At 41.6% G+C, this 144,179-nt stretch overlaps 1 long non-coding RNA gene and 1 other non-coding gene across 2 annotated transcripts; one reads left to right on the top strand and one right to left on the bottom strand.

The window, feature by feature from the left end:
- Positions 1–31,071: 31,071 nt before the first annotated feature.
- LOC112652486 (U6 spliceosomal RNA) lies at positions 31,072–31,175 on the bottom strand. The gene has a single exon (XR_003131499.1). It is a non-coding gene; the product is annotated as a U6 spliceosomal RNA (small nuclear RNA).
- A 24,556-nt stretch (positions 31,176–55,731) lies between these two features.
- On the top strand, positions 55,732–128,547 carry LOC125753031 (uncharacterized). Its single transcript, XR_007403858.1, has 4 exons — positions 55,732–55,937; positions 118,568–118,739; positions 125,475–125,603; positions 128,198–128,547. It is a non-coding gene; the product is annotated as an uncharacterized LOC125753031 (long non-coding RNA).
- Positions 128,548–144,179: the final 15,632 nt, after the last annotated feature.

Genomic DNA, 144,179 nt, shown 5'->3' with positions numbered 1-144,179 from the left:
CCTGGAGGCTCCGGGGCGGGGCCACTGATCTGCTCAGCTCGGGGCAGGAGCGTCCTCACTGTCCTGGGCCCTCCCGGCCTCTGCCTGTCCCGGGGGAGGCCGGATCCTGGTCTGTGTCCCGGCGCCCTGTGCTCGGGGGCCTGCGCTGTTGGATTCGATCCCGCCCCGCAGCCCCCTCTGCGGAGCCCCCCTGAGCCCCCCGAGCTGCTCCCGCCCCGCAGCCCCCTCCGCGGAGCCGCCCCCGAGCCCCCCCCGAGCTGCTCCCGCCCCGCAGCCCCCTCCGCGGAGCCTCCCCCGAGCCCCCGAGCTGCTCCGGGTCCCCCGTGCGCGCTGCAGCCCTTAGGGAGCTCGGCGCACTCTCCCGGGGCGCAGGTGCCTGTTAGTGTCCCCGGGAGCCCGAGGGCATCCCCGCCCTCCTGGGTCCTGCTCCACCTCCCTGGAGCCCCTTTCCCCCGGGAAGGTTGGTGCAGCTCCTGCTCCTCCAGGACGGGGCTCTCCTGTCCTGGGGACACTCGCCCCGGCCTCAGCCCGGCTCCTCGCGGGGCCCCTGCCCTTGGAGGCCTTTTGTGTCTTTATTTCTTTTTCCCCGTCTTCCTACCTGATAGAAGCTTGAACTCTTCTCACTGTAACATTCCAGCTGGTCTGTCTTTAAATCTCAGGCCGAATTCGTAGATTTTCAGGATGACTTGAAGGTTATCTAGGTCATTTGGTGGGGACAGGTGACTTGGGGACCCTACTCTTCAGCCTTCTTGCCCCTCCTCCTGTGGCACCATTTTTAAAAACGCAATCTGCCACATTACCTATGGACGAAGTGAGTTCACTTGTTCATTCACTTATTCATTCAACCACTGTGTCACAGCTCCTCCTGTATGCCAGATGCCTGCTAGTTGCTGGGAGAACAGGAAACCCTGCAGACACAGTCTTAGTGACCCTGTAGCATGCACCCTAGTTGGGGGAGGCTGAGAGAAGACAGTGCCTATGTGGACCAGCATTTTCCCCTTATTAGACGTTGTTAAAAATCTGCTAGTTCCAAAAGGCTTTTATCTCACAGGCTGAGTCCTTAACATGATTCTCAGACCATTGAAGCCCCCTACTCATTTTAATACTCCCTAGCTCTGGGGATAGATCTGGTCCATGTGAGTTCTGTGGGGGAGAAGCAGAGCTGGCCCTGGCAAGTGGAAAGGCAGGTGATCCCAGGAAGGGGAGGAGGAGCCAGCAAGTATACTTGTACACTCTGGAAGATGCTGTGGGTACAAGTGGAGTAGCCTTGCTATTAGAAAAAGCAGACTCTGTGTCTCTGTCCCACCACAGGAGGACAGCTCAGCTTGTCTGAAACACATCATGAGGATTATAGAAAGCAATGTGCGCGGGTTAGCCAGGCCTCGGAAATACTCTCTGTAGTTGTGAACTACCTTTGGCAGTTGGGTGAAGCCTAGGGTCTCCTTCTTAAAATAATGGTTTTAAATGCATCAAATAAAACCCATAGGGTATAAAGGAAGCCAATTATATTGAAATACAGTTATTGAATCATTTAAAAGGCAAGTTCGAGTTTTGGTAGCATCTGTGTTTCTCAATGAACATGTAATATAGCAAGAGTAGCAGTTTCAGATTACCATAGTTTCAAAGTAATGATGAGGTAGGTGAAGGATGTTTTGAGATGTCTGTGGCACCTGTTAAATGAGAGGAAAATACCTGTGATTTCTTCAGGTGATAGTCATGGTACTGCTAAATCTTATTGGGATTTGTTGCTCATATTCATCATGGAACAAAGTTCTAATTTTAGTTAAGAGTTTGGTGGGAAAAAAAGATAGATGTTTTCATTCCCGCATTCAGGGCTTCCCTGAAATTCTATCCTTAGATGCCCTGGGTCTAGGTCTCCTGAGAGCCTACCCTGTGCTCCCTGACAGGGGAGCCTGCCTGGTGTTGATGGTGCTCAGTAAATGTTCCAGAACCTTCTCTGCTTCTGTTGCCCTGGGCCCTGCCCATGGTAGGGAATCCCATTCCATAAATCCTTCAATTCAATCTAAGCTCAGGATGGCTAAATTATGCCTCCCAGAGACTGAGTTTCTCCTTGCTCTGAGCAGAGGCTCCTCAGATTACACTGACATTTGGAGCTTGGGTTTCAGCCACATTTTCAAATTTTTCCTTTTATTTGTGTGGAAACCTGAGAAGGCTCTGTGGTCTGATCTCATCATTAATCATTGTGGGACTCCAGTGTTTGCATGCCCGAGTGAGGAATCTGTTCTTTGTTTCTTTTTGCTCCTTGGATTTTCACTTTGCCTCTGAATGAGGGTTGGATGATTCGGTGCTCTATGCTTCTCTGTGCTGTGCCTGCTCTCACTCCACCAGGCTCCTCCTCTCCCCTCCTTTTCTGCTTCCACATCCAGCCCTCCCTCTCCTACTGGAGGGTGGTACACACACACACACACACACACACACACACACACAACAATTTATTTGTTCTTTCCAAGAACTGGTTGGCTTATGGCAAAAGTGCTAATTTGTTGGGGCAAGATTCAATCGCCAGGGAGAATTGCACAATGGAGATAAATGGTTTTATGGAGGTGAATGCTAAAAATTGCTCTGTCTGTACTTTTTCTCTTTCCTTTTCCATCAAAAATTTCAGTGAAGATGAGACTGAAACCAAGATTTCAAAGGCTCTTACGGCTGGATTCTAAAGGGGCTTCTTAACTCCATGTGTTGTGCCCAAGATTGTGAATCCGAGAAGCCACCAAGGGGCCGACACCGATGCAAACACACGAGGGTTGATTTACAAGGTCGAGCTTGGGTCCAAGTACACCCGACACAGCGGAGCAGGGACTTGGACCCCGAGGTGGGTTCCAGCTTAGTTTTATGGGCTGATCTAGAGGTCACCTAGAAGGGGTGGAGGAATTTCTCAAGTTCTGTTTACATTCTGATATGGGGCTTTCAAGGGCATTGAGCTCTGTTCTCATTCTAATAGGGGCTTCCTGCCCTTGGCTTGGGCTCTGCTCTTATTCTAATATGGGGCTTTCTAGGACGTTAAGCTGTAAGCTGTTTTTTTCCTGTAACTGAAGTAAGGTAAAGTTCAGCTCTTATTCACAGGGGCCTGGGATGGCCGTACTTGTGCTAAGGCTGCTTAAAGTGGAATGGCCTTAATTTTCTCGGCCTCCACACATGTCCCCATCTCACCATCTCAGCTATCCTGTCCTGATGAGCAAGTTGTTCACTGCATAGCAGCTGGCCAAGCAGGGGCTAAATTCCAGTTTCTTCTGTTGTCTTTGGCTAAATCTAATCTCTCACTTCCTGGATGCTCTACTTGAGACCTTGAACTCCCCACTAGTAATGCTCACTTTGTCTCAGGGATTTCTGCACATGGTAGTTCAGAGCAAACCAACCCTTCTCTTAGAGAGGGGCAATTCTTCCCTCAGACTTGTCTCTCCAAATACTCATTCCTGTCCCCAGCTCTTTCCCAGACTGATGAAGAGGAAGGGAAGGGGCCTTGTCTTCTTGTTAGTAAAAGCCCAGGGCCCTAAGGAAGCAGTCACATACTTCCAATTTTTGCCTCTTTGTCTGGGGTCTCATTCCATCATAAATAGGAACATATCATGGGGCCTCACTGAGCCTGTCTGGGGTAGGATGCTGACAGGCTTATAGAACCACACACACATACACACACAGACACACACAGACACAATTCTCTAACTGAAGAGTCCTCTGACAATATATCCAGCTCACATTCTGCATTCAGAATCAGTCCCCATACTGAGTCTCCCCCAGGGCAGTGCAGTGGGTGGGCATTCATCACCTCAGCCTCATATTTGCATAACTAAAAGAGCCACCCAGGGTTTTCCTGGAACAAAGGGGCAATTGCACCTAGAGGTTAATTCCAGTCTCCTCTCCAAATGCAGACTGTGCTTAGATCCAAATGTTCATTGTAAGGAGCACCCCTACAGGGACTGCTAGGGACAAAAACAGGGAAGGATCAATACATTTCAGACAGGATCTCCTCTTCTTTCACCATGCTCTTTGGTGAGAAAGAGCTGGAGTCCCAAGTGGCCCTGAGGTCATCCCTTGGTTTCTTTGTAAGGAAAACAAGGTGTACATCCCAAAGGGGCCTCCTTTCATTAGGGGAGCTTGGTTTTGTCCCAGGAAAACAGCATTTTACTGTTACTGGGGCCTGATTTGAGTCCACATTTTGCTGCCCAGAATGAACATGGCCAGGTCATCAGGCACCCACCGTATATGTTCACCTTTGAGGTTGCTCTGTGGAGCATCTGACAGAGAAGTGACAGAGAAGTCTTCCTTAATTATATGGAAGGGAGGGGTTAAGAAGCAATATTCAATTGAGTAAATTTAAAAATCTGATTGACTTTATTCAAGGATTCATGAATCCAGTAGCATCCAACCTAGCAGAAAGGAAGTGATGAGATGACAAAAGGCAAGTTGACACTCCACATATTGCCCCCTCCCCACCCCAGGTGGGAATTGGATATATGTGATATTTCTCAGACCTCCTGACTTCCTAAGAAAAAAGGAAGTAAAAAAGCCAACGGTCAACTGATAAAGATCACAGTCATGAAGGGCATGAAACTCAGTTTGTCACTGTCTTAATGATTTATAAGAAAAGCACAGTCTTAAGAATAGTCAGATCTTCAGAAACCTATAGATTCAATTTCCCGGAGGCCTAATGTCACCTTCCCTCCATAGAGAGCCCTATATAATTAGTCACTCCTTACACTTATAATGCAGCTATTTCTGCCCACTGGTCCTATCCTCATGCTTTAATAAAATCACCTTTTTACACCATAAGATGTCTCAAGAATTCTTTCTTCACCATTGGGATCCACCATCTCTCATCAGGAGGATCCCAGAGGAGTTGCACAAATGGAGGGCTTTTATAGGCAGAAGGAGGTAGGACAAGGAATTTAATAGAAAAGAGTGAATTCTTTCAGGCAAGGGCAGCAGGGTTCCATAGGGTTGATTATGTCACTAGTGCTAACCAGGAAATTCCAGACTGGTTAAGATTACATTCCTGGAAAACCTGAAACCACAATTAGGCTAGGCATTAAGTGTTGGTTTGGGGACATGAGCTTAGCATAAGTGACTCAATTTAGGGCCTATTGCTTTTTTTTTTTTTTTAAAAACAAACAAACAAACAAACAAAAAAACAGAAGAAAGAGAGAAGGAGCAAGCAGATGCAGGTGATGCTCTCTGACTTAGGAGTGTGTCTCTGAGATCTGGCATGGACCTGGAGCCTGGACATAAGCCACTCTGTAGACATGTCACTCATTCATGGAAATAAGACATTTGAGACCTAACCTCCCAGGCAAATGTGGAGATACTCCCAAAAGGAGCAATTCAGGATGACAACAGCAAAGCACTTTTCAAGATCTGTTTGAATTACTGGCCCCTGTCTCAGCTTTTCTGTTCTCTCATGGGTCCAAGTAGGAAGGTGCCATTGGAGGACGCAGCCTTCATGGCAGGAGGGCACCAGCTGTACCCCTGCTCCTAAGTCCAGAATGAGGGCAGAGAAGCCCTCTGACCAGCAACTTGCTTACCTTCCTTGGAATCGTGGGTAATCTGTCCTTGCATCCCTGCTGCAGGAAGGTGTTGGAGTGACTCAAAGGCTAAGGCTGGAATCATCTGGAGACTTCCAGAAGGAGCCATGGAGGACTGAAGGTGTTTCATGTGACTGTACCAAGGGCTTTTAGAGCCTGGTGTAGCCCATCAGGCAGGGCTCCATCTGTTTTTTGGACCAAGCCTGGGAAGCCATGTCCACTGCATCGTATTGACTGCAGCTGAGTCCCTGCCTAACTCCCTAAAGAATTCAAGGCTCTAAATGGGAGGAGTATCCAGGCAACAGTGTAGAGGAGCAGGTATGGTCCACACCTGCAGGTTGTGGCATCACTGGAAAATATACTTGGTGGGCAGCTCTGCTCCATCCCCTTGCTCAGAATGTCCTTCCTTCTGGCTCACCTCGAGTCAGCATTTCTTTTCCATTGCTCAGAAAATCCACATCTGTGATTAAACCTTATTTTCCACCCACTTTGTGTCTCTATCTGAACACCTAAAGTTCTAGAGGAAGCCATGAGCCCACTGGCTCGTCTCACATTGTTTGCAAATCCTGGAAGTGGCTTGGCAATCATGGGATATCTCCCTGTTCCTTCCTACAGGACTTCTCTGTTCTTTTCACCAATCAGAGATGTAAGTAGAACCTCTGCACATAAATTTCCTGTAGGCTGCTCTCCTGAGAAGTCTGTGAAGGCTGCATTAAGGCCTCCTTCTTGCAGAAGGGGAAGATAGGGAAGGGCACCATCTTCCTCCTCATAGAGTTGTCTCCATTGAGTTTGGCATTCAGGCCATCTTACCAGGGAAAGGGCTTGGGACTGCCTAAAAATGAATACTGTGGTGGCAGAACATGCTGCAGGTCAAGGGACCACCATATCAATCTGTTGGCAGCCCCCTGATCTTGCCAAGGAAGGGTGGCACTTCTCTAAACAAACAGCTTAAGATCCTACAACTGAGGACCGGGTCCTCTCCAGGAGTCTGGTTCAGCCACTCTCCAAGACTGTGAAGGGACAGGTGAGCTGGCACCTGTTGCTGCTTTGATCTTTGAGAGTGTTCCTTCTGCATCGCTATTCCAGAAAGGCTGGCCTCCAGCTGCCTGGTCATTACCTTTTGACTGGGAGACACGGCTGCATCTCTTCCTTCACCCACAGGCTTTTCATATCTCTAGGTGCAAAGTGGAGTGACCTGTTTTTGTGGCCAATCCCACCTCTTAAACTTTCATCCCACCAGTAAAAATCTACTTCTAACATACACTCTGCTAACTAACTGTCCTCTGGTGCAGACTTAGTGATGTCTTTGTAATTGTTTCTGTTCCCAATTAGAGTCCCTTTAATGTAATCTAAGCACCCAAGGGTAGAGATTGACTTCTGGCACATGTTATGTAGTACTGTCTCTTCTCAAGTGTTTTAAAGTGCATTACAGTCAATATAAGATATGAGGAGATGGGTGGCTCTAGTTTTACTTTCAGGTTCTGACAAGTGCTCCTGGAAGAGTGCTTATATGTGTGTGTATGCGTGTGCATGCGTGTTTGTGTCTTAGCTATGCATACAGCGGGTGTCCATAATAAGCTGAGTAACCTGGAAGCAATGGCTGAGCTGCCTGGGTAAGCGGATTCACAGGTCTGATGTAGAGGCCTGGTTCTGATGACTTTCTCTGAGCTCCCAGCAAGATGGAGGAAGAGCAGGAGGAAGAGAATAGATGGTGACTCAGTTCCTTCTGAGTAGCAAGAATGTCTTCCCGAGGATCACTGCTCTTCCAAAGCTTCTCTGGTCATCTATGGATAAAAGGGATGCAGGAAGGGGGTATATGATGTGACTTTTCCATGACAAGAAGCCTGAGGACCCACCCACTGCTATGGCAATGCCTTGGTATATCAGTGTAAAAAATCAGGAGGCTGGACTCTGATCCCTCCCAGCTCTGATGTTCTGAGCATATGGTCTGTGGTGGCTGCTATGTGGGTGCTAGAAGATCTGCGTGTGTTGGGAAAATAGACTTCAAAACCAAGAGCATGCATGTAGTTCTGAGTGTTGATGGAAGGCTGAGAGAAGCATACTCCCTTCTGCTCTGTAGCATCTGAGCAATTTCCCTTTTCTGTGGGAACCTGCTCACCTTCTGTTTTTCCAGTGAATACATTTGCAACTTTAATATTGCGATCCTGGGGATTTGCTTGGTTCATTTAACAAAAAAATTTATTGTGATGAGGATTTTTTGCTGTTTGGCTTCCTCATGACAGACACCTGAGTCTGTGCTGTCCTGCAGAGACAACTGGGAAGTGACCTGTATCAAGACCCCCTCTACCGACCCCCCATGAATCATGCCATGACTGAGACATTGCTAATATAATTCCAACCAATGCATTCACTGTAGAGGCCAAGAAAATTAAGGCCATTCCACCTGGACCCATGATTGGGTCCTTCCTTATGTTCCTCTGAGAGAGGGAAATGTGGAGGCTGAGAAAATTGACGCCATTCCACCTTAAGTCCAGCGTTAGCACAAGTACAGCCATCCCAGGCCCCTGTGAATAAGAGCTGAACTTTACCTTACTTCAGTTACAGGAAGAAAACAGCTTACAGCTTGACGTCCTAGAAAGCCCCATATTAGAATAAGAACAGAGCCCAAGCCTAGGGCAGGAAGCCCCTATTAGAATAAGAACAGAGCTCAATGCCCTTGAAAGCCCCACATCAGAATGTAAACAGAACTTGAGAAATTCCTCCAGCCCTTCTGGAGGTCCCCTAGACCAGCCCTTAAAACTAAGCTGAAACCCACCTCGGGGTTCAAGTCCCTGCTCCGCTGTGTCGGGTGTACTTGGACCCAAGCTCGACCCTCATGTGTTTGCATCGGTGTAGGCCCCTTGGTGGTTTCTCGGATTCGCAATCTTGGGCATAACATTCACCTTTTGAGCCTTGACTTTAAAAATGTCCACATGGATATGACAAAAGGTTATTGTGTAACGTTGGTTAGTAGAATATATGCCCCCAGGATCCGATATATTTCTTAACCTCATACAATATAATGGAGGCCAGTATGAATTAACTTGAGACCTAACACACCATAACTCAGTCTGTATTTTATAGCTAAACTCTGGAAATGAACTAATGTCACTTCAGAGCTACAAATTTCCAAATATTTGTGTTATTAGAAATCAGTCTGCTCTTTGAGAGACTGAGAGGAGGGTCATCCTGAGCCTCCCTTTAGAACTTGTTGCATCTGCCAGTCCTTAGATGTGTGAAGGAGCAGTATCAGTTGAATGAAGGAGGCTAGTGTGGCCACACCCTCTGGATGTCTTCCCTAAGGGAGGATTGTCATGTCTTAAACTCTTGGATCAGTTTGCCTATAGACTATGCTTAGATTCTCCTAGGGGCAAACTGAAAGATTCTCCACAAGCAGTGAGGTTCCTTGTAGACTGAAATTGTCTGTTTTCATCTTTGTTTCCAAAACCCTGGCCCCTAGCAAGGGTCTGGCCAAATAGAATCCCTCAACATCCATTGACCACTGGATGTTGAGGGAAGTTTCATAGTTTGCTGGGTCCTGCCCTGCTGCAGAGCTGAAGCATGAGTCTGTGAGTGAGTAGCCTCAAGACAAGAATTACAAAATGGTTCTGGTGTGTGTGGCCAATGTGGTGGCCAATGGGGTGGTGGTGATGGTGGGGATGTTGGCCAAAGCTGGAAGTAGGCAGCCACATGACCTACTTCCCTATGTCAGTCTCTGAGTCCCTGGGAAGAAGGGAGGGGCTCTCTGGGGGTGTAGGCCTGGCTCTTCTGGATCTCCTTTCCTCATCTGAAACACATCTTTAGCACAACTCCTTTGTTTTTGTTCATCCTGCCTAATTAGATAGACTTTTCTAAAGGCATTGGGTCTAATTCTATGATTTGGATTATGACAATAGCTAGCACATGGCTGGCACTTACTAAATGTTTAATAAATAATAATAATTATCCTAATGATAGGCCTTCTGCTTGCTGACAGTTTCTGCCCTCCTTCCTCCCACGAGCTGCCAGCTCTTTTGAGGGTTCCTTCCTTCCCCTTTGCTATCTTCACAACTTGTTGGCCACGATCTGAGCCTCCCCATTGCTCTTCACCTCCCTGGAGGGCTCTTTACAATTGTCATGGACAGACACAGTTCCTTTCTTTTCTAGGATTCACACTCTTTTGCAGCATTTGTGAGCAACCACGGGGACCCTTGCACAGCTCACAGGATGATCCAGAAGGAGAGTCAGGATCATTTAGTGCAGAGCCTGAATAAGAGTGTTTTCTGGGATGTTCAGAGCAGTGCCAGCTTCTGAGCACCAAGCAGGTACCAGCCCATGGAGACCTGTACTCTGTCTCCCAGGGGGTCACAGGCAAAGTGGGTAAAGCTAACAATTACCCACAGTCCTGTTGCCTTCATTTGAAGGCTGCATGGGTAGTTTGTAATTAGCAAGTTCTTTGTTGCTGCTGCCAAAGGGCTTGGAAACTTATTATTTCCCTCCTGAGTAGAGGTTCTCTTCATGGATTGAGCAATGGGACTGCTGTCTAGGTTTTGCTAGACTGTTATTGGCTTTCTAAATTTTTTGCAACCTGAATAGTAAAGTTTCAATGGAAATATGAGTAAGACTTTTAAAAATGTGGCTATTATTTGAATCATAATGGAATTTTTTATGCAAGCTTTTTCCAAATAGGCAAATCTTCATGTATCCAATTAAAAATGTTTAGGAGAGGCTGTATGTGATTGTGAAATGTATATGTGCATGTCAAATTCCCTGGGAAACAGCATCCTGATCTTTGGTCAAACAGTATTCTGGGGTATCTGTGAAGGTATTCTTGGATGAGAAGAAAGCAGATTGTCCTCCATAATGTAGGTGGGCCTCATGCAATCAGTTGAAAGCTTGAACAGAACAAAAGGCAACCCTCCATCGTCTCAGTAAGAGAGTTCTTCACACCAGATGGCCATGGAACTGGGACATCAGCTCTTGGCTCTACAGCATTTTCTATTCTGCAGATTTTGGACTTGACAGCCTCCATAGTCACCACATGAGCCAGCTCCTTATAATAAATCTCTCTCTCTTTCTCTATCTCCTATTAGTTCCGTTTCTCTGGAGAACCCTGGCTGATACACTATGTGATATTATAGAAACAGCTTGGGATTGAGTTAGATCTTCAGCTCCTCTATTTGGGACCCTTGGTCAAGTCACTAAACTTCTGTGAGCTTGAATTTTTCTCACCTGAAAATAGGGGTTCTATCTTATTGGGTAGTTTTAGGAATTGGGTGCTCAGATAAATCCTAAGGGAAAGCACAATGATACACGTAAATGCCCCAGAGCAGACATAAAGGAACATAGATTGCTTTCTCTTTTTTCAGCCTGTGTTAAGCATCAGGTTGATTAAACCTAGCTCTGCTGCTAGGGAGGACACAGATCCCTCCCTCCATCCCTGCTCTGGCAGTGGCAGCTGCAGACACTTACTGTGGGCCCACTCTGGGCAGGGGACACTGCTCTGGTACCTCATGCCTCTATTGAAAGACATTCCTGGGTGATCCAATGTCCTTGGATCATTTCCATCAGCCATGCCCACTCTTCCTCATATTTCACCTGTTTTTGGACCCTGTATCTAGCCCTTTTAAACTTTGTTTTCTACTTTCCAGGCCAATAACTAGCTAATTCATGGCCCTAATCCTCAGAAAGCAGAAGGAAAGCCCTACTCCTGCTCTTTCTAGGTGTCATGTCTAATGAAGACACCACTGGAGATTGCCATGTGGCATGAACTTGTGCTCATTGGTATCACCACTCGTAGACACTTCAGAAAAGGGATGGGGCATTGGCTCTTCTGTCCACTGCATGGCCACCCACCCTTTCCAAGCCCTGCCCTCTCTGGCCTGGTCTGCAATCACCTTTGGCTTCCCCCTTCTTCTTGCTCTTGTCTGGTTCAGCTGTTCTCTGCAAGTCACAGGAGCCGTACTTTGAAAGTGCAAATTGGAGCACATCACACCCATGCTTAAAACCATTTACTGTCTTGTTCTCAGGGACAAGACCAGAATCGTTGGAGGTTTATGGGATCATGAAGGGCACAACCCTGTCTAGCTGCAGCCTTTCTCATACCATCCCTGGCTCCTGCTGTCCAGAGGGCTCTCCCATTATGTCCCTGCCTCTCCATGCAGTGGCTTCACATGGGTTTTGTATTAAGGGCACTTCCTGATGATCTGTGTCTAATGTTTTAATTTTTTCAGTGATGCAGTTTTTTTTAACTTTTTATTCTTTTTGAGTCTATATATTAAATTTTTGTTTTATTAGGAATTCATAAGTTCTTTATTTGCTTTAGTATTTTTAGTTTTTTTCTGTATCTGTAGTTATGTCCCATTATCTTTCCTGACATTTTTAATGTCTCTTTTTATTATTTTTGATTATGCTTGTCAGAAATTTGTCTATTTTATTAGCTTTCTCAATGGAACAACTTTTGTTTTTTAAAAACACTTTTCATTTTCTATTGTACCATTTCTGTAGTCATTGCTCTTATTTCCTTCTTCCTTTTTGGGTATATTTTGCTGTTATTTTTCTAACTTCTTTTGTTAGACATTTGACTCATTAAATTTGTAGGTTTTACTATTATTATTAGTGCAAATATAACACACCAACTGTATCCTACTTCGACTTGCTTATTTTTGGAAGAGTTACTGATATAGAATTTCCCTGCAGTAACATTTATTCATTTAAAATGTATATTTCATTGAGCTTTGACCAATATAACCACTACCACCAAAGATATAGAACATTTCTATTACCCCCCAAAATTCTCTTTGACTCCGCAATCAATGACCTCCTCCCAACCCTAGCTTTTAGCAACCACTGATCTGATTTCTTTCTCTTTATTTTGCCTTTTCTAAAATGTCAGATAGATGTAAAGTCATAGTGTTACCATTTTGTGTTTGATTCCTTTCATGTGCTGAGTAATTTGTGAGATTCATCCATGCCATTGTACATACCAATAGTTCATTTCTTTGTATTGCTGAATAATATTCCATTGTTTGCCTATATCATAGATGTGTATTGCTTCATTAATGGACATTTGGGTTGCTTTCATTTTTTGGTTGTTATGAGTTGAAGTTGATCTTCATGAGGACAAATGCTTTCCTTTCTTCTGAGCAAACACACAGAAGCAGAATTGCTAGATTGTATGGTAAGTGTATGTTTAACTTTAGAAGTATCTTTCAAACTGTTTTCCAAAGTGGCTGTACTGTTTGCATTCCCACAAGCAATGCATGAGAATTCTAGTTGCCCCATATTCTTGCTGATATTTGTTATGATTATTCTTTGTAGTTTTAGCCATTCCAGTAGATGTGTAGTGGTATTTCATTGTAGTTTTAACTTCATTTTCTGTGTTGACTGAACTGCATCTCCCCACCAACTTCATATGTTGGAGTCCTAACCCCCATTATCCCAAACTGTGACTGCACTTGGTGATAGGATCTTTAAAGAGGTGATTAAGTTCAAGTGAGGCTGTTAGAGTGGCCCTAATCCAATCTGACTAGTGTCCTTATAAGATGGAGAATTTCAGACACATCAAGAGACACAGGGATGCACATACACAGAGGAAAGGCCAAGTGAGGACATGCAAGGAGCCTGTCTGCAGGCCAGACAGAGGAGCCTAAGGAGAAACTAACACTGCTGGTACCTTGATCCTGGACTTGGAGCCTCCAGAACTGTGAGAAGTAAATTGCTGTTGTTCAAGACACCTGGTCTGAGTTATTTGTTATGACACTCTGAGCAAGCTAACACATTTCCCTGATGAATAATGCTATTATATGTTTTTGTGTGCCAATCATATATCTTTTTTTGGGTGAAGTGCTTGTTAAAATATTTTGCCCATCTTTAAAAATTGAGTTGTTGGCTTCTCATTACAGAGTTATTCTTTATACATTCTGAAATGGTTCTTATCAGATATGTCTTTTAAAATCGTTTTCTTCTAGTCCGTGGCCTGACTTTTCAATTTTTTAGATGGTGTCCTTCAAAAACAGATTTTGATTTTGAGGAAGTCTAAATTATCGATTTCTTCATTTGTAGACTACAGTTTTTAAGTCTTATTTAAAATGTTTTACCTAATCCAAAGACCCAGGTATTTTTCTCCTATGTTTTTTCTTTACAACTTTTAGCTTTTGGTTTTATATTTTGCTTTATGCTGCATTTCAGTTCTTTTTTTGTGTGTACATGGTTGGTACAAGAGCCATAATGCATTTTAAAAATGAGGACAGTATCATTTGTTGGAAAGACTATCCTTTCCTTTTTGAATTACTTGTATGCTGGTTGCAGATCAATTGATCATATATGTGCAGGCCTATCTCTGAACTCCCCATCATATGGTATTGCTCTCTGTTGTCTATCCTTATGACAAGACCACATGGTGTTGATTAGTGTAGCTTTATAGTAAATATTTAGGTCAGGTGTGAGATTCCTCCAAATTTCTTCTCTTTTTTTTTTTCAAAACTATTGTGGTTATTCTAAGAGCTTCTTCTTTCAATAAAAATTTTAGAATGAGGGTGGCCCAGTAGTTTAGCGCTGCCTTCAGCCCGGGGTGTGATCCTGGAGACCCGGGATCAAGTCCCATGTTGGGCTCCCTGCATGAAGCCTGCTTCTCCCTTTGCCCGTGTCTCTGCCTCTCTCTCTCTCTCTGTGTCTGTCATGAATAAAAAAATTTTTAAAAAAATCTAAAACCTTCGTGGATGTATCTTGCAAGAAGTTACTGTGGCTGAGTTCAAAAAGCATGTTGCCTGTGTTCTCCTCTAGGATTTTGATGGAATCTTGTCTCACATTTAGATCTTTCATCCATTTTGAGTTTATCTTTGTGTATGGTGAAAGAGAGTGGTCTAGTTTCATTCTTCTGCATGTGGATGTCCAATTTTCCCAGCACCATTTATTAAAGAGACTGTCTTTCTTCCAGTGGATAGTCTTTTCTCCTTTATCGAATATTAGTTGACCATAAAGTTGAGGGTCCACTTCTGGGTTCTCTATTCTGTTCCATTGATCTATGTGTCTGTGTTTGTGCCAGTACCACACTGTCTTGATGACCACAGCTTTGTAGTACAACCTGAAATCTGGCATTGTGATAAGATAAGAAGCTTTTGCACAGCAAAGGATACAGTCAACAAAACTAAAAGACAACCTACAGAACGGGAGAAGATATTTGCAAATGACGTATCAGATAAAGGGCTAGTTTCCAAGATCTATAAAAAACTTATTAAACTCAACACCAAAGAAACAAACAATCCAATCATGAAATGGGCAAAAGACATGAAGAGAGATCTCACAGAGGAAGACATAGACATGGCCAACACGCATATGAGAAAATGCTCTGCATCACTTGCCATCAGAGAAATACAAATCAAAACCACAATGAGATACCACCTCACCCCAGTGAGAATGAGGAACATTAACAAGGCAGGAAACCACAAATGTTGGAGAGGATGCGGAGAAAAGGGAACCCTCTTACACTGTTGGTGGGAATGTGAACTGGTGCAGCCACTCTGGAAAACTGTGTGGAGGTTCTTCAAAGAGTTAAAAATAGACCTGCCCTACGACCCAGCTGTAGAGTTGGCTTTTGATAGTGAGTATGCTGTCCATGGATGTGTTCAAGCAGAGGTTTCACGAGCACTCATGAGCTCTCTGTGAGAGTGCTGGGGAGGGAGTTCTTGGGTTTGTGAGTTGACTAAACCCAATAGCCCAAAAAGCCTTCACAGACCAAGCACTTTTATTCATTTCTGTATTAGGCTGAATAATGGTCCCCCACAGATGTCCACATCCTAATCTCCTGACCTGTGAATGTGTTATGTTAATGGCAAGGGGAAGTTAAGGCTGCTAATCAGCTGTCTTTAAGGCAGGGAGATTCCTGGATTATCCTGGTGGGACCAAGGAGTCACCAGGTTCTAACAGTGGAAGAGGGAGATAGAAGACGAGAGTCAGACAGATGCATTGTGTGGAAGATTCTACCCACCTTTGTTGGTTTTGAAGATAAAGGAAGCATTACGGACCAGGGAATGTAGGCAGTCTTGAGAAATGGAAGGGGCAAGGACACAGACTCTATATCCTGTAGCCTCCAGAAAGGAACACAATCTTGGCAACACCTTGTCTTCAGCCCAATAACACTTATTTCAGGTTTCTGGTCTCCGCAACTATGAATGATAAATTCATGTTGTTTTAAGCCACCAAGTTTATGGTAACTTGTTGCAGATACAATAGGAGACGAATATAATTTCATTTCCAATTTAGTGAGAATTTTGGTTATAATGGGAAAATAGCAACTCCTTCAAAATCTACAGCTGTGATGGGCATTTCCAGATGGTTGGGCAAGTACAAATCAGTAATCATAATTTGATAAGAAACAAGGGCTATGGCCCAGGCATGAGGGTCTGAAAAAGGCAGCCATGTCACGGCAGGTTTGAGGCAATTCAAAGTGCTCTATCACTAAAGTTTGCAAATTGTTTAGCAAATAGTACAATAACAAAAGCCATGTATTGGTTTCTGTGTATTGGATGATGGATAGTTCATGAGCTAGGTCTGGCAGCTCATAACAGGGTCCATGGAACACGGCATTTCAGACAACTGTTCGAAAGCCAGATCTGCCATGTCCTTGTGGGGCACCTTGGGCAAGTCACAAACCATTCAGGGCCTGGCAATGATAGCCCCGCCCTCCTGTGGTCTGTACAGACATATACATGGTGTACTGCATCTGGCATGTTTTGTCAGGACCTAGGTCATACAGTAAGAGTGATAATTGCATGGTCTCCAACGTAATCTTCCCAGAGGTCTTGTGGGGTAGCTGTTAACAATCACAGCTTTAACATCAGGGGTCAAGGTCCAAGAGCCAGGTCATGCTGGCACTGGATTTGACCAATGGGTCACCTTCAGCTATCTGTTCCATTCTCCATGGCCCCTATACTCATTTCCTCACAAATCTCTGGTGAGATGTAAGGCACCTGGTGGAGAGTGTGGGGTCTGAGTCTCTGTGACCCAGAGACCCTAGTGCTGAGATGCCTGATGCCGTGACCATGTTCTCCTGCCCTGTGCAACTATTACAGGAAAAAGGAAACCCATGACACTTACTGAGGACTATAGGGAAGACTTTATTAAAGAGAGGGCAGATGATGGGTGTAGGGACCACTACTATAGGGTGTTGCAGTGCAGACAGGGATTGGACTCAGCCCTGAATACAGTCTGGGCAAGTGGGAATGTATAGCCAAAGAGCAGGGTCAGGGGGCAGGGGATGGAGAATTACTAAGAGGAAGCACTGAGATGGGATTCTGGCTAAACCAATCTAACAGAGCTCTTGCTGAAGGCAGGCCAGAGTGCCTTGGATCTCACCTGGAAACTGTAGGGAATAAGGAACCTGATTAGTATTGATGGTAGTCAGATACTGAGGGTGGGGATTCTAGTTAAGCTGACCTAACAGGAATCTTGCTAAAACTGGAAAATGCAGAGAGGAACATGGAAGTAGGCCTAGTTGAAAAGGTCAGAGAGGTCTGGGCAGAGTTTAGCCAAGGACAGAATCTGTGTCACAAGCAAAGCTGTTCCCTATGTCAGCTGGGTGGGCAGGTCACCTGCAATGCCAGCTGGGACGGACAGACTTCCTGTGTAGACTGGGACAAGAGGCTGGGTCTAGAGGAGAGCTTCCCTGATCCCCGGTCCGTGTCAGAGCCAGGAGGACCTGAGACCTGTAGTCCCCACTGAACAATGGATGGCCTGGCCAGAATGTCTCAGCTGTGTCCAGAGCCAATGATGTCTCACTGTCCTGGTGAGTAAATGCAGTTGTGTCACCACACAAAGTCTCTACTACACAGGATCTAAATGCCCAACAGTGACAGGAAACTTAAGGCTTGTTCACACCTTGCCATGTCCAGCTACGTGGAAAGCACTGGTGCCTGTGTGAAGTGGTGACATTTTTCTAAGACATTCTGGGGACAGAGAAAGTCTTTGGTCTCTCTGTCTCCTTCTCTCTCTCTGTTTTATGGGCTGTTTGTAAAGGCTAAAGTTGAGTCACTGCTGGACTTGAAAAGTCCTTGGTGAATGGCATAGGGTACAGATTCAGGAGAAATGGGGCCTCTCTCTGCTTGAGCTGTCATATCAGAATGCAGCTGTGGTCCAGGTAACTACTCTTTCATGTCCTCCTCACCTGTTCATGGCACCTGCAGGGCCTTCCCCATCTCATGCACAGAACACCTATGAATCATGTGTCACTTTGGGAAAATGCCAAGGAGTCAGAAAGGGGAAGGGGGAGAAACTAGGAAGAGAATTATGTGATTTTTAGGGTCAGAGTCATAGCTCATGAAAAATCTTCATTCTGCCATCTTCACAGAATGGCAGAGATTTGCCCTAGGACACACAGCAAGTGAAATGGCAAAGCTGGGAATTTAAGCCCAGGCTTTTCTCGGTCTCAGACTCATGATCATGGTCTCTGTCCCACACCATCTATTTGGGCTTCACTTGAAGTGAGAGTCTTCTACAAGCAGCTTTAAAAAGCCTGTGCCAGTTTGAGGTATGACCTGCAGAGTATGTACAGTGGAAAGGAGACTTAGCTCCTTCTATATTTTTAAAGCTTCTTTTGGTGGCAGATGCTATAGCTTGGTGCTGGGGACACAGACCTGCAGGCCCTGATCTCTGTCTGAGGAGCTTGCAGCATGCTGGGGTAAGGGGAAACAATCAGGAAATTACTGCAAGAAAGCATGGCATGGGACTTTGAAAGTACTGAGTAATGCTGCTGGTCCCACAGAGGGCCTGGCAGTATAAGACTTAAGTCCTATAGAGTAAGGAGGAGGGGGTCATAACAGGGAAAGTAGTGAGGAAGGTAAAGGCCCTAGAGAGATGCCGTGGGAGGGAAACTCAGGTTGTCAAGGATCACCTGGGTCCCACGTTCTAGGCTGGAAAGCTGAGTCATGAGCCTGCAGGTGGAGGCAGGCCCAGAGGTCTTTGGATGCCTAGGCTTTCTAGAGTGGATAGAGAATCAGAATCACCAGGGAATTTTGAAAATGACGAATGTATAGGTTGCCTGCAAGACCAGCTGGGTAGGAATCTCTGGAGCAACCATGAAGTACCTGGGAAGGCCCTGAATGGTAGTGGATGCATCTGCATTAAGTGGTGGATGATTGGCTTCAGAGGGATCATCTGGACAAGTGTGAGCCTAACCTAGGGAGTCATGTGGTTAGAGACAGGAAGAGAAGTCAGGGCTTAGGCCCCAGTCTACCTGAGTGTAGACTAGGCCAGAACTGGGGATTCTGCTGTGGGAATTGGTGATGGGATGTTCTGAGGAAGTGTGTACAAGCAGGGAGCCAGACTTGGAGCCCAGTATCACCTCTGCCACTTCTTCATTCATGAGTTAATTTACATGGCCTTCTACATCTCAGTGTCCTCAATTGTAAAATGGGGATACACATGTCTCTTTGATGGGACTATTGTGAGGGCTGAATGAAGAAAATGTACTTAAAGGGTGCAGCATGGTTCCTGGCATTCAGGAGGTGTTTAGCAGATGGTGGCTTGTGCTAGTACATTGATTAAACTTGAGTTTTTCATCAGATTTCATCTTGGAGGTGTTGGTCCATGCACCAGAAGCTTTTCTTACTGGAATATAGATGATGAATACAAGATGCATAGATCCCCACTCTCACACTCTCACCTCCAAGATGTTGGTAACCAGTTAATGCCCTATTTTCTACTAAGCCCAGACCCAGACAGAAACCTTCTCCCCAGAGCATCCTGGAAAGCCACTGTCAGTCAATCAGACCCGAGATCTAGAACCTGGGACATTTGCCAACCCAGGGCTAGACCTTTGGTAGACCTGTATACTAGGTACTTGTCTCTGGTTCCTGGACCCATTTCTATCCTTTCATGCTCTCCTCTGTGCCACAGGGTGGAGGTGGGGAGGGGACTGTAAGCCACATTTCCCAGGTGACTTCTTGGCTGCCTTCTAGTTCAGTCCTGCCTATGGTAGGCCTTGGCAGGAGACAGGAGGATAGAGGAAGAGAGAAACCACCTCCCCCCCCCCCCCCCTTTGTCTGCAGCTGCCTCTAGTAGTGGTAGCAGGTGTAACAGGTTTCTTGTCTAACTCTGCCCTCGTGGCTGACTTGCTGATTGACTCCAGCAGCAGCAGCAGCAGCAGCAGGACGGTCCAGTGCTCCAGCAGCCTTGGCTGTATGTCTCTTATGGGCTCTGGCTTGTGCACTGTCCTCAGGAGGGAGAGTGCCTTATTCACTGCTAAGTAGTAGGGACGATAGTTTTGACAGCAACAGCAAGGCAGCGTGTGCCCTGAGCCTGGGAGGCTTGGTAATCATCATCAGGGCTCCAGCTACCCTGTTTCCTTTTTTACCTTTCCCCATCTCTAGGAGTACAAGCAACTCTCTATGGTTACTAGCGTCCTGGTAACTTCAGCTTCTCCCTCCTAATTATGTAGGGTTCCAACACTTTTGTGACTGGTGCTGCATATTACATTCCTGCTCTGTGCATCTGACTGGACGCTGAGTGGTATAACCAGTATAAATCATGGGCTTTGAAGGCAGAATTGTCCGTAAGTTTGGACTCTGCTCCTTGCTGGTTCTAACACCTGCAACAAGTAGGCACCAGAAGCTAAGGGCTCAAATAAGACAGAGGTCATTTTTGTTTCCCATAACTGCCTGAATTCCAGGCCTGCAGACAGCTCTGCTCCATATGCTGATTCAGAGACTGAGGCTCCTTCCATTTTGTTTCTCCCAGTCTCCTTAGGCATTGTTCTCATTTGCATGATGAAGACTGGGTTAAGTCCTTCCAGACTCAGGTCAGTAGGAAGAGGGACAAGATTGTAGAGGCACCTAGTTATAAGGGCTTTGGTCTATATATGATCCTACTCTTCTCCCATTGGAGGCTGACTGTAAGGGAGGCTGGTATAGTGTCTCTACCTGACTGTAAGGGAGGCTGGTACGGTGTCACTATGCAGCCATGTGGCAGGCTGAAGTTCTACTATTGAAGAGGAAAGGGAGAATGAATTTTGGTGGACCTATAGCCACCTCTGCCATACAAGCTTTGTGATGTACACAACTCACTATGATACTTTCCTTGCACGGTTGTGACAATGAGTAAATGAGAATATGCATAAGGTTCTTATTACAGTGCCTGGTCATATGCTCAGTGTCCACATTGGATCTGGACTTCTTGGGCCCCAGTGACCGCCAGGTGAACATCAGTTCCAGGGCTGGGGGGACTGAGATATGTTTGCATCTGGTGCCTCCCTCTGATAGTTATAGGTTCAGTGTTCAATGTGAGCCAAGAGGTGATATCTCCTTTTGTCTATTGATGCATGAGCCTTTTTTTAGCAGCTCTTCTTCAAACTGGAGTTCAGGACAGGGAAATTACATCCTGTGATGGAGCAGGTGGTGGGTAAGGATGAAGGCATTCCCCATCCATCACTGTGGATAGACCCAGCCTTAAAAGGTGCAATCTATCAATCCTTTGAAAGGGCTCCTATTGCCAGGCAGCTTGGAAATTGGGGGAACCTGGTCTCTGGAGCACTTACAGTAAGTTGCCACTTCCTAGGATGGCTTAGGAGTAGTTGCCATGACAGTAGATTTGTGCTACTTTCTTGCTTTCAAAGGAAGCTGGGCTGCCCAAGAAAATGAGGGCACCTCCTTCCTGAAGGTTGGGGGCCTTTGTTCCTTGCTTCTCTCTCCCCCTCCAAGAATGCATAGGGCCTCATCATGCTGCTTCTGCCTTTCATGGTATAGTTTGGATTAACAAAAGAGAGGCACAAGATGGATGGGAGCCATTTCATTTCTTGGCATCATGGCCAGAGCATGAACTTGCTTCTCAGGATCTGATTAATTTGCTCAAATGTAGGCTTACAAAGTCAAGTTTGATTCTACTCCTGTGGGTCAAATGGCTCTTTGCTCTCATTTTTGCAACTAACTAATTAACTGGCTAATTTTCTCCCTCCCTCCTCCCTTGTTCCTTCCTTCCTCCCCTACCACTTCTGTTTCCTACCTCTTTTCTTCCCCCTGCTCTCCCTCTTTCCTTCAGTGCCTCCCTCTCTCCCCCTCCTTTCCTCTTTCTTCCTCCTCCCTCCCTCCTTCCCTACCTTCTACAAACATCCACTGAACACTTTCATGCTGAGCCCTACTGTGGCTGAAGTTACATAGATACATAAGTAAGACCATAAGATTCAATCTGAAACTGCTCGTCACCTGCATGTGACACAGGCATGAAAAGATGCACTTAAGATAAGAGGCTCTAAGTGCTATGAGGGAGGCAAGTATTCACTTGGCGACTGTAGAAGCCCAAAGTGAGAAGGGCCAAGGATACCTGAGGCAGGCTCAGAAGGCGCTATGAGCTGTGTCTGTCTCTAGTGGACTGAAAGGCAGAGTCTTTGGGGAAGCAAACAGTGTCCAAGATTTGGGGAGTGGGAGCTGTAGAAGTCAGGTTGGGAGGGCATAGAGTAAAGCTGGGTAGTCTGGCAAGCTCTGACTGCCAGAGACTGACAGGTCAGTATAAGACACTTGGGTGTTATCTCCTGGTACTTGGGAGCCACTGAAGGAGTTTGAGCAGAGGAGCGCTATGATTAGATCTGGTAGCTTTGTGGAAGAGAGACTTAGAAGGCTCAGACTGGGAACACAGTGATGAGCTGGATGGGCCAAAAGTCCAGGGAGGACATGGCAAGGGGGACAGGGGTGGCTAGGCACCAGGAACGGTGGGATATGTCCTCTTTTCCCGTCTCCTCCCATATCGAAGAAATACCAAGCTTCCGTTCTGTATGAGGCCTGCACTGGACCCCTTACTCTAGAGGTATACCATTTCACCCTTTCCATACCTGAGAGGAGGTGAGAACTCCTCTCTTCATTTTAAAGGTAAAGACACAGCCTTGCAGAGACTGAGAAAAATGATCATACAACCCATGAATGACAGAATAACAATGAATATCTAGGCAAGCTTTTCCCCCTCAAAGCCCATGGGTTGCATGGAAACTAGAATTTTCCATGGTACTGCATCCCATTCTCAGTAAGTGTTTGCTGGAGAGTTGGAACGAACAAATGAATGCCTCTTCTGCTGAAGGGAGGCTGCTGAATCCCACAGACCGTGGGCTGCTCAGCCCCAGCCTCTGAGCTGGGTTTACCTGGGGACCCTTGATTTCAGCAGTGTCTTCGGGGAGTTGCGGGTTTCATCGAATGTGGCAACAGCTGGAGCATTTGTTTCTCCTCCCAAGGGATAAAATGCCCATACCTCCAGAAGGCCCCTAAGGAATAAAGCTAGCATAGAATTGCACACCTTGCGAGGGGCTGGGTGTGGGTGCCACAGGGCAGATGGGTTTTCTGTCTCTGTCTGCTTTTCTACTTATTGTATGGTGCTGATATATTAACATTACACTGAGTCTTACCACAGAAAGCCTTATTTTATAAGTGAGGAAACTGAGGTAAAGAGAGGTAATATACAGCCAGCATCACCAGCTATTAAATGATGTTGCTGGGATTCAGTTTGCTCATAAAGGGTCATTTTTAGCCCATACCCCATACTTAGGGCCGGTGCTGACCCTGCTCATACCCGTGCAGTCATCATCATGGACTCTTCTAAATTGTTTCTGCGGAGCCCCCTGCAGTTGGAGGTCAACTCTAGCACTTGTTTCCCAGCAGGCAGATGACATTATGGGTTTTTCTCTGTCACATTTGGAGCCCTCTCCACATCTCAGAGGCCTCTCTGTGAGCACGAGGCTCAGGCTTACTTCATCCTCTCTGTCTTCTACAGGGCCAAGTCCCAACCTTCTGGATCACTGGGGCTGGGGATGTCCAGCATAGCCGTGGACAGCTATTCCCTCATCAATCAGCTGAGTGGGTGAGGTGGACTCTGAGACCTGAAAGCCACCCTAAACCTGTCTATCTAAGGCTTCGTGGCCTGAACAGCTGTTCATTCCTGCATTCCACATTTCAGGGGATAGGACTTGCTTTTCTGATTTCCAGAGCATCTCAACCAAAAGCAAAGGCAGTCCTTGAATTTAAAACCCACGCATAAGTTAAGAAATATGTTTTACAGAAAACTTAAGCATTGTTTTTGATAAATAGATCTAGCACAATAGAACTGCTATTCCTGTCAAAAAAGAATTGGTAGCTGTCTTAGTGTTTGGGGCTGCAGTTCCCTCCCTCAGTGTTCGTTGGATGAACCTATGCATTTTTAAGAATTTGACATTAGCAATTTCCTGGTGGACATGGTCTATTGAAACCAATCTACATTTCAGGACACACTTGATGATTTGAAAAAAATCCTAATTTTTACTACTTTCATTGAGGGTAATTTGTTGAAATGCTTATATGCTTGAATCAAATTTCTCTTTATTCTACCTCTATAGACACACCTTTGGAGATTTTTTTCTGGCCAGAGGCAAGTTCTGGTTCTGTTGAGAGTAGCCTTTGTTCGTCCTATACCCACCTGATACTGAAGGGGACATTACAGAGAAAGGAGGTACAAATCAGGGCAGAACTGTTTCCCTTCTGAACCCCCACTTCCATTCTTAACCCCTCACAACCCCTGTTTTTCATTTCTATAATTTTGTCCTTTCAAGAATATTAAGCAAGTGGAGTCAAATAGTGTGTGATATTTTGGGATTGAGTATTTTCACTCAGCATAAATCTTTAGAGTTGGTGCATATATTAGTAAATTTATTCCTTTTTATTGCTTGGTAGTATCCCATGATATAGCTGTACCAATTTGTTGAACTGGTTATCCATTGAAGAACATATGGATTGTTTCCCATTTTAGGCTGTTACGAATAAAGCTGATAAAAATGTTTGTGTCGGAGTTTATGTGATCTTAAGTTTTCATTTCTCTGGGATAAATGTCCAAGGGTGCAATTGCTCATTTGGTAGTTGTATGTTCATTTTTAAAGATGTTGTCAAACTATTTTCTAGAATTGCCATCCCATTTATATTCCTACCACAATATGTTTTGATCAAATTTTTATGCATTCTCATGAGCTTTTGGTGTTGTTACTATTTTTTAATTTTGGCATTTTGATAGCTGTGCAGTGATAGCTCATTGTGATTTTGTTTTCCTCAATGGTTGGTGACACTGAACATCTTCTCATGTGCTTCCTTGTCATCTTTATATCCTCTCCAGTAATATGTCTGCTCAGGTCCTTGCCCATATTCTAAAGGGATTGTTTTTTTTTTTTTTTTATCATTGTGTTTTGGAGAATTCTTTATATATTATAGATACTAGTCTTTGTCAGGTATATTAGTTACAAACATTTTTCAATAGTCTGTAACTTGTTTTTTTATTCCCTTAATAAGATATTTCTCAGAGCAAAAGTTTTTTTTGTTGTCGTTGTTGGTTTGAGAGAGAGAGAGAGTGAGAGTGTGAGCGAGAGAGAGAGAGAGAGAGAGAAGAGCACACGGGCACTTGCGCACAGGAGTGGGGGGATGGGCAGTGGGAGAGGGAAGGAAAGAGAAAATCTTAAACAGACTCCATGCACAGTGTGGAGCCTGACATGGGACGTGATGTTATGACCTTGAGATCATGACCTGGGCTGAAATCAAGAGTCAGATTAGCTGACTAAGCCACCTAGGAAAGCAAAAATTTTTAATTTTAATTTTAATTTTCTTCTCTTTTGGATCATGCTTTTTGATGTCAAGTCTAAGAACTGTTTGCCTAGCCCTATATCCCAAAGATTTTCTTTTTTAGGAGTAGGGTATGTTTTTTAATTTTATGTTTTACAGGCTGACATTTTGTTGCAGAAGGTGTGAGGTTTAGGTCAAGTATTTTTTCTTTTGTTTTGTTTTAGCTTGTGCATGTCTAATTATTTATGGAAAGACTTCCTTGATTACATTGCTTTTGCACTTTTGTAAAAAAAAAAAAATCAATTGGGCATATGTACATCAGTTTCTGGATTCTGTATTCCATTCCATTCTCATGGGTCTATTTCCTATCAGTGCCATGCAGTCTTCATTACTGGGGTTATATAATAAGTTTTGAAATCAGATAGACTGAAAACTCCCAACTTTATTCCCCCCCCCCGCCCCAATGTTTAGCTCTTCTTGCTCTTTTCCATTTTCTTATAAATTTATCCATAAAAATCTGTGAAAACTATGCTGGGATTTTGATAGGAATTAGATCAAACATGTACAACAGTCTGAGGAGTAGTGACATCTCTACTTATATTAAGATTTCTAGTACATGAAAATGGCATCTTTCTCCATTTATTTAGATCCTCTTTGATTTCTTTCATCATTGTTTTGTATTTTTTTAGAATATAACATCTTTACATATTTTGTTAGAGTTACAACTAAGTTTTTCATTTTTTGAGCCATTTTAAATATTATATTTTAAAATTTTGTTGTTCAAGTGTTCATTGTTAGACTATAGAAATAGAACTGATTCTCATGTGTTGATGTTCATTCCTGTGACCTTACTAAGCTCATTTATTAATTATAGGATTTTATTTTTGCAGATTCCTCAGGAATTTCATAATATCATCTGCACATAGTGACAGTTTAGTCCTTCCTTTCTGTTCTGTGTTCCTTTTCTTTCTTGTTGTATTGCAGGGGGCAGGACTTCCAGCACTATGTTGAGAAGAGTGGTGATGGGCTGTACTTGCTTTGTTTCTACTTTTAGAGAGAGAGCCTCAGTCCTTTATTGTGGAGGACAGTGGAGTTGCAGGGTTTTTTGATAGGTGCTCTTTATCATGTTGAGGAAGTTCTCTTCTATTCCTACACTGAATGTCTGAGAATTATTGTCATGAACTGAGGTTAAATTTTGTTGAATGAGTTTTCTGCACTAATTAAAATGCTGATGTGACTTTTTTCCTTTACTCTGTTAATAGGATTTTCAATATTTGAACCGCCCTTGCATTCCTGGAATATATTCTACTTATGTATGCTATATTTCTTACATTGTTGAATTCTATTTGCTAACATTTTGTTAATTTTTTTTGGTCCATATTCAGTCTGTCATTTTCCTTTACTGTACTGTTTTTTTTTTAATTTATTATTGATTAATTAGTTGGAATTAATTGGAAAGTTTTCCTTCCTCTTCTATTTTCAGAAAATAGTGTTCTTTAAACATTTGGTAGAATTCTCCAATGAAGTTAGAAGCCCAGAGATTTTTCAGGGGTAGTCCTTAACTATGAATTAAATTTCTATAGTAGTTATAGGCCTTTCAAATTATCTATTTCATATTGCATGAGTTTGTATTTTTTGAAAGATTGACCCATTTTGCCAAGTTGTCAAATTTATACAGAGAGAGTAGTTTGTAATATTATCATCTTTTGATGTCTGCCAGGTCTTCAGTGACATCGCCTGTCATTCCTTATATGGGTAATTTGTGTCTTTTCTCTTTTTTCTTGCTAGAAGTTTGTCAATTTTATTGAACTTTTCATATTTTTTTTGTGGTATTTCGTTAGGTAACCCAAATATATATATATATATATATATATATATATATATATATATATATATATAAAATACATATTAATTCTTTAGCTCTATCCCACAAATTTTGATATTTTGTATTTATACTTTCTTTACATTCAATGTGTTTTTAAAATTTCCATGAGATTTCTATTTTACCCATAACTTATTTAGGTGTTGCTTAGTTTCCTAGTGTTTGGGGACTTTTCTGTTATCTTTATGTTCTTTTATTTTGTTCTTTTGATACTATTGTAGTCAGAGAACACATAATGTAAGATTTTAATCTTTGAGGTTTATTTTAAGACTCAAGATATGGTTTAGCTTGGTGTATGTTCCATGGGTGCTTGAAAAGAACGTGTACTTTGTTTTTGCTTGTTTTAAGTTTTGGCAAATTTTGATTAGATCCTTTTGGTTGATGGTTGTTGTTTTCTATTTCTTGCTTGTTTTCTCTCTTGTTCTATCCATCATTGAGAGATGGGTATTGAAGCCCCAACTCTAAAAATAAGAATTTGTCTATTTCATTTTAAAATTCTATTAGTTTTGCCCTACATGTTGTGTAGCTTTGTTGTTTGATGAGGATGCATGTGGGATTCCTGTGTATTCATGGTAGATCGATGTTTTTATCATTATGTTATGTCTCCCTCAGTCTCTGCTTTCTTTGCTCTGAAGATTACTTTATCTAATATAGTCACTCATTCTTTCTTTTGATTTATATCTGTGTGGTATATCCTTTTATAGCATTTAACACCAACTCCCCTACACCATTATAACTGGAGTGAATTACTTGTGGGTTATTTTTTATCCCCTCTGGATTTAGTAATTTAATGTAATTATTGACCTGTGAGGGTTTAAGTATGCAGTTTTGAGTTTTGCTTTTTGTTTGTTCTCTGTTTTTCATGTCTTTTAATTTTTTTTTCCTTATGGGTTATTTAAACATTTTTTATAATATTATTTTATCTATAGTGTTTTTATTATTTATTTTTGAAGTATGGTTAACATGCAATGTTATGCTAGTGATTCAACAATTTTGTACATTAGTCAGTGCTCAGCCCAATAAGTGTAGTCACCATCTGTTATCATACAGCACTATTACAGTATTATTGACTATATTCCCTGTGCTGTACTTTCATCTCCATGACTATTTATTTTAATACTGGAAGTTTGTACCTCCTAATCTCCTTTGCCTATTTCACCCATCCCCCACCCACATTTCCTCTAGCAACCACCAGTTTGTTCTCAGTATTTGAGAGTCTGTTTATTTGTTTTGTTTTGTTTTGTTTTAGATTCCACTTACAGTGAAATCATATGGTTCTTGTCTTTTTCTGTCTGACTTATTTCACTTAGCACAATACCTTCTAGGTCCATTCATGTTGTCACAAATGGCAAGATCTCATTCTTTTCTATGGCTGAGTAGTATTCCTGTGTGTGTGTGTGTGTGTATCACTTTTTTTTTTTTTATCCATTCGCTTACTAATGGACACTTGGGTTGCTTTCATATCTTAGCTATTATAAATAATGCTGCAATGAACATGGAGGTACATGTATCTTTTTGAATTAATATTTTCATTTTCTTTGGGTAAATGCCTGGTAATAGAAGTACTGGATCATATAGTAGTTGTTTCATTAATTTTTGAAGAAGCTTCATACTATTTTCCCTAGTGGCTGCAACCAACTTGCATTCCCACTTATAGTGTGTGAGAGTTCCTTTTCTCCACATCTATAGTATTTTAAGTATATGTTTGGGTGGCTATTTTTGTGGTATTGCTATGTTTTAAATTATATATACATAACTAATCAGAACCAACACTTGCCCACACTTTACCATTTTGAGTAAGGTATAGAAAGCTTCTCCCTTTAAGTTATTTTACCTTCCCAAATGTGTATTATAATTGTTTTACATATTTCCTCTACATACATTTAAGACCACATATGACAGTTATAATTTCAGCTCAACTTTCAAACGTAATTTAGAACATTCAAAAGGGGAAGGAAGATGTATTATACTTATCATATTTTGATTCTTTTCTTTGCTTTTTCCCCACTCTAGTGTTGTATGGAGTCCTTCTTTCAATATTTTCATTCTGTTCAGAAAACTCACTTTGCCATTTCTTTCAGGTGGGCTATTGGTAACAAATTTTCTTAGTTTTCCTTTGTCTGAGAATGTCTTGATTTCCCCTTAATTCCAAAGGATATTTTCTCTGGATGTATAATTTTGAGTTTTTCATTTCAACACTTGAAAAATATTGTGCTACTTCCTCTCTAGTTTGTAATGACAAATATGCTGTCATTTGAATTGTTTTCTCTTATAGGTAAGGTGTAATTACTCCCTTTCTGCTTTCAATATTTTTTTGTATGTCTTTACTTTTCAAAAATTTGACTGTAATGCATTTTAGAGTAAATTTGTGTTTATGCTGCTTTGAATTCTCTAAGCTTTTTGAATCTTGTTTTTTTTTTTTTTTTTTTTTTTTTTGCCAAATTTGGGAAATTTTCAGCTATTATTTATTCAAATACTTTTGCAGTCTCATTCTCTTTCCTTTTTTCTTTTGGGCTGCAATGATATGAGTATTAGATCATTTTCTATAATCTTATATGTTTCTGACACTGTTCATTTTTTTTGTATTTTTTTTCTCTTGTTCTAATTGGGTAATTTCTATTGTTTTACCTTCAAGTTATGGATTCTTTTCTCTGTTTCCTCCATTTTGCTGTCAGCCCATCCATTGATTTTATTGTTTGGGATATTATATTTTTTGTTCTATTATTTCTTTTTGGTTCCTCTTTGTATCTTTCACATCTCTGCTGGGACTTTTCCTGTTTTTTGTTTGTTTCAGCATGTTTATAACTATTTGTTGTAGCATTTTTATGATGACTACTTTAGAATCATTGTAGGATAATTTGAACATCTCTGTCATCTCAGTTTTGCTTCTGTTGCTGTCTCTTTCATTCAAGTTGACATTTTACCGATTCTTGTTATGACAGGTGATTTCCAACTGAAACCTGAAAATTTTAAGTGTGGTTCTTTGGCCCTTCACTAGACCTTTGTTGATACTACTGTGGCTGGAAGGGTAGGAATGACTCATTACTATTTCCCATAGGGCCTCCATTGAGGTCAGGGGTGTCTCCTCTCCAGTGGGCAGTGGTAAAAGTCATGATTCTCCACTAGGCTGCCTCTGATTCCACCCTTGGAGAGGGGCATTGGAGAGTGGAAGTCCAGACTCCTGCCTGGTCCCTACCACAGTGTGGTGAGACCTTATTGCTCAGGGCAATGAAAGTCAGACTTAGCCTTCTCTGACAGCTCTCTGATGAGGTTTAGGTTAAAGTCCCAGCTCTCCACTGCCCTTTGCTAGTGTCAGTGCAGTGGGACCATAGTTTTTCTGTGGTGTCTGGCTGGAGTTGTGCAGTTACTGTCTAAATCTTCTATCTTGTTGGACAACCCCTTTGCTGGCCTTTAATTAATTTCAAACTCCCAATAAAAGCAAGAGTTTATTGGGAGTTCAAAAAATCTGTTATTTGTTTTGCTTTTGGTAGTTATCTTCTACTACAAGGCTGGGATATATGACACAGAAATATAACCTAAGAGATGTAGCACTGTTTTCCCATGGGTCTATCAGTCAGTAGCTCATCTTCTGTCCCCCGCCCCCCCAACCCCATTCAATCCTCTGATGTTTGTTTTATATATAATGTCCAGGGACTTTTGTTGTACTTAGTGGATAAACATCTGGAGAATAGAGAAACATTTATTTTGTCTTCCCAGAAGTCTTCAAGCTAATGATAGTTTTTATATTTGAAAGGGTTCTAAAAAATTAAGAACAAAATATAACAAATAAAAGTGACAACAAAAAACAAAGACTATGTGACAGAGACCATATGTGGTTCACAGAGCCTAAAATACTATTTGATTCTTCACAGAAAAATTTTATTGACCCTCGTTTAGACATAAGGTAACTTTTAAAGCATATACTATATGACATTTCACTTGTGTTATTCCCAGTGCTTTCATTTCTTCATGTAGATCCAGGCTTTTGTACCATATTCCTTCTATCTGAAGAACTTCTTTCTACATTTCTTTTAGAGCAGTTACACTGGAAATGATTTTTTTTCATTTTGTTTGGTGAATATATTTTTATTTCTCCTTAATTTTATTTTATTCATTTAAAAGAAATATGGAACACTTCACAAATCTGCTTATCATCCTTGCACAGGGGCCATGCTAATCTCTGTATCATTCCAATGTTAGTATATGTACTGCTGAAGCAAGCACACTTAATTGTAAAAAAAATGATTTATTGAATATGTAATTGATTTTTTTTTCCTTTCAGCCCTTTAAATATGTCATTGTATTGCCTTCTGGCTTGTATAGTTTCTGATGAAAGTCTTCTGTAACTCTTATATTTGTTCCTCTATACATAGTGTATTTCTCATCCCTGTGGCTGTCTCTAAAATTTTATCTTTATCTTTGGTTTTCAGGAATTTAAATATAATATGTTTATATATTTCTTAAGGAGTGGGTATATGTATTCTGTTTGGTGCTCTTTGAGGGTTTGAGTCTGTGGTTTGGTGTCTGTCATTAATTTTTGGCCATTATCTTCAAATACGCTTTTCTGCCCTGTTCCTCTTCTTTCTGGGATTTCACATGGATGTATGTTAGACTATTTTATAGCACCCAACAACTTTTGGGAGCTCTGTTTTTTTTCTCATTATTTTTTTTCTTTTTGTGTTTTAGTTTAAATTATTTATATTTACTTATCTTTCACCTTTCTGATTATTTCCTCAGCTGTATTGATCCTATTTTTTTGACCATTAAGGAATTTTCAATTCTTTTATCTTACTTTTCATTTTTAGCATTCCCACTGACTTCTTCCTCATAATTTTTATGTCTCTGTTAAAGTTCCTCATCTGATCATGTATGCTGAATACTTTTTCCACTTGGGTTTTTAATATGCTAATTATAGCTATTTTAAATTTCCTGTCTGATAGTTTCAACATTGTATCATATTGAAATCCACTCTTGTTAATCATATTTTTTTTTCTTCCCACCTCCCTTGCTTCTTGCTTATATGTATATTTCACACTTTTTATTTTTAAAGATGACATCTTTTATGGGACAATGGAAACTAAAGTAACTAGTGTTATTGCCTGGAAATGGATATCCTTCCCCTCATTTTTCTGAATCGTTAGTGTGGGAATTTGAGTCAGTCTAAGTTGATCTGTGTTTGGGTTTTCTTATTGGTGTGGTCACTGTCAGTGCAATTGGGGCTTTAAATTCTTGTAGTGTTATCTTGGTTTTAGAGTAAGGTTGTCACATTAGTCCATGCTCAACATTTAGCAATTTATTAAAAATTTTGAATGGTGTCCATTGTCTCCTGCAAATAAACAAGTGCTTGTGTCCTATCTCTCCTTAGATGTATCTGCTATTATTTAGGTTTTGGGTTAGTTGTTTTGTTCTGCAATCACAGATATCTTATTTACTCAAGAAAAATCGTGATTTCACAAATTATTCAGAATTTTTTGTTGTAAGGTGAGAGCAATGCCCTTTCCACCCTTTTACAAACCAATCAGAAGCTTAAAATCTCATGAAGGCTTTTGAGTCTTTGTTTTTGTGTGTGTGTCTGTGTTTAAGATTTTATTTTTTCATGAGAGACACAGAGAGAGAAAGAGAGAGAGAGAGAGGCAGAGACACAGGCAGAGGAAGAAGCAGCCTCCATGCAGGACTCGATCCCAGGACTCCAGGATCATGCCCTGGGCCAAAGGCAGGTGCCAAATAGCTGAGCCACCCAGGGATCTCTGGCTTTTGAGTCTTTGATCTCTCAAGTATGACCTGTCCAATCTCATTCAAATTATGTAAGTTCTATGAATCATAGTTTTATGATCTATTAAAGGCACATAGTAATACCTCATAGGTTGTTGTTTAGGATTAAGTTAAAGATAAAAAATATGTATGGCCACAGCACCTGTCGTAAAACAGTACATTTTAAATCTCCTCTGCTTTCTGTCACCTAATGAAATAGATTAAGAATGTTTTTACAAATGGAAATGCTTTCAATGACATTTCTGTCAAAACACAGTACAAACAACAAAGCCTCTTTTGCCTGTTTTAATCAAGGAGTAAACATCATTCTTATACACTTGGAGAGAATTTTTCAGAAGACTGAAATCTGTGGTTGGAGTTGGAAGAACATGGTTGCTTTCCTGGCCATCCGCCTTGGATTCTCTCTGCAGCATCTCCTGAAAGATTGTCTTTGCTGGTGAACATGCTGTCTACTGAGATAGCTCTTCCCTTTCAAGTAGCTCGGAGGGGTCCTAGGATTTCTTTCTTTGAGCTGAAATTCTGTCTCCTTTGGCTTCCACTGTTGGTCCTGATGCTAGTTCTGAATCCTTACTGCCATTGTATCCTTCATTTCTGTGAAAATAGCTCTTATATCCTCTCTGAGTCTTTTTTGCCTTCAGGAGAAACCTTCCAGTTTTTAACTTTTATTTGTGTGACAGGATGTTCTGATTCACAGTCAAAATCCACAAGTTTCTTCTGCTCAGGTCCATCTCCAGGTGGGACTCTATGAACTGAGCCTCATATTCCAAGGGAGGGTTGACCCAAGTTGAGCTGACCAAGATTGCACCCTTCTTGTTCCAGACACTAACTATTGTGCAGCCCAAGTTTGTGTTATTTCTGCTGACTCCTTGAGTAAAGATCTAAAGTGTCAAACATGCTGCTGTGTACTCTATCTTCGCTACCTTAGTCGAGCAGTTGGATTTTAGCCCCAAGGGCAGCTGACATTTATCTTTGTTAACTGCTATCCTGATTGAATTTAACATATTTCTCCAGCACATCACAGTCATTTTGGGTCTTCATCCTGTCCTTTGTCACATGCTTTCCTACATATGGCTTTTTACCTCTGTGGACCTGTTGAGCCTGACTGACTCATCCAACCTCCAGTATAGGCCAGATCCAGAGGACTTGGAAAGGCAGCTTGGATTCCTTCAACCACTCACTGTACTGCCCATTTCAAGGCTTCAGGGAAGGTTGCCCCACCCCCAGCTCTTTGCTAGCCTGCCAGGCTCATGGATATAACCAGTACCTTTGGTTCATGCTCCTGATAATTTACTTGCCTTGTACTCTTTGTTAATGCTCCTTGGGTTTTTCTATCAGTGTCTGCTTCTCCCCAGCAACTCCTAGCATAACATTTCCTCTGTTATGGTCCTGTTTAACCAAGTCTCCTCACGACTGTGGGCATGGACAACTGGAGGAGACTTGGTTAAAGAGGACCTACCACTAGGACTCTCCTTTAACTGTCTTCATGACTCCCTGCACCAGTCCAGCTGACTTTGAGTTCATCTGTCCTTCAGAGTTCCAAGTTCCAGTCTAGTAGTTCCTCCTTTTAATGTATGCCTACTACTCTCCCCCCTCAGTTCTAAACTCCAGCCCTGGCTCATCTCCCACTTCATTCCTCACATATTTCTTGAAAGTGGGTTTCACATGACTTTATGTAAGCCAGCGATGATTCAGTGCCTCAGGATAACTTATTTATTTATTTATTTATAAAATGTTTATTTATTTATTTTGTATATTTTTTATTGGAGTTCGATTTGCCAATATATAGTATAACACCCAGTGCTCATCCGTCAAGTGCCCCCCCTCTCAGTGTCTGTCACCCAGTCACTCCATCCTCACCCACCTCCCCTTCCACTACCCCTTGTTCATTTCCCAGAGTTAGGAGTCTCTCATGTTTTGTCATCCTCTCTGATTTTTCTCACTCATTTTCTCTCCTTTCCCCTATAATCCCTTTTACTATTTTTTTATATTCCCTGTATGAGTGAAACTATATAATGTTTGTCCTTCTCTGATTGACTTACTTCACTCAGCATAATACCCTCCAGTTTCATCCACGTTGAAGCAAATGGTGGGTATTTGTCGTTTCTAATGGCTGAGTAATATTCCATTGTATACATACACCACATCTTCTTTATCCATTCATCTTTCGATGGACACCGAGGCTCCTTCCACAGTTTGGCTATTGTGGACATTGCTGCTGGAAACATTGGGGTTCAGGTGTCTTGGCTTTTCACTGCATCTACATCTTTCGGGTAAATCCCCTGTATGAAATTGCTGGGTCGTAGGGTAGCTCTATTTTTTTTTTTTTAAGATTTTTATTTATTTATTCATGAGAGACCAGGGGGCGGAGAGAGAGAGAGAGAGAGAGAGAGAGAGAGAGAGAGAGAGGCAGACACAGGTAGAGGGAGAAGCAGGCTCCATTCAGGGAGCCCGATGCAGGACTCTATCCCAGGTTTACAGGATCACACCCTGGGCAGAAGGTGGCGCTAAACTACTGAGCCACCGGGGCTGCCCAGTAGCTCTATTTTTAACTCTTTGAGGAACCTCCACACAGTTTTCCAGAGTGGCTGCACCAGTTCATATTCCCACCAACAGTGCAAGAGGATTCCTCTTTCTCCATATCCTCTGCAACATTTATTGTTTCCTGTCTTGTTCATTTTCACTATTCTCACTGGTGTGAGGTTGTATCTAAGAGGATAGCATAAAGGCTGGGGTCTGAAGACATTTGCCAGAATCCTCCCCCAGGCCATCTGTATGGGTTATCCATTTATAAAAGGTGCCTGTGGCAGGTCACAACTGTCTTAGGTCTCCTGACTCATTGTAGGCTTTCCTTCTACCTCTTTACTTCTGAGATCATTTTCTAGGAATGACAAGATGGAAGTATAATAGGAACTGAGGAAACTTGCTTACCTCATTTCATCCATCAATTTTATGTCATCAGCCTCAGACTTTAGTTATGACTTTCCTGAGCTTCTTGCTATGAAAAATACTATTTCCCCATTACCTATCCTTATAGTTTAAATGTTTGATCTTGTTTCATGCCCAGCTTCAGGTTCTCTTTTTCCCTTTTCTAGTCTCAGGATCATTCCTTGTATCTGAACAAGACAGAACAAAATTGGAAGTAGTATAAATTAATGTAAGAATTTTCTAACAAGTGAAAGAGAATTGAGGTCAGCTTTTACTAGAAAAGGCTAAAGCATATCAACTAATTTTAAAAATAGGAGGGAGAGAGGAGTGAGGAGGGTCTCTGAGGTAGCTGGGGATCAGAGCCAGTAGGGAAGGGGGAGAGGGTTTAGAGACTGTCAAGGTAAAACTTCTTTCTCTGACATTCAGTGCTTTGCTGGGGTTCTTTATTCCTGGCTCCATCTGGCTTCTTCTTAAATTGTGTGTGTGTCTGAAACCACCCTTCTTTCAGTTCATTTAGGAGAAATATGAAGGTGGAAGCTATAATGGGGCACTTTAAAGCACTTTAAACATTATTTATAGAACACCAACTACATGCCAGGCTCTTGTAAAGTTCTGGGGGTTGTGGAGATGTGTAACATAGTCCATTCTTCAAGAAGCTTGGGGTCCTGTGGGGACAATGAACTAACAGACACCCGGCAATTGTGCGATGTGGTAAGGGGTATGGGTGTAGTATAGTGGGAGCAAGAGTGGGTCAGCTAGGATGGGTCAGGGAGGCTTTCATGCACAAGCAAGCCTGAGATCAGATCATTGTGCCAAGTGGCAAGAGAAACTGGATCCTTGCATTGATTTATAGACTATTTTTCAGTGACACATGTCTCCCCTGAAACCCTTTCCTTGGTCCCTGTTCCTCCATATTGGATTTCTCAACAGAAGCTCTTTAGCTGGTGATCCAGCAATCTCAGATCTCCCCACTGGCAAGTGCAGAAGGAGATGGGGGCAGAGGGGCTTCACATGGCTGGCAGAGTATAAGTTGGCTTACTATCTGGTGAGGCCTGTAAGAGCAAAGATGCCTCCTGCCCTGGCATCACACCCATAGGTCTCTGCCCTGGAGAAACACCAGTTAGGGCCCCAGGTGGCACAGTACCATTCTTTGCAATACTATTACAGAGCCCTGTACACCATCAATAAACAGATGGATAAATGAGGGCAAGTGCACACAGTAGGATCATGCAGAGAAGGTAAAATAGATGTGGATTTACCCACCTCAGTAAGTATTATAATCATTCTGTGGAGAAAAGGAGCATGTTCTGGAGAGATCTAGGCAGTGTGATACCAGTTATATACAGATGAAAACCCAACAAAATGATATTTTAAAATGCTTCTGGTTGAATAAATTTGTAGTAAAAACATCAAAACATGTACAACAATGACAAATAGTAAATTCTTGATAGCCTTTGGGGAGGGAGGAAAGGGTGGGAGATTGAGGAGAGGTCTGCAGAAGACTTTGATGTGTCTGTAATGTCTAATTTCTTAAAATTAAAAGAAAGTCTCCCATTCCACACATCACTAGCTACTGACCTTTCTCTCTCCTCCCCTTTATGGCTGAATTTCTCCAAATAGTCTAGACTTTCTGTCTCCTTGTTCTCAAATCTCGCACATTCCTTAATCTATCCTCATCTGGTATCTGGCCCCCTCAAGACATAGGAACAGCTGTTGCCAAGACCCCCACTGACCTCCAGGTCACTTAATCCGATAGGGAGAAGAAAAACAACACACACACACACACACTGTCTCAAGCATAGAAAATGAGTGAATGTGTCATCCAGTTTTAGCAAATCTTAACAGTGTTGCTTATCTGCTTCAGAATTTCTTTTAAGACCTATCCTCCCAGAGTCCCATCTAATGGGTTTCCCTCTGCAGGCTCCTGAGTCTGGTGGTTCTCCTACTCCTACTCCACCATCACTCGGGCTGCAGTTGCCTGTGTGATGGTACAGCCATCCCAAGGTGTGGTTCCACTCAGGCCTCACCACTGACCAGCCTGCACAGGTTCTAAATCATCTGTGCCTCAGTTTCCTCATTCAGGGTTTATTAGGGATTAAATGACCTAAGACACTGTGGCACACTGAGGGTCTGTGTATTCTTTCTGGCTACTGAGTTGACATCTAGGGGTGCACACATCCATCCTCCTTCCTTCAGCATGTTTCATTCTGAGGGCAGAGACAGGCTTCCAAAACTCAAACCTGCCTAGGTCACCACTGTTGTGCCCAAGATCGTGAATCCGAGAAAACACCAAGGAGCTGACACCGATGCAAACACACGAAGGTTTATTTACAAGCTCGAGCTTGGGTCCAAGTACACCCGACAGTGGAGCAGGGACTTGGACCCCCGAGGTGGGTTTCAGCTTAGTTTTAAGGGCTGGTCTAGGGGACCTCCAGAAGGGCTGGAAGAATTTCTCAAGTTCTGTTTACATTCTGATGTGGGGCTTTCAAGGGCATTGAGCTCTGTTCTTATTCTAATAGGGGCTTCCTGCCCTTGGCTTGGGCTCTGTTCTTATTCTAATATGGGGCTTTCTAGGACGTCAAGCTATAAGCTGTTTTCTTCCTGTAACTGAAGTAAGGTAAAGTTCAGCTCTTATTCACAGGGGCCTGGGATGGCTGTACTTGTGCTAACGCTGGACTTAAAGTGGAATGGCCTTCATTTTCTCGGCCTCCACATTTCCCCCTCTCAGAGGAACCTAAGGAAGGACCCAATCAAGGGTCCAGGTTGCTCTCAGAGTGAGCCAGGGGGAATGATTAAACCAGGATTTTAACCAACCTTGTTGCTGTTCTCGCTCCCATTTACATTCCAGGGAAGAAGCAACATCTTACGTTTAAGGCAGCACATAACCATCCCCACCCCACCCTTTGTTGTAAGAAGACTAAGTCTAATCCCTTTCTATTTTGAAGGACAACCTCAGACTAGGGAGTCTTGGAGGTGGGAAATAAGTGAGAACGGCGCAGTCTTAGCTTTAGGGGATTGTCCTTGTCCGGTTGGCTTTTCCATTCTGGAACAAAGTCCTTGAGAACAGCGTGTGGGTCAGCTGGCTGGACGTGGGTGTAGTGGACCCAGGGAGTAATCCCGTCGACCTTGAGAGCGGTGGGAGTGGTCAGGAGCACGGTGTAAGGTCCCTTCCAGCGAGCTTGAAGTGTCCGGTGTTGGTATCTCCGCACGTACACCCAGTCACCTGGCCGATATCGATGGGGGTCCGGGGGTGGCCCAGCCTCATAGAGGGCCCTCAGCTTAGGCCACACCTGCTCATGGGTTCATGACATTTGGAGGGAGAAAAGAAGTTGGTGATCATCAAATTCAGCAAGCACCTCAGGTTTTAAATTGGGCATAACAGGTGGAGGAAGACCGAACATGACCTCATAGGGAGTCAGTCCCATCTTATATGGGGAGTTCCTCACCCTATATAGGGTGAAGGGGAGGAGAGTCACCCAGTCCCCGCCAGTCTCCAGGGCTAATTTAGTTAAGGTCTCCTTTAATGTTCTGTTCATCCTCTCTACCTGTCCTGAGCTCTGGGGCCTATATGCACAAAGTCATTTCCAATCTGCCCCAAGTACTAGGGCCACTCCCCGTGTTACCTTAGAGACGAATCCTGGGCCATTGCCTGACCCAATCCTAACAGGAAAACCATACCTCGGTAAGATGTCTTCCAGCAGTTTCTTGGTCACGGTCTGTGCCGTTTCATGTTTGGTGGGAAATGCCTCTGTGCATCCTGAAAAAGTATCTACAAACACTAGTAAATACCTGTATCTGTATTTTCCAGGTTTTACCTCAGTGAAGTCCACTTCCCAGTAGGCTCCTGGGCGGTTCCCCCGGAGCCAGGTGCCTGGGTTAGATCCATGGGCGGTGGCATTAGTTAACTGGCATGAGTGGCAGCTTGCCACGATCTGCTCGATCTTTGCTCGAGAGTCTTTAATAGTGATCTTTGCATGTCGTATGAGGTCTCCCATCTTCCTTGTTCCCGTGTGAGGACTCCAATGCGTTTTGGATAGGACTCGCCGTCCCAGTTCCTCTGGCAAGATGATGCTGGAGTCTGCGGCCCTCCACCAGCCACGCAAGCACTGGGTCATAGGCAAGTGTTTGATCCAGTGTAAGTCAGCATCAGTATAGTTGGGGGTGTCCGGCAGGGTCCGTTCCCCCGGATCAGGTAGCGTGGTTGCTAAGACCTGGGTCACCAAAAGGGACGCCTCCTTTGCTTTTAATCGGCTAGCCGGTTTCCCCTGGCTACTGGCGTGTCTGCCTTTTGGTGCCCCGGACAGTGGATGATGGCCAGGGCCTTGGGCAGCCAGAGGTCCTCAGGAGTTCAAGAATCTCTTTTGTTTTTAACAGTCTTTGCCTCTGCTGTCAGACGCTCTCTCTCTCTGTAAAGGGCTCCGTGGATGCGAGCGGTGGCAAAGGCGGACCTGCTGTCGGTGTAGGTGTTTATTCGTTTACCTTCCCCCACGGTCAGCGCCTTGGCCAGTGGGATCAGTTCTGCCCATTGAGCCAACATTCAGGCTGTCAATGGCTCCGCCCAGACGGTCTCCGTCTCCGTGGTCACGGCTGCCCCCGCAAATCGGACTCCTGCTCGGACAAAACTGCTGCCGTCCGTGTACCAGGTGGCATCGGCGTTCGGCAGTGGCTGGTCCTGGAGATCAGCTCTGATTCCATGCACCTGTGCCAAAATTTCTTGACAGTCATGCCGAGGGGGGTCCCAGTCTGGGTTGGGGAGTCGAGAGGCATGGGGTATTGGTGGACCCTGACAGGGTCTGCCCCCCGCTTTTGTTCTATGTATATGGCCGGTCGGTGCCGGCCCGGTTTCTGCCCACGCTTGGGGACTTCCTGCAGCCAACGGTCAATGTCAGTCATTGGGGCTGAGGACATTTGGTGGAGACAATAGAGACGATATTCATCTTCTACACTCAGGACAAGCACCTGAATCGGGTGCCCCTCTTTGTTTAGGACTTTTGCCCCTTCGGGGTGGAAGCAAATTTGTGCCCCCATCTTGGTGAGCAAATCCCGACCTAACAACGGGTAGGGGCACTCAGGGATGACCATGAAGGAGTGGGATACCCGGCCCGTGCCGAGATCCCCAGTTCTTCGGGTAGTCCATGAGTACTGTTTGGGGCCCGTGGCCCCTTGCACCCATGAAGTCTTGTTCGCCAATTTCCCTTGGGGTTGTAATAAAGCTGAATGTTGTGCCCCAGTGTCCACTAGGAATTCAACAGGTTGCTCCTCCACTTGAAGAGTTACCCTGGGCTCGGGGAGGGGTGCCGAACCCCGACTCCCCTAATCGTCCAGGTCCTCCATCTCCAAGACCTTGGCAGGGGCCTTAGGTCTTTTGTTAGGGCAGCTTTTCACCCAGTGGCCGTCTTCTTTGCAATAAGCACATTGGTTTTTGTTCAGCTTAGGGCACTCCCGAGGGGGACCAGGGCCATCCTCCTTACCTGTCCCTGAAGCCAGCTTCTTGAGGTGCCTCCGTCTTTCCTGTGGGCCATCCATGGTTGTGGCCAGCATCTTGGCCAGGTTTCGGGTCTGCTGGTCACTTAGTTTGGTTTGTTGTTCTTCCGGACTTTCTCTATTATTATAGACTCGTTCTGCTACTATCACTAAGTCCTGCAAGCTCTTCTCTCCCAGTCTCTCTACTCTTTGCAATTTCTTTTTAATGTCCGGAGCGGCCTGGTTAACAAAAGCCATGATAATTGCGGCCTTTGTTTCCGGGGCTTCTGGGTTCATAGGGGTGCACTGCCTAAAAGCCTCTATGACTCCCTCTAAGAAGGTGCTGGACTCTCATCCTTACCCTGCCTCACATCATAGACCTCGGCCAGATTGGGAGGCTTGCGTGGCAGCCTGGACGCCTGCCCCTAGAGTCTGGCGGTAGACCTGGGGTCTCTCCTTACCTTCAGCTGAGTTATAGTCCCAGGTGGGGCGGGATAAAGGGAAGGCAGCTTTTATGAGGTCTGGGTTTTGAGGCAGCTGTCTGCCCTCTCCCAGGACAGACTTCAGGGCTTCCACCTGAATTCGTTCTCTCTCCTCGGTGGTGAAGAAAACCTGCAAGAGCTGTCGGCATCATCCCAAGTAGGCTGGTGGGTAAGGAGAACAGTATCTAAAAGCCCGATTAGACCTCTCGGATTATGAGAGAACTTTGCATTTTGGGTTTTCCAATGATATAAATCACTGGTGGAGAACGGCCAGTGTAACATTAGCTGTCCGCCAGTTCGTCGGGGGCGCGGAGAGGAAGGGCGGTGGAGTCGGTCGCCCCGCATTCGGAGGTGGGGCCGTCAGCTGGGTCTGACCGCGTGTCCCCGCTGCTGGCCCGCGACAGGGACTCCCTCGTCAGGGAGGGGGGCGCCCCTTCTGCAGCCCCCGGTGTCTCCAATGGAAGAGCGGAAGGGGGAGGGGGTGCCCGGTAGGGCGGCGGGAGAATCAGGTCCTCCGGGGAGGAATCCTGGAAGACCGGGTAAAGGGGCGCTTGGGGCGTAGAGTTGGTCTCCTTCTCGGCTTTCCGCAGGGCTAGGATCTCGGTGGGTCCTGCTTTGGGGGGTAAAAATGGTTTTAGCCAAGGAGGGGGATTCTTGATCATGTTCTGCCAGATCAGGATGTAGGGCACCTGGTCAGAGTGGCCGTCCGGTTTGTCCCTGAAGGTCACGGCCTTAACCTGTAAGATAATAGGTAGGTGGGAAGTTCCTTCTCGGGGCCATCCCGGCCAAAGGTTGGCCATTCTGATATGCAATAAATCTGGAATCTCTCTCTCCGTATGTTTATGCTCAGAATACGAGCTCTTTCCCTAGCATCGGAGAAGTGGGAGAGCATAAGAGACAAGGGTGTGGTTTGCGTCTGCCCCTTTATGTCCGCGTCCACACCAAGGCACAGACAGTTATGACAGTTCACAAATAACACAGTCAAACGCACAGTTAACAAGAACACAGTAACACAGACCAGTGTAGGAACAGTTAACAAGGACATAGTAACACAGACAAACGTTCCAGTGCGCGGCGGAGACCAAACAGAAAGTATCCCGAAGGGCTGGCAGCCGGCCCTCCTTACAGACAGGACCCCGTCCTCCCGCTGGGGGCAAGGGACGTCTCCTCAAGACCCCCGGTGGAGGCCCGCCAGCGCGTCCGCCTAAGCCAATGCCGACCTAACACGGATGGGAATTCCTACAGGTTAGAGCTCTCAGAGAATATGCGCGCAAAAGGTGGAAAAAGTTGAGTGCACTCACCACGCGTGAAACCCTCCGGATGGGGTCCTGGGGGTCTCTCGGATTCCGGACGAGCCTCCAAATGTTGTGCCCAAGATTGTGAATCCGAGAAACCACCGAGGAGCCGACACCGATGCAAACACACGAGGGTTGATTTACAAGCTCGAGCTTGGGTCCAAGGGCACCCGACACAGCGACACAGCAGAGCAGGGACTTGGACCCCGAGGTGGGTTCCAGCTTAGTTTTTATAGGCTGGTCTAGGGGATCTTCAGAAAGGGTGGAGGAATTTCTCAAGTTCTGTTTACATTTTGATATGGGGCTTTCAAGGGCATTGAGCTCTGTTCTCATTCTAATAGGGGCTTCCAGCCCTTGGCTTGGGCTCTGTTCTTATTCTAATATGGGGCTTTCTAGGATGCCAAGCTGTAAGCTGTTTTCTTCCTGTAACTGAAGTAAGGTAAAGTTCAGCTCTTATTCACAGGGACCTGGGATGGCCGTACTTGTGCTAAGGCTGAACTTAAAGTGGAATGGCCTTAATTTTCTCAGCCTCCAGAACCACCACCCTTGCAGGCTTCTCTCTACTGTTTTCAGAATGAATGGCCAGATGCCAGGTCCCTGGCCCTGCCCAGTTCGTCCACACCACCCTCCATTCATCTGCTATTTTTCAACTGAACTCCCCTTCCTATAGGGCCTTTGGATGCACTGTTTCATTCTCCTGGCCTGAAAATCTTTCTTCGCCTCCACTCTGTCGCCTTGTCAGCCTTGAGCCCTTTTAGACACACCAGGTGAGGATCTGTTTGTGTGATGTGTTTTGTTCACAGTGTTTTTACAGTGTATAATTGTACAGTTGTTCATTTATTCAACAGTAAGTTTCTGAGCACTTACTGTGTGCCAGGAACTATGCATGATGCTGGGACATGGCAGGGAACATAGAGGCCTAGGCCCCATGTCAAAGGAGGCTTCAGTCCCTAAGTGGACAGCTGGGAGCACAATGAGGCTTGCAGAGGAGAGATGCACATGTCATAGAAGTATGCAATAGGGGGATGACCTAATCAGGAGCATCTTAAAGGATTCTTTAAAATACTCTGAAGAATGAATCATAGCTACCTAGAAAGAAGGGAGAAAGAAAAATCCAAGTAGTGGGGACAGCATGTTCAAAGGTTCTGAAGTAGGAAAGAATGTGACATTTTTTAAGAATTTTGATTTAAAGGACAAGTCAGGGAGATGAGGGCCTGAGGGATGCTGGGAGGAAAGAGCATCACAGAGGTAAGGGGCTTTAAGGATCTCAATTGAAGCAGGAAGTCAAGAGAGGCATGCCGGTGATCCCTGCTTCAGACACATTTCAGAGTTGCTGTGTGAGGGCTTGCCTTCCCCTAGGGAGGAATTCCAACCCTTTCCTTTTGCTGCATATCCCTGGGGGCTGTGTGGCCTCTGATCTCCTGCATGTTGCCTCATTGTTGCTGTTGTTTAATTGAGGAAAGCTGTCTACTCCTGGGACTTCTATCTACTTCTTACTGGCTACTGAGACAGCATCATTCCTTTGGGCTGGGATGTTATTTTTAGTTGGATACATTACTACCTCTATAAAGATAATGTTTTATCTTGGAAGGAGTTGTCTACCCCAGAGGAAGTAAGCTGAGAACAGATGTGGGGCCTCTCAGAGTTCTAGGTGGTTTTTGAGAGAGGGGTTTCAGAGCCAATCTTTAGAATTAGAGTCTCCAGTCCTGGCCCATTTAAAGAGAGAGCTCCCATCACTGGCATGTGGATTCCAATGATCAGTAACATCTCTGAGATTGCTCATCATTACTCTCTTTGCTGCATAAGAGTTCTGGGGCAGTCGTGTACCTGAAGGGTTCAAGTTAAAGCTTTTATTTTATTTTTTTTAAGTTAAAGCTTTTTTGATTAAAAAAATATTTACTCTGTTTTTTAAAACTTGCTTACTTACTTACTTTATTTATTTGTTTGTTTGTTTATTTATTTATTTATTTATTTATTTATTTTTGAGTAATCACTATACCCAATGTGGGGCTCAAACTCATGACCCTGAGATCAAGAGTCAAATGTTCTGATTGAGCCATCCAGGCACCCCACCCCCCAAATAATTACTCATTTTAGAAATTATTAAACCAACATGTTGTCAGGCAAAAAGTAGATCATGACCATTGGCTGGTGGGTCATTAATCTCCAACAATGAGACCTTGGCTGGGGGTAAGGTGGGTCATTAATCTCCAACAATGAGACCTTGGCTGGGGGTAAGGCTTCGTCAGCAGAACCTGCTTGCTTCTCAGAAGGGCAGGGTTGAATAAAGTGCCTGAAGTCAGAGCTATTGTGGGCAGTGAGCCCATGAGGGAGGGGAGTACCCTCCCATCTTCAGACAAAGGGGTGTGCAGCTGAAGAGTCAGGTGCTCATTCACCTAGGAGAGCCCCCATTCTCTTTTCTCATCCACCCACATGAAGAGAATGAAAGGACAACTTGCCCAAGGACACAAACCTGGCTTCAATTTAAGAAAGAAGTGTAGGCAAGGAGTCACCCTGAAGTATTCATTCTGTCCCTTCTCATCACAGCTGAAAGGCCCCTCTCTCAGGAAGCCTTCCTGGATTGTGGTGGTCCGTACTGTTCTCTTTTTCCCCAGCCATCACCTGGGCCTCTGTTTGTGCCCCAAACAGGCTCATTCCTGGGGGTGGATATCTCTACTTTAACAAGACTGATAAAAACAAGTGAGATCTCCTTTTCTCAGCGTGGAGCAGCTGGGATATGCCAGCAGGCTGAGGGAGGGGTGCTTCTGCTTTGAACACCAGTGGATGTGCCTACAAGCTTAACCCCAGCTAGCTTTGCTTTATTTTTTTTTTAATTTTATTTACTTATGATAGTCATACAGAGAGAGAGAGAGGCAGAGACGTAGGCAGAGGGAGAAGCAGGCTTCATGCACCAGGAGCCCGACGTGGGACTCGATCCCGGGTCTCGAGGATCGTGCCCTGGGCCAAAGGCAGGCGCCAAACTGCTGCGCCACCCAGGGATCCCCTAGCTTTGCTTTAGTGTCTTTCGGTAAATGCCCACTGGGGTCAGTGCTTTCTTCTATCTCCAGGGCCTTTACAGATTGTATTAGTCAGGTTCTCCAGAGAAACAGAACCAATAGGATGCATATGTATTTACTTATTTATTTATGAGAGGAATTGACTCATGAGATTATAGGGCCGAGAAATCCTGAAATTTGCCCCCTGCAAGTTGGAGAACCAGGGGAGCCGCTGGTATAATTCAGTCCAAGTCTGGAGGCCTGAGGACTGTGGGGCTGATGATTTCAGTCCTGATTCACATCCAAGTACCTGAGAACCAGGTACTAATGTCTGAGGGCAGGAGAAGGTGAATGTCTCAGGTCAAGCAGAGAGAAAACAAGTTTGCCCTTCACTTTTTTGTTCCCTTCAGGCCCTAACAGAGTGGATGATGTCCACTCACACTGGGAAGGCCATCTGCTCAATCCATCAATTCAAATGCTAACCTTTTCTGGAAACTTTGTCACAGAAATAATTTTTTTTTTTAGCAGCATCTAGGCATCCCTTAGTTCTGTTACGTTGCCACGTAAAATTAACTGTGACACAGATGGTGGTCCTGGGGGGTGCTGACACTGGAGCAAGTGGGCCCAATTTCACTAGTCCCTGGACATGTTACTTCCCTCCTGGATAGAGAAGTGGCTGAGAAGCAGCTGCCAGCCTGTGATTGAGGGAAAGTGCCTAAAGGGTAGGGACATCAGGAGACACCCCCAGTTCCCTGGGGCAGCACTGTGGGTGGAGCCCCGGCCCCCATATTCCTTGATTCCCTAGTCCTATCCTTTCTTTCTCAGCCTGTCCTCTCCCTTTCTTGGTTCAGGTTATGAATCCTGGCCTCCCACCAGGTACGTGTGGAGCTTGAAAGGTGAATGGATCCCAGAGCTCTAGCCTCGACACTGGCATTTTCTCCAAGTCCTTGTGGAAGCTCCAGTGCTCAGCTAGAATCAAGAGAGTTGTTTCATTAAGCCATGTTCATCTTCCTGAATTAACACTCATGTCTGGTTTGGATGGCTACCATATCTGCCAGGTGGCAGTGGAGTGGAGGTCCCTCTCTTCTGCCTTCTGTTAATTCCTGTCCCCCAACCCTTTATCTCCTCTCCTCCATCTTCTTCCATCTACTTAGGAGCAGTTATTAAGAATTTTCTGTGTGGCAGCCACTGATTAAGACCATGGGGATGGGGCTGTGAATAAAACCGTACAGCTTCTAAAGCCATGGAGCATGTATTCTGGTGGAGTGAGGTTGACAGGAACAAATAAATGAATAAATGTGAAATACAGCAGGTGGAGATGGTGCTGCAAGAAAAGAAAACATGGAAGGAAGATAGTCATGAGGCTAATGTTATTTTGGATGAGCTGGTCAGGACAGAGTGGTCAGAGGGCATTGATAGAGACCTGGAGACCGGGGGAAGCCTCCATATGGCTCTGAGGAAGATAGCATGTACACAGCATCTCAGGCAGGACCAGTCATGGCAGCAGCACCCGCTCTTTCTTTTTCTTCTATTTCTCTTCTCATTGCAGTGTCAGGAGGCTGAGCTTTCTCTAAGGGCCCTATGGAACAGCTCTAAGCATGGGATGAGCAAGGGTTGGCATCCAGTTTTGTGGACCACCCTGCTGCAGTGTGGAGAATGGATTCCAGGGGTGGGTAAAGCAATCTTGGGAGAGAAGGCTGTGGAGGGGCTGGTGGGCATCAGGGCGGTACTGATTCAAAAGATTCATGTTTAAGAGGCAGAAGATATGGAGTGACTCCAGGTTTCTGATCAGGTCTGCTGATTGAGGTTCACATAATTTAGAGCTGCCTCTGGGATGCCCAGACAAAGTGCCAAAAAGGATGGCGGAGGTCTGAGTCTGAAGACCAGAGAGTTCATTCTGAAAGTTAGTGAGGACATGGAGTACGGTGGAGATGTGATTGCTTGGAGTGAGTAAAGTAGGTGAGGGTCTTAAAGACTTGCCTTGTAGCCTAAAGGCTGTTATTGGAAACAGCCTTACAGAGAGTTAAGTAATTAATCCAAAACCAAATCTATCCATCCATCCTTCTACTTATCTACCCATCCATCTAACCATTTATCCATCTATCAACACTTTCTCAAAGTTAAGCATTAAGAATTACTTGTCTATCCTTTTTTTAAAGAGATTTCATTTATTCATTCATGAAAGAGACAGAGAGAGAGAGAGAGAGAAGCAGAGACACAGGCATAGGGAGAAGCAGACTCCATGCAGGGAGCCCGATGTGGGACTCGATCCCAGGACTCCAGGATCACTTCCTGGGCCGAAGGCAAACGCCCAACCACTGAGCCACCCAGGCATTCCAATTGCTTGTCTATCCTGAGGAGCTATTTCTTTCTCTGTAACTGACACTTGTTCCCCTTTTCTCTTTGGCCACAAGGAAGATCAGAAACAATGTATATTATGTAGTTAGTTATGCCCTATATAGATGAATTTCAATTCTATTTTCCCTGGCTTTGGCTTCACAATAAATGCACAGCACATACACATACATATTTCTTCTTAATCCTAATTGTTCAATCTAAATGTACCAGTTTAAAGTATGAATTTTCTATAAGTAATCTTTAATGCTGTGCTTAATGAGAAATATTTTATAGTCAAAAATTTATGCAGTTTAGAGAATTTACATTTGGAGTGGACAGGATTTGGCCAGGTATTAAGCAAAATGCTAATTTTTAGTACAGAAATTTAGGATTTAATGATGAATCCAGAGAGGGACTGAGTAGAGGGGGAGGAAAAAAGAAACAAATATATTGATGGATATAATGGGTAGGGGCCAAAATAAAAGATTGTACTTTGCAATGTTGTTCATATGACCTCACACTTGCATGAATATATAGCAATCATACTCATAATTAAAGTAATAATTTTATTTATAAAATATTATCCTTGTTTTAAAGTATGTCCTAGATTTATACAGATTTCCTGAATTAAAGTGATTTCATACTATATTTCTGTCTATTCATGGTGCCTATATCTCTGTTACAATAATTCAAAATCACTTTTGGTGGTGGTGGGGAGATGTAAATTCTGCTGGTGTATGGGATTAGGAAGCAGCATTTGATGGTGTTGTAGGTTCCAATCCAAAGTGGCTTTGAACAAATGATTTATTTTTTTAAAATTTTTTTACATATAAATTCTTAAATTGGAGTTCAATTTGCCAACATATAGCATAATACCCAGTTCTCATCCCATCAAGTGCCCCCCTCAGTGCCTGTCACCCAGTCACCCCCAATCCCTGCCCACTTCCCCTTCCACCACCCCTTGTTCGTTTCCCAGAGTTAGGAATCTCTCATGTTCTGTCTCCCTTTCTGATGTTTCCCACTCATTTTCTCTCCTTTCCCCGCCATTCCCTTTCACTATTTTTTATATTCCCCAAATGAATGAGACCATATAATGTTTGTCCTTCTCCGATTGACTTACTTCACTCAGCATAATACCCTCCAGTTCCATCCATGTCGAAGCAAATGGTGGGTATTTGTCGTTTCTAATGGCTGAGGAATATTCCATTGTATACATAGACCACATCTTCTTTATCCATTTGTCTTTCGATGGACACTGAGGCTCCTTCCACAGTTTGGCTACTGTGGACATTGCTGCTAGAAACATTCGGGTGCAGGTGTTACATTAATATTAATTGAAGTTCATACTTCACTTCAATTTTCTTGTTTTTTCCTTAAATCCCTTTTTGGTTCCAGGATGCACATTACATTTAGCCATTGAGTCTCCTTAAGCTCCTCTTGGCTATGAGAGTTTCTCAAACTTTCCTTGTTTGTGATGACCTTGACAGTTTTGAGGAATAATAGTTACTTTTTATAGTGTCCCTCAGTTGGAATGTATCTGATGCTTTTTATTATGATTACACTGGAGTTGTGGGTTCTACAAAGGAAGACCACAGGTGAAAGTGCCATTCTCACCACATTACATCAAGAGTAGATTCTCTCAACATAATATATCACTATTAAGGTTAAGCTTGATAACTGGGCTGGGGTCATGTTTGTGAGGTTTCTTCAGTGTAAGGTGACTCTTTTTTTCTTCCCTTCTTTTGTACTACTTGCAAAGAAGTTGCTATGTACAGCTTATGCTTAAGGAATAGTGATTATGTTCTACACCTTTAAGAGTGGATCATCCACATAAATTATTTGTAATTCGTCTTCAAAGGGACTTTTCTCCTTTTGTTTGTTTGTTTGTATCAGTATGGACTCACAGATATTTATTTTACACTTTGGGCTATAAACCAATATTTGTTTACTTACTTGCTCAAATTGTTCCAACTTTGGCCATTAGGAACACTTTCAGTTGGTTTCTGTGTCCCTTTGACATAGCCTGTCATTGTGTGTGTACTCATGTGTGTGTGTTAGCACTTTATTGCTTTCTGGAACTATAATATTTTCCAAGATTATCTTGTATATTTCCTGCCCTAGTCCTAGAATCATTCATTTCTTCAGGGATCCCTGGTTCCTTTTATTGGAGTATGATATTAGAAAATAAGATCCAGGGATCCCTGGGTGGCGCAGCGGTTTGGCGCCTGCCTTTGGCCCAGGGCGCGATCCTGGAGACCGGGATCGAATCCCACGTCGGGCTCCCAGTGCATGGAGCCTGCTTCTCTCTCTGCCTGTGTCTCTGCCTCTCTCTCTCTCTCTCTCTCTCTCTGTGACTATCATAAATAAATAAAAATTAAAAAAAAATTAAAAAAAAAAAGAAAATAAGATCCAGGTGCTATGTGTGTTCATTGCTATTGGGATACCATTGCTTCTAGGCTTTCTCAGCTGATGGTGCAAGGAAATACATGTGTGTATCCTAACTCCTGTATATATGCATCTCTCTCTCTCTCCATATATATATTATATATATCTATATTAAGCTAAACATGAGTTCATACTGATGTCTCTAATGCATTATCATATGGATCATTCTAGCTTCCTCCCCTTACTTCCTGGTAACCTCCCATTCCAAAAGTGACAAGCCTGGCTCTAGCCATCCTCCATCCATCTACTTAATTTTTAAGAAAACTTCGTCAGTTAGAGTATGGTGCTTATGTACAATTCTTTTTGCCTTTAATCTTAACAGACTCTACTCATTTCCGTAGTTACTTACAGCAGCACCTTTCTCTCCCATCATGAGGAAGAAACAACTTTCATGAAATTCTTTTATTTGTATTACTATTAGATTCTTTTGTCAGAGTCTGCATCCCATCCTGTGCCCTGACCTCCAAAATGATTTAAAAATTTTTTCAGTCATAATTTATTCTCCATATTTAAAATTCTGTGGGTTTGGATAAAATGCATGGTGTCATATATCTTCCATTACAGTATATAGAATAGTTTCATTGCCCTGAAAAATCCTCTGTGCTTTACCTACTCACCCTCTGACCTACCCCTGATGAACTCCTGGAACCTATTTTATCTTTTCCAGAATGTTATATAAACAGAACCATACAGAATGCACTATTTTCAGATTAGCTTCTTTCAGTTAGTAAAGTGTATTTAAGATTCACTCATATCTTTGCATAACCTTAATTTCTTATAGGTTCATTACATGGCTGAAGATAAATGGGCCCTATCACCCTCAAAATTAATGTTCAAACAAGCATAAAAGTTGCAAAAGAGGTCCACTTCAGTGAAAGCCTCAGTCTTCCCACTTCCACTCTGAGGTACGGGTGGCTTAGCAGCCTCACCACTCATCATTTTGGTCCAGGGCAGAGCTCCAAGCATGCCTGCCTCTGCCACTAACACCCTGCTTTGGGCCTTTCTAAGAAGGCGAGGGGCTGATATTCACCTTCCATGGCATGCTGAGGCAGAGTTCAGAGAGCTCCTCAAGGAAGATCCTGACCACCACTGACTGTGTTAGCTAAATGAAAGGGGAGATACTTCTACTTACCAGGTCGACTATCCTTCTTACCCTATGTCTTCATCTGGGTGAATTCCTCCTTCTAATAGTTTCATCCATCTATTCACTCAGTTATTTGTGCATCAGGTGTTCATTACCTGCCATATATTGGCCACCAGAAGATACATAGATGACCATATAGATAGCATCTATGTATAGATGCTATAACTGCTGTTCCCAGCAGTCATGTACGACTTTTTCACAATTGCAGTAAAGAGTGATAAAGCTTCGAATGTGCATAGGAACAAATAACTTTGTCCAGGGTCCCAGGAAAACTTTTTTGGCCTACTGATGTTTTGAAGGACGAGAAGGGACTTGCTTTGTGAAGAGGGTAGAAAAAATATCTTATGCATAGAGAAAAGGTGTGTAAAGGCCAGAAGGTAAGAGACAGCTTGGGGTTTTCAAGTAGTTAAAAGACATTTGGCAAGATTGGGGCACAGAATGAATGAGAGAGAGGTAAGAGCCAGATCAAAGGGGCCAGTTCAGGTCAGAGAAGTTAGGGTCCACTTAAACCTTCCTAATGATTTAGAGATTTTATTCTAAGGTTGAACAGAAGCTTTTAAAAAGTAAGCAGAGATGTGGCTGCCTGCTCAGATTGTGTTTCTGAAGGACCACATCACTATGAAGACTGGGTTGCAAAGTGAGAACCAGGGAGCCTGTGAGGAGGTTCTGGTTGTTAATGAAGAGTGGTGCAGGGGGGATGGAGAGGGTAGGGATTCAAGAGAGGCTCATCACAGAAAACCTTTTCCTAGGTCCCCTCATAGAGCATTCCTCAATCAGGTCTGCAGAGAGCCCCTCGTCTTGGTAACACTTTATTATCCTTATCCTACTTTAGTTGTCTCCTAGTCCTACGCACTGCCTGACATCCTGTCATCCTAATCACTTCATATCACTCATGTTACATTTTCTGCAACACTGGTTTGCAATTCTGCACAGTTGCTGGATTAAAACTAAGGAAGGGTTTCATTCTATCCTCCTGGCCCCCAACCACATCCCTTTTCCTTCCTCATCACTCACTGGCTTCTCACATTCTATAACCTTCTGGTGACTTTTTTGGGGAAAACATTTAGCCTAGTTTAAGAGCTTTCTGATGGCCTCACAAATGTTGCTGCTGGTTATGGTTTCATGCCTTCATAGCCTCAGGCAGATTGGTATTATGACTTGGCTTTTGCCATGCTTGCATCTTGGTACCTCCATTTTAATCAGGGGTCATGTTTCTCTTGCCCCTCCTTCTACTTCTGTCCTACAGAGAAGAGCAACACAAGTGATTTTCAAAGATCCAATGCTCCTCTCTCCAATTTCTGTTGGTGGTAAGATTGTCCTTTGGGATATTTTGAAAGATGCTGTTAGAGTGTAGTTGACAGGGTTTCTGTCAAGCCCTATGGGGATCATGCTAACAGTTAGCTCTGTGGATGCTGATAGGAAAAACCTGATTCCTGGACCAAAGATGCAAGATTATGTTACTCACAGTGAAAGCAGAAACCAGAGCATGAGCATGTTGTTGGCTTCTTTGCCTCCTAGTCCTTTGGAGGATGCAATGGGCCCAGATCTGTGTGACTCAGGCAGTGGGTTTGTGTTGCAGCTGAAAAGTCCAGGCTTTTTTGAGCAAGTAGTAAGCATTACAGCAAGCAACCGTTGCATGTAGTGTGGTCATGCTGTGATTACCCTGACCTGCTTAGGTGCCTTGGAAATTGCCCAGAATTCAGAGATTGATCCACTCAGTGTAGTATGTCACCCTCAGCAAGACTGCATGGATGCCAGACCCATGGCAGACTGTCATTCCCAACTGGCACATATTATCGATCTACCCCAATGTTTTTATCTCCTAAAATCTCCTAAAGACATCTCTGACTTCTCAGCCTTATTTTTCCTGGGCTTTCCCTGAGCTGAAACTCCAGCGACCCTCTGAGCTAACAGGTAGGGCTGCTTCCAGCTGCTGGGCCAGCACACTACATCCAGAATGTGAGTGGAGAAGCCCATAAGAACAAACTCCACACACCTGGGATCATACTTATTCTTTGATCCATTGCCAATATGCATGACCGTTCATTTTCCCTTGAGTTTTACTGATGTAAATTAGCATCCATTGGTGTCCCAGTTTTCCTTTTTAGCTAACCTGGGATATTTTGGACTCTGGGGAGTGGTTGGGTTAGGACATGAGAAGAATTGGGGTCTCTGTCCCTAGCAAGGTTGTTAAAGAACAATCAAGTGAGGCAGGAAGAGACTGGAAGGACATCAAGCCAGGCCCCAAGATACTTAGTGAGGGAGGAGGGCTGAACACTGCTTGATCTCACTGAGCCTCACTTGGTCCTATGTCCCAGGAGAGGCCAGCATGATCTTAGGGAAGCAAAATTCAGGTCATGCCACCCCCACCTCAGTGCTTCCCATCACATTCAGAATAAACCCTCAGCTCTACCCTATGGCTGATGACATTCAACATCATGGTAGCCTAGCTTCATCTTTCCCCACTTCATTCACTGTGCTCTGGCCATGTGGGACTTCCTCATGCTTCTAGCACAATAAATTGGCTCTTAGATCCTCTTTAAATGTCCCCTCCAACATGCTAATATGAGCTTCTCTCAGTCATTTTCTAACATCATTTTCTTCATGGCACTAATTCCATGTAAAATAGATTTACCAGTTTCTTGTTTATTGATACTTCCCGCCCCCCCAGAATGTCAGGTCATGTGAGCAGAAACCTGCCCCCATTGCTTACTGTTGGATAAAATTGGCCTTCATGTATAGAATGGTGGTGTGGACAGGTTCTGCTGGTCATATTGTTTACTTTTGCAAAAGCTGCTGAGCCTCATTTTGACCCAGTGTGTCCTGATCTTGGCATCCCCAAGGTTGATGTTGCCCTATCTCATTGCCTTCTGCTTCACCTTCTACTTGCCCTGCATACATGGCTAATGCCTTAGCCTGATACTCTGCAGACCTGTGAGACACAGTTCCCAGTGGCCTGTCAGGGAGGCATCTGTGTCTGGCAGCTCTCCCCTCATTCACACATTCAGCAGACTGCAGCAAGCAGTAGACTGTGTGCTGCCCCTCTGAAGCAGAGAGGGAAATACTACAGGGTTAGGTAATCAAATAATTATTTGAGCCTCATATTTTTCTTCTACTTGGATACCCCTCCAGCACCCAGAGAGTTTTTGGTGGGTTGCCTCTGCAGGGTCCCTCCCAGGCCTGCCTGCTCCTGACAAAACTCAATACCACAACTTTCTGCCTACTACCAAAGCAGCCTGACGTGGACTCCCTGCCCACAGAGCATGGGACGTGAAAACGGATCTGACTCCTCAGCACATCCTGATGCTTGCGGCTGGTCATAGCTTGATTCTTGACTCTTCTGAAATAACATATAAATGTTATTTCACATATCCTGAGTATGTGGAAAGGACACTGAAATAGAAATTGACCAATCAAAATTCTACTTCTCAATCTGGTGTCTATTAGCTGTGTGACTTTGAGCACTTATCTTCTCTGAACCTCACTTTTCTTGTCTAGAAAATGGAGACCCAAACATCTTTTCTAAATACCTTTCAGGAGAGTGCTAAGTAGAAAATAAGAGTGTGCATTTGAAATCACTTTGTAAAGGTCGGTGTTTAGCATTCAAAAAGCAAATAGTGGGCATTTCTAATCCTTTGGCAGGTGGATGGCAATGCTTTGGGTTTGTCTTGCTGGTTACAGTGGGGTTTGGTGTTAGTAATTCCAGGTTAGAATCCTGGCTTGATCGTAGGGTGAGTGTCTCAACTTTGGTTTTCCCATTGGTGGAATAAAGATAATACCAGCAGCATAGATTTGTGGTGAGGGTGAGAAATAAAAAGCTCCCATTGTTGTCCTTGGTTAGCTTTGCAAGTGCTCAGGGTTCTTCCTTTCTTTCAGTCTCTTTGGAGTTTGTTAAAAATTCTATGTCTTCCTACCCAGGCCTTTGCTAAAGAAGTGGCATCTGTCACTTTCAGCTCTGAGGTGGCCTGACAACCAGTGGAAGGAGAGTGCACAGCACAGAGGATAGACTTCCTGGCTGTTTCTGGTTCTTGAGGGGCAACATTTCACTTGCCAGCATGACCCTGATCATGGAGATAATTCTGCACAACAGGACGGCAATGAACAATCATGCTGATAAACAGATGACTGTGAGTAGTGAAAGATGTTTCCAGAAAAGCATTCTGAATACAGTATTTATGGACTCAAGTTGTTACTGGGATATTTATAGACTTTATGCAAATATAAAGCATATGGTGTGCTCTTCCAAAAATATTCCTTCAAGTAAGCTGTGTACAGTGCTAGCTATGCTGCTCTTTCATCTGAAGATGTTCTCTAGCACATATGTAGGGAATATCACTCCAATTTGCAGAAAATGGGGTTGGACAACTCTCTCTAGGGCACTGTCTCTAGGTAAAAGTCTATACTCTTTGGCTGACATTGCCCTGATCCAGACTCTAGGGCTCATGCAAGGGTGCTGTGTTGTGAAATGTGTGATTGAATTTTTCCTTCTCTTCCTGTTCCTTGACATGTGGAGATCATTATAGGGTATGCAGTAGGAAGCAACAAATACATATTTAAGAACAATCTGAAAGAAGATCCCTTGTGTCTCTAACCTTCAGTTTGTATGGGCAAGCCTGTGTGGGTATACCAGGACATGCTCTGCATCTTGCATCAAGCCACCATTGCCACTGGAAAGATGTGATCTTTGTTTAGAATATGCTCCATGGTAACAGGGATCAGAATCAACACCTCACCAGGGACACATCATGTCCTAAAAACGGTGGTTTCCATACATCATTCAGTTAAACTCGGGGCCAGGGTATTCCAGTGTGAGCAGCACATGGGTGGATTCTACACCAAGAAAGGCAGTTTGAAAACAGAAACCATCTAATGGTCATGCTGAGCAGAGTGGTACCTCTGTTACAGAAGGCTTTTAGACTATCTAATTTTCTTGGACATTAAGAGCAGACATGTGAAAAAAAAAAGAGCAGACATGAATTTGCCTTTTTTGATTATAATACACAAAACACTCAAGGTTTTGAAGTAATGGAGGAGTCTAAATTAATATAAGCCTTTTGGAAAGTAAATTGTGCCAAGCACCACGGAATGGCTCACATTTTAGCATCACATTTTGGCACATTTTAGCATCATAATTTTCTTGAATAACCTACATAGGAACACGGTTTCATGCTAAGGGTGTTATTAACATTGCTATTGTGGAAGTGTGTATGGGAAGACAACAGAGAAATAGTTGGACTATTCAGTACCAAGGAAATCACTCAGAAAACTATCACATAGCCACTAAAATACTATTGTGTGGCTATTAAAATTAGGTTTATTTGAAATTACATACAAATAAACAAGTATTTCTGATTACTATTTTTTGAAAGAAAGATGCAAAATTAGATATATAAGCACAACTACAAAAAATCTATGGCTATAGCACTTCAAATTGGAAAACAGACATTCAAATGACTTATTAGTGGACACTTGGGGAAAAGGTTCAAGCTCACTACTAATGAATGGCATACAAATTTTAAAAGGCAAGTAATTATTTTTCAGCTATTAAGTTAACAAGGATTCAGGAAACAACAATGAAATAAATACTTGGTGTTGGTGAGATACAATGAAGCTAGTGCATTTATTTATTTTGCTTTAGATTATCTAGAAAATAGCATCCTTATTTTTTACAGCCTAACGTTGTTTTGGTATGTATTATATCTGAATAATTTCAAACATATCAATATTGGTTAATTGACATAATGTAAATGGAAAGATATTAGTAAAAATTATTTTATTTGTGGATGGGACAAGAATTGAATAACTGGCTTCTATATTTCTATCAAAAATAGCACCCTTATTGAGATATCGTTCACATACTATACAATTAGTTCACTTAAAGTGTATTATTGTTCAGTAGTTTTTAGTATATTCACACAGTTGTGCACTCATCACAATAAATATTAGAACATTTTTATCAGCTTGAAGAGAAATCTCCTATCTACTAGAAGTTATCCTATCCCCTACTTCCTCCCAGCCATACCAAGCTCTAGGTAATGAATAACCTACTTTCTATTTCTATAGACAGATCTGCATGTATTTCACATAAATGGAATTGTATATGTGATCCCTTGTGCCTGGCTACTTTCATTAGTACAATGTCTTCAAGGTTTATCTGTGTTGTAGTATGTATCAGCATTTCACTCCCTTTTTAAAATCCCCCTCCTTTTTAGTATCAAATAATATTCCATTGTGTGGATATGCCACATTTTACTTATCCATTCATCAGTCCATTAGGTGGACATTTGGGTGGTTTCTACTTTTTGATGATTATGAATAATGCTGCTATGAATGTTGTAGAACTTTTTGTGTGAATCTATGCATTAATTTCTCTTTGGTATATATCTAGCAATAGAATTTGTGAATGAAAAAAAAAAAAAGAATTTGTGAATGATATGGTAACTCCATGTTCAACATTTTTAGGAACTGCCAAACTGTTTTCCAAAACAGTTGAGCCACTTTACATTTTCAACAGTGATGTATGAGAATTCCAATTTCTCCATATCCTCATCATCACTTGTTTTTTCTGTTTTTTATTTTTCTGTATTATAGTGGGAGTAAAATGGTATCTCATTGAAATTTTGATTTGCATTTCCCTAACAGTTTTTATGTACTTATTGGTGCTTTTATTTACTAATGATCCATTTGTGTATTTTTAGAGAAGTGTCCTTTTATGTATATTATATATTCTATGTTAAAATATATTCCTTTTTCATGGAACACCTTGGTGGTCTTTTAAGTGTTGGACTCTTGATATCATCTCAGGTCATGATCTTAGGGTGGTGAGACAGAGCCCCATGTCAGGCTCTGCACTGGGTGTGGAGCCTGCTTAAGATTCTCTCTCTCCTTCTCCCCTTGCCCATCCCCCCACACCTTCTCATTCATGAGCACTGTCCCTCTCTCAAAATAAATAAATAAATAAATAAATAAATAAATAAATAAATAAATAAAGTCCTTTTTCTCATTTTAATTGGGTAGTCTTATATTATTGAATAATGAGAGTTCTTTATATATATTCCAGATAGAAGATCCTCATTGGATACATGATTCACAAAATTTTTTCCCATTCTGTGTGTTGTTATTTCACTTTTTTTCACTATGTCCATATTGTCCTTTGAAGCACAAAATTTTAAAGTTTTGATAAAGTCCAATTTATCTATTTTTTTCTTTTGTTACCTATGCTTTTTTTGGGTCATGTCTAAGAAAGTTTTGCCTAACCTGGGATTATGAACTTTTATGTATATATATTTCTTCTCAGGACTTCATTGTTTTTCTTATCTGTAAATCCATGATCCATTTGAGTTAGTTTTTGTGTATGCTGTGAAAAAGAAGTCTAACTTCATTCTTTTGAATGTGTATATCCAGTTGACCCAGCATCATTCGAAAGACTTGAATTGAATCGTCCTGACATCATTGTAAAGAATCAATTAACTGTAAATGTAGTAAGTTTTTTTAAATAGGAAAGTGAGTTCTACAACGTTCTTTTTTTCAAGAATGGGTCCCTTGAATTTTAGGATCAGCTTATCAACTTCTGCAAAAAAGTGAGCTGGAATTTTAAAAGAGATATCATTGAATCTTAAATCAATTTGGGGAGTATTACCATTGTAATAACATATCTTCAGATCCATGAATGTGGGATATCTTTCCATGTATTTAGATTTTCTTTAAGGTTTTTCTATGTCTTCTAGTTTTCAGAGTAAACATTTTGTACTTAAATACATTTATTTGTTAAATCTATTCCTATGTTTTCTTTTTGAGACTATTGTTAATTGGATTTTCTTAATTTCATTTTTTGGATTGTTCATTGCCAGTATATAGAATCACGACTGATTTTTGTAAATTGATGTTATATCTTGCAACCTTGGTAAACTTATTTTATTGTTCTATAGATTTGTTGGGAGGAGTTTCCTTAGGATTTTCTGTATATAAAATTATGTCATCTGAAAATAGAAGTAGTTTTATTTCTTCCTTTCCAATATAGATACCCTTCCTTCCTTCCTTCCTTCCTTCCTTCCTTCCTTCCTTCCTTCCTTCCTTCCTTCCTTCCTTCCTTCCCTCCTTTCTTCCTTCTTTCCTTTCTCATTGCCTTAGCTAGACCTTTAACACAATGTTGAATAGAAGTGGTGACAATACATATCTTTGTCTTGTTCCTGATCTTAGAAGGAAAACATTTTGTCTTTTACTATTAAATATTAGCTGTGGCTTTTCAAAAAATTAATGTCCATTATCAGGTTGAGGAGATTCAATTCTATTGCTACGTGGTGAGTGGTTTTATCATGAAAGGGTGTGGGAGTTTTGCCAAATGCTTTTTTCTTTATGTATTGATATGATCATGTGGCTTTTGTCCTTTATTCTATTGATATGTATGTTACATGAACTGATTTTTATTTGTGAGACCAGCCTTGCATTCCTAGAATAAATCCCACTTAGTCATGGTGTATAATCTTTAAAGATGTGGTGGGATTCAGTTTTCTAGGTTTTATTGAGAATTTTTATGTTTATATTCTTACAAGGATTTGGCCTATTATTTCCTTTTACTATAATAATTTTCTATGGTTTGGGTACTATGGTAATATTGCCTCATAGGATGACTTGGTAAGTATACTGTTCTCCTATATTTTTGGGAAGATTTTGTGAAGAACTGGTCATTTTTTCTTTAAATGCTTGATAAAATGCACCAGTGAAACTGTGTAACTTGGGCTTAACTTAGGGGAACTTTTTAAAATTACTAATTTGATCACTGGTTATAGGTATATTCAGAGGTTCTATTTCTTCTTTTCAGTTTCAATATTTTGTGTCTGTCTAAGAGTTTGTTATTTCAACTAATTTATCTACTTTATTGGTATAATACTGTGTATAGTATTCTCTTACAGTCCTTTTTATTTCTTCTAAAGTTGTTAGTAATGTCCCTACTTTTATTCCTGATTTTTGTAATTTGAGTCTTCTCTTTATTTTTTTCCTCCTGGTCAGTTTAATTAAACTTTCATCAATTTTGTTGTTTTTCAAAGGTCTAACTTTTGGTTTTGCTTATTTTCTTATTCACTATTCCATTAACTTCTCTAACCTTTATTGTTTCTTTCTTTATACTTGCTTTAGATTTAGTTTGCTCTTTTTCAAGTGTCTTAAGGTGTAAGGTTAGGTTACTAATTTGAAGTCCTTAACAATGTACATTTACAGCTATAATTTCTCATATGAGCCTACTTTGTATCATTTATAAGCTTTAGAAGATTGTATTTTCATTTCATTTATGTCAGAACATTTTACAACTCCCCTTTGATTGCTTCTTTGATACACAGGTTATTCAAGAATGTGCTACTTAAATTTCCATGTGTTTATGAATTTTCCAAATTTCCTAATGTTACTGATTTCCAATTTCAATCCATTATGGTGGGATTGAAATAATTTAAATTATATAATTTAATACTGAGGCTTGTTTTCTAGCTTCAAACATGATCTGGAGATGTTGCTTGTATCCTTGAGAAGAATCTCTTATTTTGTTATGCAGATGTCTATTAGTTGGTTTTCAGTGTGGTTAATTTATATTAATTCCTTATTAATATTCTGCCGAATTGTTCTATCCATTATGGAAAGTTTGGTATTGGAGTCTATCATTATTAAATTATCAATTTTTTCTTTTGCAATTTTATAATTTTTTTTCATGTATTTTAGGGCATTGTTGTTAGGTACATACATGTTTATAATTGGTATATATTTTATATATACATATATTGTATGGTAAAGAATTTGGCTTTGCCTAAAGATATGTCTGGTCTTTGCTTTAAGCTTCTGGGAAGTAATCTATGTCAAATTTAATAGAATTGTCTGTGTTTATTTTTATTTATTTTTACTTTTTTAAAGATTTTATTTAATTATTCATGAGATACACACACAGAGAGAGAGAGAGAGAGAGAGAGATTGAGAGGCAGAGACACAGGCAGATGGAGAAGCAGGCTCCATGCAGGGAGCCCGACGGGGGACTTGATCCTGGGTCTCCAGGATTATGCCCCAGGCCGAAGGCAGGCGCCAAATGGCAGAGCCACCTGGGCCGCCCTTGTCTTTGTTTAGGTTGAGAACTGGCCACTCCACATCTTAGTATGGGGCTGGCCACATATGATAATCTTAGAGTAGTGGCCAGCCATATCAGGAAGACTAATTATGTGATATAATGTGGGAGGTTGAGTCATCTGTTATCAGTAATTTTGGACACTAATTTAGGTCATATGGGCAATCAGTAAGTCAATCATGCTTACCATTATGGACTCCCAATAAAATTTCTGGAAACTGAGATGAACTACTGAGCTTCCCTGATGGGCATTAGTTTGTACATATTGTTACACATTGATGCTGGCAGATTAACACATTGACTCCACAGGGGAAGGGCACCAGAAGCTTTGCATTTGGGATACTTTCAGGTTCTGTCTTATATGTCTCTTCCATTGGCTGCTTTTAATCTGTATCCTTTCCCTGCAATCAATCATAATTGTGAGCATAATAGCTTTCAGTGAGTTTTATGAGTCCTTGTGAATTTTCAAAACTGAGAGTGGTTTTGGCAACCCTGGAAATTTGCAGTTGGTGTCAGGGTGGGGGCAGTCTTGTGTAGGATGTTCCCTCAAGCTTTGTAGTTTGGCTAATTCTAGGTATATATGCCCAATACCAAAATCTCTGTGATTTGATTGTATATTTTATAATTTATTATTGTTATTGATATAGTGGGATTTACATCTTTTTGTTTTTGTTTCCTGTCTTATGTATTTCTGTTTTTTGTATTCCTCCTTTACTGCTATCCTTTGTATTAAGTGAATATATTGTAATGTAAAATTCTAATTACTTTTATTTTATTTTTTCCACTATGTAGTTGTTCTAGGGGCCATCATATACATCTTATAGAATTCACTTCAGATATATCAAAACTTATTCAACTTATTCAAGACTTATTCAACTTATTCAACTGAAAAATCATATCTATCTATTATCCATCTATCTATCTACCTACCTACCTTCCCTCTTCCTCTCTTTTGTGCTATTATTGTTATATATTATCTTAATATATGTTAAAAAGTTGAAAATACATTTTTGTTACTTTATATAATTTTAAGTCTTTTAAAGATGCTGAGAGAAGTAAAGGGGACAGGCATATAGTTGTAGTTGGTTATATTAACTTTCTTATTTACCATTTCTGGTTTTCTTCCTTTATTTCTGAGGATTGGGCTTACCGCCTCATGTCCTTTCCTTACTCCAGTACAACCTTGCTCCTACTCATCTTCTCTGTGCTATTTTCAAGCATAACTACATTTATGTATGTTATAGACTCAACAATCTAATTATATACACATCTTTTTGTAAGATTTATTTGAAGTCATTCAGTAGAAGAAAAAAGAAATATACATTCATGCCATCTTTTATGATTTCATGATTTAACAGTGCTTTTTGTTTTTTATGTGCATTTGAATAATCACTTGCTTTCAGCATGCAAAACTTCCTTCAGTATTTCTTATAAGGTGTGTTTGTTAGCAACAAATTTTTTTGTTTTTATTTATTTAGGAATATCTTTATTTTACCTTCATTTTTGAGAGATAGTTTTGCCAGATATAAGATTCATGATTGGTAATTTTTCTTTTGTCTTTTATTACATTCTATATGGTATCCCATTGCCTTATGGCTTTCATTATTTCTGATGATAAATTATTTTTAATGTTAAAGCTGTTCCCACTGTGGTTTGGATTTTACTGTGGTTCCCATGTTAAGTGATAAGTACTTTTCCTGTTGTTTTCAAGATTTTCCCTTTGCCTTTCCACAGTTTTCTATGATGTGGCTGAATTTGGATAACTTTCTATTTATCCTACTTGGAATTCTCTAAACTTCTTGGATGGGTAGATTATCTTTTCTTCAAATCTGGAAAGTTTTGAACCCACTACACCTTCAAACATTTGTTGTTCATTTCTCTCTTCGACCTTTCTTATTATCATTATGTGTATGTCAGTGTGCTTAGTGCAGTCCCACATTTCTCTGAAGGGTTCTCTATTTCCATTTATTCTTTTTTAATCTGTTCTTTGAATTTCACAATCCTAATTTATTTATTTATTTTTTAAAAATAATAAATTTATTTTTTATTGGTGTTCAATTTGCCAACATACAGAATAACACCCAGTGTTCATCCCGTCAAGTGCCCCCCTCAGTGCCTGTCACCCATTGACCCCCATCCCCCACCCTCCTCCGCTTCCACCACCCCTAGTTCGTTTCCCAGAGTTAGGAGTCTTTATGTTCTGTCTCCCTTTCTGATATTTCCTACCCATTTCTTCTCCCTTCCCTTCTATTCCCTTTCACTATTATTTATATTCCCCAAATGAATGAGACCATATAATGTTTGTCCTTCTTCAATTGACTTATTTCACTCAGCATAATACCCTCCAGTTCCATCCACGTTGAAGAAAATGGTGGGTATTTGCCATTTCTAATGGCTGAGTAATATTCCATTGTGTACATAAACCACATCTTCTATATCCATTATCTTTTGATGGACACTGAGGCTCCTTCCACAGTTTGGCTATTGTGGCCATTGCTGCTATAAACATGGAGGTGCAGGTGTCCCGGGGTTTCATTGCATCTGTATCTTTGGGATAAATCCCCAACAGTGCAATTGCTGGGTCGTAGGGCAGGTCTATTTTTAAGTCTTTGAGGAACCTCCACACAGTTTTCCAGAGTGGCTGCACCAGTTCACATTCCCACCAACAGTGTAAGAGGGTTCCCTTTTCTCCACATCCTCTCTAACATTTGTTGATTCCTGCCTTGTTAATGTTCTCCATTCTCACTGGTGTGAGGTGGTATCTCATTGTGGTTTTGATTTTTTTCCCTGATGGCGAGTGATGCAGAGCATTTTCTCATGTGCATGTTGGCCATGTCTATGTCTTCCTCCGTGAGATTTCTCTTCATGTCTTTTGCCCATTTCATGATTGGATTGTTTGTTTCTTTGGTGTTGAGTTTAAGAAGTTCTTTATAGATCTTGGAAACTAGCCCTTTATCTGATACGTCATTTGCAAATATCTTCTCCCATTCTGTAGGTTGTCTTTGAGTTTTGTTGACTGTATCCTTTGCTGTGCAAAAGCTTCTTATCCTGATGAAGTCCCAATAGTTCATTTTTGCTTTTGTTTCTTTTGCCTTCGTGGATGTATCTTGCAAGAAGTTACTGTGGCCAAGTTAAAAAATGGTGTTGCCTGTGTTCTCCTCTAGGATTTTGATGGAATCTTGTCTCACATTTAGATCTTTCATCCATTTTGAGTTTATCTTTGTGTATGGTGCAAGAGAGTGGTCTAGTTTCATTCTTCTGCATGTGGATGTCCAATTTTCCCAGCACCATCTATTGAAGAGACTGTCTTTCTTCCAGTGGATAGTCTTTCCTCCTTTATCGAATATTAGTTGACCATAGAGTTGAGGGCCCATTTCTGGATTCTCTATTCTGTTCCACTGATCTATGTGTCTGTTTTTGTGCCAGTACCACACTGTCTTGATGACCACAGCTTTGTAGTACAACCTGAAATCTGGCATTGTGATGCCAATCCTAATTGATTTAATTTCAAGTTTGTTGATTCTTTCTTCTGTCATTTTAAATATACTTTGGAGTACCTCTAATAAATATTTCAATTTTATTATTGTACTTTTAACTTCATAATTTCCTTTAGGTCTTTTAAAAAATAATTTCTATCTTTTTAAAAAAAAAAGGATTATTTAGGGGATCCCTGGGTGGCACAGCGGTTTAGCGCCTGCCTTTGGCCCAGGGCGCAATCCTGGAGACCCGAGATCGAATCCCACATTGGGCTCCCGGTGCATGGAGCCTGCTTCTCCCTCTCTCTCTGCCTGTGTCTCTGCCTCTCTCTCTATGTGTGACTTTCATAAATAAATAAATAAATAAATAAATAAATAAAAATTTTTAAAAAAGATTATTTATTTATTTACTTATTTATCTATTCATGAGAAACAGAGAGAGATTGAGGCAGAGACATAGGCAGAGGGAGAAGGAGGCTCCTTGCAGGGACTCCAATGTGAGACTCGATCCTGGGATTCTAGGATCCTGCCCTGAGCCAAAGGCAGATGCTCAACCACTGAGCCACCCAGGCGTCCCATGTTTTCTATCTTTTTATCAATATTTTCTTTTTCTTTTTTTTTTTTTTTATCAATATTTTCTATTTGATGAGGTGCTGTCATCATACCTTTATTTACTTCTTTGTCATTTCTTTTAGTCCTTTGAACATTTTATAATGGTCTATTTGAAATCTTTGTTAAATCTGAATCTTAGCCTTTGGGACAATTTTTGAGCTAGTCTTTAAGGTTCGTTCTGACCCCACTTAGCTGTCTCTTTTCCCGGTTCTCTCTGGCAAACTGGCTGGCCTACTATTTATCTTGCTCTTTTTGTGGAGCTACCAGACTCCTCTTAATTGCCTATCACCAAAATCTCCATTGTTTTCGAGTGCACTAGGCTTAAACTACCCCATACTCCTTAAATAAACTAAGTTCCCTTGAGAGACTTCAGAGGTCTCTCTTATTGTGGCCTATCTTTCCCTCTGCTACTGCTTTACAGCTGGGGGCTGGGATAATAGCCCACTTCTCTCAGAGGGACAGCCCTGGTTTACATTCAGGTGGTGGGGTGGGGTTGTGCCTTCTGAATTTCTTGGCTATCACCTCCAGGAGGGCGTAGACTCTCTTTCCTATAAGTGAACTGGAATGAGGGGAACTGGGAACTGTTATCTTGGCCTGCTTCACCTATGGCAGAGTCTATCCTACAAGGGGGGCTGGGTTAGGGGAGGAAACTTCTGATCTCTTGGATGCACTTGCCTTGAATTTAGGCTTTGCAATACAGGTAATATATTTCTGATCAGTAGCTGGGAGTAAAAGGAACCCCATATCCTTGACCACACCTACTCAGAAGGGAGCTACTGATGGGCTGGCCGATAGAGATAAGAGGGGAGAGAACAGTTTCGGGCTCAGGAGTCACAGATCCGTTTTTACAGAGATTTCATAGATCTTCTTGCATAAATGTTTCTTCATTTGCTGTATGCTCTTGGAACACTTACCACTGATTTAACATTTATTTTCTTTTGTTTTAAACCAGTGATGGTTATTTTACTGGGAAGCGAGTTCATGGAACTCCTCTCACCTCAATTCAGGAAGTGCAGTCCCTGAGGCCAGTAATTTTTAACCCTGCTAGTAAGATTCAGGAATGTAGCTTGACAATATATGTCAAGGGCCTCAATGAAGTTCATGCCTTTGATCTAGTAATTAGACTTCTAGGAACTTAGACTAAAGAATTAATTAGAAATGCAAAGATTTGCGAATAAAGTTATAATTATTTTCGATGGAGAAAAATTAGACAATCTAAAGATATCAATAGTGAGTGGTCAAATAAGTTATGATACAACTGAGGTACCTGGGTGGCCCCATCAGTTGAGTGTCCAACTCTTGATTTCAGCTCAGGTCATGATCTCAGGGTTGAGATCCAGCCCTGAGTCAGGCTCCATGCTCAGTGTGGAGTCTGCTTGAGAGTCTCTTTCTCCCTCTCCCCCTCCCCACCTCTCTAAAATAAATTTAATCTTTAAAAAATATGATAAAATTATAGCCACTAAGAATTGTGCTCCTCAATCTCTGGGATGCAGAATGAGATGTTACAATTATTAATTTGCTTTAATTCAAATCCAAATCTATTCAGTCCTTTTCCTGCTAGGAAGACAGGAAATTCAGCCTCAGTCTTTCCTGGGGCTCCATATTCCCAGGTCATGGAGTGTAGTCAGGCTTATTCTCCAGTCCCCTAGACATGTGATTATCAGTGATATACCCTTTGGTCACACTCAAGGAGCTCCTGAATTGTGGTGACTCTATGCTTTCCTGTTATTCAAAGAACAAGAAAATTTTTGTTGAGGTCTGGGGATTCTGAACTTAAGGTTCAGTCCTTTAGGACATAATATGATAGTTTCCTCAAAGGTCCTCTTACATTCACAGGTCTGAGTATTTTCAGGATCATTATCTGCTCTGCTCTAACTGAAGGGGAATTCAGTCTCATTCTCTCTCTCTCCTCTCATCCTTGAACATATACACATAGTCCCTGGAGATACCTGTGGGAGGGCCCTGCCCAAGTTTTACTTCCTACCTCATAGACATCAGAGTAACCTGAATCTGGATGGTTCATTACCTTATAAAGCTTCACCAGTGCCAGTCTCTGGACCTCAAGCTAAAGGCCAGACTCCCCAGAATGGCATGGGAGGCCTATCAAGTCTTCCTTCCAGAGGCCCACCCAGGGAGGCAAGGGAAATTGGGCTGGAGTGGAGTCTATTCTTTTCAAACATCTGGGGCTTGAGCCTGTGCAAGGTAATACCTAGATGCCATTTTAAGGAAGTTCTAATTCTACTGTTGATTTATAAAAGGACTTGCTTTACAAAAGATTTTGTATGTTTATTTTTTTAACCAATGATCTTAGATCTTTTACTGTGTATGGTTTTCTGTAGATTCTCTGATTTTCCAAGTATAAAAGCTGTCAGTTGCCAGCAGTGATAATTTTTAATTTTGCCTTTTTTTTTTTAACACCAATACACATATCCCTCACTATTATTATTCCAGTTGCCTTACTTGGTACTTTTGGAAGAGTTTTAAATAATAATGGGCATTATGGAGGACATTCTTTTATCTGCTGTTCCAGACTTTCCTAGATGTTCCAGACTTTCCTAGATGGCTCTTTTTCTTTCCCTGTATTTCCCTGTATTACCTTCTATCTCCCCTTTTCTTAATCCTTCATTCCCCCCCACCATATTCTGTTTCCAAGTCAGACCTTCATGGTGCATCCAATGTAGACCCTGCTCTCCATCCCTAGGGCTCCATCTCAGCTCAAGCACTTCATCTCTGTTGGTTCCTGCCAGAGTCTCCTGCTGGTTTCCAGGTCTCTAGCCTGGAAGTAGGACTCGAGCCAGTGATGGCCACCTATTGACCTGGGCGCAGGTGATATGTGTCCCTAACAAGAGGAAAAAGGGAGATGAAGCTTTTATTTCACCTGGGGCTTCTTTCCACTTTTGCCCTGGACCAAGGGGATTTTGATTTTTTTCCCTCTAATTCTAATGGATTCAAACTCGGGGAAATCAAGTTCATAGAAGAAAAGGAGATTTCTGTGACACTTCTCTTTTTCCAGGAAAGATGCCATTCTTTATTTGGATTTCCTGCCTGATTTTGGAGGCAAAATCCAAGTGTGCTGTCCATTCACCCTCCTCAGCAGTGCTGCCCCAACATGTGTCCTCTATCTGCTTACTCCTTTCCAAACCTGCTCCAGACAGCTGCCTGGGGGGAAGGGCTCACACAGGTCTGCAGGGAGGGTTTAATAGACTAAATCGCACAGGACCCTTCACCAGGTCTCAAATTTAACAGGAGCAAAGTATGCTGGTTTTGCAGTCAAGAGAGCCAGGCTTCACTCCCGCTGTGCTTCCTTCAATTTGCATGCACTGGGGCAAGCCATGTAAATCCCCATCTATGTGTGACCATTATTATGCATGCAAGCTGTAGATTTGGGCATTACAAAATGCAGGTACACCCAGCACTAGTGGATGTCCTGAGAGGATAGTTCAGGGGACAACAAGGCTCATTCTTATCCATCTTGAGGAATCAGTGGACTTGCCAGCACTGCAGTAGGCTTCTTGGCAGTGTTGGGGGGCAATAGGCTTTCTTCCTGCAGGCAGCAGATGACAGCCATGATGCTTCCTGCTCCACTTGTGCAGAATGTTAGGGACCCCAGACATCTGCACCACTCAGTTCCATCACCACTCAGAATTAGGGGCAGGCGGTCTTCTTTAACCATTTCCAGCATGTCCTTCTGTTATGGATTATTTGCAGAGCATTTGCATTCTTGCGTAGACTCTCTCAACCAGAATGTCCAAAGCCCATGCACTGGCCACACAGTGAGGTGGCCTCCCAGGCACTGCCTGGAGGGGGCGCCAGACAGTCAAGCTGGGTGGTGGAAGGCAGCAGGGGGCACAGGCCAGGTTTGGTTACCCAAGAGGTGCACAGCTTGTGGTGTGAAAGCCACCAGGCAAAGGTAGTGGTGATGGAGGTGCAGAGTGGGGCAAGAGTAAGGAGTGAGAGCATTTTCTCCTTTAAGGAAATCATCCAATGCAGATGGGAGGAGGCCGGCAGGAGCAAGAGAGGGCTAGAGGAGACTGTTCTGTACTGTGGGGAATGCAGCCTGATCTTGGGTAGATCCTTTCTCCTACAGGGTATCTGAGGATTGGAAAGAAGGGGCGCTAAATGCGAGGTCTGTTCTCCCTTAAGCCTCTGTGATCCTACTGGGCTCCCAGCTCCTCCCCATCCCTGGCCCCTGCCCCTTATGCTTCTTGTGCACTGGCACCTATTAATATCAATAGACATAAATGATTTCTTATTGAATGTCATTTGCAAATCACTAGTTTGCTGCTCCAAACAGCAGTTAATGTCAATTACTTTTTAAAAACCAATTGAAAATGTCTGGTTTACAGTTCCAAGCCTCTCTTAATGCCAATTACGGCTCGAAGCGCTGGTGACACTCATTTGAAGCTGGATTTCCAAGCAGTAACTTGCTCTTATGGGCTCCATCTGGCTCCATTTTCCTGGGGAGAGCTGCTCTTACTCCATCTCACATACAAGGGGACAGAACTCTGTCAATGTGGCTTGGCTAGGAGAAGGCTCTTTGGAGGCCCAGATAACCAGGGCTACACTGATCATCACTTTGACAACCCAGGCAGCCCCTGAGATACTTAGGAAGAGAGGGAGGTGCTAGAGCCATGAGCATCCCAGGGCATCCCTACCCCTTCCACAGACCCCATATCTCCAGGACCACCACTGCTACCCCACCTACTTCCCCATCCCAGACCCAACATCCATTTCCATGGACACTTGACATTGGAGGCTGCCTAAAGGCAGGTTTGTGATGCAGACATAGGAGAGAGACTGATCTGTTCAGCCTGGTATAGCCCAGCCCTCAGCTTGGAGCTCCTGGTTGGAAGACCTGATGCAGTGGGAAGCTGAGTGAGGCACCAAACCAACTCTTGCCAACTACCTTTTTGCATTTGGGCCAAATGCTTAACCTCTCTTCTCCTTGGGGTGTTACCTGTACAGGGAAATATTTTTATGTTGCCCCAAAGCCTTGGTTTTACGTATTAAGTAGAAACAGTGGTACAGGAGTGCTCTGGGAGTGGTAGGAATAGGCACCAGCAGTGTTGCCTCTGTCAGTGCTTGAGGCTGTCCCTGGGCTGCAGGGACACTGAGGACTAGAGAGAAAGCTTGGGGGGCAGTGCCTGTGAGAGCTGAGGAGTCCCTGGTGCAACTATGAATGACCCACAGGCTCTGCCCAGCAGCTGGGGTCTGATCCTTACACTGCCTGTGAGCTAATGACAACAGCTTAGATGAGAAGCCATTTCCCCAGGGATAGCAGGAGAAGAATAAAAAGGGAGGGAGGAGAAGGGGAAGAGAAATTGGGGAAGACAGGAAGAGGAGGAGGTGTGAATGTTTTCCTTTATCTGACATGTTGCTGTATCCCATTTGAGGTGTGTCTGTTTTAGTGTTGGCAGACAGATTAATAACAATAAGTTTCAGGGACAAAGATCTAATTTTCATCCTCAGAGAGAAGTGAAACATTGGGGACAATGACCCAATTGGAAAGGACATATTTTGATTAATATGTAAATGTATTTGCTCTTATTAGCACACAGTGGGCCAGTGAATGTGCAAGGAGATGTTGACAAATAGCAAGTGCAGCCCTCTCTCTCAGGGCCACAGACTGTTGGTTCTAATTGTTTCCTGCTTTGTGAAGTCTTTTCCATCCAGAATGACTATTCAGATTTGGCACCAAACATTTTTAATAGCCAGGCACAATAATGGGCCTGAGTCTAACCAGGAATTACTGGTCATGGGGATCAGTAAAAAAGGAGAGAGCCATTCATTGATTTCTACTAAGTGGCAACACTTGAACTGGCTGCCTTGTGGCATTAGCTCATTTAATCCTCGTAGAAATGGAAAAGGCAGGCATAATTATTACCATTTGCAAGGGGAAATTGGAAGCTCAGAAAGGTTAGATCAGTGCTTTTCAAACTTTAATGTCCATCCAAATTACCTGAGGATCACATTACAATGCACATTTTGAATCAATAGATCTAGAGCAGGGCTAGACTCTGATCTCCTTGACAAGTGTCTAGGTAGTGCAGATGCTAATTGCCTGGAGATTACTTTCAGAGTACTGGGGAGTTAGGTGATATGCCTGAGTGACCCAGCTGCCTGCAGGGCAGAGCTACAAAGGACTGCAGTTGTTAGCATTTGGAAGGCTTAGATGGTGGTGGTGGGGGCAGCTCTGCCTGGTTGAGACAGTGGGCTTTAATCTATGAGGCCGGAGCTGTCTGGTCAGCAGCCCAAAAATAAAACCGTAACTCCTGATACATTGGATGGAGACATCAGCATATGCACACTTTATGTGGACTTCTCAGGGGGGCAAAAACAGAGTAAGGACAGTTTTAAATAAGGCTGGGGTGAGATGGAAGGGAGTAGTGCTCTAATTCTCAAATTTTCCTTTCAATGTATTATTTAAATTTTTTGAGATTTACTTTATATCACTAAAAAGTACCCATTTTAAGAGTTATAGTTCAATTAGATTGACAAATGTACACACAAGATACCCAGAAATACAATTGAGATATAGAACATTTCCAGCATTCCAAAAGTCTATTGTTCCCCTTCCTAGGCAATCAAACCACTGATCTGTTTGCTTTATTCAGTAGCTTCCTTCTTTTTTTATTGCCATGTAGTATTTCATGCTTAGAATTAGCACATTTATTTGTTATTTTCCTATCGATGGCTAATTACACTGCTTCTAATTTTTGCCTCTTATAAATAAACTTACTATGATCATTCACACAAAAGTATTTTAGTGGACATGTTTTCATTTCCCTTGGGTGAATCACTAGAAGGGATTGCTGAGTTGCATAAATGAATGCCATATTTCCTTTTCTGAAATTCTTCAATTTCTAATTATCTAATTTTCCTAAAATTCACTCATTTAGGAAATATATTGGGCATCTACTATTTGCCAGGTACTACAATCTGGAAATAAGGAGTTAAACCGTTAAAACAGAAAAGAACGTTGCCTTCATAGAATTATTTAGGGGAAGTAGGAAACAGACAAAAATCCAAACACATTAGCAATAAAGATACCAGATAGTTATAAGTTTTATGCAGAGAATTAAGAGTATTCTGTGCCAGTGACTGGTTGTGTGGTCAAGGAAGTTCCTTTGAAAGAGATAACATTGAAGCTGAGATCTGAAGGATGACAAGGATCTAGCTGTACAGAGATCTTGAGAAGTGGGAGGAACATTTCAGGGAAGGAGGAGCCAGAGCACAGGCTCTGGGACAGATGAGGGACAGAGGAAGTCCATGTCACTGGATCAGGGTAGGTAAAGGAGGGTGAACAGCTAGATAAGGAAGTTGTCTGCATACTCGTCATCCTTTTTCCCTTGTATGTGCTCATTTGCTTACGATTGGCCTCATTCACTAGAGTGGTCATCTTCTGAGAAGAGAGATTTTGCCTGTAGCTTCACCATGGCATTCCCTCTACTTAGAACAAAGTCTGGTACTCATTTCTTAAAAAATTTTTTCTTAACTGGAGTTCAATTTGACAACATATACCATAACATGCAGTGCTCATCCCATCAAGTGCCCCTCTCACTGCCCAACACCCAGGCTTCCCAACACCCTGCCAACCTCCCCTTCCACTACCCTTTGTTCATTTCCTAGAGTTAGGTGTCTCTCATGTTTGTCACCCTCACTGATATTTTCACTCTTTTCTCTCCTTTCCCTCCCTTTCACTAATTTTTATAATCCCCAAATGAATAAACTGTATAATGTTTGTCCTTCTCCGATTGACTTACTTCACTCAGCATAATACCCTCCAGGTCCATCCACGTCGAAGCAAATGGTGGGTATTTGTCGTTTCTAATGGCTGAGGAATATACCATTGTATACATAGACCACATCTTCTTTATCCATTCATCTTTCGATGGACACCGAGGCTCCTTCCTCAGTTTGGCTATTGTGGACATTGCTGCTAGAAACATCGGGGTGCAGGTGTCCCGGCGTTTCATTGCATCTGCATCTTTGGGGTAAATCCCCAACAGTGCAATTGCTGGGTCATAGGGCAGGTCTATTTTTAACTTTCTAAGGAACCTCCACAGTTTTCCAGAGTGGCTGCACCAGTTCACATTCCCACCAACAGTGCAACAGGGTTCCCCTTTCTCCACATCCTCTCCAACGTTTGTTGTTTCCTGTCTTGTTAATATTCCCCATTCTCACTGGGGTGAGGTGGTATCTGACTGTGGTTTTGATTTGTATTTCCCGGATAGCCAGTGATGCGGAGCATTTTCTCATGTGCGCGTTGGCCATGTCTATGTCTTCCTCCGTGAGATTTCTGTTCATGTCTTTTGCCCATTTCATGATTGGATTGTTTATTTCTTTGCTGTTGAGTTTAATACATTCTTTATAGATTTTGCATACTAGTCCTTTACCTGATAGGTCATTTGCAAATATCTTCTCTCATTTTGTAGGTTGTCTTTTAGTTTTGTTGACTGTTTCTTTTGCTGTGCAAAAGCTTCTTATCTTGATGAAGGACCAATAGTTCATTTTTGCTTTTGTTTCTCTTGCCTTCATGGATGTATCTTGCAAGAAGTTGCTGTGGCCAAGTTCAAAAATGGTGTTGCCTGTGTTCTCCTCTTGGATTTTGATGGAATCTTGTCTCACATTTAGATCTTTCATCCATTTTGAGTTTATCTTTGTGTATGGGGTAAGAGAATGGTCTAGTTTCATTCTTCTGCATGTGGATGTCCAATTTTCCAAGCACTATTTATTGAAGAGACTGTCTTTCTTCCAGTGGATAGTCTTTCCTCCTTTATCGAATATTAGTTGACCATAGAGTTGAGGGCCCATTTCTGGATTCTCTATTCTGTTCCACTGATCTATGTGTCTGTTTTTGTGCCAGTACCACACTGTCTTGATGACCACAGCTTTGTAGTACAACCTAAAATCTGGCATTGTGATGCCCAAGGCTCTGGTTTTCATTTTTAATATTCCCCTAGCTATTTGGGGTCTTTTCTGATTCCACACAAATCTTAAGATGATTTGTTCCAACTCTCTGAAGAAAGTCCATGGTATTTTGATAGGGATTCCATTAAATGTGTAAATTGCCCTGGGTGGCATTGACATTTTCACAATATTAATTCTGCCAATCCATGAGCATGGAATATTTTTCCATCTCTTTGTGTCTTCCTCTATTTCTTTCAAAAGTGTTCTATAGTTTTTAGGGTATAGATCCTTTACCTCTTTGGTTAGGTTTATTCCTAGGTATCTTATGCTTTGGGTGCAATTGTAAATGGGATTGACTCCTTAATTTCTCTTTCTTCAGTCTCATTGTTAGTGTATAGAAATGCCACTGATTTCTGGGCATTGATTTTGTATCCTGCTACACTGCCAAATTGCTGTATGAGTTCTAGCAATCTTGGGATGGAGTCTTTTGGGTTTTCTATGTACAGTATCATGTCATCTGCGAAGAGGGAGAGTTTGACTTCTGTGTCAATTTGAATGCTTTTTATTTCTTTTTGTTGCCTGATTGCTGAGGTAGGACTTCTTGTACTGTTTTGAATAGCAGTGGTGAGAGTGGACATCCCCATTGTGGTCCTTTTCTTAGGAGAAAGGCTTTCAGTGTTTCCCTTTTGAGAATGATATTTGCTGTAGGCTTTTTGTAGATGGCTTTTAAGATGCTGAGAAATGTTCCCTCTAACCCTACACTCTGAAGAGTTGTGATCAGGAATGGATGCTGTATTTTGTCAAATGCTTTCTCTGCATCTATTGAGAGGATCATATAGTTCTTGTTTTTTCTCTTGTTGATATGATGAATCACATTGATTGCTTTACGAGTGTTGAACCAGCCTTGTATCCCATGGTGCAATAATCTTCTTAATGTATTGTTGGATCCTATTGGCTAGTATCTTGTTGAGAATTTTTGCATCCATGTTCATCAGGGATATTGGTCTATAATTCTCCTTTTTGGTGGGGTCTTTGTCTGGTTTTGGAAATAAGGTGATGCTGGCCTCATAGAACGAATTTGGAAGTACTCCATCTCTTTCTATCTTTCCAAACAGCTTTAGTAGAATAGGTATGATTTCTTCTCTAAATGTTTGATAGAATTCCCCAGGGAAGCCATCTGGCCCTGGACTCTTGTGTCTGGGGAGGTTTTTGATGACTGCTTTAATTCCCTCCCTGGTTATTAGCCTGTTCAGGTTTTCTATTTCTTCCTGTTCCAGTTTTGGTAGTTTGTGGCTTTCCAGAAATGTGTCCATTTCTTCTAGATTGTCTAATTTATTGGCGCATAGCTGCTCATAATACGTTTTTATATATTTTTATTTATTTTTTAATATTTTATTTATTTATTCATTAGAGACACACACACAGAGAGAGGCAGAGACACAGACAGAGGGAGAGGGAGAAGAAGGCTCCATGCAGGGAGTCCAGTGTGAGACTCGATCCTGTGTCTCTTGGATCACACCCTGGGCTGAAGGCATCGCTAAACTGCCGAGCCACCTGGGCTGCCCTTCATAATATTTTTAAAAATCGTTTTCTTCATATTGGTGGTGATCTCTCCTTTCATTCATGATTTTATTAATTTGAGTCTTTTCTCTCTTCTTTTTAATAAGGCTGGTTAATGGTTTATCTCTCTTATTAATTTTTTCAAAGAACCAACTCCTGATTTTGTTTATCTGTTCCACAGTTCTTCTCATCTGTATTTCATTGAGTTCTGCTCGAATCTTTATTAACTCTCCTCTTCTGCTGGGTGTAGGATCTATTTGCTGTTTTTTTTCTCCAGCTCCTTTAGGTGGAAGGTTAGCTTTTGTATTTGAGTTCTTTCCAGTTTTGGATGGATGCTTGTATTGTGATGTATTTCCCCCTAACTGCTTTTGCTGTATTCCAAGGATTTTCAATGTTTGTATCTTCATTCTCATTAGTTTCCATGAATCTTTTTAATTCTTCTCTCATTTCCTGGTTGACCCTTTCTTCTTTTAACAGGATGGTCCTTAACCTCCATGTGTTTGAAATCCTTCCAAACTTCTTCTTGTGATTTAGTTCTAGTTTCAAAGCATAAGGGTCTGAAAGTATGCAGGGGAGGATCCCAATCTTTTTGTATTGGTTAAGACCTTATTTGTGACCCAGTATGTGGTCTTTCATGGAGAAAGTTCCATGTGCACTTGAGAAGAATATGTATTCAGTTGCATTTGGATGTAAAGGTCTGTAAATATTTGTGAAATCCATCTGCTCCACTGTATCATTTAAAGCTCTTGTTTCTTTGGAGATGTTGTGCTTAGAAGATCTGTTGATTATAGAAAGCACTACATTCAAGTCACCAAGTATAAGTGTATTATTATCTAAGTATGTCTTCACTTGGGTTATTAATTGATTGATATACTTGGCAACTCCCACATTCGGGGCATAAATATTCATGATTGTTAGGTCCTCTTGTTGGATAGATCCTTTAAGTATGATATAATGTCCCTCCCTCTTCATCTCTCACTACAGTCTTTGGGATCAACTTTAATTTATCTGATATGAGGTTGCCTACCCCAGCTTTGTTTTGAGGACCATTTGAATGGTAAATGTTTCTTCAACGTTTTATTTTCAGGCTGTAGGTATCCTTAGGTCTAAAATGAGTCTCTTGTAGACAGCAAACAGATGGGTCTTGCTTTTTTATCCAGTCTGAAACCCTATGCCTTTTGATGGGATCATTTTTTTTTTTATTGGTGTTCAATTTACTAACATACAGAATAATACCCAGTGCCCGTCACCCATTCACTCCCACCCCCCGCCCTCCTCCCCTTCTACCACCCCTAGTTCGTTTCCCAGAGTTAGCAGTCTTTACGTTCTGTCTCCCTTTCTGATATTTCCCACACATTTCTTCTCCCTTCCCTTATTTTCCCTTTCACTATTATTTATATTCCCCAAATGAATGAGAACATATAATGTTTGTCCTTCTCCGACTGACTTACTTCACTCAGCATAATACCCTCCAGTTCCATCCACGTTGAAGCAAATGGTGGGTATTTGTCATTTCTAATAGCTGAGTAATATTCCATTGTATACATAAACCACATCTTCTTTATCCATTCATCTTTCGTTGGACACCGAGGCTCCTTCCACAGTTTGGCTATAGTGGCCATTGCTGCTAGAAACATCGGGGTGCAGGTGTCCCGGCGTTTCATTGCATTTGTATCTTTGGGGTAAATCCCCAACAGTGCAATTGCTGGGTCGTAGGGCAGGTATATTTTTAACTGTTTGAGGAACCTCCACACAGTTTTCCAGAGTGGCTGCACCAGTTCACATTCCCACCAACAGTGTAAGAGGGTTCCCTTTTCTCCGCATCCTCTCCAACATTTGTGGTTTCCTGCCTTGTTAATTTTCCCCATTCTCACTGGTGTGAGGTGGTATCTCATTGTAGTTTTGATTTGTATTTCCCTGATGGCAAGTGATGCAGAGCATTTTCTCATATGCATGTTGGCCATGTCTATGTCTTCCTCTGTGAGATTTCTGTTCATGTCTTTTGCCCATTTCATGATTGGATTGTTTGTTTCTTTGGTGTTGAGTTTAATAAGTTCTTTATAGATCTTGGAAACTAGCCCTTTATCTGATATGTCATTTGCAAATATCTTCTCCCATTCTGTAGGTTGTCTTTGAGTTTTGTTGACTGTATCCTTTGCTGTACAAAAGCTTCTTATCTTGATGAAGTCCCAATAGTTCATTTTTGCTTTTGTTTCTTTTGCCTTTGTGGATGTATCTTGCAAGAAGTTACTATGGCCGAGTTCAAAAAGGGTGTTGCCTGTGTTCTTCTCTAGGATTTTGATGGAATCTTGTCTCACATTTAGATCTTTCATCCATTTTGAGTTTATCTTTGTGTATGGTGAAAGAGAGTGGTCTAGTTTCATTCTTCTGCATGTGGATGTCCAATTTTCCCAGCACCATTTATTGAAGAGACTGTCTTTCTTCCAATGGATAGTCTTTCCTCCTTTATCGAATATTAGTTGCCCATAAAGTTCAGGGTCCACTTCTGGATTCTCTATTCTGTTCCACTGATCTATGTGTCTGTTTTTGTGCCAGTACCACACTGTCTTGATGACCACAGCTTTGTAGTACAACCTGAAATCTGGCATTGTGATGCCCCCAGATATGGTTTTCTTTTTTAAAATTCCCCTGGCTATTCGGGGTCTTTTCTGATTCCACACAAATCTTAAAATAATTTGTTCTAACTCTCTGAAGAAAGTCCATGGTATTTTGATAGGGATTGCATTAAACGTGTATATTGCCCTGGGTAACATTGACATTTTCACAATATTAATTCTGCCAATCCATGAGCATGGAATATTTTTCCATCTCTTTGTGTCTTCCTCAATTTCTTTCAGAAGTGTTCTATAGTTTTGAGGGTATAGATCCTTTACATCTTTGGTGAGGTTTATTCCTAGGTATCTTATGCTTTTGGGTGCAATTGTAAATGGGATTGACTCCTTAATTTCTCTTTCTTCTGTCTCATTGTTAGTGTATAGAAATGCCACTGACTTCTGGGCATTGATTTTGTATCCTGCCACGCTACCGAATTGCTGTATGAGTTCTAGCAATCTTGGGGTGGAGACTTTTGGGTTTTCTATGTAGAGTATCATGTCATCGGCGAAGAGAGAGAGTTTGACTTCTTCTTTGCCAATTTGAATGCCTTTAATGTCTTTTTGTTGTCTGATTGCTGAGGCTAGGACTTCCAGTACTATGTTGAATAGCAGTGGTGAGAGTGGACATCCCTGTCTTGTTCCTGATCTTAGGGGAAAGGCTCCCAGTGCTTCCCCATTGAGAATGATATTTGCTGTGGGCTTTTCATAGATGGCTTTTAAGATGTCGAGGAATGTTCCCTCTATCCCTACACTCTGAAGAGTTTTAATCAGGAATGGATGCTGTATTTTGTCAAATGCTTTCTCTGCATCCAATGAGAGGATCATATGGTTCTTGGTTTTTCTCTTGCTGATATGATGAATCACATTGATTGTTTTACGGGTGTTGAACCAGCCTTGTGTCCCAGGGATAAATCCTACTTGGTCATGGTGAATAATTTTCTTAATGTACTGTTGGATCCTATTGGCCAGTATCTTGTTGAGAATTTTTGCATCCATGTTCATCAGGGATTTTGGTCTGTAATTCTCCTTTTTGGCGGGGTCTTTGTCTGGTTTTGGAATTAAGGTGATGCTGGCTTCATAGAACGAATTTGGAAGTACTCCATCTCTTTCTATCTTTCCAAACAGCTTTAGGAGAATAGGTATGATTTCTTCTTTAAACGTTTGATAAAATTCTCCTGGGAAGCCATCTGGCCCTGGACTCTTGTGTCTTGGGAGGTTTTTGATGACTGCTTCAATTTCCTCCCTGGTTATTGGCCTGTTCAGGTTTTCTATTTCTTCCTGTTCCAGTTTTGGTAGTTTGTGGCTTTCCAGGAATGCGTCCATTTCTTCTAGATTGCCTAATTTATTGGCGTATAGCTGTTCATAATATGTTTTTAAAATCGTTTGTATTTCCTTGGTGTTGGTAGTGATCTCTCCTTTCTCATTCATGATTTTATTAATTTGAGTCTTCTCTCTCTTCTTTTTAATAAGGCTGGCTAATGGTTTATCTATCTTATTAATTCTTTCAAAGAACCAACTCCTGGTTTTGTTGATCTGTTCCACAGTTCTTCTGGTCTCGATTTCGTTGAGTTCTGCTCGAATCTTTATTAACTCCCTTCTTCTCTTGGGTGTAGGATCTATTTGCTGTTTTTTCTCTAGCTCCTTTATGTGTAAGGTTAGCTTTTGTATTTGAGTTCTTTCCAGTTTTTGAATGGATGCTTGTATTGCGATGTATTTCCCCCTTAGGACTGCTTTTGCTGCATCCCAAAGATTTTGAACGGTTGTATCTTCATTCTCATTAGTTTCCATGAATCTTTTTAATTCTTCCTTAATTTCCTGGTTGACCCTTTTATCTTTTAGCAGGATGGTCCTTAACCTCCATGTGTTTGAGGTCCTTCCAAACTTCTTGTTGTGATTTAGTTCTAATTTCAAGGCATTATGGTCCGAGAATATGCAGGGGACAATCCCAATCTTTTGGTATCGGTTCAGACCCGATTTGTGACCCAATATGTGGTCTATTCTGGAGAAAGTTCCGTGTGCGCTTGAGAAGAATGTGTATTCAGTTGAGTTTGTATGTAAAGTTCTGTAGATATCTGTGAAATCCATCTGGTCCAGTGTATCATTTAAAGCTCTCGTTTCTTTGGAGATGTTTTGCTTAGAAGACCTATCAAGTATAGAAAGAGCTAGATTGAAGTCACCAAGTATAAGTGTATTATTATCTAAGTATTTCTTCACTTTGGTTAATAATTGATTTATATATTTGGCAGCTCCCACATTCGGAGCATATATATTGAGGATTGTTAAGTCCTCTTGTTGAATAGATCCTTTAAGTATGATATAGTGTCCCTCTTCATCTCTCACTACAGTCTTTGGGGTAAATTTTAGTTTATCTGATATAAGGATGGCTACCCCTGCTTTCTTTTGAGGACCATTCGAATGGTAAATGGTTCTCCAACCTTTTATTTTCAGGCTGTAGGTGTCCTTCTGTCTAAAATGAGTCTCTTGTAGACAGCAAATAGATGGGTCCTGCTTTTTTATCCAGTCTGAAACCCTGCGCCTTTTGATGGGGTCATTAAGCCCGTTCACATTCAGAGTTACTATTGAGAGATATGAGTTTAGTGTCATCATGATATCTATTCAGTCTTTGTTTTTGTGGACTGTTCCACTGAACTTCTTCTTAAAGGGGAATTTTAAGAGTCCCCCTTAAAATTTCTTGCAGAGCTGGTTTGGAGGTCACATATTCTTTTAGTTGCTGCCTGTCTTGGAAGCTCTTTATCTCTCCTTCCATTTTGAATGAGAGCCTTGCTGGATAAAGTATTCTTGGTTGCATGTTCTTCTCATTTAGGACCCTGAATATATCCTGCCAGCCCTTTCTGGCCTGCCAGGTCTCTGTGGAGAGGTCTGCTGTTACCCTAATACTCCTCCCCATAAAAGTCAGGGATTTCTTGTCTCTTGCTGCTTTAAGGATCTTCTCCTTATCTTTGGAATTTGCAAGCTTCACAATTAAATGTCGAGGTGTTGAACGGTTTTTATTGATTTTAGGGGGGGATCTCTCTATTTCCTGGATCTGAATGCCTGTTTCCCTTCCCAGATTAGGAAAGTTTTCAGCTAGAATTTGTTCAAATACATATTCTGGCCCTCTGTCCCTTTCGGCGCCCTCGGGAACCCCAATTAAACGTAGGTTTTTCTTCCTCAGGCTGTCGTTTATTTCCCTTAATCTATCTTCATGGTCTTTTAATTGTTTGTCTCTTTTTTCCTCAGTTTCCCTCTTTGCTATCAACTTGTCTTCTAGGTCACTCACTCGTTCTTCCACCTCGTTAACCCTCGTCGTTAGGACTTCTAGTTTGGATTGCATCTCATTCAATTGATTTTTAATTTCTGCCTGATTAGCTCTAAATTCTGCAGTCATGAAGTCTCTTGAGTCCTTTATACTTTTTTCTAGAGCCACCAGTAGCTGTATAATAGTGCTTCTGAATTGGCTTTCTGACATTGAATTGTAATCCAGATTTTGTAACTCTGTGGGAGAGAGGACTGTTTCTGATTCTTTCTTTTGAGGTGAGGTTTTCCTTCTAGTCATTTTGCTCAGTGCAGAGTGGCCAAAAGCAAGTTGTATTGGGAAAAAGAGAAAAAGAGAGGAGAGAAAGAAGGAAAGAAAAGAGAAAGAGAAAAAAAAAAGGGGAAGAAAAAGAAAAAAAAAACGAAAAAAAAAAAAAAAAGAAGAAAAAGAGAAAGAAAAAGAAAGGAGAAAAAAAGGGGGTGGGGGAAGGAAACAAATCAAAAAGCAAAACAAAACAAAAACAAAAACAAACAAACAAAAAAAGAACCACCGGGGAGTATCTTCTGATCCTGTGTTCTTTAAGTCCCTTGGCTTCTCCTGGAAGTTGTCCGTCTAGCTGGTGTTCTGGGGGAGGGGCCTGTTGTGCTGATTTTCAGGTGTTAGCAGTTGGGGGAGCTGCTGTGCCCCTGCCTGGTGCAGGGCTCGGTGGGGGTTGTTTACCCCGTGAGGCCGCAGGAGGAACAGCCCCAGTGGCGGGGCAGCTCTGGAAACCTGGATTCAGCTCCGGCAGGAACTCCGTCTGCAGGGCCTGGAGGCTCCGGGGCGGGGCCGCTGATCTGCTCAGCTGGGGCAGGAGCGTCCTCGCTGTCCTGGGCCCTCCCGGCCTCTGCCTGTCCCGGGGGAGGCGGGATCCTGGGCTGTGTCCCGGCGCCCTGTGCTCCGGAGCCTGCGCTGTTGGATTCGCGCTCCCGGGCCGCGCAGCCCCCTCCGTGGAGCCGCCGCCCGAGCCCCTCCGAGCTGCTCCTGGAACCGCGCAGCCCCCTCCGCACGGAGCCTCTTCCTCTGCCCGAGCCCCTCCGAGCTGCTCCCGGGGCCGCGCAGCCCCCTCCGCGGAGCCGCCGCCCGAGCCCCTTCAGCTGCTCCGGGTCCCGCCGGGTCCCGCCGTGCGCGCTGCAGCCCTTAGCTCGGCGCACTCTCCTGGGCGCGCAGTTGCTGTTACTGTCCCCGGGAGCCCGAGGGCATCCCCGCCCTCCTGGGTCCTGCTCCAACTCCCCGCGAGCCCCTTTCCCCCGGGAAGGTCGGTGCAGCTCCTGCGTCTCCGGGACGGGGCTCTCCTGTCCTGGGGACACTCCCCCGGCCTCAGCCCGGCTCCTCGCGGGGCCCCTCCCCTTGGAGGCCTTTGTGTCTTTATTTCTTTTTCCCCGTCTTCCTACCTTGATAGAAGCGCGAACTCTTCTCACTGTAGCATTCCAGCTGGTCTCTCTTTAAATCTCAGGCCGAATTCATAGATTTTCAGGATAATTTGAAGGTTTTCTAGGTAGTTTGGTGGATACAGGTGATTTGGAGACCCTACTCTTCCGCCATCTTGCTCCTCCCCCTGATGGGATCATTAAGCCCGTTCATGTTCAGAGTTACTATTGAAAGATATGAATTCAGTGTCATCATGATACTTATTCAGTCCCTATTTTTGTGGATTGTTTCTTTAGACTTCCTCTTTCTTTTACAGAGTCCCCCTTAATATTTCTTGCAGGGCTGGTTTGGTGGTCACATATTCTTTTAGTTTCTGCCTGTCTTGGAAGCTGTTTATATCTCCTTCTATTCCGAATGAGAGCCTCGCTGGATAAAGTATTCTTGGCTGCATGTTCTTCTCATTTAGGACCCTGAATATATCCTGCCAGCCCTTTCTGGCCTGCCAGGTCTCTGTGGAGAGGTCTGCTATTAACCTAATACTTCTCTCCATAAAGTTTAGGGACTTCTTGTCTCTGGCTGCTTTAAGGATATTCTCTTTATCTTTGGAATTTGCAAGTTTCATTTTTAAATGTTGGGGTGTTGAATGGTTTTTATTGATTTTAGTGGGGGAGGGGAATCTCTCTGTCTCCTGGATCTGAATGCCTGTTTCTCTTCCCAAGTTAGGGAAGTTCTCAGCTATGATTTTTTCAAATACACTTTCTGGTCCTCTGTCTCTTTTTGCGCCTTCTGTAACCCCAATTAAACATAGATTTTTTTTTCCTTCTGAGGCTGTCATTTATTTCCCTTAACCTTTCCTCTTGGTTGTTTCATTGTTTTTCTCTTTTTTCCTCGGCTTCCTTCCTTGCCATCAACTTGTCCTCTATGTCACTCATTTGTTCTTCTACCTTGTTAACCTTTGTCATTAGGACCTCCAGTTTGGATTGCATCTCATTTAATTGATTTTTAATTTCTGCCTGATTAGATCTAAATTCTGCAGTCATGAAGTCTCTTGAATCCTTTATGTTTTTTTCCTAGAGCCACCAGTAGCTTTATAATTGTGCTTCTGAATTGCCTTTCTGATATTGAATCGTAATCCAAATTTTGTAACTCTTTGGGAGAGAGTACTGGTTCTGATACTTTCTTTTGTGGTGAGTTTTTTCCTTCTAGTCATTTTGCTCAGTGCAGAGTGGCCAAAAACCTGTTGTAGTGGAAAAAGGAGAAAAAGAGGAAAAAAAGGGGGGAGGACAAACAGAAAACAAAAAACAATGGGAATATCCTCTGATTCTATATATTGTAAATCCTTCGACTTCCCCTGGAACATTCCAGCACTTCTTGGTCAATAACTTGCTTTTCCCCTGTCCTCTCAGTTGGTCTTCTGGGGGAGGGGGCTGCTGTGCTGATTCTCAGGTGTGTGCACCTGAGCTGCCCAGCCCCCTGCCAGGGGAATGGCTCAGTGGAAGCTGTTTATACTGTGAGGCCCCTGTTCGGTCCCCGGTACCAGGTGACACCAGGAGGAATAACAACAGTGGTGGCAGTCAGCTCTCCAGCTCTGGAATCAGCTCCCACAGTAACTACTGCAGCTCCCAGTCGCAGGGGACTGGATGTTCGGGGGGCGGGGGCCGACGATCTGCACAGCTGAGGGCCGCCTGGTGGCAGGGGTGTCCTCCTGTCCTGGGCCCTCCCGGCCTCTGCCTGTCCCGGGGGGAGGCCGGATCTTGGGCTGTGTCCTCCAGTGCCCTGGGGTCTGAGGCCTGCACCGCGGAATTGTGCTCCCGGGGCGCGAAGCCCCCTCTGGGAGGAGCCGCCGCTAGAGCCATTGCCTGAGCTGCCCCAGGCCCCGGGCGCAGGCTGCAGCCCTTTAAGGAGGTCGGCCGCAGTGTGTGGCGCGCTCTCCCGGGGCGCAGGTGTCTGCTAGTGTCCCCGGGAGCCCGAGGGCATCCTGTGAGTGTCTTTCTGTCCGGGATGTTTGGTAAAGCTCCTGCTTCTCCGGGACTGCACTTTCCTGTCCTTGGGGCACTCGCCAACGGGCCGTAGCCCGGCTCCTCGCAGGGCCCCCCTCCCTTGGACACTTTTTTATTTCTTTATTTTTTTCTATCTTCCTACCTTGATAGAAGCGCGAACTCTTCTCACTGTAGCATTCCAGCTGGTCTCTCTTTAAATCTCAGGCCGAATCCATAGGTTTTCAGGATGATTTGATGGTTATCTAGGTAAGTTGGTGGGGACAGGTGACTTGGGGACCCTACTCTTCTGCCATCTTGCCCCTCCTCCTCCAGGAAAAAAAAAAGAGTCTGGTGCTTATTAAATATTTGTGGAATCATTGAATGAATGGATGAATTAAAGGACTCATTCATTCTTTAGTGTGGTGTCCTGGGCACTGTGATGTGTCTTGCTGTCACAAAATGAAATAAGACAGTTTTTCCTCTCAATGAGCTTCTGAGTCATTAGGGAAGAGAGGCAAGTGGTCATTGCATGATAGGATCATGGTAGAAGGAATGAATGGGTGATGTGGGAATACAGTGGAGGATACCTTATGGGCACTGAAGGAAGTTGTTCTTCAGGAATAGGCCTTGATGATGGCACAGGCATCAGCTAGGTAGAGAGGCTTGAAAAAGCAATATAAGAAAAAGCAATGGTTAATGCAATTATATTGATGCCTAGAATGAGCAATATGTGTTAGGCAAATTATATGTGGTTCTATGTTGTTATAGCCATATGGGTGGAAAAGATTTTTTTAGAAAAAAGAACAGCTTTGATTGGTTTTCCATTAAATATGATAGCATAGGAGTGCCTGGGTGGCTCAGTTGGTTAAGCATTAGACTCTTGGTTTTGGCTGAAGTCATGGTTTCATTTGCTGTGGGATCAAGTCCTGTGTTGGGCCCTTTGCTCAGCAGATTCAGCTTACAGTGAGAAAGTTATTGAAAATGAAATACAACAGCCAGAATTCTCACATACAGCTGGTAGGACTGTAAATTGATACAATTTGGAAAACAATATCATGGTATATGCTAAAGCTGAATATATACATATCCCATGACACAACGTCCACATCTTGGGCATATACCTAAGAGAAATGGACATATATGTTTACCAAAAATATATACAAAAATATTTATTTAAAATTTTTATTTAATTTAAAATTTATATATATATACATATATATAATATAATATATATAATATATACAAAAATATTTATTTAAAATCTTTATTTAATTTAAAATTTTATTTAATTTAAAAATTTTAAATAATTTATTTTTAATTTAAATTAAATTAACATATCATGTATTATTAGTTTCAGTTGTAGAGTTCAGTGATTCATCAGTCATATAATACCCAGTGCTTATTATATCACATGCCCTCCTTAATGCCCATCACCCTATTACTCCATCTCCCCACCTACCTCCCCTCCAGCCACCCTCAGTTTGTTTCCTATGATTAAGAGTCTCTTAGGGTTTGTCTCCCTATCTTATTTCATCTTGTTTTATTTTTCCCTTCTTCCTCTATGATCCTGTGTTTTGTTTCTTAAATTCTACATGTGAGTGAAATCATATAATTGTCTTTCTCTGATTGACTTATTTTGCCTAGCATAATATCCTCTAGTTCCATCCATGTCTTGCAAGATTTCATTTTTTTGATGGCTGAATAGTATTCCATTATATATACATATACACCACATCTTTTCCCATTCTTCTGTTGATGGATATCTGGGCTCTTTCCATAGTTTGGCTATTATGGGTATTGCTGCTATAAACATCGGGGTGCAGGTGCCCCTTTGGATCACTACATTTGTAACTTTGGGTAAATACCCAGTAGTGAAATTGCCAGGTCATAGAGTAGCTCCATTTTCAACTTTCTGAGGAAACTCCATACTATTTTCCATCGTGGTTAGATCAGCTTGCATTCCAACCAACAATGTATGAGGGTTTCCCTTTCTTTGCAATCTCATCAGCATCTGTCATTTCCTGACTTATTAATTTTAGCCATTCTGACCAGTGTGAGGTGGAATCTCATCGTGGTTTTGATTTGTATTTCCCTAATGATGAGTGATATGGAGCAGTTTTTCATGTGCCTGTTGGTCATTTGTAAATCTTCTTTGGAGAAATGTCTGTTCATGTCTTCTGCCCATTTCTTAATTGGATTATTTGTTTTTTTGTTGTTGAGTTATTTATAAATTTTGAATACCAGTCCTTTATCTGATAAGACATTTGCAAATATCTTCTCCCACTCTGTAGGTTGTCTTTTGATTTTGTTGATTGTTTACTGTGCAAAAAGCTTTTTCTCTTGATGAAGTCCCAAAAGTTCATTTTAGATTCTGTTTCCCTTGCTTTTGGAGATGTGTCTAGCAAGAAGTTGCTGCAGCCAAGGTTGAAGAGGATGCTGCCTGTGTTCTTTAGGATTTTGATGGATTCCTGTCTCAACCATTTTGCATCTATATTTGTGTATGGTGTAAGGAAATGGTCCAGTTTCATTCTTCTGCATGTGGCTGTCCAATTTTCCCAACACCATTTGTTGAAGAGACTTTTTTTCCATTGGGTATTATTTCATTCTTTGTTAAAGCTGAGTTGACCATAGAGTTGAGAGTCCATTTCTGGGTTCTCTATTGTTTTCTATCGATCTATGTGTCTGTTTCTGTGCTAGTACCATACTGTCTTGATGATTATAGCTTTGTAATAGAGCTTGATGTCTGGAATTGTGATGCCTTCAGCTTTGGGTTTTTTTCAACATTACACTTAAACAATTCAGGGTCTTTTCTGGTTCCATACAAATTTTAGGATTATTTGTTCCAACTCTGTGATATAAGTTGATGGTATTTTGATAGGAATTTCAATGAACGTATAGATTGCTCTAGGTAGCACAGACATTTAACACTATTTGTTCTTCCAATCCATGAGCATGGAATGTTTTTTCCATTTATTTGTGTCTTTCTCAGTTTCTTTCATGTGTGTTCTATAGTTTTCAGAGTACAGATCTTTTGTCTCTTTGGTTAGGTTTCTTCCTAAGTGTTTTATGGTTTTTGGTGCAATTTTAAATGGGATTGACTTCTTAATTTTCTCTTTCTTCTGTCTTATTGTTAGTATATGGAAATGCAACTGGTTTCTGTGCATTGATGTTATATCCTGCCACGTTGCTGAATTGCTATATGAGTTCTAGCAATTTTGAAGTGGAGTCTTTTGGGTTTTCCACATAGAGTATCATGTCATCTGCAACACGTTGTAACTTGAATTCTTTGTCAATTCAGATACCTTTTATTTATTTTTGTTTCTGATTGCTGAGGCTAGGATTTCTAGTATTATATTGAACAGTAGTGGTGATAGTGGACAGCCCTGCTGTGTTCCTGACGTATAATACAACAATAGCAGGGGAATTTAACATCCCACTCACTGTGACGGACAGGTCACCTAAGCAGAAGATCAACAAGGAAAGAAGATCTTTGAATGACAAACTGGGCCAGACTTCAAAAATATTTATATTATAAGCAATATCCCTCAAGTAGGAAACTACCAAGGGTCCATAAAATGTGGATAAATAAATTGTGGCATTTTAGACAGTAGGAAAACTGTGCAGCAATGAGAATGAACCATTTATATTTTATATTACAGATTAAAGTCATAAACAAAATGTTGAGTGAAAGAAGCCAGACACAAAAGAATACATACTGAAAATTCCATTTGTATAAAGTTCAAAAACAAAAACAAAAATCCCTCATCTATGCAGTTGGAAATCAGGATAGTTGATACTGTAGTGGGAAGGGGTCCTGATAATTTTGTTTTGTGATGTGGGTAATGGTTATGTGCTTGTGTTCCTTTTTTGAATACTGATTAAGATTTACTCTTATATGCAATTATCTGTTTTCATATTCTACTTTAATAAGAAACATTTTGAAAAGGCATAAACCAACAAGGACAAAAATAAATTTGGGGAGCTGGAAAGCAGATGGTGAGTGGCAAATGATGTAGCTCACTGAGAAAACTGAATTTTTCACTGGCTGAAGTAAGAATCAAAAAGCAACCTGGTTTATATACTAGGATTCCTGAGAGGCCAAAGAATTCACAGCATAAGGCACCTTTGGAAATTTAGAAAACCAGGAGAAATAGTTGCAAATCTTTTTAAGAAGCATACAGACTTGCAGACCTCTCTCTGAGTGTCTGAGATGGAACAAATGCTCCTGTAACCCTGGCAGGAACATGAGATGTAGTCTTTGGAGACAATAAAACAGAGGGTCTCTGGGATGGACAACTGAGAACAGGTGTGATACAGACAATAGGGAACATGAAAATGATTACATGTCTTTGTTCCTACTGATTTCCTACAACATTGACAACCCAGGCTTTACCTACCCTCCAGGCAAGTGTTGGAAGAATATTCACTGCAGAATCTATCTCAAGAAAAATAAAAACTCCAAGGATACTAATAATGGGCTTTTGTGCAGGATGTGTTAAAGTCAGATTCTTTATAGGGAACATAGTCAACAAGACCCTGACAAAGAGAGGACCCATCCACTTTTCTCTATGCCATTATTAATCAAGAATCTCAAGATATTTGAAGATAATATGCAATAGGAGAGGCAAAACTAAAATATATAAACTGAAAAAAAAACAGAAAAAAAACCCAAAACAAACTCAACTTGAATGAAATAGGTTATTCAGGAAAAGGAAAACTTAACAAAAATATGTGAGTATTATTAGAGAAGTAAGGGTGGATCTGTGTCCACTAAAGAATAGGGTACTATTTTTAAAAGGAATATTTAGAGTAGAAAAGAATCTTGAATATTGGAAAAATGATAAGCAAATCAGAGAATTAATCCAGGAAATCCAAGTTAAGAACAGAATTTTCAGAAATAACTGGATTATTATTTATGGCTGAGTAATATTGCATTGTGTGTATATAGACATGGTGGTTATGTGCTTTAAAAGTACTTATAAAGTTAAATATATATATATATATATATATATATATTTAAGACTTTATTTGAGAGAGTGTGAGTGAGAGAGAGACAGCAAAAGTGGTGGAGAAGGTCAAAGGGAGATGGAGAAGCAGACTCCCCACTGAGCTGGGGGCCTGATGTGACCCTAGGATCATGACCCAAGCTGAAGACAGACACTTATCTGACTGAGCCACTCAGATGCCCCAAGTTAGGCATAAATATTGAAACATTTATAGATAATATGATGTCTGGGGATCTCTAAAATATTCCAGCAATATATATATATATATATATATATATATATATATATATGGATTTGTTATATAATTCTGGCTACTTTTATGAACATTTGAAAATTTCCATAATGAAAAAATTAAAATAAAAATAAGGTGAAAAAGAAGTTATTGGACAGAAAAGAAAGCACCAGTGGAGATTCTTCATGATGATATACTTGGATACATTTAGCAGAGATTTATAACAGAGCAAAAGTGCAAAGAAAGCTAAGTGAATATAATGACAAAGTAATTATTAACCCCATGGAGAGCAAAGTTTTATACAGGAAATAAAAAGCAATCATAGTATATTATATGGCTCAGCTGTGAAAAACATTTAGCCAGTCACAATAATAATAAGACTAATACAGATCTAACTAAAATTATAAGGGAACAAAATTGGACAAAGTCAAGGATGGAAAGAAGCCACATATAGAGCAGGAAGAATCAGCATCAATGAACATCATCTTCCATTGTAAGCAGCCAATTGATAGTGACCAGAATGAAAAACTGAGAAACAGAGATGCGAGCATGGTAATTTGTCATATAAATCTAAGTGCCAAAAAAAAATCACAAAATAAGAACCAAATGATAATGCATTAATAAGTTTTCTCTAAAAAATAATGTGTTCCATAAGGTGGTTGTGATCAGATTCCTGAGAGGTTATTGAAATATTCTGTGCTATCCTGTGCAGCTAGCTAGGTGGCAATTTGGAGATTAGAAAGCCAATAGCCAATTGTGTTACAGCCAGATTCACATGACTTTAGAGCCTATATCTTAGGATTTTTTTAGTTTCCCACTGGAGGAGGAATGTAGGGGAGTACAGAAGGCTGTTGTACTCTTTAAACCTTAAGTATGAAATTTAAAAAATTTTTAAAAATATATATGAAATTCAAAGGAAAATAAAAACGTTAGACTTTGCTTTTAAATTTAAAAACTAAAAACAAAGACTGGTAGGCTGAACAATGGATTAGTGGTGAGAGAATAGCCACCTAGCTAGGTGCCAGCCTCAGAAAAAAAAAAAAGTAGGGCCCAGAATACGAACATTAATAGGATCATAAATCTGCTGTTATAGAACCATATAATCTGTGATAAAACTTAGAGCAATGGAGAGTTTCCAGAATATGCTGGTAAGTTTATATTGTATCCAGTTTTTAAGGGAGGCTAAAAATAGATTTTTGAAGTTTTAGATCAGAGAGTTCAATGATTTCTACTGAAATTAAATAATTAGCTATAATAATCTAGTAACATTAATGGTGATTATTAAGAGCCAACAGACTTCCTGAGGTTGAGAAATGCCTGATTAATGTGTCTTTTTCTTAATGCTCATCTTCGGCTGGCAGACCAAGGGATTACAGCAAACTGCAAGTGTGGCCTATGATCTTGAAAGCAGGATAACATAACATTACTCAGGATAATGAGAGATGTAGGTTGATCATCAGCATAGTCAATGGCAACCACCATTTTTTAAAAATTTTTATTTATTTATGATAGTCACAGAGAGAGAGAGAAAGAGAGAGAGGCAGAGACATAGGCAGAGGGAGAAGCAGGCTCCATGCACCGGGAGCCCGATGTGGGATTCGATCCCGGGTCTCCAGGATCGCACCCTGGGCCAAAGGCAGGCGCCAAACCGCTGCACCACCCAGGGATCCCACCATTTTTTTTTTTAACTCAAATTTCTGGTCATGGCTGTGGACCATGCAAAGGTGAGCATTCTTCATTCTTCTTGCTCTAAGCAACTGGCTTTCTGTTGGTTGCTGAAATAGGGAAGACCAATGGAGACCAGGTTGTAGCTGAGGGAGAGATTCAGAAAAACGAAACTATGAAATCTGTCCCTAGAAGCCCTCAAGTTTCAATTCAAGAATGTGAAATCCTTAGGAGCCACAAACAAAGCAGGAACTCAAAGCCACAAAGGAGAGCTAGCATTTAAGTAGCAGATCCTTAAGGGATTGAATGGACACCTCAGGGCAGGGGCTTTAATGCTGTGTAAAGATGAACATTAAGGCTCAAGGCTCCATGAAAGCTGAAATTGGTCTCTAGACAACAATGTACATGGAAGAGGACTATCTAGTCTAGGGTTTTAATATAGAACGAACCACATGATGGGCTATGGTAGAAGTCACCTTTGAGAAAATGAAACCAAACTTCTGTCACACAAAGTGTGGGGCTCCAATTCACACTGACTATGCTATGGTGTTAAAAAAAAAACACCCAAGACTTAGAGAATTTGGTCTCATGATGCTATAGGGCTCTGGTGGAAGCAAATTCTTTGTCCCCGCTAGGAAAACTTTTATATCTAGGACACACCCTGGATTCCTATAAAATTCAACACTTGTTGAATATGATCTCACAGACAAACACTCAAAGTAAATGAGGAAAACTAATGCTGTGAAAGAGTCAGTATTATGAAATAAATGGTAGTTTTACTCCTAAGGAACTAGAAGCAATAGAGTAAATAAATGTTTGTAATATTAAATGAGACAAAGGAAAGGAGAGAGCCTCTAAGCATGGAAAGATCACTTATGAAAATGAACAGGCAACTAAGGAAAAGGATCAAATAATATTCTAAAAATGAATTATTTAGAATAATATCTAAAAATAATTATATAAAAATTATTTTTATAAAATAATTCTAAAAATATAGTTATTGAGATTAAAGAAAACAATACCATCAATACATATACAGTAGTCTACGTGTAACTGAAGAGAGAATTAGTGAACAGGAAGAAAGAGCTAATATAATTTATCAGAATTCTATATGGAAAAAAAGAGAGATAGATAAGCTGAGATACAGAAAGAGAAACTCAAAGAGTAAATCTAATAAAAATTCTTGAAGCAATAATTAGTGAGTATGAGAAAGTTACAGTATCTAAAGAAGACAGACACAAGTCTTAATACTGAAGAAGCACATTAAGTTTTCCCCCCACTATTTTTCTATTTTATTTTACATATTTTTTGGAGATTTTATTTATTTATTCATGAGAGATCCAGAGAGAGGGCAGAGACATAGACAGAGGGAGAAGTGGGCTCTTTTCAGGGAGCCCAGTGTGGGACTCCATCCTGGACGTGGGACCATGCCCTGAGCCACCCCGTGTCCCAGATTTTATATATTTTCAAGTTAGTTAACATGTAGGGTATTTTTAGTTTTAGGGGTAGAATTTTGTCATTCATCAGTTGTACATACAACCAATATTCATTACATCAAATGCCCTCCTTAATGCCCATCACTCAATTACCCTCTCCCCCCACCCACCTACCTCCAGCAACCCTCAGTTTGTTCCCTATAGTTAAGAGTCTCTTGTGGTTTCCTTTCCTCTCTGTTTTTATCTCATTTTTTTCCTTTCCTTCCCCTATGTTCATCTGTTCTCTTTCTTAAATTATATGTGTGAGTGAAATCATGTGGTATTTATTTATCTTTCTCTGAGTGACTTATTTTGCTTAGCATAATACCCTTTAGTTCCATCTACATTGTTGCAAATGGCAAGATTTCATTCTTTTTGATGGCTGAGTAATGTTCCTTTGTATTTATATAGCACATATTCCTTATCCATTCCTCTGTTGATGGATATCTGGACTCTCCATAGTTTGGCTATTGTGGACATTACTGCTATAAACATTGGGATGCACGTACTCCTTCAAATCACTATGTTTGTATCCTTTGGAGAAATACCTTGTACTGCAGTTGGTGGGTTGTAAGTAGCTCTATTTTCAACTTTCTGAGAACCCTCTATACCATTTTACACACTGGCTGCACCAGTTTGCATTCCCATCACAGTGTAAGAAAGTTTCTCTTTCTCTGCATCCTCACCAACATTTGTTGTTTCCTGAGTTGTCAGTTTTAGCCATTCTGATTGGTGTGAAGTGATATCTCATTGTGATTTTGATTTATATTTCCCTGATGATGAGTGATGTTGATCATTTTTTCATGTCTGTTGGCCATTTGTATGTTTTCTTTGAAGAAATGTCTGTTCATGTCTTCTGCCCATTTCTTTATCGGATTATTTGTTTTTGGGGTATAGAATTTGACAAGTTCTTTATAGATCTTGGAAACTAACTCTTTATCTGATATGCCAGTTGCAAATATCTTCTCCCATTCCATAGGCTGTCTTTTAGTTTTATTGATTGTTTCCATTGTTATTGCAGAAACTTTTTCTCTTGATGACGTCCCAATAGTTCATTTTTGCTTTTGTTTCTGTTGCCTCTGGAGGTGTGTCTAGTAAGAAGTTTCTGTGGCTGAGGTCAATGAGGTTACTGCCTGTGTTCTTCTCTAAGATTTTGATGGATTCCTGTCTCACATTTAATTCTTTCATCCATTTGAGTCTATTTTTGTGTACAGTGTAATAAAGTGATCTAGTTTCATTCTTCTGCATGTAGCTGTCCAGTTTTCCCAACACCATTTGTTGAAGAGACTATCTTTTTTCCTTTGGATATTATTTCATTTTTTGTTACAGATGAGTTGACCATAGAGTTGAGAGCCCATTTCTGGGTTCTTTCTCATTTTAAAAAAAGATTTTATTTGTTTATTCATTAGAAAAACACACACACACACACACACACACACACACACACACACACACAGGCAGAAACATAGGCAGAGGGAGAGGCAGGCTCCACGCAGGGAACTCAATGTGGGACTCAATCCCAGGACCCCAGGATCATGCCCTGAACCAAAGGCAGATGCTCAATAACTGAGCCATCGAGGTGTCCCCATTTCTGGGTTTTCTATTGTGTTTCATTGATCTATGTGTCTGTTTTTGTGCTGGTACCATGCTGTCTTGATGATTATAGCTTTGTAATAGAGTTTGAAGCCTGGAATTGTGATGCCTTCAGGTTTGGTTTTCTTTTTCAGCATTACACTTCAACAATTCAGGTTCTTTTCTGGTTCCATACAACTTTTAGAATTTTTGTTGCAGTTCTGTGAAAAATGCTGGTGCTATTTTGATAGGGATTATATCGAATGTGTAGATTTCTTGGAGTAGTATAGATATTTTAACAGTATTTGTTCTTCTGATCTAAGAATATAGAATGTTTTTCCATTTCTTTTTGTTTCCCTCAATTTCTTTTATAAGTATTCCATAGTTTTCAGAGTACAGATCTTTTTTTTAAAGATTTTATTTATTTATTCATGAGAGACACACACACACACACACAGAGGCAGAGATACAGGCAGAGGGAGAAACAGGCTCCATGAAGGAAGCCTGATGTGGGACTCGATCTCGGGTCTCCAGGATCATGCCCTGGGCCAAAGGCAGGTGCCAAACTGCTGAGCCTCCCAGGGATCCCCTCAGAGTACAGATCTTTTAATTCTTTGGTTAGGTTTATTTCTATATATCTTATGCTTTTTGGTGTAATTGTCGGTGGGATCAGTTCCTTGATTTCTCTTTCTGCTGCTTCATTATCTGTGCATTGATTTTATATCCTGCAACTTTGCTGAATTCCTATTGGAGATCTAGCAATTTTTGGTGGAGTCTTAGGTTTTCTACATAGAGAATCATGTCATATGTGAAGGGTAAAATTTTAACTGAACATCACATTAAATCTTAAGCAGGAAAAAAAGAGAAACTTTTCTAGAAATATCAGAAACTGTGGAACAGGAAATAAAAAATGAAAACCCTGAAAACTACCAAAAAGGAAAGATATTAAGTGGAAGGAAAAAATATTTTCAGATTGACAGTCACTTCTTATCAGATACACACGTCTCCAGAAGACAATGGAATAATATATCCAAGATGCAGAGGCATGAGAAGGGGGGTCAAGGTAATGAAAAGGTTTACTCAACAAACTGTCATCCAAGAGTAAGGGAAAGATAAAGGTTTTCAAACTTACAAAGACTATGATAATTTATTACTCATAGATCTTTTCTGAAAGAACTAATTGAGGATGTATTTCAGCATGAAAATTGTTGAACTTGGAAGTATTGAGATTTAAAAAAAAGCAACATACAGTGAACAGAATAATTACATATGTAAATCTAAATCAGACTGACAGTAAATGATAATAGTAGTAATTTCCGCCTCATGAATTTAAAAGTAAAATGTATAAAATCCTAGACAAAAGTAATATAGATAATGAAAGTGACACATGTAGAGGAAAGTGAAAGCAAACCAATTTTGTTTTCAGAAGGGAGAAAGCAAAGTAGAATTACTGTAGTATTTGTGAGAAAAATATGTTAAACATCATGTTAAAATTTTTTAAAAAAGATTTTATTTATTTATTCATGAGAGACACACAGAGAGAGGCAGAGACATAGGCAGAGGGAAAAGCAGGCTCCTTGTAGGGAGGCTGATGTGGGACTTGATCCTAGGACCCCAGGATCACACCCTGAGCTGAAGGCAGATGCTCAACTGCTGAGCCACCCATGTGTCCCACATGTTATGATTTTAAGGTACTGTCAATAAAGGGATGTGTTCCTTAACTCAGGATTAAACTGAAAGAAAAGTAATGCATTCATCTTTATAACAGAAAAAAGTGGAGTATAAATCTAAAAGTATTATTAAAGACATACGATGACAAAAGGAACAATTCACTAAGCAGTTATAACAATCATGAACTTTATGCAACTAACAAAATATACAAATAAATGAAGACCCACTTCACAGACTTATGAGGAAACATATCAAATACTGATAAAACACAGAAGATGCAACAGATATATACTAGAGTAAAACCATTTATTGAGGGTTTACAATGTATCATATTATAAATGAGGATAGGAGGCTTGACAATGTTAAATGGGGTGCCCAAATCACTTGGAAAGTAGCTGAAGTTAAGATCTGAAAGCCACGTAGTGTAGTTTCAAGGTCATGCTTTTAATGACTACCTCATGCCTCCCTAAATGTTTACTATGGAGCTTGAAGATAGGCTAAGCCATTTGTCATCTATTATGTTCAGGGAGGAAGGTATATTATATTCGTTGTATTATATTCATTATATTATATTTGTTATACTTAACGAATATTTCATGAGAGTTTTCTTTGTGCCAAATGATGCGCTAGGCACTGGGAATATAGCAGTGGGAAAAAATACCCACAAAAAATATCCCCCAAAAAATGGAATCTCTGCTCTCATGTTGCTTTGGTTAGTGTGTATGTAGTGTGTCCAATAAATGTATAATATATTGAACATTGTTAATTGCAAGGAAGGAGAAATGTAGGCTAAGGGGCAGGAAAGTGACAGAGGGTGGGGTGCAATTTTACAGAGAAGTCTTCTGTGATCAGAGATGAGAAAGAAGGGAGGGAGGGAGTCCTGGGGAGATCTCAGAGATGAATGTGGCAAAGAGAGGGAGCAATCAGAATGAAGTGGGGAGTGGGAATCAGAGGGAAGCATCCTGGCCATAGTGGAAGACAGTGAGGAGGCCAGTGTGACTTAATCTCCATGAGCAAGGGCAGTGGTATGAGAATGGGTCGAGAGGCAGCAGAGAAATACACATAAAAAAATATTTCCAACAATGGAAAGCAAATAGATCCTCTTTCCAAAGATCTCCCAAAAAGGAGATGACACACAGTATCCCCAAGCCCATTGTGCGAAGACCCCTTTTTGCATCCAGAACATACTGCACTTGGGGCCCTTCCTGTGAGTGACTTCTGTTGGTGCCCTTCTACACACTGTTGGGCTATGGAGATAGGTGACAACACTCCCTCTTCCTGCCACCCTATCCAATGGTGTCTCATTTGAGTGTCTCAGTGTCTAGAATTGTTCCATTAGATTTACATATTTGGGGGTCAAGTCTTTGACCTCTACACTTCCTGTAATAAAATGCAAAACACCCTGGGAAATAACACATATAACAATGACCAATCATTCACAATTTCTCGTTGAGCAAAGAGCTTGACTGTTACTGGCAGCTGGACCTGCATAGCTGGACCTTTAGGAATTTACCTTTGGTGAATAATGCAGTCCAGGCAGAGCAGCCCTGCAGTCAGGGAGCTCACCCTTCTTGGCTTTCCAGGCTCCTATAGGGTCTCCCTTCTATGAGCCAAACTGGAAGTAAAATCATAAGTGTATATGGGTCACCTTCCAGAGTGCAGATCAGAGTGGAGGATGGTGGAGGGTAGTTTCATTGAGGCAAATAGAAGAAACCAAGCACAATTTGTGAATCCTTGTATGTAAATCTTATTTCTCCTAATAGACTCAAAGATCCTCATCAGTTAGCCCATTGACTCAGAAGATTTAATGGAGACTAAATGATGGTGGCCTGCAAGAGACAGAGGGGCTGTGTTTCCTTCCTACAGAAGTGGGAACTGGCAGGTGGTCCAGTGGGTAGGCCTCTCTAAATCTGCCGAGTCATCCAGGGGCCCAGGTGTTTTCTGTCTTGTTGCTCACCATTCCTTCCAGGACTACCTTCATTGCCGAGGGCTAAGCTTCCCCCTCATCACATGTCCCCATTTCTGCCCAAGAGAAGGGTAAGAGGGAGTAGAAGGCAAGCAACTTCCTTTTAAGGGAATGATCTGGAAGTTGCACACCTCCATGCTGCTTGCATATGCCCAGGACCACATGATGGCACATGTGGGTCACACTTAGCTCAAAATGCAGTTTATACCTGATGGTTATTGGAAGATTCTATTCCTGAAAGAATCAAAGGAAGGATGGATATCTGGGGATAATTTGCCATCTCTTAATTTGCTTCTTCTGTGGTATCCCACATGACATCTGGCTTTCAGGTAAATGTGAATACCTGGAATGGAGCAGGAAGAAGGAAATGGGCCTGGCATAGGACCCCTCTGGGCTCAGATCCAAGCTCTGCTAACCACTGGCAGAGCTAGTGTCCTCAAGGGAGTACTTAGTACATGGCACAAAGCAGTCAAACTCCTCAGTGCAGGAAATGTGATGATTCAGAGGCTGGCAAAGAGCACTGGCTCAGGGGTGACCAGGTCTATATCTGGTCCCGGCTGTGTTGCTTGTTAGGTGGTGTGTAGCCTCAGGCAAGTCGGCAACGCATGTGAATTAATAATCCCTGCTTTCCCGTCTGTACCAGGTCTGGCATATTCCAGGCTGGTGATAAAAGTCTGTTGCTGGGAGTTGATGTTAACGCAAAAGCATGCTTGAACAATATGGTGGCCTGGTGTGTGACAAAAAGCATTTGCCAGGCACAATTAAGTGGGAGGAAGACTGCAGAAGGGGCAACTAACCTAATTAACAAAGCATTGTTTGTCTAAGGGCTTTATGGAAATGAATTGTTGTTGTACAAATGCTGAGATAATTGAAAATAGGGTCTTATCAGTTTATTAAAACAGGCCCTTCAGGACCTGTATTTAGAAACACTTTCTTGCTGTCAGTTGCAGTAACTGGAATCTTTACATGGCTAGTACTTGATTACTCTTTTTGGTTTTTAATGCAGTGGTTCCATTTCAGGCTTGTATTATTTCTGTCTCTTCACCAGCCCAACACCTCACCTGTTAGTCTGAGTGCAGGAGTCCTGATTGTGACAGAGGAAGGTTCTAGAAAGGACCACTGTGACTGAATTGTACAGAACTTCTCTTAGTGTCAAATCTATGTGGCACTGCCTTGTGCCTTCATCACTGCTGTGGTGGACTGTCTTAGGTTTAGAACTGCCTTCCCTTCCATTTCCCTCTTCCCCCCACCAGTCCTGTGTCTGTGTTTCTCATAAATAAATAAAATCTTTTTAAAAAGTAGGATAAATTATATTTAACATTATATGCAATTTAAAGGGTCCCCTACCTCTCAAATGTTTTGATGCTATACTCTTCAGAAGTGTACACATTAGATGGATAATTCTGGTTAACTGTCATGGAACCCTAAGTGAGGGACCAGGCAGCTTATTTGGTTCTTTTATTTGAACATTAAAATGTATGTCTGGAAGTCTCATTTTGTTTGCAGTATCCATGGCTGTACCCAATTGTCATTGTCCTTCACTGTCCCTGGACAGTAGCCCCTTGGAATTAGTGTCTCTGGGCAAGGTGTGGTCCCTGCACCCTGCAAAGGCTATTTCTGTGTGCTGAATGAATGAATCAGTGCACTGAAGCACAGTGTTTCAGCCCTATCAAGGCTCCCATCTTCAGTGCCAGAGTGACAGAGTGGAAATCTGGCCACTGCTAGCTCTGCCTCTGCCCTGGAGTAATTATTTCTTCTGACTGTTCCAGTTCTGAAAGCCTGACCATACAAATGAGTCCTGACTATGTCTCTGAATAATAGAATGGCAGGCCTGGGTCAGAGCTGGAGATGGGCTGCTATTCTTCCTTTTCTGAGTGGTTCATAGAAATGCTGGAGAGGATGTGGAGGCCTGGGATTTGAATCCATTCCTAATTACCAGTTTTGTGTTTCTTGTATCACAGCACCTTCTTCCCTTTCGTCTGGATGAAAAATTCCTTGAAATATCAATGTAAAAGCAGCTCTTCCATACTGGTACTGTGGGTCACAGCATACATCTACAAATAAAAACACTCCCTTCTGTTGATCCAATGCTTCCATTTGTTCCTGGGTGTGGATGGTCTTCCTCTTCACACACGAAGGGGCAGGCGTGTGTTAAGTAGCATATGTCATCTGGCTAAACTGTGCCAGCTTCTCTGTGGGTTTGTCATCATGATTTTCTCTTTGCAGAGGAGGAAGACAACACTCAGAGAGCACCAAATCTGACCCTTCCTGGCTACAAGAGAGATGTGGTGTGGTGTTTGAAGAAGCCTGAGAGGGGGACCTGGCCTAGGGTTTTGGAGTCAGCCTGTGTTCCCAATGCTAGCAGCTCTACTAAGCAGGAACTGAGGGAACGAAGAGCCACAGTGGGGAAACCCATGGGTTCAAGCAGGAAGAGTCAGCTGAGGTCAGCACAGGAGGGCCCTGCCTTTCCAGGCCTCAGGTTTGGGAGACATGGAAGGTGGAAAGGGGAAGGAGAGACTTCTTCCAGTGAGACTTTTCCTTTGGTTCTAGAAGGAGCACCCTCCTCCCTTACGGGTCTTAGCTTAAACATCATTTTAGGAAATAAGAATCTTGATTTGGGCATAATGTCACCCTGAACCATCTCAGAGCTCTGGAATTAAGGAAAAGCAGGAAAGGATTATCTCTGCTAATTGTCCATGTTTGCTCCCAGGAATCCTGGGTTGGCTCAGGCTACTTTTTCTAGGTTGTCCATGCACTGAGCCAGGGACCCTGGAGGAGCCCAAGTCTGGGGCCACTGGTAAGATCAGGTGGACACATGTCTTTGGACTTATAGGTAGAGATGCTAGTAAGCAATTGGATCTGGGTGTCTAAACTCCAAGAGAGGCCCCTGAGCCAGATATCCAGCTCTAGCTTTTGTTTACATACTTGCCATTTCTCTGTGTCTTCCTCTTGTTTTTCTATCTGGTGGGTATGATTTGCTGGCTCAGACTATGTGTTGGTCTGTGTTGGCATCCTCACTCTGTGGGCACTGTAGACTTTGAACAATAAGATTTATCAAAGGAAAGATGCAATTTATCTGTAGAGTGGCTAGCATGGACAGATGGAATGAAGTCTACAAAGGAACTTGCTCATCTACCCTGGATTCCCAGGCACTGGATAAAGAGAGCCTGGAATGCTGGTAGTCCTTCCTTGGGCTGCTTCCTCTGAGCCAGCAACCATGGGCTGCCTTAGAAGTACATCTTAGCTTGGCAAAACCTTTGGTGCTTATATCCTGAGAAGCCTAGGACCAAGTTTAACTTGTGTTAAAATCCAAAACAACAATTGTTCAATAGCAGCTCCAGAAGTGGAGGCCCCTAAGAAAAACAAAGAGAAAAACAGGTCCTGAAATGGCCACCTGCAATTACCATCTGTGGTAAAAGGTGGTGCCAAGAAGGATCTCAGAAAAATAAGAGTTGGGGAAGAGAAAGCAAGCCCAGGAAATTAGATTCCCCAAGACCAGTCTAGTCAACATTAGAGATGACCATTTTTGGGGCTATGGCTACAGACTCTTTGGCCAGCCAGCAGTGTTCATTCATGGAGTTTTTGACCAGACAGAATGGGAACTGCCATTTTCCTGAATGTCAGCCAGAAACCAGGTAGTTAGCACAAGTCATTGATATGCTCTGAGAGGAAATTAATTCTCCTGCTTCCATTTCATAGATAAGGAGACTGAAGACTACACAAGTAGCTTGCCCCAGTAACTATTAAATGGTGTAAACAGGATCCAAACCAAGGTATCTACATGGCCAGACTCCTTCCAATCACCCAAGCTGCCTCCTAGCAAAGGTGCCTTGGTGCTTCTCAGGCATCAGAGCCCAATGGTGCTACCTGCTAGCTTTGTATGGGGCTGGCTTCCAGCTGCAATGTTGTGAGCCCAGGAAGCCCAGGTGCTACTTTTAGGAGCACCCCACACACCGGACTTCATGTGGCCATGAAGAACTTCCTTTGGAGGGTGAAGTCAATGTCTAGACCTTAATTAGGCTTGTAGAACTGCCTTGGAGAGCCTAGATCAGAGGGGAGTATTAAGGAGTATTAAGGGAGTATTAACCACATTGAACAATAAGGTGTTTCTGAGGAGTCAAAAGAGGCATGGGTGAGGCTGATAATGCAACAAGGAAAACATGGATATGGTTATGTATTGAGGCTATTTGCCAAGGTGTAAAGAATGGCAGGGGATTATCTAGGCTTAGACAGGGAGCAAAGGGGTGAAAGCCTACAAAGAGAACAGTGTAAAGGAAGATTTGGAGAAGCAACATTACTGTGTTGGTATTGCTGGGATATGATGTCTGATAGGGAAAGAGACATGAAATCTGGGGCTGGACAGAATACACCGCACAGGGAGAGCCTTCACCCCATTCTAAAAGGTCACACCTTTGCTTGTCGGGAATGTTGAGTTGCTGGAGAGCTTTTACCTGCAGGTGGGATCATACTTGGATTTATATTTTAAATTGAACACTCTTTAATCTCAAATCCCAACTCCTCCCTGAAAATGCCAGCCCATGCTGATACCTCCTCCTTCCTGACTACTTATTTATCTATGCCAAGCATATAGGAATATATAATAACTGTCTCTGTGCTTTTTCTGCAGAAATATGGCAAACTTCTGGAAAAGAAGAAGTCAAATGTTGCTTGTGTTTCTTTTGGGCTCTTCATTCAGTAGGCATTTAATAGTTAACTCAAACAGATACTGGATGCTATTTAAATCTACCATAATGATGCACATTTTTTTGAAAACCAATTCCTTAGGGATGGAAAGCCCTGAAATATAGCAGAGGAGAAACAAGTTGCTTAATTGGCCCAGCTCCCAATCTCAGCACTGCCTTTGTAATTAAGTGTAAATTATGATTCATTCGGTGGATAATCAATTGCACTACTTTTATAAACTTTTAATTTCATTATTGAAAGACAAGATTTCTCTAATAAGTTTTCCATTGACTCAGAACTTGATTTGTTACTGGAGTCTTCCCAAACCCACATAACACACTTTGTGTCCCTTTTGCTCTAAAGGAATGTTAGCAAAAAAATTTGGAAGAATGCCTGTCTGTACCTGTGGTGTCCTTGAGGCCAGGGCACTCCCATATGAACCCAAAGTGCAGAGAGGCTTTTTGCTGTCCCTGCTCCTCCTTCTTTCAAGCTGGTGAAGATAAGATAATCTCTCAGGGCTTGGGGCCTCAGTCTCCTCATCTGCTAGATGAATGAAGGAAGCACCTTATTATAAGATAATGGATATAAGGATAAATGCCTGACTCTGGGCCTCACAAACAGATGTTCAGTGTCTATTGAACCCTAGCTCCTAGCTGGACCCTTTATTTCAATTGGGAAATTCTGTATTTTATGACCCAAGAACCCAGAACTTAAGATCCTGAGTCCAATATAGCACTAAGTGTGTGAATCATACACCATCACTAAGTGCCAGTTGCCCACCACAGAATGTACATTGTTCCACTGACCTCAAGGTTTATTTCCAGGAATTTGTTTCCTAGCTTATTGTGATGTCTAAACTTTTACCTTGGGGAAATTTCCTTGGCGTGTGTGCCATATTTAATGCATGCTGATACCTGCTTCTAGAAAAAGTCTAGGCTGCACATCAATGCACATCAGAGCCAAAATTGTTCTTTGTGGAGTCCCTAGAATTGGTTAGCTTATTGCCTGTCCTATGTCCAAACTGGAGTCACTCTCTTCCACATCTGGAGATGCTGCTCACCCTTCATTAATCTCAGACCCCAACTGTTGGACCAGACCATGATTATTTTTAAATGTAATAAAGTGTCTTTAATTAATCAATTAATAAATTTATTTATTTTTTTATTTATTTATTTATTATTTTTGTATATATTTTTTATTGCAGTTTGATTTGCTGATGAATACTATAACATCCAGTGCTCATTCCATCAAGTGTCCCCCTCAGTACCCGTCACCCAGTCACCTGATCCCCCTGCCCACCTCCCCTTCCAGTAGGCCTTGTTCATTTCCCAGAGTTAGTTGTCTCTCATATTCTGTCACCATCACTGATATTTCCCACTCATTTTCTCTCCTTTCCCTAAATTCCCTGTTCACTATGTTTTGTATTTCCAATATAAGTGAAAACGATTGACTTACTTCACTCAGCATAATACCCTCCAGTTCCATCCACGTTGAAGCAAATGGTGGGTATTTGTCATTTCTAATGGCTGAGTAATATTCCATTGTATACATAAACCACATCTTCTTTATCCATTCATCTTTTGATGGACACCGAGGCTCCTTCCACAGTTTGGCTATTGTGGACATGGCTACTAGAAACATCGGGGTGCAGGTGTCCCCGTGTTTCACTGCATCTGTATCTCTGGGGTAAATCCCCAGCAGTGCAATTGCTGGGTTGTAGAGCAGGTCTATTTTTAAGTCTTTGAGGAACCTCCACACAGTTTTCCAGAGTGGCTGCACCAGTTCACATTCCCACCAACAGTGCAAGAGGGTTCCCTTTTCTCCACATGCTCTCCAACATTTGTGGTTTCCTGCCTTGTTAATTTTCGCTATTCACACTGGTGTGAGGTGGTATCTCATTGTGGTTTTGATATGTATTTCCCTGATGGCGAGTGATGCAGAGCATTTTCTCATGTGCGTGTTGGCCATGTCTATGTCTTCCTCTGTGAGATTTCTCTTCATGTCGTTTGCCCATTTCATGACTGGATTTTTTGTTTCTTTGCTGTTGCGTTTAATAAGTTCTTTATAGATATGACTGAAATTTTTTATCTCTTTTTTTCTTTTTCTCTTTTCTTTCCTTCTTTCTCTCCTCTCTTTTTCTCCTTTTCCCAATACAACTTGTTTTTGGCCACTCTGCACTGAGCAAAATGACTAGAAGGAAAACCTCACCTCAAATGAAAAAATCAGAAACAGTCCTCTCTCCCACAAAGTTACAAAATCTGGATTACAATTCAATGTCAGAAAGCCAATTCAGAAGCACTATTATACAGCTACTGGTGGCTCTAGAAAAAAGCATAAAGGACTCAAGAGACTTCATGACTGCAGAATTTAGATCTAATCAGGCAGAAATTAAAATTCAATTGAATGAGATGCAATCCAAACTAGAAGTCCTAACGACGAGGGTTAACAAGATGGAAGAATGAGTGAGTGACATAGAAGACAAGTTGATGGCAAAGAGGGAAACTGAGGAAAAAAGAGACAAACAATTAAAAGACCATGAGGATAAATTAAATTAAGGGAAATAAATCACAGCCTGAGGAAGAAAAACCTACGTTTAATTTGGGTTCCGGAGGGCGCCGAAAGGGCCAGAGGGCCAGAATAGTATTTGAACAAATCCTAGCTGAAAACTTTCCTAATCTGGGAAGGGAAACAGGCATTTAGAACCAGGAGATAGAGAAATCCCCCCCCCCCCAAATTCAATAAAAACCGTTCAACACCTCGACATTTAATATTTAAGCTTGCAAATTCCAAAGATAAAGAGAAGATCCTTAAAGCAGCAAGAGACACGAAATCCCTGACTTTATGGGGAAGAGTATTAGGGTAACAGCAGACCTCTCCCACAGAGACCTGGCAGGCCAGAAAGGGCTGGCAGGATATATTCAGGGTCCTAAATGAGAAGAACATGCAACCAAGAATACTTTATCCAGCAAGACTCTCATTCAAAATGGAAGGAGAGATAAAGAGCTTCCAAGACAGGCAGGAACTGAAAGAATAAGTGACCTTCAAACCAGCTCTGCAAGAAATTTTAAGGGAACTCTTAAAATTCCCCTTTAAGAAGAAGTCCAGTGGAACTATCCACAAAAACAAGGACTGAATAGATATCATGATGACACTAAACTCATATCTGTCAATAGTAACTCTGAACGTGAACGGGCTTAATGACCCCATCAAAAGGTGCAGGGTTTCAGAGTGGATAAAAAAGCAGGACCCATCTATTTTCTGTCTACAAGAGACTCATTTTAGACAGAAGGACACCTACAGCCTGAGAATAAAAGGTTGGAGAACCATTTACCATTCAAATGGGCCTCAAAAGAAAGCAGGGGTAGTCATCCTTATATCAAAACTAAAATTTACGCCGAAGACTGTAGTGAGAGATGAAGAGGGACCCTATATCATACTTAAAGGATCTATCCAACAAGAGGACTTAATAATATATATGCCCCGAATGTGGGAGCTGCCGAATATATATAAATCAATTAATAACCAAAGTTAAGACATACTTAGATAATAATACACTTATACTTGATGACTTCAATCTAGCACTTTCTACACTCTATAGGTCTTCTAAACACAACATCTCCAAAGAAACGAGAGATTTAAATGATACACTGGACCAGATGGATTTCACAGATATCTTCAGAACTTTACATCCAAACTCAACTGAATACACATTCTTCTCAAGTGCACATGGAACTTTCTCCAGAATAGACCACATACTAGGTCGCAAATTGGGTCTCAACTTATACCAAAAGATTGAGATTGTCCCCTAAGTATTCTCAGACCATAATGCCTGGAAATTAGAACTAAATGACAACAAGAAGTTTGGAAGGACTTCAAACACGTGGAGGTTAAGGACCATCCTGCTAAAAGATGAAAGGGTCAACCAGGAATTAAGGAAGAATTAAAGAGATTCATGGAAACTAATGAGAATGAAGATACAACCGTTCAAAATCTTTGGGATGCAGCAAAAGCAGTCCTGAGGAGGAAATACATCACAATACAAGCATCCATTCAAAAACTGGAAAGAACTCAAATACAAAAGCTAACCTTACATCTAAAGGAGCTAGAGAAAAAACAGTAAAGATCCTACACCCAGCGGAAGAAGAGAGTTAATGAGGATTCGAGCAGAACTCAATGAAATCGAGACCAGAAGAACTGTGGAACAGATCAACAAAACCAGGAGTTGGTTCTTTGAAAGAATTAATAAGGTAGATAAACCATTAGTCAGCCTTATTAAAAAGAAGAGAGAGAAGACTCAAATTAATAAAATCATGAATGAGAAAGGAGAGATCACTACCAACACCAAGGAAATACAAACGATTTTAAAAACATATTATGAGCAGCTATACGCCAATAAATTAGGCAACCTAGAAGAAATGGACGCATTTCTGGAAAGCCACAAATTACCAAAAGTGGAACAGGAAGAAACAGAAAACCTGAACAGGCCAATAACCAGGGAGGAAATTGAAGCAGTCATCAAAAACCTCCCAAGACACAAAAGTCCAGGGCCAGATGACTTCATGGGGAATTCTATCTAACATTTAAAGAAGAAACCATACCTATTCTCCTAAAGCTGTTTGGAAAGATAGAAAGAGATGGAGTACTTCCAAATTCGTTCTATGAGGCCAGCATCACCTTAATTCCAAAACCAGACAAAGACCCCACCAAAAAGGTGAATTATAGACCAATATCCCTGATGAACATGGATGCAAAAATTCTCAACAAGATACTAGCCAATAGGATCCAAAAATACATTAAGAAAAGTATTCACCATGACCAAGTAGGAGTTTTTCCCGAGACATAAGGCTGGTTCAACACTCGTAAAAGAATCAATGTGATTCATCATATCAGCAAGAGAAAAACCAAGAACTATAGGATCCTCTCAATAGATGCAGAGAAAGCATTTGACAAAGACAGCATCCATTCCTGAACAAAACTCTTCAAAGTGTAGGTATAGAGGCAACATTCCTCAACATCTTAAACGCCATCTACGAAAAGTCCACAGCAAATATCATTCTCAATGGGGAAGCACTGGGAGACTTTCCCCTAAGATCAGGAACAAGACAGGGATGTCCACTCTCACCACTGCTATTCAACCTAGTACTAGAAGTCCTAGCCTCAGCAATCAGACAACAAAAAGACATTAAAGGCAGTCAAATGGGCAAAAAAGAAGTCAAAATCTCCCTCTTCGCCGATGACATGATACTCTACATAGAAAACCCAAAAGCCTCCACCCCAAGATTGCTAGAACTCATACAGCAATTTGGCAGTGTGGCAGGATACAAAATCAATGCCCAGAAGTCAGTGGCATTTCTATACACTAACAATGACCTGAAGAAAGAGAAATTAAGGAGTCAATCCCATTTACAATTGCTCCCAAAGGATTAGGTACGTAGGAATAAACCTAACCAAAGAGGTAAAGGATCTTTACTCTAAAAACTATAGAACACTTCTGAAAGAAATTGAGGAAGACACAAAGAGATGGAAAAATATTCCATGCCAATGGATTGGCAGAATTAATGTTGTGAAAATATCAGTGTTACCCAGGGCAATGTACACGTTTAATGCAATCCCTATCAAAATACCATGGACTTTCTTCAGAGAGTTAGAACAAATTATTTTAAGATTTTTGTGGAATCAGAAAAGACCCCGAATAGTCAGGATAATTTTAAAAAAGAAAACCATAGCTGGGGGCATCACAATGCCAGATTTCAGGTTGTACTACAAAGCTGTGGTCATCAAGACAGTGTGGTAATGGCACAAAAATAGACACCTAGATCAATGGAACAGAATAGAGAATCCAGAAGTGGACCCTCAACTTTATGGTCAACTAAGATTCGATAAAGGAGGAAAGACTATCCACTGGAAGAAAGACAGTCTCTTCAATAAATGGTTTTGGGAAAACTGGACATCCACATGCAGAAGAATGAAACTAGACCACTCTCTTGCGCCATACACAAAGATAAACTCAAAATGGATGAAAGATCTAAATGTGAGACAAGAGTCCATCAAAATCCTAGAGGAGAACACAGGCAACACCCTTTTTGAACTTAGCCACAGTAACTTCTTACAGGATAAATCCACGAAGGCAAAAGAAACAAAAGCAAAAATGAACTATTGGGACTTCATCAAGATAAGAAGCTTTTGCACAGCAAAGGATACACTCAACAAAACTAAAAGACAACCTACAGAATGGGAGAGGATATATGTAAATGATGTATCAGATAAAGGGCTAGTTTCCAAGATTTATAAAGAACTTATTAAACTCAACACCAAAGAAACAAACAATCCAATCATGAAATGGGCAAAAGACATGAAGAGAAATCTCACAGAGGAAGACATAGACATGGCCAACATGCACATGAGAAAATGCTCTGCATCACTTGCCATCAGGGAAATACAAATCAAAACCACAGTGAGATCCCACCTCACACCAGTGAGAATGGGGAAAATTAACAAGGCAGGAAACCAAAAATGTTGGAGAGGATACGGAGAAAAGGGAACCCTCTTACACTTTGGTGGGAATATGAAATTGTGCTGTCACTCTGGAAAACTGTGTGGAGGTTCCTTAAAGAGTTAAAAATAGACCTGCCCTATGACCCATAAATTGCACTGTTGGGGATTTACCCCAAGGATACAGATGCAATAAAACGCCGGGACACCTGCACCCCGATGTTTCTAGCAGCAATGTCCACAATAGCCAAACTGTGGAAGGAGCCTCGGTGTCCATCGAAAGATGAATGGATAAAGAAGATGTGGTTTATGTATACAATGGAGTATTACTCAGCCATTAGAAACGACAAATACCCACCATTTGCTTTGACGTGGATGGAACTGGAGGGTATTATGCTGAGTGAAATGAGTCAATCGGAGAAGGACAAACAGTGTATGTTCTCTTTCATTTGGGGAATATAAAATAGTGAAAGGGAATATAAGGGAAGGGAGAAGAAGTGTGTGGGAAATATCAGAAAGGGAGACAGAACATAAGGACTCCTAACTCTGGGAAATGAACTAGGGGTGGTGTAAGTGGAGGTAGGCAGGGGGTGGGGGTGAATGTGTGATTGGCACTGAGGGGGGCACTTGACGGGATGAGCACTGGGTGTTATTCTGTATGTTGGCAAATTGCACAGCAATAAAAGTAAATTTATTATTAAAAAAAAGAATCACCTAAAATAAAATAACATGACAAAAGTTGGAAATAATAAATTAGAAAAATTGCAGCAGGGAAATATTAACAGAAATAATGTAGTATAGTAATATAAGACAAATAAATGATTCAAATTCCTAAGTATGAAGTAGATCTCTCTACTCGCTTTGGGCAGGAGAGTATAAGGATTTGAGCAATGAGCCAGGTTGTAGCTCCCACAACTGCTAACAGACAGCAACTCATAGAAGCAACCAAGAAACATCATTCCCTACTCCAGGGTGAAAGTTATAATTGTCCAAGAAGAAATGAGAGTTAGCAATTTATGAATTGAAAGCATAGCTTCAAGACACAGCAAAGCCAGATAGAAACACCAGCTATAAACCATAATTATAAGGGATGACTGTATATTTCACATAGAAATAACAAGACAAAATAATGAAGCAGTTGGCAATTTAAAAAGTATAATAAGTTTTGTCATGTTTGTGTTTGTGTGAGAGAGTGGGAACACATTTGTATCCCATAAAAATGTACATTCTTTTCTAAATCAATAGGCCATTCACAAAATTGCACATGTTGTGAAACTAAACACTAAAAATCTCAGTTGCCAAAAATCAGAACTCATTCAGACCATCTTCTTTTACTACAATTCAACAAAATTAGAAATTAACTGCATTAAATGTGTGAAATATATCTAGTTTTGTGTTAAGGAAGATATCAAAACTAAAATTACAAACCAAACTTAGAGTATATCTCACACACACAAAAAATGTCTAGATATACCTGGAGAAGAACTCAGAAAAAATGATACAACCTTATCTGTATTTATAAGAAAATAAATACTGAAATAGGTCAGTTTAAGATTTAAGTCTTTATACATAGGCCAATGGAGCAGAATAGAGAGCCCAGAAATAAGTCCTCATATATACAATCAGTTAATCTTTAACAAGGGAGCCAAGAACACATGATAGGGATAGGATGTTTCATCATCTTCAATAATGATGTTGGGAAAGCTGGATATCCACATGCAAAGAAATTGGACCCTTATTTTATACCACACATGAAAATTAACCTAGGTATGAATTAAAGACTTAAATGTAATACCTGATGCTTACTTCTAGAAGAAAACATAGGGATTTTTTTTTTTTTTGAATTTACTTGAAAAACACAGCAGCCAAAGCAAAAATAAACAAGTGGGGCCATATCAAGCTAAAAGTCTTCTGCACAGGAAAGAAATGATCAATGAAATGAAAAGGCATCTATGGAATGGGAGAAAATATTTGCAAAATATATCTGATCAATGACTGATGTCCAAAATATATAAAGAACACATACAACTTAATAGCAAAAACAAAACAAAACAAAACACCCCCCCCAAAAAAAAACAACAAAAACAAATAAATTGAAATGGACAAAGAATCTGAATATACATTTCTCCAAGAAAGACATCCAGATGGCCAACAGACGCAAGAAAAGATGTTCATCATCACTCATCATCAGGGAATTGAAAGTCAGAACCACAATGAGATAGCAGGTCATACCTATCAGAATGGCTAAAATCAACAACACAAGAAGTAAATGTTGGTGAGGATGAGAAAGGGGAACCCTCTTACACTGTTGGTGGGAATGTAGGCTGGTGCAGCCACTCTGGAAAACAGTATGGAGGTTCCTCAAAGAGTTAGAAACCAAGAGTCTAATTTCTGTGTATATATCCAAAGGTAATGAGATTGATATCTCCAGAAGATCTGAGCACTCCCATGTTCTTTGCAGCCAAGGCATGGGAAGAACCTAAGTGTCTATTGGTGGATGAATGCATAAAGTGATACAGTTTATAAATACAATGGAATATTATTCAACCTTAAAAAGGAAGCAAATCCTGTCATTGGCAACACGGATGGAACTGGAGAGCATTATGCTAAGTGAAATAAGCCAGGTACAGAAAGATAAATACTGCATGATCTCTCTTATATGTGGAATCTAAACTGTTGAACTCATAGAACCAGAGAGTAGAACAGTGGCACCTAGGGGTTGGGGGCTTGGGGAAATGGGGAATGTTAGTTAAAGGGAACAAAAATAATTGCAACATTATAATGCATGTATAAGGCTCAATCAACTGATTATTGAATAGAATAGTAAATTTTACTATAGATGCAAAGATTTGTGGTAATCTATAATTGTATCTGCGATTAAAGTAGCACCTCATATCAGTGGGGAAATATGGCATTTTAACAAACACTACTGGAACAATTGACTAAATATTTGGAAACATAAAATAAGACATCTGGCTCGTGCCATGCAATAAAGAAATCAGTTGTAATAAAGAGCTGTTTTAAAAAATACATGTTAGGGGAAAAATTAAGAGACTATATAAAATGTTTTGGGGAGCAACACATAATCTAAATATCTTCTATAAAACATTTACAGATAATTTATAAGAATAACTTCTAGAAGAGAAAAAAGACCATTAATAAATTGACAAATGACAAGCTTCTGGGGAAACAATATTTAGCAGGTTAGAGATTACTATTTATAAAAATATAAAGAACTTCTAATAACAAATAAGGAAAATGCAAATAATTGAAAAGTGGCAAAGGATACTAACGGGAAATTCACAGATGAAGAACAACATATAAAAAGCCCGACCTCCAGGGGAATGTATATTTAAACTGTAACAAAGACTAATAATACCCACTGTTGGCAAGAATGTGGGGAAACAGACATTATTGTATGCAGATTGGTGAAGCTTCTGGGGAATGAAGTTGTCAGTCTGTTCAAATATAAATGCATATACCCTTTGATGAAGAAATTTCACTTCTAGGACTTTAGGCTTAAAAAAAGCTTTAATATGCATATAAAAATACATGCACAAAGATGCTTATTCTAGCATTTTTTATAATGGAAAATTTGAAGCTATAAACATCTGCTCTAGTGTATGATGCAGACATTAAACAGAATGACGTAGACCTATGTGGACTAACAATATTTCTGAAATATTATTAAACAAGAAAAGGAAAAGTGCATTATATAATTCTGTTCTTTTAAAATTTTATAATGACATTTAAAATGATAAATCCTCATACAAAGAGGTGTGTGTGTGCACAGTACAGTGCCTGGGAGTTTCATCCTGCCTAGCTGGCAGGGATGAGCCCTCTATGGGAATGTATCTGTGCCAGAGCTTTTGTGAAGCTAGTATGAACTAACCCTTGAGAAGCACCAACAACTGGAGCCCATTAGTATTGCATAAGACAAGTTCTTCCTGAGGTTGCAGGTGAGCTCAAAGTGCAGCATGTTATTAAGCTGCACACTTCAATTCATTGACTTTGAGCTCTGACACATCATCTTAGAAAGCCTCCTGTAAATTGCTTCTACCCAGCATCTAGGGGCCCAGGTATGGAGGCTGTGGGGTATGAGGACACGGGCTGGTCTTTCACTGGAAAAGTCCCAGGAAGTTGGGGAATGAAGATGCAGGTTTCCCAGCCCTGTCACCTTTGCTGGGGCAAGTTATTAATGTGTAAGCTGTTCAACCATGTTGTATTAATTGTGTCTCCAGCCAGTGCCCAACATGACATGATTAGCAGAGAGCATAGTTATTCATCAGTGAGTTGTCACGGCTTAATTGTCCTTTAAGTGCATCAGAATGTAGCAGAGGTTGAAGAAGGCAGGGAGAGCTCCCCTTAGCTTCCCTGAGAACAAGCACATGGAGACGCTGAGAAAACGAAGTAGTTTCCAAGCAAATAGTGAATCCCAAATGAGGCTGTATTAACATCCTAAAAGGATATTTTAAAATGGAGGAAGCAAGCCTAGCTAAGAGAGTCGCTTTTTAAAATAGGATCAGGAGGTCATAAGGGAGGGGGAATTTATGCAAGTCTTCATAGGATAAATCATGGATTTCTTAAAAAAATTTTTGCTGGCTGCCAGTCCTGAGCCTGGACTTAACTTCTTAATCACCATGACACCTGAAGTATGAGTATTCTTTGCTAGGAAAGGAGACAATCCCTTATTTGCATATTAATACAACCAATCCCACTTAATCTAGTTTCAATCCCTATTGTACATAGAAGACCTAAATGAGAACTGCACTCATGACCTTTCCCCTTTACTCTGCCCCCTCTTTGTCTTCTTTGGAACGTAATCTGGCTTTCTACCTGTATCTGTGTCTCCTGAATTGCAATTCTAATTGCCCAAATAAATGCCTCTTTGTAAAATTTTCAGGGAATTCCTTCTTGGTTGACAGCGAACATTGCTCTTTCCATCTTTGCCATGTCCTTCCTCTTAACCCTGGCATCTGTTTATTAATGATCATAATAGCTACCATCAGTTGAGGGCTAACCATATGCCAGACAATTTAGGAACAGCATCTCATTTGAATTTTGGAATAAATCTGTGAAGTGATTATTGTGTTATTATGCCCATTTTACAGATGATTGATATTGAAGTTCAGAAAAGTTAGGTGACTAATCCTGGGTTCTGTGGCAGGTAAGCAGTAAAACTGGGAATAAGACTTAGTGCAAAACTCCGTGTGTGCATGTGCGTGTGTGTGTGTTTGGGAATGTGCTGACATAGTGTCCTGAATCTGAAATTCTTTCTGTCTTATAAGACCCCGTTTATGTCTGACTGCCAGACATGTCAGGATGCTTCAGACAACCTGTCCCTGATATCTGTATCCATAGGGAGTGACCTGTATTATCTAAAGTTGTGCAGTTTAGTAGAATTCACTTTTACCCAGTTTCCCCTCAGTCTGTTGACACATGGGTTCAGAGCAGTTATTATCATCCCAATTATTCAGGGATGGAAATATCCATATTGACCCCTTGAAATGGCAATCCCAGCTGGAGACTTGTCCCTGCTTCACCTAAGATCTCTGATGCACGCAGCTTCATAACCAGCCACCAAGAGACTGCGTCCCCTTATCTGCATTAGGATTTTCCCTGGCTTTCTTCATTTGAAGCTAAAATTTCCCTGAAAACTTTGGATCGTTTTTCTTTGCCTGGGGTCACTGTTTCTGGAAATGTATCAACTCTAATCATTTTCCTGGACCAAAGAAACTGGTAGCTTCGAGCATATCTTTTTGAAATAAAAATCTCTGCACTTCCTGTTTCCAGGTAAATGCGTGAGGGAGGCACTGGGACTCCCTCTCAGTATGAGGAGACTTTACTAGAAGAAAGATGTAGGGACTAACACTGGCTGGCTGGTTGGTTTCAAAGGAAAAACTGAACAGAAACAGCCTGGACACAATATGCTGAAACCACCTCCTTATTGCTCCCTGTGTTTATGAATTTTCCCATGTGACCTTTCTAGTTTTCACCATTTGTTCTCTGGTTTTAGGTGTTGCCTGGGCCTGCCTATCCTTTCTTTGTTCATACTAGTGTGCTGGGATTTTCTTTTAGTTGTCTCATGAATACAGCCCATTTTTGATAGTTTTAGCTGTGGCTGTTATCCCTGTGAGCCAGTGTGGCTGGGCATTATATTTATGAATAACATTTGATTGCACTTGGAACTTTCTCTCCACTCCACCATGTCTTAGCTCTGGATGCTGCTGTGGAGCAGCCTGGGACCAATCTGACTGATCCACGCCCCGGCCCTGGACATTTTTCTCCTTTGTTTCAGATACCTGAAAGCTTCAAACGAGCCTTTGTTCTTGGTGTTTATTGACTTAGCCAGGAAATATTTCAACAACATTCATTCTGTAATTAATGTTTCTTGGAATTTGGTTCACCTTTTAGATTGGTTTCAGTCCATGTTTGTTCATGAAAATTTTCTTCCATTATATTTTTAAAAAGAAATCCTGTACCTTTTGTGGGGTTTCCACTTCAGGCCAATTCGTCATGTCTTGTCTCTCCTTTGTGTGCCCTCTATTTTTGCTATCCTTTCCCTGATTGGTTTAGTGTGCAGTTCACCTCAAACCCACCTTCTTCTGTGGCCATAACTGACTGTCCAACTTATTCTTGCCATTTCTGTTAATTTGGTAGTTTTGTTAATAATGTTGCTTTGGTACTCAGTTTTTAAAAAGTTCTCTTTAAAGTCTTCTCTGCATTTCAATCTTATCTTTTAACTCATTCATATTTTTATGTAGTCTTTTTCTGGTGTGAAGGACTCACAGGGATATCTCTCTGTCTTCGGGCTTTATTTCCACTCAGACTACTTTCTTCATCTGTCCTTTGCATGCCACGTGCTTTCCTCCCTTTTCATAACTTCTGAAGTATGTTTGTCTAGTTGCCATGTCATTTTTGCCTCTCTGCTTCACCCTTAACTCCATTTGCTCTAATATTAGTGGGCAAAGTTTCCTTGACAGTCTTTCTGCCTTTTTCGACACGAACTGCCTTCCTCTCAGAGTCTCAGTTCCAGGGCTGAATTGTGCATCATATGCTTTTGGTCTTTTGCCCTGTTCCAGTGGTGCCATACTCAAGGGCATTCAGCAGGCAGCCCTCAGTTAAAGGGAACCTCAGAGTTCTTCCTGCTGCTGTGAAAGCCAAAAGGGAGACAGGTGGGCTTCCTTCCCCTATCTGGGGTTGAACCTTATATTTTCCATGTTGGCTTAGAACATGCTGGAAATCAATAACCTTCTTTCCAAATTTGGGGGCCTTGGGAGAACTCTTGGAAGTTTTTTTTTTTTAACTTCTTTGTCCAACTTGGCCTCTGGTTGTAGGGAAGAGTAAGTGCCTTGCAGAGCTAAAAGCCTTTTTTTTTTTTTTTAACCTGGCTTCTCTTTTCCAAACTGTAGAATGATGTACCCTTTTCCTTGTTTGAAAGCGGTAAATTTTTGCTGACTTCTGCCCTTTTGTTGGAGAGAAGATCTGTGATCTGGCTTCCGTCTCCCATCCTCATCCCATTTTATTTGACATCAAAGCCTGCATCAGTCAGAACAGGCCACACACAGTGTATATTTAGAAGTACCCACTATCTTCCAGGACTGTATCCTCTTGTATTAACATATCAGTTGGAGCCATGCTCCCCACACAGGTGAGGAACTGTATTTTTCTCTTGCAAGATAAGGGACACACCGTCTTCATTTTGCACTGTAAAAAAACCGCAGTAAGGAAATTAAATTCCACAAGTGGAGGAGACATGTTGAGGTCACTTTTGATCACATGAAAATGCAGCATGAGGGACTATTTAAAGGCAGAGGCCTGGGCTCAGAACTCCTTCAGCTCAGCTGGAAAGGAGCTGCATCCTCTGTCCCTCATCCCAGGGGACCAGAAGACAGGAGGATTATCAGGCTCCAAACAGCCACAGTCCACTGTGTGGGGCATGGTGAAAAGGACTGTTTGTGAGGGTGCGCTTTTTGTCCACAGTATAAACTGCTAAATTATAAGAAAAATATTGTGATGGCGAAATAGAAATTTACTAGAAATACATATTTTTTATGTTTTTATTTAAATTCCAGTTAACAGAAGCTGTCCTCAAGATGGCTGAAGAGTAGGGTCCCCAAGTCACCTGTCCCCACCAAATTACCTAGATAACCTTCAAATCATCCTGAAAATCTACGAATTCGGCCTGAGATTTAAAGAGAGAACAGCTGGAATGCTACAGTGAGAAGAGTTCGCGCTTCTATCAAGGTAGGAAGACGGGGAGAAAGAAATAAAGACACAAAAGGCCTCCAAGGGGGAGGGGCCCCGCGAGGAGCTGGGCTGAGGCCGGGGCGAGTGTCCCCAGGACAGGAGAGCCCCGTCCCGGAGACGCAGGAGCTGCACCAACCTTCCCGGGGGGGGGGGGGGGGGGGGGGGGAAGGGGCTCGCAGGGAGGTGGAGCAGGACCCAGGAGGGCGGGGATGCCCTCGGGCTCCCGGGGACACTAAGAGGCACCTGCACCCCGGGAGAGTGCGCCGAGCTCCCTAAGGGCTGCAGCGCGCACGGGGGACCCGGAGCAGCTGGGGGGGGGGGGGCTCGGGGGCGGCTCCGCGGAGGGGGCTGCGGGGCGGGAGAGAATCCAACAGCAATCAGACAACAAAAAGACATTAAAGGCATTCAAATGGGCAAAGAAGAAGTCAAACTCTCCCTCTTAGATACTCTACATAGAAAACCCAAAAGCCTCCACCCCAAGATTGCTAGAACTCATACAGCAATTCGGTAGCGTGGCAGGATACAAAACCAATGCCCAGAAGTCAGTGGCATTTCTATACACTAACAATGAGACTGAAGAAAGAGAAATTAAGGAGTCAATCCCATTTACAATTGCACCCAAAAGCATAGGATACCTAGGAATAAACCTAACCAAAGACGTAAAGGATCTATAACCTAAAAACTGTAGAACACTTCTGAAAGAAATTGAGGAAGACACAAAGAGATGAAAAAATATTCCATGCTCATGGATTGGAAGAATTAATGTTGTGAAAATGTTAATGTTACCCAGGGCAATTTACACGTTTAATGCAATCCCTATTAAAATACTATGGACTTTCTTCGGAGAGTTAGAACAAATTATTTTAAGATTTGTGTGGAATCAGAAAAGACCCCGAATAGCCAGGGGAATTTTAAAAAAGAAAACCATATCTGGGGGCATCACAATGCCAGATTTCAGGTTGTACTACAAAGCTGTGGTCATCAAGACCATGTGGTACTGGCACAAAAACAGACACATAGATCAATGGAACAGAATAGAGAACCCAGAAGTGGACCCTCAACTTTATGGTCAACTAATATTCAACAAAGGAGGAAACACTATCCACTGTATAAAACACAGTCTCTTCAATAGATGGTGCTGGGAAAATTGGACATCCACATGCAGAAGAATGAAACTAGACCACTCTCTTGCACCAGACACAAAGATAAACTCAAAATGGATGAAAGATCTAAATGTGAGACAAGATTCCATCAAAATCCTAGAGGAGAACACAGGCAACACCCTTTTTGAACTCGGCCACAGTAACTTCTTGTAAGATACATCCACGAAGGCAAAAGAAACAAAAGCAAAAATGAACTATTGGGACTTCATCAAGATAAGAAGCTTTTGCACAGCAAAGGATACAGTCATCAAAACTAAAAGACAACCTACAGAATGGGAGAAGATATTTGCAAATGACGTATCAGATAAAGGGCTAGTTTCCAAGGTCTATACAGGACTTATTAAACTCAACACCAAAGAAACAAACAATCCAATCATGAAATGGGCAAAAGACGTGAACAGAAATCTCACAGAGGAAGACATAGACATGGCCAACATGCACATGAGAAAATGCTCTGCATCACTTGCCATCAGAGAAATACAAATCAAAACCATGATGAGATACCACCTTACACCAGTGAGAATGGGGAAAATTAACAAGGCAGGACCCACAAATGTTGGAGAGGATGTGGAGAAAAGGGAACCCTCCTACACTGTTGGTGGGAATGTGAACTGGTGCAGCCACTATGGAAAACTGTGTGGAGGTTCCTCAAAGAGTTAAAAATAGACCTGCTCTACGATCCAGCAATTGCACTGCTGGGGATTTACCCCAAAGATGCAGATGCAATGAAACGCCAGGACACCTGCACCCCGATGTTTCTAGCAGCAATGTCCACAATAGCCAAACTGTGGAAGGAGCCTCGGTGTCCATCGAAAGATGAATGGATAAAGAAGATGTGGTCTATGTATACAACAGAATATTCCTCAGCCATTAGAAATGACAAATACCCACCATTTGCTTCGACGTGGATGGAACTGGAGGGTATTATGCTGAGTGAAGTAAGTCAATTGGAGAAGGACAAACATCATATGGCCTTATTCATTTGGGGAATATAAATAATAGTGAAAGGGAATATAAGGGAAGGGAGAAGAAATGTGTGGGAAATATCAGAAAGGGAGACAGAACATAAAGACTCCTAACTCGGGGAAATGAACTAGGGGTGGTGGAAAGGGAGGAGGGCGGGGGGTGGGGGTGAATGGGTGACGGGCACTGAGGGGGGCACTTGACGGGATGAGCACTGGGTGTTATTCTGTATGTTGGTAAATTCAACACCAATAAAAAATAAATTTATTATAAAAATAAATGAAAGACATCACCAAGAGCCAAACAAAATCAATCAAGAGATCCACATGGAGATATATTTTAATGAAACAACTGGATCAAGCTGGGGAAGGATTGCCCACAAAGGGGAGATGCAGCAGTGATACTAACACTGCATGTACCTAGGTGGGTCTCATGACTGCTTGGGAAGTGTCTGCAGCTATCAGAATTGTGTAGCACCCTTGTTAAAGATTGAGGGCCCTGCCCCAGACCTACTGAAGTAGATTTGCCAGTGGTGCAGGGATCTCATTTCCTTACAAACTTTGCAAGAAATTCTAAAGTGCAGCTGGGCTTGGGAACAATTGTTTTCTGGATGCCATCAGGTAGAGGGCAAATAAGCTGACCAGCTACACAACCAATAACCACTAACCAAAGCTTTCTTATACACTAAGAAAAACCAGTTAGCAAGTAAAATGGGAAACAAGGCCCATTCAGGAAGAATATTCCAGAAATGATCTTGGCCAGTAATGTACAAAACCTGTGTGATCCAAGCAGGTGCATAAATGTCAGACAGTGACACATAGTGATTTTTAGCTTGAGAAAATTTAAACTTGTTTTTCAGATGGAATGGATATAAGAATTAACTATGTTCAGTGTAGGTAACTGATAATGACAAGGCTCTCAGGAATACATGAAGATAGTGTTATTAGTCCCTTTTCTCTTGGATAAGAAGAGACTTGGCAAGAGTGGTAAGGGACAAACTTATTTCAAGCCTGGGGTAGAAGGAAGCTCAGAGTCTCTGACTAAGCCACTAGGACCAGTGGAACCAGCAATGGACAAAAAGCCCATAGTCCTAAGCTCCTATCCTGATTCTCCCACTAACCAGAGACTTGGGGGAAAAAATCTGGGCATCTCTCACTTGCTGTTAGACTTTTTAATAATGCATCATTTTTCTATTATACAATCAATAAAAAATCAAACTAAAAACAAACAAACAAAACACTCCTGAAAAATACCAAATGTCACTGTATGCCTGCCATTCATGTTCAAAGTCATGTATGTTTTCTCAGTAATTCCTGCAGTTCTGGGTGTAGCTCCTGTAGGAAGTCACCCATAGTGACACTGCTTGACAACTGTCTTTTACACTTACCAATGAACTGTGAACCTCTGCATATCAATAACCTGCTTCAACAGGATTTGTAGGGCCTCGTTTGTGGTTGCTTTGCTATTTATCTGACTGCTTTCCTATTTTTGGATATTTTGGTTGTTTCATTTTTTCACTATTAAAAATGACTTTGCAGTAAATGTTCTTGTACTTAGAAATTTGCTGCTTTTCCAATTTTTTCTTTCTATGAGAAATACTAAGAAGTTGAATTGGTGGTATAGGGTAAGCTTATTTTTAATAATACACTAATAAGATTACACTAATAATATGCTAGCAGTACACAAATGCTCAATGCCCGTCTGTTCTAGAGCCTGGGCAATATTGGGTTGGGGAGGGAGAAATGCATCCCTCTTAGGTATCCCCATGAACAAGTTCTATCTAAGCAGCTTTTAGGTCTTTCTGAGACTCCCCACCCCAGGCTGTTACTGTGCTGGGGGCCAGCTAGAATTGCCTTGTAACAGGCCTGTACCTGTCTTTCTAGGACCTCAAAACTCATGGTCAAATCCTTCTGGGAAGGTGTAGGAACCTGGCTGCCCCAGTCTGCCAACCCATAGCTCCCTCTTGACTTCCCGAGTACCCTATCTTATGTTACCAGGCAACCCCTCAAGCCTAGGCCAACCCAGGGAGAAGTGTGGTAAACCCACAGGCTTATGCCCCCCAACCTGGGGAAGGGAGGCAGGCATTCTTTCTGCTTTGTGCCAGGTGAGGTCACCCTTTCCTGGAGTAAGGGCACCAGAGCTCCTCTGTAAGTCATCAGAGGGCAGGGAATGTTCCCCAAGAAGTTTTGAAGTGAGGCAGATTACTGGTGACTTTGAACCCCACCCTCTCAGGGCAGAGCTTCTCTGGGGGTGTTAGCCATCAGGGTCCTTTGTTGGGGAGACTTGGAATTACTCAGCACACTTAGGGGAGCAGAGGATGAGGTATATGCTTTCCTAGTGTGCAGGGCACTAAGGGGAAGGGAGGGGGGTCTATGCCATCCAGGCAGGTGAAGAGTATAATGTGGGAGCTGTACAGAAAAGGGTGTAGTAAAAGGCAAGGGGGAAAGAAGGGGACAGGGGCTTGAGCTCACCTTGAGAAGAATGGGGACGTCAGGACATGAGGAAGGGAGAGGGGTATGCATCATGTTCCCTGAGGTCCCACAGTGTCAGGGAATGGTTTGACAAGGAGCAGAGGCCAGCCACAGGGCTGGTGAGGGTTTTTCTAGAAAAAACCATTGACCATGGCACAGGGATCCTGAGAGACTGCTTCATGGGTCTGCTGTGGCAGTGTTGGCAGGATGGCTGGGTAGTTTTCAAATGTTGACAGAGCCAGATAGGAAGATGCCTGGTTTCCCCAGCCAGGGTCTCTTAGGCATGACTAGTGCACGGTTTTTTCCTCATCTGATAATCTACTAAAACACAAAAGTGTCTGTCTGTCTTCCTCTGGAAGATGCTAGAATGTTTTACATGCTATTCCATCCAGCTCCCATGGCCCTCAGATCCTTGAAAGCCCCTGGCTTCTGCAACCTGTTTGTGCTCCATGGTTTGATAATATAGGCACCCTCCCCCCACTCCCTGCAGGTCCTCTAAGGCAGTCAGTTACAAACATGCTTAGTCCTGGAAGGTGAGACATCTTTTCTCCAAAGGAGCTCTTAGCATAGATTCCCAAGATAGAGCTGCTCCTGTCTGCCACAGGGAAATTCTCCAGGCTGGCAGCAGCAGAGCCAACACGTTTCAGGAAAAATGCTCTAGTGAACTCTTCAGAATGCCTTTTCATAAGCCTTCAGAATGTTAATACTCCAGCACCAAAGAGAACATCTGGCAACCCCAAATTTCCTATTGCCTTCTTAGCATTTCCATTCCTACTGGGGAAGTGATGCAGAGCAGTGAACTTGGCACTAAGGATGTGAACCAGACACATAGCATACCCAACACACCTGTGTCAGTGCACTCACATCTGCAGGTGTGTGCCCTTGGTGTTCTCTGTTCCCCATAGAATTCTCCATCCCTCATGGCCTCTTCTCAATTGCATGATAGATGATTTCCCTTAAGGCTGTGGGTGGATCATCCCATACATACTGCAGGAAAAGGCTGCCCACTAATGAGTCAGTTGAGATGGGAGCACTGATTTATGTGAATGTGGGTAGGTTGAAGGGGCTCAGGGCATAATTGAGATCCTGCAACTCAACCCAAGCCCTGGCCTGTCAGCCACTTGAGGCTCTAGGGGAAGCACACTCCTGTTCTACTCTCACCAGATTGCATCTCTTCTCTCCAAAAATATACATGAATATCTTTGTTCCTTCCGATTCAGCTGCCTGACTCATTCATTCACTCAACAATTACTAACTGAGTGTCAAAAGTTTCAACCTTGTTCTATAGACTGTGGGGAGTGAGCAGAGAGAAAAAAAGACAAAAATCTCTCCCCTCATGGGACATATCTTCAATGGGTGAGAGATAATAACACAAGATAAACAAGTAGGAGTTATTATGTTTTAACATAAGCGCCAAGTAGGGAACTGGAAAAGGGGCTTTTGAGCTGTCCTCTTGTCCCCTTTATCCATCTCTAAGCCAATCCACTCTTCAAGGCTAGGCCACTCCTATCCTCACCCCACAGCTGTTGAAGATCCCTCTGAAGGCTCTTTAGGAACATGTTCTTCAGGGTTTCATGTCTGCCCAATTGATGCCAGAAGATGTTACATTCCTCAAGGGCTATGGCCCATTAATTATGTATGTCCATAAAGAATCAAAGAGCATGTGCCCAGTGGACCTCAGTGGGAGCTTATGGCTGACTGTGTGATGACCAGTGTCAATCTGTGTACAAGTCCCAGGGTCCTAGCCCATGAAGTCTGCGTGGATGCTCCATTCCATGAGCAGTAGGAGCCTGGAAGGAAGAACACTGAAAGGGAAACTTGTCTATCAGGGAATGCACTTGGGCATGCTTTCATATTTCATTATCACTCTCTATGATTAAATAGGGACTACCTACATTTTCAGAAACTCAGAGAGGGTAAGAGGGATGAGCCCAAGTTTGTAAAACTATTCAGCAAAAATCCGAGATTTGAAGGTCAACCCATCTGATCTCATTCTTCAGGTCTAAAAAAATGAAGGTAGCTCTGAAACCAAATTACCTATGTGCCAGTTCTGTCTGGATCCAACCTGTTCTAGCAAAATTGGAGCAAATTTTATATATTAAAGCCAGAAACAATTGCTGTATGACTTCCAATAGGACTAATAAACGAACAACAACAACATCAAAGAAGACATGAGAAGACGGACAGGCGGGATCACGCTGAAGATGGCTGGATGTATTGAGATCTGCAGTGGAGCTCCAATTATGCCAAAACAGAGCTAGCAGGTAAAGGGCAATTAGATGTATACTTTCTCACCCTCCAAGGCAAAATTGGGCCCATTAAAGAGGACACTTAGGAAGAGGTTCTCCTTTCAACCCCCATTACCATTACTGGGTGGAATGATGCAGAGGGGTGGGTGGCTTCCAGCACTGTTCAGAGAAAGGAGAGCCTTCTGATTACACTGCAGGATGAGATGAGAATACCATGGGTGTGAACAGCTACAATCTTTTTGAAAAACATTTTGGTGGCACATATCACTTTAGTAGGAATTTATCCTTAAACTCTCATTAGGAATCTGGGCAAAGATACCACATAAAGGTGTTTCTAAAATATGTAAAATAGGGAAAAATGGAAGCAAGCCAACTGTCCATTGTCCAGGGGGTGGTGAGATACAACCATAAGCAGCATATTATTAAGATATGGCAATTATGTGTACAAAGAGTTTTTAGTCACAGGGAAATATTTATATTGTGAAATGAAAAAAGAGCAGGGAACACAGCTGAGTCACTTCCTCAGTGAGGCCTTCCCTGACCTCTCAGACTAGGTCATAATTCCCATACTGCTCTCTCTTAGCTCATATCAAAATTTTAGTGCTATTTTATTAATTATGTGCACAATTGTGTTTGCATGCATTAGAATGAAAGCTTGTAAGGATAGTAACCATGTTTGTTGTGCTCATTCATTAATTCTCAGGACCAAAAATAATGCTTGGCACATGGCAGCCATTCAATAAACATATATTGAATCATAAGGAATCATGTAATATGTAAATTTTTATGTCTAACTTCTTGCATTTAGCATGTTTTCATGATTCCTCCATGTTATAGCAGGTATCAGTACTTCACTTTTCATTGCTGAATAATATTCTGTTATGTGGATATGCCATTTTGTTTGTCTATTCATCACTAGCTGGATATTTAGGTTGTTTCCACTTTTTGGCAACTATAAATAATGCTTCTATAACCATTTTTATACAGGTATTTTGTGGATGTATGTTTTTATTTCTCTTGAACATATATCTAGGAATAGAATTGCTGAGTAACCCGGCAATTTGAGGAATTGCCAAAATGTTTTCAAAGTTGCTTCACCATTCAACATCCCCACCAGCACTGTGTGAGACTTGCAGTTTTTCTGCATCCTCACCAACATTTACTGTTGTCTTTTTAATTTTAGCTACCTAGTGGATATGAAGTGGCATTTCAGTGTGGTTTTGATTTGCTTTCCATAATAAATAATAATGTTGAACATCTTTTCATGTAATTATTGTGTATCTATTTTAGAGAAATATCCAGTCAAATATTTTTCCTTTTTAATTGGATTATCAGGGACACCTGGGTGGCTCAGTGGTTGAGAGTCTGCCTTAGGCTCAAGGCATGATGCCCGGTCCTAGGATTGAGTCCCACATTGGGCTCCCTGCAAGGAGTCTGCTTCTCCCTCTACCTAGGTCTCTGCCTCTCTGTCTGTGTCTCTCAAGAATAAATAAATAAATAAATAAATAAATAAATAAATAAATAAATAAAATCTTTAAAAAATAAAATAAATTGGATTATATTTTTCATTGTTTAATTAATTATGAGTTTTTTACATATTCCGTATGCAGGTTTCTTATTAGATATATGATTTGCAAGCATTTTCCCCCATTCTACGGATTATCTTTTCCTTTTCCTGATATTCTTTTTTTTTTTTCCCTGATATTCTTTGAAGCCTAAAAATGTTAATTTTTGGGCAAGTCCAACTTATATGCCTTTCTTTTTTTGCTTGTATTATTGATATTTTATGTAAGTAATGATTGCCTAATTTAAGGTAATTAGTAATTAATTACCTTGTTTCCTTCTACGGAGTTTTATAGTTTTAGCTCTTACCTTTAGGTCTATGACCCATTTTTTAAAATTAATTTTAGTATATGGTGTGAGGATATCCAGTTGTCCCAGCACAATTTGTTGAAGAGAATATTCTTTCCCTATTTAACGGTTTGACCCCCTTGGCAAAATCAATTGACTGTAAGTATGATGGTTTATTTCTGGACTTTCAACTCTATTCCATTAATCCCTATGTTCTTCCTTATTATTGTACTGCACTGTCCTAATTATTGTAGTTCTGCAGCAAGTTTTGAAATCAGGAAAAATAACTCATCCAGCTGTGTTCTTCCTTAAGATTGTTTTGGCTAGTCTGGGTTCCTTCCATTTCCATATAAATTTTAGGATCAAATAATAGTGAAAGGGAAAATAAGGGAAGGGAGAAGAAATGGGTGGGAAATATCAGAAAGGGAGACAGAACGTAAAGACTGCTAACTCTGGGAAACGAACTAGGGGTGGTAGAAGGGGAGGAGGGCGGGGGGTGGGAGTGAATGGGTGACGGGCACTGGGTGTTATTCTGTATGTTAGTAAATTGAACACCAATAAAAAAAAAAAAAAAAAAAAAATTTTAGGATCAGTTTGTCAAGTCTTGTAGAAAAGTGAGGTGAGAGATTGAGGGGAAGGACACTGCATCTATAGATCACTTTAAAGAGTATTGCCATCTCAACAATATTAAGTATTCTAATTCATGAATGGGGGATATCTTTCCATTTATTTATATTTTCTTTAATTCCTTTCACCAGGGACACCTGGGTGGCTCAGTGGTTGAATGTCTGCCTTCAGCTTGGGGTGTGATCCCGGAGTCCTGGAATCGAGTTCCGCATCTGGCTCTTTGCGTTGAGTCTGCTTCTGCCTCTGCCTGTGTCTCTGCTTCTCTCTCTGTCTGTCATGAATAAATAAATAAAATCTTAAAAAAATAATTCCTTTCAACAATGATTTGTAGTTTTAATGATGTCTTGTACTTCTATTAACTTTCTTAAGTATTTATTGTCTTTGATGTTATTGTCAATGTAATTATTTTCTTAATTTCATCTTCAGATTGTTTTTTGGTATGTGTAGAAATGCAGTAGATTTCTGTATATTGATCTTATAGTCTGCCATATTAAAAAACTCATTTATTACTTCTAATAGTTTTTTTATTCTTTCCAGTTTTCTAAATAAAATTATCATCTGCAAATAAAAGTAGTTTTACTTCTTTCTTTCTAATATCTATGGTTTTTATTTCCTTTTCTTGCTTAATTGCTACTAGGTCATGGTGTATAATCCTTTTTATATTTTTGTATTTGATTTAATAATATTTTGTTGAAGATATTTGCACATATGTTCAAAAGAGATATTGGTCTGAAGTTATTTTTCTTTTAATGTCTTTTGTTTTGGTATCATGGTAATAGTAGCTTCATAGTATGATTTGGGAAATGTTCCTTCTATATTTTAGAAGAGTTTGTGATATAGTTGTATCATTTTTTCTTTAAACATTTGCTAACATTTACCAGTGAAACCAATTAGGCCTGATATTTTACTTGTGCAGAGTTTTAAAATTGTTAATTCAATTTCTTTGCTTGTTACATGATGACTACTTCTTCTCAAGTCAGTTTTTGGGGTTGTGTCTTCTTGGATATTGCCCATTTCATCTAGGTTATATATCTTCTTGATATGCAGTTGTTTAAAAGTATTAACTCATAATTTTCTTAAAGAATTTTGTTTACTTATTCATGAGAAACACACACACACACACACAGAGGCAAAGACACAGGCAGAGGGAGAAGCAGGCTCCATGCAAGGAGCCTGATGTGGGACTCGATCCCGAGAATCCGGGATCACACACTGAGCCAAAGGCAGGAGCTCAACTGTTGAGCCACTCAGGCATCCCATTAACTTATAATTTAAAAAAAAAATCTGTAAAGTCTTTTTTAGTTGTTTGAGTCTTTTCTTTCTTTACTTGGTCAGACTAGCTAAAGACTTGTCAATAACCTTGAAATTTATATTTATTTATTTATTTATTTATTTATTTATTTATTTATTTATTTATTTATTTATTTATTTATGTGTGTGTGTGTGAGTGTGTGGTTAGGGAGGGACAAAGGGATGGGGAAAGAGAATCTTAAGCAGGCTTGATACAGGGCTTAATCTCATAACCTTGACATTATGACCTGAGCCCAAATCAAGAATTGGATGTTTAAATGAGTGAGCCACTCAGGGACCCCATAATTGAGATTTTTAAAGAACCAATTTTGGTTTCATTGATTTTCTGTATTACTTTTCTATTCTTTACTTTTATTTACATTCTAATTTTTTGTCCTTTCTTCTGTTTACTTTGTATTTAGTTTGCTTTCCTTTATCTAATTTCTTCAGGTAGAGGCTTAGATTATTAATTTGAGGGCTTTTTAAATATAGGTAAATATATTTTGAGAATATAGCTATACGTTTCCTTCTGAGCACCACTTTAGCTGTATTCCATACATTTTCGTATATTGTTTTTATTTTAATATAGCTCAAAGTATTTTCTAATTCTACATGTGATTTTTTTCTTCGACTTATGATTATTAAAGTGTGTTGTTTAATTTCTATATACTTGTTAATGTCCCAAATTTCCTCTTATTCTTGATTTCTAATTTAATTCCATTGTGGTTAGACAACATATTTATAGATTTCAGCCCTCTTAAATTCGCTGAGGTTTGATCTATTGTCTAATGTGTGGTCTATCCTAGAGAATGTTCTACGTGTACCTGAAAGGAATGTGTGTTCTAGTTGGGTGGAATGTTTTTATAAGTTTCTGTTGGGTGTTGTTGGTTAATAGTATTGTTCAGGTTTTTCTATTGCCTTGCAGATCTTTTACCTAGTCATTCTATGCTTTTATTAAAAGCAAGGTATAAACTATTTTTGAATTGTCCATCTCTTTCTTCATTCTGTCAGTTTTGCTACATGTATTTTGGGGCTCTTAATGGGTGTTGCGGTATGCTTTCACCGTGGTGATTTATGATTTTGCCTAAGCCTTTACTCTGTTTCTGTAGTTCCTCAAGTTTAGCCAGAGGTGAGAGATTAAGGAATTTATAGGTCTTTCTTGAATGTGCACACTGCCTTGTATATGTGCATCTCCTTCTGGATCCCCAGAAATGTATTCAAGTTTTCCAAAGACTCCATGGATATCCTTTTTCCCAGATCACCCTTTTAAGTTTTTGATCAAATTCTTATTTGCCCCAACAGATATCACTGCCACCATGTTTAAACAGATGCCACTAATTGTTTTTAACAAACACCCTGGGGATAGGGCTTTTTGTACAGAATGGGTTCTGAGGTCAAATAATGATCAGCCCTGTGAATGGGGCTTTTGGGGGAGCTATAAGACAGGTCATAGTGACAAGTCTTTACAGATGAGGCTTTCTGAGGCTCCTTATACACTTCAATTGCTACTATGATGCTAATATTTACAGCTAATATTATTGCAAGACTGCTGGTTTTCAAGGTAAATGTGTAGCAAGAGACAGGGAGATGGGAGTAGGACAAATTAAAACACCATAAAGCTCACTGCTCTTACTGGCACTCAGCCATTTTTCTTGAATAGACACTTCTTGGATTGCAGTAAGCCTTTGGTTAATTTCCAGAGTTCTGAAAAAGTTGATATTGCAACTGTTCTTTTTTTTAAAGACTTATTTATTTATTTTAAGAGAGGGAGAGTATGAGAGAGAGCAAGAGCAAGTACATGAGCAGGAAGGCAGAACAGAGGGAAAGAATCTCAAGCAAATTCTCCTGGAAGCCTGACACAGGGCTCCATCTTATGCTCCCAAGACCACAACCTGAGCCAAAACCAAGCGTTGACTACTCAACCAACTGAGCCACCCTGGAGCCCCTGATTTTGCCACTATTCTTATTACTTATAAAGGAGTGGATTTTTGGTAGTCTTCCACATTTCTGGAAGTTCCCTGTATCAATTTTATATAAATGTTGCTAGGTATCAAGATATATTCTAAGCAAGTCTTCCAGGTCTCTGAAGTTAAACACCTACTCCTGCTAAAGAAGGGTCAGGATTCCAACTTTTTCTGCTCTAAGAACCAGATGTTTGGCTTCCTAACATTTTGGGTCTTGCCTATTCAAATTAAGGTCCACTGTGAAGGTCTGAACACTCAGGTCCTCCAGTAGAAGATAAGTTTTGGTTTAATGTTCACATTTTGAAGTCCTGACCAGACTTTTGTTAAAGGGTAAGAAAGATCAGGGCTGAGCCAATAAAGGAAAACAAGTAGGAGGAAGAGGAGGAGAAGGGGAAACAGAGGAGAAATAAGAGAAAAAAAAACATACACCTATATTCAATTATGGAAATTATTTATGGAAGATAAGTTATGGAAGGATTAGAGACATGAAGCACAAAAAGAAGTCTTGAAACCATTGTATCCTAAACAAGTAACATGACCTACTTTATTAATGCTATGGTTTAATTAATTAATTAATTAATTATATTTTTTATTGGAGTTCAATTTGCCAACATATAGCATAATACCCAAAGCTCATGTTGTCAAGTGCCCCCCTTCACCCAGTCACCCCAATCCTCGGCCCACCTCCCTTTCCACTACTGCTTGTTCGTTTCCCAGAGTTAGGTGTCTCATGTTTTGTCACCCTCACTGATATTTTCACTCATTTTCTCTTCTTTCCCTTTATTCCTTTCACTAATTTTTATATTCTCCAAATGAATGAGTTGTCCTTTTCCGATTGACTTATTTCACTCAGCATAATACCCTCCAGGTCCATCCACGTGGAAGCAAATTGAGGGTATTTGTCGTTTCTAATGGCTGAGTAATATTCCATTGTATACATAGACCACATCTTCCTTATCCATTCATCATTCGAAGGACACTGAGGCTCCTTCCACAGTTTGGCTATTGTGGACATTGCTGCTAGAAACATCGAGGTGCAGGTATTCTGCTGTTTCACTGCATCTGTATCTTTGGGGTAAATCCCCCACAGTGCAATTGCTGGGTCGTAGGGCAGGTCTATTTTTAACTCTTTGAGGAACCTCCACACAGTTTTCCAGAGTGGCTGCACCAGTTCACATTCCCATCAACAGTGCAAGAGGGTTCCCTTTTCTCCGCATTCTCTCCAACATTTGTGGTTTCCTGCCTTGTTAGTTTTCCCCATTCTCACTGGTGTGAGGTGGTATCTCATCGTGGTTTTGATTTGTATTTCCCTGACGGCAAGTAATGCAGAGCATTTTCTCATGTGCATGTTGGCCATGTCTATGTCTTACTCTGTGAGATTTCTCTTCATGTCTTTTGCCCATTTCATGATTGGATTGTTTGTTTCTTTGCTGTTGAGTTTAGTAAGATCTTTATGATCTTGGATACTAGCCCTTTATCTGCTATGTCATTTGCAAATATCTTCTCCCATTCTGTAGGATGTCTTTCAGTTTTGTTGACTGTTTCTTTTGCTGTTCAGAAACTTTTATCTTGATTAAGAACCAATAATTCATTTTTTTGCTTTTGTTTCTCTGGCCTTCATGGATGTATCTTGCAAGAAGTTACTGTGGCCGAGTTCAAAAAGGGTGTTGCCTGTGTTCTCCTCTAGGATTTTGATGGAATCTTGTCTCACATTTAGATTTTTCATCCATTTTGTGTTTATCTTTGTAAGAGAATGGTCAAGTGGTGTATGAATGGTGTAAGAGAATAATAGTCTAGTTTCATTCTCCTGCATGTGGATGTTCAATTTTCCCAGCACCATTTATTGAAGAGACTGTCTTTTGTCCAGTGGATAGCTTTTCCTGCTTTGTTGAATATTAGTTGACCATAGAGTTGAGGGTCCACTTCTGGGTTCTCTATTCTGTTCCATTGATCTATGTGTCTGTTTTTGTGCCAGTACCACACAATCCTGATGACCATAGCTTTGTAGTACAACCTGAAATCTGGCATTGTGATGCCCAAGGCTCTGGATTTTTTTGTTTAATATTCCCCTGGCTATTCGGGGTCTTTTCTGATTCCACACAAATCTTAAGATGATTTGTTCCAACTCTCTGAAGAAAGTCTATGGTATTTTGATAAGGATTGCATTATATGTGTAAATTGTCCTGGGTAACATTGACAGTTTCACAATATTAATTCTTCCAATCCATGATTATGGAATATTTTTCCATCTCTTTGTGTCTTCCTCAATTTCTTTCAGAAGTGTTCTGTAGTTTTGAGGGTAGAGATCCTTTACCTCTTTGGTGAGGTTTATTCCTAGGTATCTTACGCTTTGGGTGCAATTGTAAATGGGATTGACTCCTTAATTTCTCTTTCTTCAGTCTCATTGTTAGTGTATAGAAATGCCACTGACTTCTGGGCATTGATTTTTGTATCCTGCCACACTGCCGAATTGCTGTATGAGTTCTAGCAATCTTGGGGTGGAGGCTTTTGGATTTTCTATGTACAGTATCATGTCATCTGCAAAGAGGGAGAGTTTCACTTCTTCTTTTCCAGTTTCAATGCCTTTTATTCCTTTTCATTGCCCTACTGCTGAGGCTAGAACTTGTAGTACTATGTTGAATAGCAGTGGTGAGAGTGGACATCCCTGTCTTGTTCCTGATCTTAGGGGAAAGGCTCCCAGTGTTTCCCCATTGAGAATGATATTTGCTGTGGGCTTTTTGTAGATGGCTTTTAAGATGTTGAGGAATGTTGCCTCTATCCCTACACTCTGAAGAGTTTTGATCAGGAATGGATGCTGTATTTTGTCAAATGCTTTCTCTGCATCTATTGAGAGGATCATATGATTCATGTTTTTTTCTCTTGTTGATATGATCTATCATATTGATTGCTTTATGAGTGTTAAATCAGCCTTTCATCTTTTAACAGGATGGTCCTTAACCTCCATGTGTTTGAAATCCTTCCAAACTTCTTGTGATTTAGTTCTAGTTTCAAAGCATTATGGTCTGAAAATATGCAGGGTACAATCACAATCTTTTGGTATTGGTTATGACCTGATTTATGACCCAGTGTGGGTCACAAATACTTTCATGGAGAAAGTTCCATGTGCACTTGAGAAGAATGTGTATTCAGTTGTCCTTGGATGTAAAGTTCTGTAAATATCTATGAAATCCATCTGGTCCAGTGTATCATTTAATGCTCTTGTTTCTTTGGAGATGTTGTGCTTAGAAAATCTATCAGTTGTAGAAAGCCCTGTGTTCAAGTCTCCAAATAGAAGTGTACTATTATCTGAGTATGTCTTAACTTTGGTTATTAATTGATTGTTATCCTTGACAGTTCCCGCATTTGGGGCATAAATATTCATGATTGTTAGTTCCTTTTGTTGGATAGATCCTTTAAGTATGATATAGTGTCCCTCTTCATCTCTTACTACAGTGTTTGGTATAAACTTTAATTTATCTGATGTAAGTATGGCTACCCCTGCTTTCTTTTGAGGACCATTTGAATGGTAAATGGTTCTCCAACCTTTTGTTTTCAGGCTGTAGGTGTCCATAGGTCTAAAATGAGTCTCTCATAGACAGCAAATAGATGGGTCTTGCTCTTTTATCCAGTCTGAAACCCTGTGCCTTTGATCATTAAGCCCATTCACGTTCAGAGTTACTGTTGAAAGATATGAATTTAGTGTCATCATAATACCTATTCAGTCCCTGTTTTTGTGGATTGTTTCCTTGGTCTTCCTCTTTCTTTAACAGAGTCCCCCTTAATATTTCTGGCTGAGCTGGCTTGGTGGTCACATATTCTTTCAGTTTCTTCCTATCTTGGAAGCTCTTTATCTCCCCTTCTATTCTGAATGAGAGCCTTTCTGGATAAAGTATTCTTGGCTGCCTGTTCTTCTCATTTGAGACCCTGAATGTATCCTGCCAGCCCCTTCTGGCCTGCCAGGTCTCTGTGGAGAGGTCTGCTATTAACCTAATACTTCTCTCCATAAAGTTTAGGGACTTCTTGTCTCTTGCTGCTTTAAGGATCTTCTCATTATCTTTGGAATTTGCAAGTTTCACCCTTAAATGTTGGAGTGTTGAACAGTTTTTATTGATTTTAGCAGGGGGAATCTCTCTATCTCCTGGATCTGAATGCTGGTTTCCCTTCCCAGGTTAGGGAAGCTCTCAGCTATGATTTTTTCAATACACTTTCTGGTCCTCTCTATCTTTCGGCACCCTCTGGAACCCCAATTAAATGTAGATTTTTCCTTCTGAGGCTGTCATTTATTTCCCTTAACCTATCCTCATGATCTTTTAATTGTTTTTCTCTTTTCTCCTCAGCTTCCTTCTTTGCCATCAACTTGTATTCTATGTCACTCACTCGTTCTACCTCATTAGCCCTTGTCTTAGGACCTCCAGTTTGGATTGCATTTCATTTAATTGATTTTTAATTTCTGCCTGAGTAGATCTAAATTCTGCAGTCACGAAGTCTCTTGAATCCTTTATGGTTTTTCCTGAGCCACTAGTAAGCTTTACAATTGTGCTTCTGAATTGGTTTTCTGAAATTGAATTGTAATCCAAATTCTGTAAATCTATGGGAGAGAGGACTGTTTCTGATTCATTCTTTTGTGGTGAGTTCTTCCTTCTAGTTATTTTGCTCAGTGTAGAGTGGCTGAAAACAAGTTGTACTGAAAAAGGAGAAAAGGAGAAAAAAGTCAAAGTGGGAGGAAACAAACAAAAACAAGGAGGGATATCCTCTGATTCTATATACTCTAAGTCCCTAGATTTCCCCTGGAACTTTACAGTGCTGCTTGGTCAAGAACTGCTCTTCCCTTGTCCTTCCAGCTGGTCTTCTGGGGGAGGGGCCTGGGGTGCTTATTCTCAGGTGTGTGTATTTGAGGGAGCTGCCCTGCTCCCTGCCAGGTAAATGGCTCAGTGGTAGCTATTTATCCTGTGAGACCCCTGTTCCCTGGCAGCCCCACTGAGTCCCAGGTACAAAGTGACACCAGGAGAAACAACAGTGGCAATGGCCAGTTCTCCAGTTGTGGAGTCAGCTCCAGCAGTAACTACTGCAGTCTCCCAGTCTGCAGGGCCTTGATGCTCTGGGGGCAGGGGCGCTGATCTGCATACCCCTTGTGGGTGCCCGATGGCAGGAGCGTCCTTGCTGCCTGTGTCCTCCTGGCCTCCTCCTGTCCCGGGGGGAGCACTGGATCTTGGGCTGTGTCCCCCATCGCCCTTCGCTCTGGGGCCTGCACTGCTGGATTCAGGCTCAGCAGGCCGCGCAGCCCCCTCCATTCAGAGCCGCCACCTGAGCCACTGCCTGAGCTGCTCCCTGGCCCCATGGGGTGAGTGTTTCAGCCCCTTAGGGAGCTCGGCTCGGGGTGTGTGATGCACTGTCCCCCGGGATGCACTTGCTCTGTTAGTGCCCCTGGGAGCCCGAGGGCATCACTGCCCCTCCTGGGATCCTGTCCAGGTTCCTGGAAAGTGCCTTTCCGTTCAGGAAGATTGGTAAAGTTCTGCTTCTCCAGGACTGGGCTTTCCTGTCCTGGAGGCTCACACCGCCAGGCTTTAGCCTGGCTCCTCACGGGGACCCCTCTCCTTGGGTGCTTTTTTATTTCTTTATTTTTTTCCATCTTCCTACCTTGATAGAAGCGCAAACTCTTCTCACTGTAGCATTCCAGCTGTTCTCTCTTTAAATCTTAGGCCGAATTCGTAGGGTTTCAGGTGATTTGAAAGTTATCTAGGTAAGTTGGTGGGGACAGGTGACTTGGGGACTCTACTCTTCCGCCATCTTACCCTGCCTCCGCTATGGTTGATTTTAATGGAAAGTCCAGGACTTCACAGTCAAGAATTTTTTGAGATTCTGGAGAAGAAATTCATCTTACACAAGCCCTCTTGGTAATCAAAGCAAAGAGAGTACATATCCATGTGACAGAAGGACTGCAACATCTTCAAGTCTCGTGTTGTTTGACTGTACTGAGCAGCTGCTAGACTCCATTTTAGATGAGGGTTCAGAGTGGACAGCAGGTGTCCTAAAGGAAGGCTGACAAACAAATGGTTATTGAAGCTGCAGTGTAGTCAGGGTTAGAGCAGAAGGGTACACCAGAGGAATGTGGGGCAGGACACTGGGTCTGGTGCAGAGGTCATGCTATGGAAGGAACTTTGCATTGGAGACCTGAAGGCCAAGGAGGATTTATTACTATTGGAGCTGAGTAGAACTGGGGAGAAGTGTGGTGAACACATTGAGATGGGGAGCAGTGTGTGCTTAAACTGTTTGAGGCATGCCAACGTCAGAGTGTGATTTGTCATAGAGTTTGATGGGTGCTTGGAAGCCACACTACAAAGACTCATCGTACCATGGTAGGGAGTCACTGACCAGAGGAGCAGCATAGCCAATATGTCTTTATGGATCATTATTCTAGAGCCAAGGCAAAGGAGAGATTGGAGATGGGGTAGATGAGAGCAAGGGTGTCCTGAGAGGATGTCACCATGGTAGTCTAGGTGATAAATGATATAAGACTGGCCTAGATGGTGGTTGTGGGATGCTGGCAGTGGCCTAAGGGTTTAGTGTGGAAGGAGGGACCATGGGACTGTGACCTACTGGATGTAGGCAGGAAGAAATGGGAGGAAAGTAACTTGATGACAAGATGGCAAGACTTCTAGCTTGTACATCTGGGTGTGGTACCAAGTATCAAGCCTAGGAATAAGGAAGAGAAGTATGGCTTGTTGGGACTGTCAGTAAATTCATTCAGCTGCTCTTGAGTGCATGTATGGCCCCATGCTGGGCCTGAGGACACTATGGCACAGCCAGGAACTGATGTCTCATGCATGGAGGAGGAAGATAAGCACATAGAGGGTGACTACAAAAGGCCATGAGTGCCATGAGGTAGGGACTATGGGCTTCAGAGAAAAGATGTGTAGTGGTCTGTATGTGTAAAAGGCTCAGAGGAGACTTTGTAAAAATGGCTGGAATGAAGATTAGGAGCAGCAAATGGAGCTCTGGGCAGACAGAGACCCAGCCAGATTAGCAGGTGGAGCAGGGAGGTCCTGGAAGACAGCAGCTGTTCTGTCTTTCTTCTGAGGGGAATGCTGAGCACTGGAGGGGCTGAGAAGGGGTGTGGCTTGAGTCTAGCAGGACATTTAGACAGAAATATCCAGTGGGCCCTTGGGATATGTTCTGCAATGTGGAGTAGTAATACTCAGCTGAGGATAGGGATCTGGGATTTATCTGCCCACAAGTGATGGGAACCAAAGAGAGGGAGGTGGGTGGTGAGGAAAACTCTACAATGAGAGAGTCAGCAAAGTGAAGGTTTATCCCAACATAATTCATGACAGGCCCAAGTTCCCCAACCTGCCAATGAGGAGATGAGAGGTGTGTGAGGTCTTTACATGTGCTCTTTCTGCCTCTGGCACAGTTTCTCTGCACATCTTTCCCTGTCACTTTGGTCTGGGATAGCTCCAACCTTCCATTAACATCAAGCCCTGGAAGCCTGTCCTGAACCTGGGCCTCAGCCAGATATGGGGATCTTGCATCAGAGCTTCCTGTGAGCCTGCAGAGCACACGTCCCTCTCCTCCTTTGGCTGTCTGTCTACTTTAGGGCTGGTCCCCAGACCACGACCTTCAGTCCACAGGGCTATTCTGCCTGGGTGCAGAGCCTGCACAGCAGGTGGCTGGAGAATGTCTGACTTGGTATTTACTATCTACATAATATTAGAAACACATAAACTGTCAAACATGACTTTTCTTTTCTTTCATGTCTCCATTGCAGAATTCTTGTTACATGGATTTTTAAAAGGATGAGTGCAAATTATATTTTAAATATATAAAGTAAGGGAGTGGGAAGACTCCCTGATTGAGTACCTATTAGGATGCTGGCAGTTTTAGGTACTTAGCACCTTGATCCAGGATCTGCTACATAATTTGCAGGGCCTAGTGCAAAATGATGAGCCGAATTCCTTGCTCAGGAGTTATTAATAATTTCAAAACCGCAGAGTATTAACCTCCTTGGGTGGCTGTTTTGAGCATTCAGCCTGTGTGACAGCACAGGTTGTAGGCTCATAAAGCCTGCTCTGGTTTAATCCTACAACAATCCTGCAACAGAATATAGCTATCTTTATTTTATGGACTCAGAGAGGGTGAGTAACTGTCTGAGGTTGTTTAGAAAATGGACTATGTAGCTAGAAATCAAACCTAAAAATTCTAATTCCATAGCCTCAACTTTCCCAAAACTGTGTGATATATATTTTTATTGTATTAGTTTGAACCATATGAAATTGCCATTTTTGAAGGTTAAGAAGTGGTAGATTATTGGCAATTTCATATGGTCCAATCTAATACATTCCCTTTACTAACTCTTTTACATAAGTCAGGATGGTCCATGTAGATCACCTGAAGCCCACAGCATGAAGCCCACAAGGCCTCCAGCCTAGCTATTCTGGCTGTGGAATAATTCAGCCTCTCCTTGTCTCAGCACATGACTGGTAGTAGTCCCTCAGGCATGGGCTGTGACCTCAGAATTATGTATGATTATTAGGGGTGCAAAGGATTGACCTTATCTCTGTTAGATCCTCAAAGCATGTTCAAGGAAGGTGCCATGTGCTGATTTGTTCCATCTGGACTCAGCTGAAGGCTAACTAGAATTGCTGCTTCTGGCAAGAATACATTTCCACAAAGAGTCTGGCATATAGTAAGTGCTCAGAAAATGTTTGTTGAGTGTTTCTGATCAGTGAATTAAAGGCATCAGAGAAAGAATCAGGTGAGATATCCCTTTTATATACTGCTGAAATATCTGTAAATTAGCAATACAAATGTATTACCTATTACCAGAGCAATCTGGTAATAGGTACATGTGGTCTTAAAGTGTTAAGCTTCTATCCATTCATCACCATTCTGAGGAGTTAATCTGAAATGAGGACAAAATTTTAACAATATTCATGTGTCCTGGAGTGCTGTTTGTAATAGTGAAAATAGGGAACAAAGCACATGGATATTAATAGGTGAACAGACAAGGAAATGAGGGTGCATCCCTTTGATGGAACATTTTGCAATATACATTGAATGGTTACTACTAGCTATTTGAGAAGATGAGAAAATGCTTATAAAATGTTTTAAGAAAAAAGCAGAATGGAATAGTATGTGAAGAACTAAGTAGCATTATTATAAGGTAAAAAAACAATCTTAACATTTCTGAGAGATGAGTCTGAAGAGTATTTGTTAAAGATCAACTGTACCTATGACTTGACGTTAGATTGTGGATGTTTTTCCTCTACTGTTAAATTTCCTGATCTTCAAAATCACTACAAAGAGGGTGAAAGTTTACGTACCAAAGAAGGACATAGGCTCTGTTGGTGTTCCTCCCATGAGCCTCCTCTGGCCCCACATTTGACTTCTTTGGCACACCCTCTGTTTATTTGATCTGGGGTCCCTGAGGCCCTGTTGATGGACCTTGGACTCTCCTTGGGTCTCATTCCCTTTGCTCAGGTGGAGGATGGCATGACTTCCCTATCCAGGTGCTTGGCTCTGGCTGGCACATCTGGCTCCAACTCACAGCTGAATTGACTCCAGGCCCAAGCCATCCATGTCTAGAGTTTTCCCTGAATCTGACCAACTTTTGAATAATACCGTGCTCCAAGTATTTCAACTCCATAGTGCTGCCTCAGCAAACTTCAGCCAATCTTATTCCACAGAATCTCTGTCCTGCACTGATGGGGATGGATGTAGCAGGAGGGACCTGGTGGAGATAAGGCATTGAGAGGGAATTGCTGATTTAAGGAGAAAATGGAAGAGTTCAAATGGAAAATGTTGATCTTGGTATGGTATTGAAACAGAAAAAAAAAAAAAACGTTTTGTCATCAGAGTTTAATGACATAGATAGAATTTAGCCACATGGAGTAATGGTGAAAACATGGACTTGTCAATTATATGACCAAAGGGAAATTAATGAAGTGCTCTAAGACCCAATTTCCTCATCTTTAAATGGTGGTAATAATTCCTACAGAGTTTCTGTAATGGATAGAAATAGCATTGTGATGAGACATGAGACAGTGGTCTTCTGGATGAACTGGTGTTTGTCTCTTAGGCAGACTCCCAGGATCTCTTGCTGGCTCCTGTGTAATACCCAAGCCCCCAAGGTGATGGAGACCTGAGGCTGGGACATTCCTGTAACTCCTACTGCAAAGCTCAAAGGTTTTCAAATCAGTTAGGTGTTCCCTGTTCCCACCCAATTCCTCAGCAAATAGAACACTTCTCAGTTTACCTGTCTTAGTTCATACCTGTTGTCCTAGTAAAGTTATTCATAGCACCTTTGCTTATTCTAAAAGTGTCCTAGCTTGGACAATAAAGAATAAGGTCACACTACCTATAAATATCCAAGATGGCAGAGATCAGGGTCTCCTTCTGAAGCATGGCTGATGGTGAATCTAGCCATGCCTGTAGCATATAAAGCTCACTTTGGGGTAGAGAGGTCTTGGGGCTGTCTGGATACTGGGAGCTTGTGCTTCTGTTTTAACTGCTGTTTATTTGTTTGTGTCTCTTACCTTGCCCCTTGAACAATGGACATCATGAGCAGGATCAAATCTACCCTAGAAGTGGGAGAAAGCCCCTCTGAGTATTTAGATTGGGTAGGGTTAGTAGGAGGTACAGTGGTGGTTGGGGGTTATTCACAGTCAGCTGTGGCTCTAGAAGTCGATCTACCATGAAAGGAAATTTGGCTCATCTGGCTTCCTGTGGCTCTGTGTTGGAGGGCAGCCTAGCCCTCTGCTGGCCTGTGCAGTATGGGACAGCCATGCTGGTCTTGTGAGGCCAACACATATCCTGTCAAGGGAAGGAGATGCCACTGGGGGCTCAGGTCTGCACTACAGACAGAAAGAAGTAGAGAAAAAGAAGGAGTCTGTCATTCTGGACACTTTGGTTGGAATTCTCTCAGGCAGAGCCATTTATAGTTCTTAGAAAAGGATTGGAGAAAATTAAGAGGCTGCTCAATCTTCAACCATAGAAGAGATGTAGGGAAGGTGTTGGGCCTTCAAAGACAGAGACCTGAGCAGACTGTAGAGAAAGGACCAAACTGGGAGTCAAAGAGGCCACAGGTAGAGAAGCTATGGGAAAGGGAGGCAGGGACATATTAGGATGAGGGGCCCTACAGAGGACACTTTTGTAGAGAGCTATAGCTTTGGTCCCTGCCATGGACCTTACCAAAAGAGGGGACAAGAACAAAGAGCATGCCCATTGTGTCACATTGAAGTGGACTCTGGACAAGAATATTTACAGCAGTGACACATTTTGTGAGCATGCTAGAGCATCCCTGCAACCTGACTGGAGCACCTCCTACCAGGCTCGTGGGCAGAGTTTCTGCTTAAGCATGCAGTCTGTGTTGTCTAGGTTGTCCTCAACCACTGACTTACAAGTGCAGCCCCTGGTAGATGCACAGATAGAACTCATTTATGATTCTTGGTTCATGGAGCAGGAGAAAACAGAGATGAGTAAATGAGTAAACACAGAGATAAATGTCCCATCCCTCTCCTCAGGAGGAATGTCATTCTAATCATGCTCTTGCTGAAAAAAAAGGTCCTTTCCAGCCAGGACCCGATCGTATGAGATCTTTACCTGCCCCAGGGTAGTGCCTCCTTTGATATGTGAGGGTGTTTGCAAATGTAGTGTCTTCCCAAGTGTTTTAACATAGTTAAACACATTAGAAGATCATGGTCTGACATCCCACCTCTTCCAGACAGCCTCCTGGGTTTATGGGCCCATTGAAAGCATTGGTATCTCCCAGGTATCTGAGCCATAAGCCTGGCTCTCTCTGTCTCTGCATTCCACCAGGCTAACCATCTACCTATCCATTCCACATACCAGCCAGTGCTGCTTGCTTGGGGTCCTTGGCATACAGCACCCCCAGTTCCTGTGAGCACATTGACCCCCAATCCACCTATACATGGCTTCCAGAATGATCTTTGCAAAATCTACTGCTGACTACCTTACTGCCTAGTTGAAGATTCTGGCAAGGCTTGAGGAATCAGTTCCCAGCTTCTTAGTGGGAGGAGAAAGCCCTTTGTCCTACACTGCAGCCTCTACTCAACATTGTGGCCTTGCACAGCAAGGTTCCACTAATATTTTCTGTGCACACTAATGGGTGAGCTGGTTTGCTCTCTGTGGTATCTCTAGGCATCAGTAAATGCACATCTATTTATATAAACACTCATGCCTTCAGTTTGCTTCCCTGCCAAGCATTTCTCCTAATTAGGCTAATTGGGATTGCACCTCTGTGGCTGCTGACCAGGCCTTACCCCTGCAGAGCTGGCTCCTGTGGAGCTACAGGGAGCTCCATTCTCTGAAGACATGGGAGGAGATGCTTGCTAACAGGTTCTGGAAGAAAACACAACCGATTCCCAGGGCTGCTTTGGAATGGCCCATGTGCCTACTGAGTTAGCATAGGAAGCACAGGTGTGAAGAAGATGCACCCACACTCCCATACCTGATAATTAAGAACTATGGAAACACAGAGGTGTGTCCTTATCTAGGCCTGCACCATGGAAATAGCTGGGAAATCTTCCTGGAGGAGGAGAAGTCTAAGTGTCATATCTTGACTGAATAAAGGGCCTTAAGTAACCAAGAAAGGGGGAGTAAAGAAGGGTTTTGTGATCAATGAGCAAGATGAGTTCTGCCATGTAAAGTCACTCACTGTGTTGGGACATGCTAACCACTGCCGTGTCCTGGGGAGCATGGACATCTGGTCTTGGTGCTGTTCTGAAATGCCTGAGGGGCATTCGTGTGTCACACTTAAATTTCCTGGGATAGGGATGCCTGGGTGGCTCAGTAGTTGAGTGTCTGCCTTTGGCTCAGCTCATGGCCCCAGGGTCCCGAGACA

This window comes from Canis lupus, chromosome 19, assembly GCF_003254725.2.
Source record: "Canis lupus dingo isolate Sandy chromosome 19, ASM325472v2, whole genome shotgun sequence".
Taxonomy (NCBI): Eukaryota; Metazoa; Chordata; class Mammalia; order Carnivora; family Canidae; genus Canis; species Canis lupus.
The sequence above is the reverse complement of the archived record's forward strand: the minus strand, read 5'-3'. Positions and strand labels throughout refer to the sequence as shown.